The 101,862-nt window shown below is 41.7% G+C and overlaps 1 protein-coding gene and 1 long non-coding RNA gene across 5 annotated transcripts; one reads left to right on the top strand and one right to left on the bottom strand.

Annotated features, from left to right (window-relative positions):
- The first annotated feature begins 1,192 nt into the window (after window positions 1–1,192).
- On the top strand, window positions 1,193–28,656 carry ANAPC4 (anaphase promoting complex subunit 4). 3 transcript variants are annotated; one of them, XM_084627271.1, is made up of 28 exons: window positions 1,193–1,376; window positions 3,368–3,473; window positions 4,385–4,517; window positions 6,105–6,179; window positions 6,339–6,365; window positions 6,453–6,497; window positions 8,088–8,172; window positions 9,055–9,165; window positions 9,660–9,743; window positions 9,968–10,054; window positions 11,524–11,588; window positions 11,683–11,725; window positions 11,823–11,899; window positions 12,392–12,492; window positions 12,566–12,617; window positions 16,889–16,944; window positions 17,599–17,645; window positions 20,051–20,107; window positions 20,312–20,368; window positions 21,013–21,106; window positions 22,302–22,399; window positions 22,927–22,988; window positions 23,084–23,122; window positions 23,208–23,309; window positions 23,931–24,008; window positions 25,918–26,088; window positions 26,860–26,983; window positions 27,448–28,656. In XM_084627271.1, the coding sequence occupies exons 1-28, from the start codon at window positions 1,269–1,271 to the stop codon at window positions 27,661–27,663; spliced, it is 2,400 nt and encodes a 799-aa protein (XP_084483397.1). In that variant the 5' UTR covers window positions 1,193–1,268; the 3' UTR covers window positions 27,664–28,656. The 3 variants fall into 3 exon arrangements, with proteins under 3 accessions (XP_084483397.1, XP_084483396.1, XP_084483398.1); XM_084627270.1 differs by having other exon boundaries at window positions 17,599–17,648; XM_084627272.1 differs by lacking the exons at window positions 25,918–26,088; window positions 26,860–26,983; window positions 27,448–28,656 and adding an exon at window positions 24,417–24,997 and having other exon boundaries at window positions 17,599–17,648.
- A 5,623-nt stretch (window positions 28,657–34,279) lies between these two features.
- On the bottom strand, window positions 34,280–88,611 carry LOC311520259. Of its 2 annotated transcripts, none has more exons than XR_014711534.1 (5): window positions 88,568–88,611; window positions 87,134–87,305; window positions 73,114–73,325; window positions 67,098–67,257; window positions 34,280–34,837 (listed from the first exon to the last, which is right to left on the bottom strand). It is a non-coding gene; the product is annotated as an uncharacterized lncRNA (long non-coding RNA). The 2 variants fall into 2 exon arrangements; XR_014711535.1 differs by having other exon boundaries at window positions 73,118–73,325.
- Window positions 88,612–101,862: the final 13,251 nt, after the last annotated feature.

The raw sequence follows: 101,862 nt of genomic DNA, 5'->3' as shown, positions 1-101,862 counted from the left end.
CTAACATACAAATGAATTAGCTGGCTTCTAGCTATCCATCTGTAAGTATCCATCTTCTAGCTATCCATCAGTGAGGCCTGGGGGTTTGGCATGAGCTGGCACCTGCTCTGCTAGCATCAAACAGCACACAATCTCTCTACCATAAAAAATGGAAGATCAGAAATGAAAATACTCATTCCTATTTAGCATTACAGCTACAACTCCAATCTGTGAAACCACGGGAGCAAACTACCCCACACAAAAGCAAATGATAATTACACCCCCCACTTACACTAATATTTAAGCAAGTGCTTTATTTTAAGCGAGTAGTCTCATTTAAGCCAAAGGGCCTACTCTCATGATTAATGTTAAGCATGTGTACTTGCAGAATAGGGAACTGAGACACTGATTCAAAATCCAAAAATATTGCTGAGAACAAAGTGATCAAAAGCAACTTGGCCTGAAGCAGCTCTCTCCAGTCTCACTGCACTGAAATCTGCAAAATGAGGGCAAACCCTGGGTTATTTTTTGCTGTCTATAGGGGAAAGCTGCATTGGTTTTTAAACGGATACAGTGAAACTGGCACAAACTTCTGTGTGGATGCTCCTGGTGCAGTTTGAGCGGCTTACTTCTGTTCCACTTCTGCTTGTTCCCAGCTGACTCAAACCCACTTACACCGACGGAGGAGCGTCCACACAGGCGGCTGCAGCAATTGCCTAACCCGGTTTACATTCCCCCCTTAGGCTGCTATCCCAAGGCCCTCCCCGAGATAAGGGGCTTTCTATGGCCCGAGCGGCAGCGGAGGGGTCCCCGCTTGGCAGCACGAGTGGGGCCCGCCCCAGGGCCAGGGCCAGCCACCCGCTCGGGCCTAGGCTGGGGCCAGCGAGGGCGTTGGGCCCCAGTCCGAGAGCGGCCCCCGGCGCAGGCCTAGGCGGGAGGCGCCGGCGGGAGCCTGGCTCCCCGGCACGGGCGGCCGCCGAGCGCCGCAGGGCCGGCTGGGGAGGCGGAGCCGGAGCCGGAGCCGGCGGCCGCGCAGTGACGAGCGCAGGGCGGCCGGGAACTTGGGAAGGCGGGAGCGCCGGGCGGAGCTGCCTCTCGTGGGGGCTCTCGCTGTGTCCTGTGGGCAGCCGCCCGGTGAAGCCGGGGTCCCTGCTGGCTCCGGGCGCGGAGGGGGGCTGCCGGGGGAGTGGGGAGGGTTTAAGGGGGACGGAGATCGGCGGTGAGAGGAGGGGGCTTCCCAGCAGGCTGGGCCGCGGGCCCCGAGCCTGAGGGTGCCGGAGCCCCCCGCCATGCCGGCGTTCCGGCAGGTCGGGGAGAAGCAGCTTCCCCAGGAAATCATCTTCATGGCCTGGTCTCCCAAGAGGGATCTCATCGCCCTTGCCAACAAAGTGGGGGAGGTAAGGCGGGGCCGGGGGTAACGGGGAGCAGCTGGTCGGCCCGGCTCAGCCAGCTGGAAATGGTGGGTAGAGAAACCGCCCCCGGAGACAGGGCTGTTGTGATCTCTCCTGCTAGGGGGAGCGGGGTTCGCTGGCTGACAGCCCGTCTCCGCTCGCAGCGAGGGGCCTGCTGCCTGCCCCTCCACGAGCAGTTCCCTTAGGGCTCACCACACAGGGCTCCGCTCCATGGATCCAGTCCCGTGCCCTGCCTCTGGCAGGGCCCCGTACCTGGTACTCCAGAGAGAAAGAACTCTAGTCTTCCCCTTGGCAGCTGGGCAGTGCTGTGCCAAGGGGGCTAGCATTGGTTACCCTCAATGGCCATTACTGACATACCCCAAACACGCCTCCTTATTCCTTGTGGCCTCTTCAGCCACATGAATAGTGGTGCTTGGCTGTCTCCAGTGTTAGCGTGGCATGTGTCTTTATGAGTGTTTTGTTTTATTTTAAACCCTTCACATGAGAATGACTTGGTAAGTGCCCTGGGTTTACTATCTTGGCAGTTCCAGGAACTGTGTTCTTTTCATGCTGGCTGTATGGCACAGTTGCCAGCATCAGTGCAGGAGAGACCCAGGTTTACAGTAGCTGCTTGATGTGTTGCAAGGCAGAATTTGGTGGAACAGTGGTGTGAAGAATCTGGCACAATGCCTGAACACGCTGTATCTGAATCTATCTCAAATATTCAGTCTCTGATGACTTTGGGAAGCATCCTGTTTTCCTAAAGTGTATTTAAAAATTGCTTGCTGATTTTCTTCCTGTCTTATGTTCTCTCACAATCCTGATGTTCTTCAGATGTGTTCTGGAAAAGGGGTATCATTTAAATGTTCATCCTGTCACCATAAGATTCTGTACTCGTCTTCAAAATGTTCAGGTTAAGATCCCTGGGAATAAAGAGCAATAGTTGCTGGTGGGGGTGGAGTGGGTATATTGTCTCTCTGTGTTTTTTGCTACATATGTCGTCCTTTGTCCACAATATAATAGTTTTAGAATATATTTTGTGATAGGAGAATTTTTGCCTTACTTTTATCCTTTGTTAAAAAAACAGAATCTAAGTAAATGGTAATTCCCAGCTGAATACCTGGTTTTTTGTGTGTCCCAGCAGAGTGCGTGTTTTTGTGTGTGATTTAACAAGTGTAGAAAAATTAATTTATATTTAAAATAATTTTAAAACCAATAGAAGCATCGAAAACTGGTTAGCGGTGCAGAGGCAGACTCTATGTCCTGGAACAACATGTTGTAGATCTCAGTTTATTTCTTGAGGTAACGTAATTCAGAGCTTCCCTTGCCAGTTTGCTACATATTGCTTCTGATCTTACGGCCGTGCTGTCTGCTGATGACAGGGTAGGGGGGTTGCTTCTGTCAGAGAGCATTGTTTTTTTAATGTCTTTTTCTGGTCTCTCTGTCAGTTCCTGTTTTCCTTGTTTCCCTCTATCCCTCCACAGCACATTCTTTTTGCTGTCTACACCAGTGGTTTTCAATCTGTGGTCCACAGACCCATGGGGGTCCGCATACTATGCCTAAGATTTCCAAAAGGGTCTGCACCTTCATTTGAAATTTTTTAGGGTGTCCGCAAATGAAAAAAGATTAAAAACCACTGCTCTGCACTTTGGTCTCCTCATGATGCATCTGGCTATGCATGGGAAGATCAACTGCAATGCTTCCACAATACAGTTGCTATCTACCATATTATTCCGATTAGCCAGGTTGATTGTAAACTTCAGGTCTTAACCTAAAACCTCTTTTCATTGCTTCATAGTAGACAGTATGCCCCAGAACTCTGTGTGTGTATGTAGAATGACTGCTTTCTTGATACAAATAGTTCTAGATCTGACTTTCAGGATGTGGGATTTTCTTAAATCTAATAAAAAGGAGTGATACTTTAGTGGCTGACTTACAAAATATTGTTAAAGGAGAAGATGTTCAAGTTTCCTACATTTAATCTATCTGCTTTTCAGGTTTTACTTCACCGACTTGCAAACTTTCAGCGAGTTTGGAGTTTGCCACCAAATGAAAATACAGGGAAAGAAGTTACAGCCCTTGCTTGGAGACCAGATGGCAAAAGTAATGTTAAATATATGATGTTTTGTGCTGCAATAAAAATGGTGTTGGAAATCAGCAGATACCTTTCGTGAACACAGCACCACCTGTCTCAAAAAGAAAATACTCACTACAAAATTTTAATTTTATGTAGCAATACTATTAAAATAATAGTGAAAGGTACCCCTTTGATGTGTGATGTGATGTATAAAGAATGGCCAAATTATAGTGGCACTGAAGTAACAGGTGAAATCTAAAATCTGATTGCAATTATGGGAATATTATTCTTCAAATTGCATGGCACAGCTTTCAACTCTTAATAGTGCAGAGATGTTCCATGTCAATCATCCATCTGCATATGAATGAGCAGAATCTCCAATTATATTGTAACCTGGCATTCTTTGGGAATGAATTAGTTCAAAAAGATGAATATACTCATGTAAGTTCTTATGCAAATGTTGCCCAATGAATATTCGTGTCAGTGTTCTAATCAAGTAGGGATGAGTTCTTGTGAGAATCTTAGCATTATGTTACATTGCAATAAAATATCCTTGCTAATTGAACAGTGTGTCTCAAATGTATTTTTGGCACCAAATATGCTAAGACTTTAATCCATGCTTAGCTTATGTTTTCTCCCATGAGTAACAGAAAGCTAAGCATGGACCTAGGTTAAACATATGTGTAAGTCTTTGCAGGATCAGGTCATTTTGTCAGGTGTGACCCAATATGCCATTTTAAAATAAAAAGGTTGACTTCAAGTGTGCTTTTTAGTAAGATGGTTTAAAATTAGAAGTGACATTAGAAAAAGTTCAAATTGTATGTAGTATTTGGATTTAATGACTGAAGAATCATTACATTTCCTAACTTGTCATATGTTTGAGTAGCTGCAATGTTTTGTGTGTTGATTATTTAACATTATTCTGTTACTTCTCTAGTTTTGGCTTTTGGCCTAGCTGATACCAAGCGTGTTATCCTGTGTGATGTAGAAAAACCTGAAAGTTTACACTCTTTCTCAGTGGATGCTCCTATTACTTACATGCATTGGATGGAAGTAACTGAAGAAAGCAGGTAGCTCTAAAAACTTTACAGTTAAATAGTGGAATATAGTAGTTAAGCAAAAAAAAAAAAAAAAGTAACTGTCACATAGGTCAGTCACTTTTCCCACCACTTCATTTAAAAAAATCCCCTTTTTTTTGTTTCTAGTGTAGGTTTTTCATACATTTATTGATAACAGTGCAGTTCTAGTGCTAAAAGTTTGATATTTTTGTTTTCTAGTTATAAGAACAAGAACACTTTTAATAGTATCTTGTGCGTCCATTTATTAATTTATAGTTTATTATAGCTTATTTATTTAGATATATGAGCTAGTATTGACTTGCATAGTTGCTGCTCAGTTTACGTAACGGTGTTCTACCAATATCAAATGTATTGCTGTAATCTGCTTCATTGTACCTGGACAATGGAAGGTGATAAATTTAAAATATTATTTTTATCCACATTTTCAAGAATTTTAGTGATTTTGTTTATTTTTAATGCATTGATGGAAAACCCAGAGCTATTGGAAGTGCTGTCTTAATTATGTTTGTATCTCAGGACATAAGAGTACCCCCATTGTCTTGCAAGTTGTGTGCCATTAGTCATAAATTGTGCTTCTGTTCACTCTGACATTCGCACAGATCTGATATGAGCCCTTCATAGTTCCACATGCCATAGGGGAAGTTGGGGGCATCCCCGCCCCCATTTCTGTGTCCTCACAAACCAGTCTACATTGGCTGTATTAAAAAAACAAGAAATTCCATAAACAAAAATTTTGTTTAAAAGGGATTAAGGCTAGGTAAGTGTGACATTCTTCCCCCTCCCCATAAACACAAACCCTGAACCAGCAAGGAAATATTAAGCTAGGGGATATCTTTTAACCGTAGACTAATGCCCTTGTGGCCTGTTTCCACACTCAGCATCTTCATAAGTAATTTCCTGCAGAATATGTTGTGGGCTTCCTTAATCTCTCTTACAGTAATCTCTACATAATTTTAATTGCAACCTCATGCTTCCAGCATAAACATGTAATATGCTGGACACTTAACTTGTGGATATATGTTAACCTGAAATGAGGTTGTAAATAAGGCTTTGCTTTAGACTGACGAGTCTTTCTGTTGACTTCAGTGGGCTTTGGATCAGGCCCATAGACTTATGCTAGGAATTATTTAAAGCTGTTTAGGGCAGGGGAAATCTTTCTTTTTTTGGTGTTTGTACATTGTCTAGCACAGTGGGGTCCCGTGCTCCACGATCAGGGCCTCCCCGCACTGTTATAATGCAAATAATTAATAATAATGGAAGATTTGGGAAGCAAACCACTGAATCAGCAAATATAAACTTGTTCTTCGCCTTTCTATGTGGGAAACACTAAGTCAAAAGAAGAGGATATAAAAACAAAAAGAGAGCTCTTTAGCCATCTTGTATTGATGTGATTGTGTTTTAAAAAGACTTTACTTAGAAAACAAATGATATGCTTGTGAGATTTGTAACTCTTTGAACATACATGATATGTTAAGTCTAAATTACTACCTGGCATTTCATTTAAAAAAAAAATCTTTTACAATTTTTAAAGTCTGGCAGCAAAGGCAAAGAAATTCTTAATGATTCCTTTTTTTTCAGTGTTCTCACTTCATTTTATAATGCTGAGGATGAGTCAAATCTTCTCCTGCCTAAATTACCTGCATTGCCCAAAAAGTAGGTGTTAAATTAAAAAACCTAAATATCTTAATTTGTCATTTGGTGTCATTTTATGGGTTCTTTATGTTTAAAAGTACACAACTGTTCTGAAGTAAATAAGAAGACATCTTTACTAAAGGCACTTATTTCTCAAACTTTATTTTGCCTTCAATTTAGCTACAGTACCTCTGCAAAAATTTTCAGGTAAGAATTGATGACTTCATGTCTTCTTATAATGATGCTTATGGTTGCCTATGGGTTACCATAATCATACCATTTTTATATTTTTAGTGAAGAAAAATCAGATGAGATTATGAAGCTCTTGGGTGATGTAAGGTAAGTATTGTTCTTTGAAATCCATAAAATAACGGCAAGTTTGGATTTAAAATAAATTGTAACTTTTTTTCTTAATGGTGACCTACAAAAGGGGTGGCAGGAAAGTCTCTTGGCTTTTATAAAGTGCAAAGAAAGATTTAATGGACCCAGGTCTCTCTCTTTGCTGGAGGACTTCTTGAAGGAATATAGAACTGAAGTGGGAACTGTATTACCCTTTAATTGAAAGAGAGGGAGAGTTGGTTGAATATTTCAGAGAGCTTTCTTTCAAATTGTCTTAATCTTGAGTTAAATACATGTTAAGCAAAACTAAATCGTTATGTAGTCGGATAAAGAATCCCTTCATCTCTCAGCTGATCACGTTTAAGTTTTTTGTGATGTCATAGTTCAGCTAATTCTCCATGCTTCCAAAGAATACACTAGCAAAAAAACCCTAAAGCCCCTGACATAGTTTATAAGCATTAAGCATACAAATTCTTGTAAAACCACCCTTTGTCTCATTGGCAGTATAATTAGTCACTTTAAAACTAGCCTATTTAAAACAAATGGAAGTGATGGGTATTCTTTAAAATCATTTTCCCTTCCTTTGTCTCCCCCATTTGCAGCTTGGATAGGTCCTCTTCTTAGATTAGAGAAATGTGCTATCAAACACACCATAAATGCTTAAAAAATAGCTAACTGCAGCTTCCTCCTCGTCCTCTAATATAATTGGAAAAAAAGATCTCTATTGACCTATTTTTGCAGGGAATGGTTTGTTTGTTACTTCAGCAGGGCCTGAAACCACTTGGAAATATGGTAAATACTTATTCAATTTAAAATTACAATTACAGGGTCAGATTCAGCCCTATCATAGATCACCTACCCCAAAGAGTTTACAATACAAATGGACAGACAAAGGATGGGAGAGGAAACATAGGCACAGAAAGATGAAGTGAGTTGTCCAAGGTTACACAGCAAGTTAGCATTACAGCCAGGAACAAAATGCCACTCTCTCAGGACCAGTCCAGTGCCCTGTCCACTGGATGGGATTCCCTCTTCTGTTGCTGTTGTCATTGGTGCTTGTTCTCAGGTGCTACATTTGTTTTCAGTTTTCATTGCATTTGAAATTGAGTGGGGCAATGCCATTGTGTGACTGCTGGTGATATATTCAGAGTTGTATTAGAGTAAAATTAGCTGAATATAAGAGAAGATTTAAAAGAGGAAATATGCTGTTGTCTACTCTTTAGAAAGAAGATTGCTAGTTAGGGTGTATGTATAAATCAAATTTTCTCTCATCATCTATCTATACTAATAACATTGGTGCTAGTAACTTTTTTGTAGAGCTATTAATTTCTCTCTTTAAACAATATTTTAATGTATTTTAAATTTTTGTCTTGTTTTAATGTTGACTATATATTGGTGATAATCTTCACACTACAGACTTTGATTACTTTTAAATATTAAATCCTAAGAATAGGTATTCATGTGGAATAGAAATAGCCAACTAGTGATTTACTGACTAGGTTTGTCATAATCCAGTAAAATTTGATTCCCCCCCGTCCCCTCCCATTTGGACAACTCACTGAGTAATTTCTGAGTCTTATTTGTTATCAGGCTAAATGCCCTTGTTCTTGGAGGCAGTTCTGGATTCATTGAGGTTTATGCTTATGGAATGTACAAGATTGCTACAGTAATAGGGGTAAGTGTTTTTGTTTTGTTTTTATTTTTAACTTCCCTTGTTATTTCTCCTCTTAAAATACACTTTGTTAATTAAACACAGTTTTTAGTTCATCTTTGGGAGTGTAAAGTATTGCAACTTCAACACTTCAGTATTACTATGCTTAAAACCCAGAGAGAGGAATAGTTGTGTGGTTTTTATTTTGTTTTTTAATTAGTATTCCATCTGGAAATCTTCAAATCCTGTATCATTTGAAACAAAGTGCACCTTAATTGTACTTGTGGTACTTGTGGTACCTTGGAGACTAACAAATTTATTAGCCCGCTTCATCAGCTGTAGCCCACGAAAGCTTATGCTCTAATAAATTTGTTAGTCTCTAAGATGCCACAAGTACTCCTCCTGTTCTTTTTGTGGAAACAGACTAACATGGCTGCTACTCTAAAACCTTAATTGATTAGTCTCCTTAGTGTTGGTATGGCAACCCCCATTTTTTCATGGTGTGTGTGTGTGTCTGTCTCTATATATCTTCCTTCTGTATTTTCCGCTGCATGCATCTGATGAAGAGGGTTTTAGCCCACGAAAGCTTATGCCCAAATAAATTCGTTAATCTCTAAGGTGCCACAAGTACTCGTTCTTTTTGCTGATACAGTCTAACATGGCTACCACTCTGTAATTTAATACTGATTATCCAAAACAAAACAGTATGCACGCATTTTTGTTTCCCCTCAATAGCTGAGATGTTTATTTCTCTTTTCAGGTGATACTTACACAGAAATAGAATGCAGTTTCTGTTTGAAATAAGGGCATGTGTTCAGTTCATCAGTTAATAGATCAGTGTACTTGTACCTATTGGGCTATTGAGAAAATGAGATACTTTAACCCCTTTACATTGGACTCTTTCAGGTGGCAGGTTCTTGCCTTGGATTATGCTTTTCTAGTGATTTGAAATCACTATCCGTCATTACAGAGGTGCAAGTTTCCCCAGACAGTGTACCGGAGATTACCTATTTCCAGGTGAGTAAAATGCAGACTGCAAACGCACAAATAGTGGTGTTTTCTAAATGTTCTGTTAAAATATTTAAACTATTTATTTTTACTACTCATATGAAACAATTCTAATATATTGTCCTCATTTCTATTTACATAACGATAAAAATATTTTTATTCCCACCTTCTCTAAAGTTCATGTAATATTATTTAGGTTTTTTGGCTTCTCCATTTTGACTCAAATTGTTGTAATACGTGATTGACAGTGATGAAGCTCTGAAGTGTTTGCATTTTTCTGAACAGTAGCTGTATTCTAAAGGCTTTTTATGTACTGTCTCCTTTCTGCCAAACTAACAACTAAATAATTTCATTATTCCCTATTATAGTAGGAAATATATTTTAATATTCCCTATTTTAGTGACTGTGGTTTTTGCCTTAATGAACGTGATCGAGGCTATTGTTACAGAAAATAAAAAGACCATCCATCTGATTATAACTGTTGCTTATCTTGCATATTACAGCTGGACACCAGTCTGCTATCGGTTTATTTACCTGAGGTAACTCGAATGGCCAGGAAATTTACTCATATTTCAACTCTCCTACAGGTACATTTTTGTTATGACTTTTTTTTAATTCCACAGTTATTACAGGCATTGGATTTTGTAACCCTATTAGTATAAAACACTTGCCTACTTAGGGATTTAGGTTGATTTTAAGTTAATATAGAGCACCGCTTTAGAAATGTAAAGATAAGAGTCCTCTGAGAACATATGTATGTTTAGTCTGAATTTTAAAAAAGTCACTGCACTAACTTCTCTTTGCATTGCAGTATATAAAGTTATCATTGACATGTATGTGTGAAGCATGGGAAGAAATATTGATGCAGATGGACTCACGTCTAACCAAATTCGTACAGGTATTGTGGTATAAGCAATTATTTGGGGAAGGCAGAGAATGAATAGCTTTCTTATTTATATTAAATTATTTCATATCTCAGTTTTGTTTCTTTCATAGAATCATAGGTCTGGAAGGGACCTTGAGAAGTCATCTAGTCCAGTCCCCTGGACTCCTGGCAGGACCTAGTATTAGACCATCCCTGGCAGGTGTTTGTCTAACCTGCTCTTAAAAATCTCCAATGATGGAGATTCCACAACCTCCCTAGGCAATTTATTTCAGTGCTTAACCATCCTGACAGTTAGGAATTTCTAAACCTCCCTTGCTGCAATTTAAGCCCATTGCTTCTTGTCCTATCCTCCAAGGTGTTAAGAAGAACAATTTTTCTCCCTCCTCCTTGTAACAACTTTTTATGTACTTGAAAACTGTTATCATGTCTCCTCTCAGTCTTCTCTTTTCCAGACTAAACAAACCCAGTTGTTTTCAGTCTTCCCTCAAAGGTCATGTTTTCTAGACCCTTAATCATTTTTGTTGCTCTTCTCTGGACTTTCTCCAATTTGTTTCAGAGTAGCAGCCGTGTTCGTCTGTATCCGTCAAAAGTGCCACAAATACTCCTGTTCTTTTTCCAATTTGTCTATATCGTGTGTAATGAACAGCTATCACAGGATAATGGTCTCTGTAAATTCAGAGGCAAGCTGGAGTCCATTAGTAATTAATGTTTGTCAAGTGCTTTGAAGTTGAAAAAGCATTGTTTGAGAGTTCAGTAGTTTTATCCTGTGACTTTCTAGTCCATTGACAACAGTCAATTGGTATACCATCATCAATCTCATTATTTTAATGGATTCATGTTCATGCAGTAGTGATGGTTGTCCACTAATATAATTATTGGCTGATTGCCTTCTTATTAGATTTGTGTTTTCTAACCCACTGAGTATACTTCTGTTAGTGATTGACCAGCCTGTCCATGAAAGTGTACAACTTGAGCAGTACGTTTACACTCTTAATTTGTGAGTGGCTAAAGTTGAATTTCTTTTTTATAAGCAAATAATTTCCTAGCACAGATTCCAATTATCATAACTATTGAATTGGAGCACCTGCAGCTTGGTTCATCTCACTGGCTCTATGTCAAGTAGGAAAAAGTATAGTAGAATATGTATAAGGGAGCTACCAATGAGGTGCTGTTGGAGTGGCATAAATTTTGTAATCCTTGCTAGTATTTAACAAACAAATTTAAAAAATTGTTTGGTAACATACATTCTGAATTAATAAAAATAATGTTCAAAACTCTTATCGCTAATGGAATAAATGTGAAAGTAGTGAATATTTTTTCCTATTTTAATCATTGAGTTTCCAGTGGTCAAGAATGCATTTTCAGTGTTCAATGATGTATTTTGTTTCTCTGTATTTTAAATGAGGTGTTTGCAATTCTAATGTTGTAAATTGGTAATTTTTAAAAATCATCAGTTTATTTCAGTAATTTTTGATTAACAGGAAAAGAACACAACCACTTCTGTACAGGATGAGTTTATGCAGCTGCTGTTGTGGGGCAAAGCAAGGTAGTTGCTGCTTGGGTTTTTATATTCCTGTTTCAACTTGTAAATGCATATTCAGATTAAAGAAAGAACACTTATTTTAATTTTTGTCACTTAGCCTTGAACTTCAAGCACTTTTAATGAACCAACTAACAGTAAAGGTATGGTAATGTTTACTGTCTTTAAATGGTCTATTTCAGTATCTTTCATAAGTGTCGTATTAATATACTATAATGAAGCATGTCTCTTTTCTATCAGGGCTTAAAAAAGCTTGGTCAGTCCATAGAGTCTTCGTACTCCAGTATACAAAAATTAGTCATAAGTCACTTGCAGAGGTAAGTCATATAACACCTAATGAATTACAGAGATAAATTTATTAGTAAACCTTAGTTTAAAAGAAACTGAGCCCAATGAAAAACATAACCACTTCTTGTCATGATCGTGCAGAGTTTAGTCTGTTATTATTTTGTGACATCAGAAATTAAAATTTAAAATGTAATTTTGAATATTAACTCTTTTCTCCCTAAAGTATTGTAAGGGAAGAAATACTTGATTTATTTAACTGATTAGAGCTAGAAAAGTCTAACACTGTACAGGAAATGTGCTGTAGCTAATGTTTAAGGACTTGGGACTGTGATTCAAAAAAAGTAGGTAATGCTTTTGGACAGAATGCTTGCTCTCTGTAAAATGAGGATAATGATATATTTGAAAGAACTTTACAAAGTAGGGATGAGAAAGTGCTGTATAAGAGTAAGATATTATGTGTAAAATATTTGTCAGTTAAACGAGTCTCCACTTGATTAAGAAATTATGCTTTTCTGTAATAGTGGCTCTGAGGCATTGTTGTACCATTTGAGTGAACTGAAAGGAATGGCATCATGGAAACAAAAATATGAGTCTCTTGGACTAGACGCAGCAGGAATTGAAGGTACAGTAATTGGCTTACTACTCATCACGCTGATGTTCGTTGTGAAAACTAAAAATGGTTGCTCTCTTTGCAGATGCTATTACTGCTGTGGGCTCCTTCATCTTGAAAGCAAACGAGCTTCTTCAGTAAGTATTTATTTGGAGAGTTGCAACACAATTTTATTTTCAATAGGGCTGTCGATTAATCGCAGTTAACTCATGTGATTAACTCAGAAAAATTAATCGTGATTTAAAAAATTAATCGCGATTAATCGCACTGTTAAACAATTGAAATTCATTACATATTTTGGATGTTTATCTACATTTTCAAATATATTGATTTCTATTACAACACAGAATACAAAGTGTACAGTGCTCTCTTTATATTATTATTTTTCCTTACAAATATTTGCACAGTAAAAATGATAAAAGAAATAGTATTTTTCAATTCACCTCATACAAGTACTGTAGTGCAATCTCTTTATCGTGAAAGTTGAACTTACAAATGTAGAATTAAGTACAAAATAAAACTGCATTCAAAAACAAACCAATGTAAAACTTTAGAGCCTACAAGTCCACTCAGTCCTACTTCTTGTTCAGCCAGTCTCTAAGACAACAAGTTTGTGTACATTTTATGGGAGATACTGCTGTCTGCTTCTTATTTGAAATGTCACTTTGTACTTAATTCTACATTTGTAAGTTCAACTTTAATGATAAAGAGATTGCGCTACAGCAGTGCTACTCAAAGTGGTGGTCCGCGGACCGGTGCCGGTCCGTGAGCCATCGGCTGCCAGTCCGCGTGCACATTGGGAAAAAAATTGCTGGTCCCCCCACATCAGATAGCTTGAGAAGCACTGCACTACAGTATTTGTAGGAGGTGAATTGAAAAATACTATTTCTTTTGTTTATCATTTTTACAGTATAAATATTGGTAATAAAAATCATAATATAAAGTGAGCACCATACACTTTGTATTCTGTGTTGTAATTGAAAAAATGTATTTGAAAATGTAGAAAACATCCAAAAATATTCAAATAAATGGTATTCTATTATTGTTTAACAGCGCGATTCATTGTTTTAATTGCGCGACAGTCCTAATTTTCAAATATAAAAATGTAACATATAGCTGAAATGAATGTTTGAAGATTTTTCTATGTCATTTTATGTATTAGAATAATCCCCTCGAGTAACTGTTCTATGACCTCCTTTATTTAAAACATAACTGAAATGATCAAGTGAGATATTGGAATGATGAGTAGGGCAACCAAAATGGATCTTAGGAAAAGAAGAAATATAACTGGTACAATAGAGGCGTTTTATTCTACATTGTGAGTGCCAGTTTTGTAGACACTGGGGTCCTTTGGGAAAAATAGCATGTGATCATGTAATTGGAGACTGTATCATAATGCACAGGCACATGCAAATAATGCAAATGCACTTGACTTTGCAACCTGAATAACGGTTAACGTTAATCTTTTAACCGAGCTAAATTTGTGGGTAATATAAAATTTTTGATATTGTTTAGTCCACAGTTCATATTTCAACAAAATTAGTTCTCTTAATGAGTAATTTCCAATAACCAGAGCAGTTTTAAACTTAAGTATATAGTAACTATCTTAATTTTCCTTTCACATAGTTTATGTATGTGCAATTTCCTAGGTTATTAGAAAAGTAAACTGAAAAAAAATAGAAATTCCATTAGGTGGCATCATCTTGATACTCACATGGGTCATCAGCAGAGTTGGAACCTTTAGATCCTCTGCCATTTGAGGTAATGGAGTAACAGCAGTAGTAAGCTGTTACCCTCTGTATGGACCAGCACTACAAGAAGATGAGAAACACATTTTGCCACTGGGCTTCACAGATATTTACTGATGAGAGGAATGGTGAAACTTAGGAATTCTGAGCTCCATTCCAAGCTCTGGAGGGGAGTGTTGTCTAATGGTTAGACCCTTCTGTCTGTTCTCCCAGCTGTGATCCCTTCTGCCCCATCCCCTCCAACCTGTCTCAGTCCTTTCTCTCCCCTACCCTGTCTCCTTGTCCCAGTACCTTTCTCTTTACTTCCCAATCACCACTCCTCAGACTTTTCATCCTAGTCCATCTCCTTGCCTAGCCAATTCTAGGCTCCCCCTCTGGGCTTGTTTTTGGAATCCCATTCTTCCACTGACTACCAGTTTCTCCACTTCCCCACACCTAGTGCCAGTCTCCTTTCCCAGCCAGTACCTCTCTACCTCACCGTAGCCCCTTGTTCAATCTCTCTCCCCCTTTCTGCCCTCCAGCTGGGTCCCAGTCTGCCTCCTCAGTCTCCTGCCCCCCATTCTGTCCCTGGTTCACTGTCCCAGGCTTTTTGCCCAGCCAGTCCCTGCAACACCTCATCTGATTTGTGTCTTGTTCCTTCCCTGCAATTTGGCTCCCAGCCTCCCCACCCAACCAGTCTCAGTTTTTCCCCACCTCCAAGTCCCAGTTTCTCTCCCCTCTAGACCTAGTCTCACCAAACTCCTTGTCCCAATCTACTCCTTTCCCTCTCTCCTGTCTGGCTTTTATCCCCTCTGCATCTTACTCCTGCGGGCATTCTGCACCAAAAAATTATAAATTCTGTACACAATATTTTTAAATTGACAAATAAAACTTGCAGAATTTTGCACAATAAATCAATGTGGAGGCTCCAGCATGGCAGTGGGAAGCACAGTCCACTGGCTGCACAGAGGTGGGAGATCACCCTGCAGCCTCCCCCTGCCCCCTCCTGGGACACTGATTTGGCAGTGAGGCTGCACCCAACCCTGACACAATGCAAGGGCTGGGCCTGCCCCCAGAAACACCCCAGGGCTCTGCTCCTTCATGCCAGGCACACTAAGGTAGGGGGCAGGCAGGCTCAACCAGGCAGAATCCAAGTTTGGAGAGGCTTAGTGTGGGGGGGATCCAGGTGTGGGGTGAGAGGGTTCTGTGTGGGACAATCTGGATGCAGACAGCTTATTGTCGGGGTCCAGGTGTAGGGGGATCTGGATGCACAGAGGCTTGTTGTGGGGTTGGTTCCAGGAGCAGGAGAAGTGGGACTCTGCAGGGGGTTCCAGGTGAAGGTGGTTGGGGCTCAGGGGGAGGGTTCTGGGTGTACTGGATGAGGCTTGATGGGAGGGGTCTGAGTATGGGGAGGTCCAGATGCAGGGGGTTGGGTGGATGGGGGAGCAGCTTCTCGTACAGTGACCCCTCCTCCCGTGGCTGAAGAGTGATGGGGGTAGGAATCAAGGGAGGATGCTGAGCTTCCTGCAGCTGGGGGAGCTTTCTGGGGATGGGTCTGACCCAGCCCCAGCCGTTCCTTGCAGGGGAAGAGGAAGTCCTGTCCTCCCCCTGCCTCCAGCTCAGCTAGCAGCTGATCCCAGCTCAGGGTAGGAGCCACCAGCTGGGGTGTCCCCAGCCCTGTGGTGATTTACCTCCCCACCGGCTGCTCTGAGTGCCTGAAACAATATACCTGCACTGCTGAGGAAGGGTGAGTGACCATTCTTGCAGCTTCCCTTCTCTTCCCTGTCAGAAAGTAATTTTTCTGTAGGGAAGCAAAGGACTTTGTGATGGATGTGAATTTTGCGCACACACACACCAGGGCGCAGAATTCCCCCAGGAGTAGTATTTGAATCAAATGGCTTCCTCCTCCAGTAGATGTTAGTAGTGGGATGTTTGAGAGCACAGGAGAGAGATTTCCCTGCTCTCAGTTCCAGTGCGTGGCTCAGAGAGCAGCTGGGAGCAGCAATTACAAGAAAACTCTAACTTCACCACTATAGCCCTGGACTGGAGGGAGCATGCTCCACTGCTCTGTGGGGATGGTACATGCACCATCCTGTCATCTATAGGAGTTTTTTGGGGATGGAGCATGCTCAGTGAGGATGGAATCTACAGAGATTTTAGCTGTTAGGGTCTAGCAAGTCTGTACTGAGCATTTGTGAGCCATGATTTCCCCCCTCCCCCTCCGGCTTATAATTTGGCAAAATACTGGGTGAATTCTCATGCAGACAACAAAAGACATACCCCCTGACACAAGTTTCTGCCCTCCTTCCAAATTTCAAGTCCCTATTCCAAAACATGAGGGTGCTATCAAAGAAAAGGTCACCAGAATCTTTTAACTGGGAAACATAGTTTTCACTAGCCTCGTTCTCCAAAATGACTGAACCAGTTTGACTGAAATTTTCCAAAACAATTCAGCCTGAGGCAGACATCTAGTATGGGAAAGTCCAGCTCAAAGAGTTAAAGTTTGGCAAAGTTATAAACAACCGAAAGTAGTATTGTAATGGGAAGCGAAAGGCCAACTTAACAAAACGGCATTGCTGCCATCCCCACCTATAATACAGTTAGAACTTCTGCATAAACTTGCAGCTTGTGACCTTTGTTTACATCAAGTCTTCTACCAATTTGCATTTTTTTTTATACAGAGTTATAGACAGTAGTATGAAAAACTTCAAAGCATTTTTCCGATGGTTGTATGTGGGTAAGCTTAATTATATCCTAAGTATTTCATATCTCCTTTATATTTTAATTATTTGCTTTGATATTCTATGACAATTCCAGAATTAGTGTAATAATATTTGCCTATGGGTTAATCTGTGGAATTGACTTCTAACAAATGTAGTTTGATAAGCTCCTTGATAGCTTTTTAAAAAAGAAATTAAATGATTAAAAGAGCCAGTATTGTATTTAAATACTGAAATGTTGGCAAAAAATAGATTGACTAAATCCAGTTGTGGAGCTGCTGTTATGACTTTCTATTTATTGCTATCCTGGAAATTCATACAAGTTAAAGTGACTTTTTTTCCTTTATATAGGTGATTGACGGAGCGGAGGGAATCTTTGGCTATGGTTTAGCTCTGGTATATTAACAGTGGTAGCTCTTGGCCAGTCTAAATGAAGAGCAGTCACTTAATTGAGGAATCATTCCCTCTCCTCATTTCAAAACCTATATTAATACTGAATCATACTAATAAATAAAACCTAAGAATCTTGATTCCTTGTCCCCTGCGCTAGTCAATATTGCATCTAAAGAGTAAACTTTCCTGCTCTGTCATCTGTATCTTAATATTTTACCTTAGGAAAATTTTAAGTGTATTGGAAAAATAGCATTTTCGCTGTTCTTATTTTCCCCCAGCCATGCTGAGGATGTCAGAAGATCATGTTCTTCCAGAGCTAAACAAGGTAGTAGTAACTTCTTCCGATTAGATGCTTTTTTATAATAATGCAATGTAAAATCTAATTCTGAAGGTAGCCAGTGGTTTAGTGCAGTTAGAAACAAAAACCAACCTTTTAAGGTTGTTTCTTTAAAGTAAATTGCATTTAAAGAATAATGCTGTCCTGCTAGCCCTTTGGGATAGTTAGGGCATGAAATGCCCTCAGTTGCACATTATTGGCTGTAATGTGGTCAGCCTTATGTCTATTACTCTTCTGAAAAAAATCTCACTTTTCTCTTTGAAATTGAGTAAACTATATGTTGACCATTTTAGTGAGTAGGCTGTATAGTGGATCTTTTCACCTCTTGAAGGAGGCTTACTCTCTGCTCCCCTCTCTAGTGGGCACCTTTGCCCTGACTGGGGTGTCTACTTCCACCCCCACCCCACCCCCGTCAGCATTGCTTCTGTTTCTTTGGGTCTAAGTTAATATCACTGCTGTTGCATGATCTTCTCTGCAGCAGTCCTTTAGACACTATATAAAAGCAGTTGCTGCCCATCTAAACTTTTACTAATGTGAAGCTTTGTGTTTGATTTGTTCCGAAGAAAATTGTTGCTTCCCAGTATTCTTCACTAGCAAAACTAGCTCTAACCAGCTCTAACTTTTTACCGTATTATCCTCTAGGTGCTTACAAATTGATTGTTTTAATAATTTTGTTCCAGTATATTTCCAGATATTGAAGTTAAGCTGCCTGGTCTGTAATTCCCCAGGTTCTCTTTGTTCCCCTTTAGACAATGATATGTTTGCCCTTCGTCAGTTTTCTGGGACATCACCCATGTTCCATGAGTTCTCAAATATAATTGAGAATGGTTCTGTGATTTTTTTTTTTTTTCAACTAGTTTCTTAAATACCCTAAGGTGCATTTCATCAGGTCCTGCTGACTTGAATTTATTTAACTTATCTAAATATTCTTGTTCTTTCCTTATTTTGGCTTGTGTTCTTTTCTCCTGGTTTAATATTATTTGTTTTAGGTATCTGGTCATAGTTTACCTTTTTAGTGAAGACTGAAGCAAAATTTGCATTAAACACCTCAGTCTTCTTGATGATGTCCATTATTAACTATCCTTCCCCACTAAGTAGAGGACATAAACTTTCCTTCCTCTTCTTCCTAATGTACATATAGAACCTCTCTGGATTGCCTTTTATGTCCCTCACAAGGTACAACTCATTTTGTCCTTACATATTTGTGCTGGGTTTCTTTACTTATGCTTAGCAATTTTTCCATGTTTCCACTTTTTGTACGATTCCTTTTTGATTTACAGGTCATTAAAGAGCTCTCAAGGGAGCCATATTGGCTTCTTACTATTCTTTGTATCTTCTTCCTTCACATCAGGATAGTTTGCTGTTGCACCTTTTAATATTGTCCCTTTGAGACAACTTCCAGCTCTCCTGAACTTCTTTTTCCCTCTGATTTTTCTTCTTACAGGACCTTATCTGTTAGATCTCCAAGTTTGTTAATATCTGTGTTTTTGAAGTCAATTTTTTTCTTATTCTGCTGCTCGCTCCTTCCTTTTCTTAGAATCATGAAATCTATCATTTCATGATCACTTTCACGCCAAGTATCTTCAGGTTCGCAACCAATTCCTCCTTGTTAGTCAGAATCAAGTCTAAAAGGGCTGGTTACTTCCTCCACTTACTGAAAGAAAAAGTTTTCCCCAATGCATTCCAAGAACTTATTGGACACTTTGATTTGTCTTATTACTTGTCCAGCAGATGTCTGGGTAGTTGAAATCCCCTATTACTATGATGTCTTATGTTTGGATATTTCTGTGTGTTTTTTTTTTGTTTTTTTAGAAATTCCTCACCCACCACCACTTCCTTATTTGTTGGTGTGTAATAGATCACTGTAATGACATTGCCTCTGTTCTTTTCCTCCCTTTTATCTTCCTCACTTTTATCTTTCAATTGGTCTGCCTCTCTCGTCCTCTGGACCTTCATAACAAGTGTGTGTTCTTGACGTACAGTGCAACATCTCCCTTGTTCCTCTGTGGGCCCTTCCTGAGCAAGCTATGCCCCTCTATGCCAGTGCGGTAGTTAAGAGATTTATCCCACCAAGTCTCTGTGATGCCAGTTAAGTAATTTAATTTATGGACTAATACTTTCAGTTCTTCCTGTTTATTCCCAATGCTCTTTGCATTTGTGTGTAGACATCTGAAATGGTAAGCAAAGTCCCCCACTTTGCCCTGTTGTTGCTCTTATGACCGTCTTGTAATTTTCCATTTCTCTCTCCCAACATTTAGCTCTCTGTTAAGGTCACCTTTTTTTTTTATATCTACCTGTAGGCTTTTGTCACATGCCTCCTTGGAACCTATTACATTCTATATTTGTTTGAATTATGGTTATTTTATAGTCTTTCCCCTTTTTATTTCCATTAGATGACTCAAAAAGATATCACATTTGTTGCTGATTTTCTTACTGAACACTTCAATGAGGTAAGGTATTTCAGTTTACTGAGTGCTTTTATGCATGCACCCTAATTCTGTCTTCAGACAACTGAACTGGAAAGGCTGGTTAAACTAAATTGTCTTTTGTTTTTTTTTAAAGTGTCTCACTATGAAAAATCATCTAATTTCCCTTGTCTTAAGTACTGTCAAGTCAGTATTTTGTGTTTAAAATTTGTTTTATATTTGGTTCAGGCACCAGAGCTCTACAATCGTAAAGGAAAATACTTCAATGTCGAGAGAGTTGGTCAGGTAAAGTATCAGGCTGTATATTGAGATAAGAGAGACAAAGTATACGGACAAGCACCAGCTGGGGAAAGAGGGACAGGGGAGCAAGGGCTAGAGTATTAAGATGATGTAGTTACTAAAGAGCACTCCTTCTAACTCCCTTCCTGCTGCTCAACACACACACAGGTGTTATGAGTGGAGGATACTATTTTATCTCCCTGATTATTAGGGAAAATTAATTGGATTCATATCTTATAAATTATTTCCTTCATTTGTGTGGTGTATTTAAAAAAAAAAAAAGTGGAACACGGTTGAAACTAATGTTGATGGAATGAAATTGAAATCTGTTTGCTTGATGTCCTTCAAATCCTGGGGCACTAGTATTAGAATCTAAAATTGCAGTTTCAAAGAGAAATGGTTTATAACTATCTCTGATAAGAAGTTCCACAGCATTTTGAGTAACCTGTTATAATCTGATTTAGAATGGACAATAAAACATTTTCTAAAGATGTGGGAAGAAGGCCCAAAAACTGGGTTATTTATTTTTTTAAAAGGCCAATTAAATGAAGATATTATGACACACATTCTTCTCACACAGTCCTTCAGTGAATGTGTCAGAAGTATCTTGTTCTTAAATGTTTACTGCATGGATCTGTCATTTCTTGCAGTACTTGAAAGATGAAGATGACGACCTTGTATCCCCACCTAACACAGAGGGAAATCAGTGGTTTAACTTCCTTCAAAACAGCACACATCTTAAAGGTATTGCATGCTGTGCAATCAAAGATACATGTGCAGATTTGATGATAATAATCATACCTGGGTAGGCATGAGTGCAAGTAAATTATACTGTGTCAGTTGCAAAGAATATCAGTGGTGTAGAAACAAACCTGCAGATCTCATTGCCCTATAAAGATGTTTCCATACAGGCCCCTGCTCAATCTAGAATAAGATCACAGTTTTGCAGACTGTTTTTCCTCAGGCATTATGGAATCCCTCTCCCTTTTATATTCTTCTCTCACTCATGTAAATTAGACATCAAGTAGTTGATGCTCATAGTAATTGTTTTTGATTGTCTTGGTGGTCTAAAACTCTTCCATAGCATGGACCAAATTATAACAGAGAGACTATCTTGTAGACCCTTTCTGCCTATTCACAGTCATGTAGCATCCTTATGGCAACTACAGCAATTGTTTATATGACAAAATATATCTAGAAAGTTATGTAATATAATTTAGGTATCTTTCCATTTGATTTAGTGGCTGGAAATAGCCAACACCGTGTAACTGGAAATAGCCAACACCGTGTAACCAGCCAGTTTTCTGCCACCAGCAGAGAACGCTGCACAGTTTGAGAATGATTGTATACACCAGCTTCTTGTTAGTATCACAAGTCAGCAAGTATTAAGGCATTCACTTGCCTTGTTATCTGCATAGAACTGTAAGCTTGAAGGAGCTAGGAACATAATAAGTGGTTTTGTGACTGATGCTATATTTCCAGTTTTTGGTAGTTTATATTACCTTCTAACTTAGCATATATTTATTATTTTTCCAGTAAAATCTTTGTATTGAAATGAATTAGATATACTTCAGAAGATAATTAGTAACAAATAATCTTAAATGTGTGTGCATCAAATGTATCATGTCTCAAAGCAAGGAAATTCTAGCTGAAAATATTTCCATTTTGCCCAGACAGTAGATTGGCTAAGAAGAAAAAAACATTTTTTGGTATAACAGGATGCTTCATGACACATGTATTGCTAGCTGTTGGCTGGATGCAAGTCTCATGTTTCTACTATTGGAATTAGTTGGTGGGGAAGAGAGCTACAAAGGGCAAACAAGACTCCAGTTCTGATTTCTATATCCAGACCCACACTTCTGCTAGAATGCAAACTCATTTAACTGTATCTTTACAGAAACTGTATTTTTCAGTAAAAACCCTAATTATTTGTTTGCAGAAAGTCCACTGCTGTTTCCCTATTACCCTCAGAAATCACTGCATTTTGTCAAAAGGCGAATGGAGGGTATTATTGATCAGTGTCTACAAAAACCAGCTGTAAGTCCTGTTTGTTACAAACTGTGTGCATTTTGGGCCATCAGTTGCTGCTGTTTTTTGATCTTGTCATTAATTACTCTAAATTGTTTAAAGTGAATTTAGTACTCATTGAAGGTGCCCCATTGCATGCCCTAAGGGCTGAAGTCCCCTAATATACATGGTGTACCACAAGGATGGCTGTAATGCAGCTTCCCCTTCCAGTGTGTCTTGAGCCTGTCATGGGGCTGAGAAGGTGGTTAAATCTCCCTGCCTCTTCAGTTCTTTGCTTCTCACACACACACAACTAGAATCCATTTTTAAATGTAATTCATTTTATTTTCCAAGAAACAGTACAGTGGTTTAAATAAATAATTTTTAAAAGTGTGTCAAGTGATACGAGATTTTGTGATAAGGACATTTATTCAGAAGGAACTGGGCTGAGTCAGTCTGTTTCAGGTAGGTTGTGATTACTTTAAAAAAGTCGGGAGGTGTGTGTGTAACTGAATAATTTTTTCTGCATTTTGGAATGTTTTCATGGTGTGTTTCAGGATGTGATTGGAAAATCAGTACATCAAGCAGTTTGCATGCCTCTATACAAAGGATCTAAAAGGTACATTTTTTTTTCTACATTATGTTTAGTGTTAATGAGCATAGAATTATTGTAATTGTTACCTTCTGACTTTCTTTTTTGGTTTTCTGTTTTAGTGAGGACTCTACCCCTCGATTATTTAAATTACCCTTTATGTAAGTATACTGCTTCTCGTACTGTATTTCATTTACCATGTTTTATGTTTTGGTCTAACTTTTTTGTTTTGTTTTTGTATTTTAGGTGGAATGACAAATCCTCCAACTTACATTATGTTCTCTTCATGATGTTAGAAAGTTCTCTTTCTAAAATTTACATTTTGAGGCGGCACACGGATGTTTCCAGGTAATAAATTGATTGGAAATGGAAAAGTATGCTCTTGGGGCCTGATTTTGCAGCCAGATGTATCTAGATCCAGTTCCAGGCTTAGGACCTTGCTCTTCATTGCTGGATTGAGTTATTTTACTCTTCTGTGATTGTATGCTTTATTGAAAAGGAAATGTGTCAAGTATTCTCTGCTCCTTCCTTTCAGTGAGCAGTAATGGTAATGTTAAGTGGGCTCTTCATCTTACTTCATCAATATTCACCTTGGTCAACACCTCAAACCTTGTGATAGACTTTGTATACTTATTACAAAGCTTATCACAGTCTGTAAAAATGGGAAGATGATCTCAGTGATACGGACAGTTATACTCTTAATTTCTTAATGCCAGTGGTTAGTAGCGCCTGATGCCAAGGTCTACAACACAATTCTGTAACTTCAGTCCTTTCATCCATATTGTCTTTTGCTTTTCTTCTTCCACAGCCCATCCTTCAGAGTGGAAGCAACATATAGCTTGCCTGTCTGTTCTCATCCAAATAGGCTCTGCAGTCTGTTCCAGTAGTTGGTGTAAATCTTTGGATTCTGGTATTTTGGCATGGAACTTCAAGGACGAGTAACACAGCTAGTTTTCTCCCTCCTTTTAGGTCTGCTGCTAATGGACTACTTGCTGTTGATTTTGGAAACTTTTTGAACAACAGTATAAATGAAAGCTCAGATACAAGGTTAGTATATCTGGGAAACAGGGTCTTTAATAATTTGTCAGATTATATTCCTTCAAGGGTTTGCTTATCCTACTTAATGTTTTTTTCAGCTGTTTACACTTAGAGCAACTTGCAGGATCAGGGTCTTTGTGGGCAGACCTGGGCACCTGCATGCATCCTCATAGATCTTCATGAAGTAACTTACAGGATTTTGGGCAGGTGGCTTACTTTGTACTTGAACTCAAGTTCAAGGAAACTGTCAGAATTTGCTAGATGGAAACAAAATTAGTTTAGTTCTGAAACTGCTCTTGCCTAAACATGGAATACTGACACTTTAAAAACAGTGACACAAATAATAATATGCATGAAGTGTGTAATGGTTGGCCATAATTTTCTCAATGCAGTGTTTTTGGGGAATTCTCTTCCCAGGTTTTCCCTTTTCTCTGCTCTCCACATCTCAGAAAAGCCATGTCAGGCCAACTTCTCCTTCTAGCAAAGGAGGGCTAGATACGACTGCCTTCAGAGCTAACCAGCCAACACCTGTGTCATAAATATAAAGGGAAGGGTAAACCCCTTTGAAATCCCTCCTGGCCAGGGGAAAGCTCCTCTCACCTGTAAAGGGTTAAGAAGCTAAAGGTAACCTCGCTGGCACCTGACCAAAATGACCAATGAGGAGACAAGATACTTTCAAAAGCTGGGAGGAGGGAGAGAAACAAAGGGTCTGTGTCTGTCTGTAGTCGTCTTGGCCAGGGACAGAACAGGAATGGAGTCTTAGAACTTTTAGTAAGTAATCTAGCTAGGTATGTGTTAGATTATGATTTCTTTAAATGGCTGAGAAAAGAATTGTGCTGAATAGAATAACTATTTGGTTAGTCTCTAAGGTGCCACAAGTCCTCCTTTTCTTTTTGCGAATACAGACTAACACGGCTGCTACTCTGAAATATTTCTGTCTGTGTATCTTTTTTGTAACTTAAGGTTTTGCCTAGAGGGGTTCTCTATGTTTTTGAATCTAATTACCCTGTAAGATATCTACCATCCTGATTTTACAGGGGGGATTTCTTTATTTCTATTTACTTCTATTTTTTATTAAAAGTCTTCTTGTAAAACACTGAATGCTTTTTCATTGTTCTCAGATCCAAGGGTTTGGGTCTGTGGTCACCTATGCAAATTGGTGAGGCTTTTTATCCAACATTTCCCAGGAAAGGGGGGGTGCAAGTGTTGGGAGGATTGTTCATTGTTCTTAAGATCCAAGGGTCTGGGTCTGTAGTCACCTAGGCAAATTGGTGAGGCTTTTTACCAAACCTTGTCCAGGAAGTGGGGTGCAAGGTTTTGGGAAGTATTTTGGGGGGAAGGACGCGTCCAAACAGCTCTTCCCCAGTAACCAGTATTAGTTTGGTGGTGGTAGCGGCCAGTCCAAGGTGTAATATTTTGTACCTTGGGGAAGTTTTGACCTAAGCTGGTAAAGATAAGCTTAGGAGGTTTTTCATGCAGGTCCCCACATCTGTACCCTAGAGTTCAGAGTGGGGGAGGAACCGTGACAACCTGTTTCAGCAATACCAAATATTTCCTGGGGGCTTGCTTGCTGTCTTTTAGTATTCCCATTCCCTGCCTTTTTGTGTGAAGGATCAGACAAACTTTGGCCCTGAACATCTATCGCCTGCACATGGCATTGCCATAAAAACCATGGACTGCCAAGCTTTCTATAAGCTTAGGTTCATGACTGCGTATTTTTATGACCTTTATGATCATTAGCCCATTAGCAGGTTAAGAACACGTCATTTGTGGGCTGAGGCAAAATTTGGATCTAAAATGTGAAACATAAATACTGATAACTTACTTAAAGATCTTTCAGTATTTATTCATTCAGCTTTTTCATTTACTGTTTGTAAAACTTGATAGAATACAAATAAACATACCTGTTTTGCTATAGCTTCTACAGTTGTATAGATGCACATTTTTATGATGATGAAACTATAACCGTGGTTCTTAAGGAGAATGCGGAACAAGAAGGCAAAGAGAGAATCTTGGCTCAGTTGCCTTTATCTTCAGTGTATGTTGACGAGGACCAAGAAAGGGAATTCAGCTTGAATTCTAGTAAAAGGTATGAAAACATGACCCCCTGAAAATTAAGAGCTGAAAAGCGGATTATACAAGTATCTGATTTGTATACAGTTATACACTTAACACACACGTATTTTAAAGAGGAAAAAAATAACTTTTTCTCTTCCTCTGAGGGGAGATGATTACAATTGATTACAACTTCCAAATCTAATGTTTGTGCATATTTGAGATTGCATGCTATTTCTTATAATAGAACTTCGCATCTCTTTTTTTAATAAATGAGAGAGGCAATTTTGAGAATGTATTGAGGAAGTAGAAACTTTGTCTGCTTCTGTGTAAGAGGTTTTGTGCCTCACCACTCAAAAGAGTACTAGAGACTCAGGAACAGGAGTGAATGCACAAGATCTGCAGTTGCACTGAGAGGGATAGGGTAATAAAAGGTTGAGGGAATATTTCTTCCTCATTCTCCCAGTGGTTGTACCTATGAGTATTATCACTATCTGTTGAAAAAACATAACTAACTTATCTTTGGAACGAAACAGCAGGATCAATGCCTTCCTATACTTATTTATATTGCCATAATGGTTTCAGGGTGAGAAGAGAGATTTTCAGTACACTGTAAAGAAAAATATGTCCAGTAACAGAAATCTAGAGTATATGCAGTAGGAGAATCACAGCATTTATAAACCTGTTGCCTGTGGTACAGTAAAATTTTAATTCTGTCATTTTTGTCTGAGGTTACTCAGGGTAGAGTTGTTGCTTACACAAACACACACACACACAATGAATTTCTGTTTTTTACCAAATGTAGGCTGGATGAGCAATCTGATGATATTCCTACACGTACTATCTTTTTGGAAAGTCAGTGGAGAGTACTGGAGAATATGAAAGCTCAGTATGTTGCAGTGAATGGCATTCGGAAAGTTTCTTGTGTGGTAAGTATCATGTTTACAGTCTAGCATATAAATCATTAAGGGAAATAGTTTGCTGGTGCAGTGACTGAAGAGATTGATACTCTGCATCAGTTACTCTTAGGGCACTTAATTTGTTTTGTAAAAAAATGTTTTCTATATCCTGTGTTCTACAAGATCCTTAGAAAGAAAGGAGGAGACAACTTGCATCTCCGCTCCAGAGTCGAAAAAATTATAATAATAGAACTTAAATGTTTGCTTGCTTTCTGTGTAGATAGATTGGAACAGGTTAGTTTAGTCATATTTACCTTATTCTTAATCAGCCGTAGCAATGAAATAGGTTTGTCGCTAACTTGTTACTTTACTTCACTCCATTTAAAAGAAAATCAGGGTTTTGGTAAGTGCTGTTTTTAAAGGCATTGGCCAACATTTTCAAATAATTTTTTTCTGTTTATTTTGTTAATGAAAACTTCTAAATATTTCCATAGCTAAGTTCGAATCTCCGTCATGTCAGAGTGTTTGAGATGGATGTAGAAGATGATGGAGAGGCAGAGGAAGAGGAGGAGGAGGAAGAAACCACTCAGATTGTGGGTGGTGAACATGAAGAGCTGAATCTGTCTGCAGTTAACCACAGTAGTGTGTGTGGTGGTTCTGCTGAGCTGGCAGATGAAACAGAAGAACATGAATCAAGCCTGGATTCTTGACCTGATCCTTGATATTTGTGCCTTCACTGTAACAAAAAAAAAAGGAGAAGAGACTAAAAGCTAGCTTCAAATCATTGATACTTTTCTTTGTACTGTACCAAATATTATATTAATGTTGTGGATGTTGTAGAATACTACACAATGCTTCAGACAAAACCATTTCTTTGCTCCAGAGTATGTTTACTGAATGTTCGTTCTGTTACAATTAGTTTGTAACAAACACAACAGTTTCTTCCTGGAGTATTGCAGTATTGAATATATATGGGGAAGGGGTGGTGGAGAGGGCTGCTGGAGTTTTAAAGAGACATAACCAATCTGTGTAGCCCATAAATTTACCTACCTGAGGAGAACGTGTTATAGGGGTCAGATTTTCAGATGTGTGCTTAATGTTTATGTCCAGTTGAGGGGTGCGAACACGCTGTGCCCTTGAAGCCAAGGTTTACATACGTATTTGACTAACACACAGGTTTGCAGACATGCATTGGGTATTTGGCTACCCAAGTTTAGCTAGTGCACATTTCAGAAGTTTGACTCGTGCTTTTGTAATTCTTGCTTGTATTACTGGGAACCCAAAAATTGTTAAAACAAACCCCCCTGACCAACCCATTAAAGTTGTTAGACCCCAGCTATGTCTGTGTTACTTTATATGCAACAGAAATATATTGCAACCCGTGGTGTGGTGCATGAGACAATTCTTGAACATTTTCCCCTGTGTATTTTATGATGGAAAATTTATATTATTACAGAGAATATATTTTTCTATTCTGATATGTTTGTATGTCTCATGTATGCTTTCAATTTTGCCATATTTATCTCCTTTTCTAATTTATGTTTATTGGAATGTTTTGGTGCTCAATGTGAAAGCTAGAAACCTGTTTAAAATCTGAAAATGTTTGCCTGTTGCTGACTAGTTGGTCTCCTTTGTGTTCTGTAACTGCAGCTCAACTCTTTGAATTAACAGTGCTGCTAAATACATAATTCTATAAAACTGTGTGAGTGAATTTGTGTAACTTGAATTGGGGGAAGTTAGTTCTTATGCATGTGTTCTGGTTCTACACTTTTTTTTAAATTAAAAAAAAAACCATAAAACTTGTACAACTATTCTCTATAAATTGCTTTTCTTTGGTTGTGTTGGTATGTCTAATGCCAATGAGTGATTCTAGAAATTATCATTCCTACCTTATCAATATGTAATTTGATTTTTTTTTAAATGGACCCTTATTGGATGTATAATTTTTTTAACTTCTAAAGAGAGTGTGTGGACTTTTTACTGGCAGAGAGAGCTTTGTAAATGTAAAGTGATTGGTATGCTTTGAGAGGTTTTAGGCTATGAAGCTCCTTAAAAATCAGCTCCCTCCCCTTGCCTGTTGGACTATCTAAAAGTTCAAAGGCTGCTCTCTGCAGAGTGGGCTTGCTTGTTGAAACATTCACTACTGCTGGAGAGCAGGCTCAGTCCAAGTCTTCCTTAGATTTGAATTGTGAAATGGCCTAGTTTGAGTGTTCTGGAAAACAAGTCACCTGGATCTGCCTTCTTTTTAAGTGGCTGTAGTGTGTGGGGTTTGAAGCATTGCTTTCTGCTTTGCCACAGTTCGTTTTTCTAAATCTCTGTAAGAGGTCCTAAGTCCTGCACTACAATATGCTCTTTAGAAATATTCAATTATTACTTCCGTTCATCTTCTCCAGTCTTCCTAACCCAATCTATTCAGCACATACATGTACCTACACCCACTGAAATCAATCGGAGCTTTGCTGCCGGCTTCATTTGGTACATGACTGGTCCCTAAATCTCTAGTATGCATAATACAAATGATGTGTCAGTTTAGAAGTATTTCTCAGTCTATTTAGGTTGGCAACTCCTTAACTAAAGTAAAACATTTTCCTGACTCCCTTACATTTACCATGGAAGTGGAAGTACAAAAGTACTGTATAATTTGTGTGTGTGTGTTTGTTTCGAGACATTGACAGAATACATGGCCTCGAAAGGTTAGAGTGCACAGCAATTGGGGAGCAAAATTTTCTTTGTTTAAAATTTGTAATACATTTTTCAACACCTCACAGCCGCCTTGATCATCTTTTCTGACCCTCCTGGGGGTCACAACCCACTGGTTGAGAAACACTGATTTAGAGCCTTTAGTCTTTCCTGCTGATATTTCTTTGCAGGCAGTCCTCGGACTTACGATACAATTGGTTCCTGAAAATCGCATCTTAAGTTGAAACATTGTAAGTTGGAACTGAGCACGTATGAATGTAGATTGAGCGTCGTAAAGTCAAAACCAACATTGTAAAGTTGAAACAGTGTGTCAATTTATAAACAGCATAAGTGCCCTTCATCATAACTCAAACATCAAGTCGAGGACTGCCTGTACCTCTTAATCTTTGTACTGAATCTGATTGTTGGAGCCCATCACCTTCAGCAGACAGGACTCCAATCAGCCCAGTTGTTGCTATCATATCTTTCATTTTGATGGGTGGTGTGTGGCCAGTCATTTGATCGTATCTTCTCTAGGACTCTAGGACTTGCTTGTACTCCTGGGGGAATTCTGTGCCACTGCAGGTGCAGCCTCACCCCTGAGTCCATGTCCCAGGGTGGGGGTGGGGAGGCTGCAGGGCAGTGGTGAGCTGGAGCCGGTTCCCACCGGTTTGCTAGAACTGGTTGTTAAATTTAGAAGCCTTTTTAGAACCAGTTGTTCCATGCGGGGGGGGGGGGGGGAGAAGCAGAGTGGAGCGGCGTGTTCAGGAGCGGAGGTGAGGTGGGCCGGGCGTGGGGCAGGGAGCTGCTGGTGGGTGCTCCAGCCCCAGAGCCCCCACGGAGTCGGTGCCGAAGGCGCCACTTTTGATGTGATCAGTGGAGGGAATGGCTACTCCCCCCCCCCCAGCTATGCTCCCCCGCCCCTAGGAGCCAGGAGGCACCTGCAGGATGCTTCCTGGGAGCTGCCCCAGGTAAGCACCGCCGGGACTCCCCACCTTGCCCCCCCAGCATGTCCTTCTGGCTCTTAGGGGTGGGGTGGGCACCCACTATGGTGGCCCACGAGACCCTCCTGCCCGGTTCTGGGGGCGGCCAGGGAAGTGGGGTGGATGGGGAGGGGGGGCCTCAGGGAATGCAGGGGGGTTGGATGGGGCAGGAGTCCCGGGGGGCAGGGGTGGGCAATGACCCCCTCATGGGGTGAGGAGGGAACCAGTTGTTAAGATTTTGGCAGCTCATCACTGCTGCAGGGTGATCTCCCCACCTTCGTACAGCCAGGTGGCCTGTGCTCCGCACTGCCATGCTGGAGCCTTTGCATTTATTTATTGACAAATAAAACTTGCAGATTTTTTTGGAATTTTAATATATGCACAGAATTTTAACTTTTTGGTGCAGAATGCCCTCAAGAGTAAAACTGCTTGTTCTCCAGTCACACTAGTGGCATTTCTACTCTGGGTACCATCTTATCTCTTCAACTATCATCCCTCTGCCATGTAGCCCTTCTGTGATTTCACAACTGCTGTTCTGTTCCCACTTTCTTCTTGCTCCACGGTTGACTCAGTTGCTAAATCCCTCTATTCTGCTTTCTCCTAAATTCCTTTGCCTCTCCCTCCCATTTTAAAGTCTGTCTCTTTTACCTCCAACATCTGATTTGTTCCATTCTGTGCCACTGAAGGAAATTCCCTCGTTCATGCAGTCTTCCTCTACTACAGATGCGTTCTTTCCTACTTCAGTTTTAATACCTTCTTATTGGTCAGACAAAACCATTTCAGCAACAATCACGTCCAGAATCCCAGTTGCTTAATGGTAACCTTTTATTATAAAAGCTGCCCCCTCCTTTCTTATGTTCTTCTCCCTGCACTTGATCTTTCCAGCTTCTTCCAAAAATTAGACAAGATCTACCATATTTTCCTTCCTCTTATTCTATCACTAAGGGTATGTCTACACTACGGAATAAGGTTGAATTTATAGAAGTTGTTTTTTTAGAAATCGGTTTTATATACTTGAGTGTGTATGTCCCCACAGAAAATGCTCTAAGTGCATTAACTCGGCGGAGTGCTTCCACAGTACCGAGGCTAGAGTCGACTTCCGGAGCGTTGCACTGTGGATAGCTATTCCACAGTTCCCGCAGACTCCGCTGCCCATTGGAATTCTGGGTTGAGATCCCAATGTCTGATGGGGCTAAAACATTGTCGCACGTGGTTCTGGGTACATATCGTCAGGCCCCCGTTCCCTCCCTCCCCCCGTGAAAGCAAGGGCAGACAATCGTTTCGCGCCTTTTTTCCTGAGTTACCTGTGCAGACGCCATACCACGGCAAGCATGGAGCCTGCTCAGGTAACCATCACCGTATGTCTCCTGGGTGCTGGCAGACGCGGTACGGCATTGCTACACAGTAGCAGCAACCCATTGCCTTCTGGCAGCAGACGGTACAGTACAACTGGTAGCCGTCCTCGTCATGTCCGAGGTGCTCCTGGCCACGTCGGCTGAGAGCGCCTGGGCAGACATGGGCGCAGGGACTAAATTTGGAGTGACTTGACCAGGTCATTCTCTTTAGTCCTGCAGTCAGTCCTATTGAACTGTCTTATGGTGAGCAGGCAGGTGATACGGATTGCTAGCAGTCCTATTGCATCATCTGCTGCCGGGCAGGCAAGAGATGAGGATGGCAAGCAGTCCTATTGTACCATCTTCTGCTGAGCAGCCATGAGATGTGGATGGCATGCAGTCCTTCTGCACCGTCTGCTGCCAGCCAAAGATGTAAAAGATAGATGGAGTGGATCAAAACAAGAAATAGACCAGATTTGTTTTGTACTCATTTGCCTCCTCCCCTGTCTAGGGGACTCATTCCTCTAGGTCACACTGCAGTCACTCACAGAGAAGGTGCAGCGAGGTAAATCTAGCCACGTATCAATCAGAGGCCAGGCTAACCTCCTTGTTCCAATAAGAACAATAACTTAGGTGCACCATTTCTTATTGGAACCCTCCGTGAAGTCCTTCCTGAAATACTCCTTGATGTAAAGCCACCCCCTTTGTTGATTTTAGCTCCCTGAAGCCAACCCTGTAAGCCGTGTCATCAGTCGCCCCTCCCTCCATCAGAGCAACGGCAGACAATCGTTCCACGCCTTTTTTCTGTGCAGACGCCATACCAAGGCAAGCATGGAGGCCGCTCAGCTCACTTTGGCAATTAGGAGCACATTAAACACCACACACATTATCCAGCAGTATATGCAGCACCAGAACCTGGCAAAGCGATACCGGGCGAGGAGGCGATGTCAGCACGGTTACGTGAGTGATCAGGAATGGACACAGATTTCTCTGAAAGCATGGGCCCTGCCAATGCATGCATCATGGTGCTAATGGGGCAGGTTCATGCTGTGGAACTCCAATTCTGGGCTCGGGAAACAAGCACAGACTGGTGGGAATGCATAGTATTGCAGGTCTGGGACAATTCCCAGTGGCTGCGAAACTTTTGCATGCGTAAGGGCACTTTCATGGAACTTTGTGACTTGCTTTCCCCTGCCCTGAGGCGCATGAATACCAAGATGAGAGCAGTTCTCACAGCTGAGAAGCGAGTGGCGATAGCCCTGTGGAAGCTTGCAACGCCAGACAGCTACCGGTCAGTTGGGAATCAATTTGGAGTGGGCAAATCTACGGTTGGGGCTGCTGTGATGCAAGTAGCCCACGCAATCAAAGATCTGCTGATATCAAGGGTAGTGACCCTGGGAAATGTGCAGGTCATAGTGGATGGCTTTGCTGCAATGGGATTCCCTAACTGTGGTGGGGCCATAGACGGAACCCATATCCCTATCTTGGCACCGGAGCACCAAGCCGCCGAGTACATAAACCGCAAGGGGTACTTTTCAATAGTGCTGCAAGCTCTGGTGGATCACAAGGGACGTTTCACCAACATCAACGTGGGATGGCCGGGAAAGGCACATGACGCTCGCATCTTCAGGAACTCTGGTCTGTTTCAAAAGCTGCAGGAAGGGACTTTATTCCCAGACCAGAAAATAACTGTTGGGGATGTTGAAATGCCTGTATGTATCCTTAGGGACCCAGCCTACCCCTTAATGCCATGGCTCATGAAGCCGTACACAGGCAGCCTGGACAGTAGTCAGGAGTTGTTCAACTACAGGCTGAGCAAGTGCAGAATGGTGGTAGAATGTGCATTTGGACGTTTAAAGGCGCGCTGGCGCAGTTTACTGACTCGCTTAGACCTCAGCGAAACCAATATTCCCACTGTTATTACTGCTTGCTGTGTGCTCCACAATATCTGTGAGAGTAAGGGGGAGACGTTTATGGCGGGGTGGGAGGTTGAGGCAAATCGCCTGGCTGCTGGTTACGCACAGCCAGACACCAGGGCGGTTAGAAGAGCACAGGAGGGCGTGGTACGCATCAGAGAAGCTTTGAAAACCAGTTTCATGACTGGCCAGGCTACGGTGTGAAAGTTCTCTTTGTTTCTCCTTGATGAAACCCCCCGCCCCTTGGTTCACTCTACTTCCCTGTAAGCTAACCACCCTCCCCTCCTCCCTTCAATCACCGCTTGCAGAGGCAATAAAGTCATTGTTGCTTCACATTCAAGCATTCTTTATTCATTCATCACACAAATAGGGGGATGACTACCAAGGTAGCCCAGGAGGGGTGGTGGAGGAGGGAAGGAAAATGCCACACAGCACTTTAAAAGTTTACAACTTTAAAATTTATTGAATGCCAGCCTTCTTTTTTTTGGGCAATCCTCTGTGGCGGAGTGGCTGGTTGGCTGGTGGCCCCCCACCACGTTCTTGGGCATCTGGGTGTGGAGGCTATGGAACTTGGGGAGGAGGGCGGTTGGTTACACAGGGGCTGTAGCGGCAGTTTGTGCTCCAGCTGCCTTTGCTTCAGCTCAACCATACACTGGAGCATACTGGTTTGGTCCTCCACCAGCCTCAGCATTGAATCCTGCCTCATCTCATCACACTGCCGCCACATTTGAGTTTCAGACCTGTCTTCAGCCCGCCACTTACTCTCTTCAGCCTGCCACATCTCCTCCTGGTCATTTTGTGCTTTCCTGCACTCTGACATTATTTGCCTCCACGCATTCGTCTGTGCTCTGTCAGTGTGGGAGGACAGCATGAGCTTGGAGAACATTTAATCTCAAGTGCGTTTTTTTTTCTTTCTAAGCTTCACTAGCCTCTGGGAAGGAGAAGATCCTGTGATCATTGAAACACATGCAGCTGGTGGAGAAAAAAAAAGGGACAGCGGTATTTAAAAAGACACATTTTATAAAACAGTGGCTACGCTCTTTCAGGATAAACCTTGCTGTTAACATTACATACATAGCACATGTGCTTTCATTACAAGGTCGCATTTTGCCCCCCCCCCACCATCGCGTGGCTACCCCCTCAACCTTCCCCCCTCCCTGTGGCTAACAGCGGGGAACATTTCTGTTTAGCCACAGGCAAACAGCCCAGCAGGAATGGGCTCCTCTGAGTGTCCCCTGAAGAAAAGCACTCTGTTTCAACCAGGTGACCATGAATTATATCTCACTCTCCTGAGGATAACACAGAGAGATAAAGAACGGATGTTGTTTGAACGCCAGCAAACATACACTGCAATGCTTTGTTCTACAATGATTCCCGAGTACGTGTTACTGGCCTGGAGTGGTAAAGTGTTCTGCCATGAAGGATGCAATAAGGCTGCCCTCCCCAGAAATCTTTTGCAAAGGCTTTGGGAGTACATCCAGGAGAGCCGCGAATGCCAGGGCAAAGTAATCCTTTCACATGCTTGCTTTTAAACCATGTATAGTATTTTAAAAGGTACCCTCACCAGAGGTCCCTTCTCCGCCTGCTGGGTCCAGGAGGCAGCCTTGGGTGGGTTCGGGGGGTACTGGCTCCAGGTCCAGGGTGAGAAACAGTTCCTGGCTGTCAGGAAAACCGGTTTCTCCGCTTGCTTGCTGTGAGCTATCTACAACCTCATCATCATCACCATCTTCTTCGTCCCCAAAACCTGCTTCTGTGTTGCCTCCATCTCCGTTGAAGGAGTCAAACAACACGGCTGACGTAGTGGTGGCTGAACCCCCTAAAATGGCATGCAGCTCATCATAGAAGCGGCATGTTTGGGGCTCTGACCCAGAGCGGCCGTTCGCCTCTCTGGTTTTCTGGTAGGCTTGCCTCACTCCTTCAGTTTCACGCGGCACTGCTTCGGGTCCCTGTTATGGCCTCTGTCCTTCGTGCCCTGGGAGATTTTGACGAAGGTTTTGGCATTTCGAAAACTGGAATGGAGTTCTGATAGCACGGATTCCTCTCCCCATACAGTGATCAGATCCCATACCTCCCATTCGGTCCATGCTGGAGATCTTTTGCGATTCTGGGACTCCATCATGGTCACCTCTGGTGATGAGCTCTGCATGGTCACCTGCAGCTTGTCACGCTGGCCAAACAGGAAATGAGATTCAAAAGTTCGCGGTTCTTTTCCTGTCTACCTGGCCAGTGCATCTGAGTTGAGAGTGCTGTCCAGAGCGGTCACAATGGAGCACTCTGGGATAGCTCCCGGAGGCCAATACTGTCAAATTGTGTCCACAGTACCCCAAATTCGAGCCGGCAAGGCCGATTTAAGCGCTAATCCACTTGTCAGGGGTGGAGTAAGGAAATCGATTTTAAGAGCCCTTTAAGTCGAAATAAAGGGCTTCATCGTGTGGACGGGTGCAGGTTTACATCGATTTAATGCTGCTAAATTCGACCTAAAGTCCTAGTGTAGACCAGGGCTAATACTGAGGTTCTTCAGCTGCTCATCTCTAACCCCTCATTCTGCCTAACTGTACCTAACCCCCTCCTAATTTTGCTAGCTCCCATGCAGATTATATGACTTCCTTTCCTTTTCAAACCCTTACGGTCCTCTGCTTCCCTTCAGAATACAAGTATGCTATGTATAATTCAGGATCTTATAGGTCTCTTTATTATGGCATCTGATCACCTATGCACTCCCTTCAAAAATCCAACCCTTGACTGTCATACATCATTTGCTTTTGGAGGTGGCGGATCAGGGGAAAGATGGAATCTAACAACTCCCTGAAAAGCTAAGTACTTTTAAACCAGCCCCACAGTCTGGTTTTTTCCATCCTGCTAATAATAACTTTGGAGCGTTTTCCAGGTACATAGACTGTAGAGTTGGGCAGGAAACAGTTTTTCAGCTTGCAAAAATTTGAGATTTTGAAAAACTTTCCTGTTCCACAATGGGACAAAAGTGAGACCTTTTGCAGTCTTTCGCAAAAACCAGAGCAAGAGAGAGTCTGACTCTAGATTAGCCTATAGCATTGGTGCTGATCTTGGATTTGCGAAATCCAGCTTCAATTCCCATCTCTTCCTGACTTGAACTGGGGTCTTCTCCTATCCCAGCTGAGAGCTCTAACCAGTAGACTATAGAGTCAATTTCCAGCTTACTCAAATTCTCTGGTTGGAGCTGTTCTAAACTCACACTTGGGATACAAAACCAGACCTCACTCTATAGCCAAGTGGTTAGGGAACTCAAGTGGGAGATGGGAGACCCAGATTCAAATCCCTGCTACCAAATTGGGCAGAGTAGGGACTTGAACCTTGATTTCCCCACATTGCAATGGAGTGCCCTGACCAGAGGGCCTTTTGGCTATTGTGAGGTAGGGCTCCCTGTGGTTTTTGATCAGCAGGTCCATCCTGGATCTGAGAAACCATTTTGTTGAAATTGACTCCCAAAGACAAAAAAACCCCAACAACAAAAAAACAACTGACCACACACATTTTGTTGAAAAATACTTGACCAGCTTTACTTATCAGGGATGCAGTTTTAAGGCTCTGAATAATTAAATTTATTTATTTTGACACAGTTTGAGTTTGGAAGTGTGGGAAATGAACCTTTTGCCTGTTTATTTTTTCAGAAATTTTGGAGAGAAGAAAAATGGCTTTTGTAAACTCTACTACTCAAGGATATAGACACATCACTAAGCATTGTGTAATTATATGAACAGTATGTGTTCCTTTGAGTCAGACTCTTATGTATGTTGTTACTGAAGGAAGCCTGTTCCGCTCTCAAAAGTGTCCGTGCTAATCTAATTAAAAAAATTCTAGCCCTTGTCTTGTTTCAGAACAAAATCTGCAAAATATAAACCTAGTGCTTGCTAGGGTTGGATGTTACACTGTGGGTTTTTTTCACTAAAAACCATGCTGCCCAGTCCAAGCCTTTGGCACCCACACATTCTGTGGTAGTAGATCACCTACATTTTGTTGGGACTTCTGGCTGATCTGTGGGTGTAGGAGCTGCTTACGCTTCCCCTGCTGCCTCTTGAGAAGAGCTCGCTTGCAGACTCAAATGGGCCATCTGCATTGCGCTAGCTCCTCTGTTGAGCTGATCTCCAGCCACAAGGACTCACTCACTATCAATGCTGGCTCAGGCATCCTAGTCCTAGGATGCATGGGGGAAGAGGAATGGGGTCTTCACAACCTGCTGTTGGCACCCTCCTTGGAGTCTGAGTAATTAGAAGAGGGATGAACCTCAGTGAGAGGAGACGAAGAAAGGTGTTGCTATATGGAACGTCTCAAAGGGGGAAGTGGAAGAGAATGGAGAAAGGGAAGCTTTAAAGAGGAGAGAGAACAATAAGGAAAAAAAGAGAATGGTGTGGAGGTGGGAGAGGAGAACTGTGACACTCCCTTTAGGACAGCCCAGACCTGAAGAAGAGCTCTGTGTGACTCGAAAGCTAGGCTGTCTCACCAACAGAAGTTGGTCCAATAAAACATATCTCACCCACCTTCACCCTTTAGGTTAGTGACTTGTATTTAATTATATGCTGCTTTAGTATCGCTCTAGCTACCCAGGCAATAGAATACAATTATGTCAGACTGATCACCAGTGAAATCACCCAAGAGACCTTTGGCCCCAGCAAAAGTGCAGGTTTAAAGTAGTTTATGCTATGGTGTCATGAGGACTGTCTTTTTAAGACAGACAGAGCCAGGACTCTTGGCATTCTCCCTGCCTCCAGGGGGCACCATGCACCTACCTCTGTATCTTGGAAGGTTAGTTTAGCAGCTTCTGCCTGCCTTGGGTGTTGTGATCCCCAAAGGCCCTGCGATGGTGGGCAGCGCTGTGATCGCCTCAAGAGAGGATCCAATGCTATGGGCCAAAGGCACTTAGGCAGAGGGCAGTAACCACAGCAGCCACCTTCTAGCCTATGCCCTGGCACCGTGTGGCAGACTGGGCTGATAGGCGGCGGCTAGCAGCAGCGGCAACAAGGAACCCGGTCCTGCAGTCCAAGGACGCCGAGGTAGGTGAGAAAGCAGCCTGGGAAGTACCTGCAGGGAGGGGGCATTTCACTTGAATTTGGGGGTTGATTTGATTTGTGGAGGGTCTTTTGGTGGGAGGAGGAAGTGACAAATCAGACTGAGTGGGGAGGATTTATAAGAGAGGCTGTGTTGGAGGTGAGTGGGTCAGTATATGCATAAGGGGAGAAGCAGGATGAGCTATTCCACAAATTTTCTATGTGCTGTACTGAAATGTTTGTAGTGAAAGCACCTAACTAATTTGTAGAAGTCACTGGAGATGGGTAGTGGAGGGACTGGAGGATTTGGCAGCTGAAGAGGCAATAACCAGGGATCTGGCATTTGCGAAAGTACCTATTGACACTCTAGAGGTAGCTGTAGCCTTATGGCGAGTGGGAGGGGCTGGATCTCCTCTCTCCTTATAGGCATGGTCTATGGCAGTGACTCTCACCTTTCCAGACTATGGTATCCCTTTCAAGAGTCTGATTGGCTTGCGTACCCCCAAGTTTCACCTCACTTAAAAACTGCTTGCTTACAAAATCAGGCATAAAAATACACAAGTGTCACAGCACGCTATTACTGAAAAATCACCAGAACAGCTGGGCCTTAGTAGCCACCAGCCCTCCTACATAATTGCCTACATATTAGCAACTGGTGTCTGCATACATAATCCTTAACAGAAGTAGCTGGGCTTCCCTTCTGCTGCAGAGGAGGCTCTGGGGGCCCAAAGATGCCTCCTTCTTGAAAATGAATTGGTTAAATTCAAGAGTTTCCTCAGAGACTTATTTTGCTGGACCTCCCAGACTTCCATAGGTGAGCTCCTTTATAAGAGAGTCTATTAATCAAGCTGTAGACCTTTCCTAGGATGCATTCCACATCCTTCTTTTATCTGGTCAGTATATACAGATAAGCATTCAGGGGCAAAGGTAATGAAATACCTGATGAGATATTTATTTTAAACTAAATTTTTGATGACAGGTTTCAGAGTAGCAGCCATGTTAGTCTGTATCCGCAAAAAGAAAAGGAGTACTTGTGGCACCTTAGAGACTAACAAATGTATTTGAGCATAAGCTTTCATGAGCTACAGCTCACTTCATTGGATGCCTTTTTTTTATGAAGTAACCAACCATTTCCTAAGGGAAGCTCAAAGAGCAGCTGCTTAAAATGTTACTGTGAACTGAAGAACAATAAACTTTATCTCTTGGATGCAGAATTGATTAATTCCTATTTATCAGTTGGTGGGGGGACAGGGATGACTTATTAAAACAAAATGGATAAAATTGTTCAGATTTCTCTTTTAGATACATATTTTTTAATTTTTTTATCCTACAGTAATACAACTATATTAGCATCTACGTCTCCATCCTTTAGTCAGTCCTCAGAATATTGGGAGTTAGGTTTGGGATTTTATGATGTGATACTGTTTTTAAATATGGATTTAAATTGTTTTCAAAGTGGGTTCATTTTACATGTTGATCATTTAAATGAAATCAATACTAACTTTTAATTATTTTTTAAAAAGTACTAAGGTAAGAAAACAAGCTGGTGAAGTAGAGCAGGTGAGAGTTGAAATGCTATCATTACAGTACATAAAAATAATCTCCTTTAAATTGGCCCGTTTTCTGGAGCTTATTTCAATATGTATTAATCCTTTGAGAACCTGAAATTATATAATGAGGTAAATGTAAAATCTTATAGGCATTCTGTTTGATTAAACACAATTTAACATTAAAAAGAAAAGGAGTACTTGTGGCACCTTAGAGACTAACAAATTTATTTGAGCATAAGTTTTCGTGAGCTACAGCTCACTTCATTGGATGTATGCAGTAGAAAATACAGTGGGGAGATTTTATATATACAGAGAACATGAAACAATGGGTGTTACTGTACACACTGTAACAAGAGTGATCAGGTAAGGTGAGCTATTAGCAGCAGCAGAGTGTGGGGGGGAAGGAAACCTTTTGCAGTGATAATCAAGGTGGGCCATTGCCACAGCCAGAAGAGTACCAGAAGTTACCTACTACAGGACAGGCCCAACAAAGAAAATAACAGAATGCCACTAGCCATCACCTTCAGCCCCCAACTAAAACCTCTCCAATGCATCTTCAAGGATCTACAACCTATCCTGAAGGATGACCCAACACTCTCACAGATCATGGGAGACAGGCCAATCCTTGCGTACAGACAGCCCCCCAACCTGAAGCAAATACTCATCAGCAACCACAGAACAAAACCACTAATTCAGGAACCTATCCTTGCAACAAAGCCCGTTGCCAGCTGGTGTCCCCTGAATAGATATGTGGACACACCATAGGGCCTAATCACATCAGCCACACGATCAGAGGCTCGTTCACCTGCACATCTACCAGTGTGATATATGCCATCATGTGCCAGCAATGCCCCACTGCCATGTACATTGGCCAAACTGGACAGTCTCTACGTAAAAGAATAAATGGACACAAATCAGACGTCAAGAATTATAACATTCAAAAACCAGTTGGAGAACACTTCAATCTCTTTGGTCACTCAGTTACAGACCTAAAAGTGGCAATTCTTCAACAAAAAATCTTCAAAACCAGACTCCAACGAGAGACTGCTGAACTGGAATTAATTTGCAAACTGGATACAATTAACTTAGGCTTAAATAGAGACTGGGAGTGGATGCATCATTACACAAAGTAAAACTATTTCCCCATGTTTATTTCCCGCCCCCCACTGTTCCTCAGACGTTGTTGTCAACTGCTGGAAATGGCCCACCTTGATTATCACTAGAAAAGGTCCCTCCCGCACTCCCCCGCTCTCCTGCTGCTAATAGCTCACCTTACCTGATCACTCTTGTTACAGTGTGTACGGTAACACCCATTGTTTCATGTTCTCTGTGTATATAAAATCTCCCCACTGTATTTTCTACTGCATACATCCGATGAAGTGAGCTTTAGCTTACGAAAGCTTATGCTCAAATAAATGTGTTAGTCTCTCAGGTGCCACAAGTACTCCTTTTCTTTTTGCGGAAACAGACTAACACAGCTGCTACTCTAAACCTACAATTTAACATTATCGATGACTAAATTCTAGTTAGTTGCTTTTTTCATTTCTTGCCCTAAATAGTTGTGTAGTTTTGCTGTGTACTGTTAAAAGTTGCTGAGTTTCTCTCCAGATGTGATGGGATTTGCTCATAGAGTCATAGTTTCTAAGACCAGGAGGGACCATTATGATCATCTAGTCTAACTTCCTGTATAACACAGGCCATAGAACTTCCCCAAAATAATTCCTAGAGTAGATCTTTTAGAAAAACAAGCTAAGATATGGTCAGAAAAAGGTCATTTGAAACCTTAGATCACTTTTGGAGAGAATATAAAATGAAACTGGGGAACAGACAACTGAGGCAATGCTTCTTAATGATGTGGTAAGCTTTTAGGGTTTTCTATAGTGTCTATGATCTTGGTATCTAAGTGTTGTTGCACTGGTTAAACAGAAACAAAACAGAAATCCTTACAGGCCAAATGCAACCCTCAGGTATACATGTAACATCTCACTGAAAATGGCTGGTTATAACTGAAAACAGACTTTGGCTTTAAATCCCTACTGTCTTTGCAACACCAATCTTTGGTCTCATCTCAGGATTCACAATAAGTGACTGGTTTCAGAGTAGCAGCCGTGTTAGTCTTTATTTGCAAAAAGAAAAGGAGTACTTGTGGCACCTTAGAGACTAACAAATTTATTTGAGCATAAGCTTTTGTGAGCTACAGCTCACTTTGTGTCCATTTATTCTTTTCCGTAGAGACTGTCCAGTTTGACCAATGTACATGGCAGAGGGGCATTGCTGGCACATGATGGCATATATCACATTGGTAGATGTGCAGGTGAACGAGTCTCTGATGGCGTGGCTGATGTGATTAGGCCATATGATGGTGTCCCCTGAATAGATATGTGGACACAGCTGGCAACGGGCTTTGTTGCAAAGATAGGTTAGTGGTTCTGGTGTGTGGTTGCTGGTGAGTGTTTGCTTCAGGTTGGGGAGCTGTCTGTAAGGAATGACTGGCCTATCTCTCAAGATCTGTGAGAGTGATGGGTCATCCTTCAGGATAGGTTGTAGATCCTTGATGATGCATTGGAGAGGTTTTTGTTGGGGGCTGAAGGTGATGGCTAGTGGCGTTCTGTTATTTTCTTTGTTGGGCCTGTCCTGTAGTAGGTGACTTCTGGGTACTCTTCTGGCTCTGTCAATCTGTTTCTTCACTTCAGCAGGTGGGTATTGTAGTTGTAAGAATGCTTGATAGAGATCTTGTAGGTGTTTGTCTCTGTCTGAGGGGCTGGAGCAAAGGCGTTGTATCGTAGAGCTTGGCTGTAGACAATGGATCGTGTGGTGTGGTCTGGATGAAAGCTTGGAGGCATGTAGGTAGGAATGGTGGTCAGTAGGTTTCCGGTATAAGGTGGTGTTTGTGTGACCATCGCTTATTAGCACTGTAGTGTCCAGGAAGTGGATCTCTTGTGTGGACTGGTCCAGGCTGAGGTTGATGGTGGGATGGAAATTGTTGAAATCATGGTGGAATTCCTCAAGGGCTTCTTTTCCATGGGTGCAGATGATGAAGATGTCATCAATGTAGTGCAAGTAGAGTAGGGGCATTAGGGGACGAGAGCTGAGGAAGCGTTGATCTAAGTCAGCCATAAAAATGTTGGCATACTGTGGGGCCATGCGGGTACCCATAGCAGTGCCGCTGATTTGAAGGTATACATTGTCCCCAAATGTGAAATAGTTATGGGTGAGGACAAAGTCACAAAGTTCAGCCACCAGGATTGCCATGACATTATCGAGGATACTGTTCCTGACGGCTTGTAGTCCATCTTTGTGTGGAATGTTGGTGTAGAGGGCTTCTACATCCATAGTGGCCAGGATGGTGTTTTCAGGAAGATCACCGATGGATTGTAGTTTCCACAGGAAGTCAGTGGTGTCTCTAAGATAGCTGGGAGTGCTGGTAGTGTAGGGCCTGAGGAGGGAGTCTACATAGCCAGACAATCCTGCTGTAAGGGTGCCAAAGCCTGAGATGATGGGGTGTCCAGGATTTCCAGGTTTATGGATCTTGGGTAGCAGATAGAATACCCCAGGTCGGGGTTCCAGGGGTGTGTCTGTGCGGATTTGTTCTTGTGCTTTTTCAGGGAGTTTCTTGAGCAAATGGTGTAGTTTCTTTTGGTAACCCTCAGTGGGATCAGAGGGTAATGGCTTGTAGAAAGTGGTGTTGGAGAGCTGCCTAGCAGCCTCTTGTTCATATTCCGACCTATTCATGATGACGATAGCACCTCCTTTGTCAGCCTTTTTGATTATGATGACAGAGTTGTTTCTGAGGCTGTGGATGGCATTGTGTTCTGCATGGCTGAGGTTATGGGGCAAGTGATGCTGCTCTTCCACAATTTCAGCCCGTGCACGTCGGCAGAAGCACTCTATGTAGAAGTCCAGTCTGTTGTTTCGACCTTCTGGAGGAGTCCACCCAGAATCCTTCTTTTTGTAGTCTTGGTAGGAAGCTCTCTGTGGGTTAGTATGTTGTTCAGAGGTGAGTTGGAATATGCTGGGCCCAAGTTGTGGAGTGATTTGAACATAAGGACAGAGACCTTGAACTTGATTTGATATTCTGTGGGAAGCCAGTGTAGAGAGCAGAGGGCAGGTCTGATGTGTTCCTGGTAGCCTGTTTTGCTAAGAAGATGTTCTGCAGCAATCCGTACTAGCTGGAGTTCCCTAAATGTTGAAGGCTTCATGCACAGGCATATTGCATTGCTGTATTCCAGCTGAGAGGTGATGAAGGAATGAATAACCAAGGCTGGATCTTTGCCTGGTAGGATGGAATGGCATTTCCTAGCCAAGTGGAGACGGTAGAAGGTCAGAACAGCCTAGCCATCCTCTTCAGACCCGCCCCCCCTTCAGGTAGTTGAAGGCTGCTACCAAATCCCCCCTCACTCTTCTCTTCTGCAGACTAAATAAGTCCAGTTCCCTCAGCTTCTCTTCATAAGTCATGTGCTCCAGTCCACTAGCCATTTTCATTGCCCTCTGCTGGACTTTCTCCAATTTGTCCACATCCTTTCTGTAGTGGGGGGCCCAAAACTAGATGCAATATGTTGTTAGCCTTCTTGGCAACAAGGGAACACTGTTGACTCATATCCAGCTTCTCGTCCACTGTCTCCCCTAGGTCCTTCTCTGCAGAACTGCTGCCTAGCCATTCGGTCCCTAGTCTGTAGTGGTGCATGGGATTCTTCCATCCTAAGTGCAGGACTCTGCACTTGTCCTTGTTGAACCTCATCAGATTTCTTTTGGCCCAATCCTCCAATTTGTCTAGGTCCCTCTGTATCCTATCCCTACCCTCCAGTGTATCTACCTCTCCTCCCAGTTTAGTGCCATCTGCAAACTTGCTGAGGGTGCAATCCACACCATCCTCCAGATCATTAATGAAGATATTGAACAAAACCGGCCCCAGGACTGACGCTTGGGGCACTCCGCTAGATACCGGCTGCCAACTAGACATGGAGCCATTGATCACTACCCGTTGAGCCCGACAATCTAGCCAACTTTCTACCCACCTTGTAGTGCATCCATCCAGCCCATACTTCTTTAACTTGCTGACAAGAATACTGTGGGAGACCATGTCAAAAGCTTTGCTAAAGTCGAGGAATAACACGTCCACTGCTTTCCCTTCATCCACAGGACCAGTTATCTCATCATAGAAGGCAATTAGATTAGTCAGGCATGACTTTCCCTTGGTGAATCCATGCTGACTGTTCCTGATCACTTTCCTCTTGTCTAAGTGCTTCAGAAGAGAAGAGGTAGATATGCTGGAGGGTAGAGATAGGGTTCAGAGTGACCTAGACAAATTGCAGGATTGGGCCAAAAGAAATCTGATGAGGTTCAACAAGGACAAGTGCAGAGTCCTGCACTTAGGATGGAAGAATCCCATGCACTGCTACTGGCTGGGGACGGACTGGCTAAGTGGCAGTTCTGCAGAAAAAGATCTGGGGATTACAGTGGATGAGAAGTTGGATATGAGTCAACAGTGTTCCCTTATTGCCAAGAAGGCTAACAACATATTGGACTGCATTAGTAGAAGCATTGCCAGCAGATCGAGGGAAGTGATTATTTCCCTCTATTCAGCACTGGTAAGGCCACATCTGGAGTATTGCATCTAGTTTTGGGCCCCCCACTACAGAAAGGATGTGGACAAATTGGAGAAAGTCCAGCAGAGGGCAATGAAAATGGCTAGTGGACTGGGGCACATGACTTATGAGGAGAGGCTGAGGGAACTGGACTTATTTAGTCTGCAGAAGAGAAGAGTGAGGGGGGATTTGGTTGCAACCTTCAACTACCTGAAGGGGGGGTTCTCAAGAGGATGGCTAGGCTGTTCTCAGTGGTGGCAGATGACCAAACAAGGAGCAATGGTCTCAAGTTGCAGTGGGGGAGGTCTAGGTTGGATATTAGGAAACACTATTTCACTAGGAGGGTGGTGAAGTACTGGAATGGGTTACCTAGAGAGGTGGTGGAATCTCCATCCTTAGAGATTTTTAAGGCCTGGCTTGACAAAGCCCTGTCTGGGATGATTTAGTTGGGGTTGGTCCTGCTGTGAGCAAGAGGTTGGACTAGATGACCTCCGGAGGTTCCTTCCAACCCTAATCTTCTATGATTCTATGATATGTGGTGAAGGATGGGCAGAGCTGTGTATCACTTGCATATTGCTGGCATTTTAGTCCTTGTCATCTGGCCCGTTCACCTAGTGGTTGCATATAGATGCTGAAAAGGACCAGAGAGAGTTGATCCTTGTGGAACTCCACAAGTGAGGGGTATAGTGGTGAAGGTGCAGTTTCCCATCACAACTCATTGAGATCATCCTTCCAGGAAGGACTCAAACCGGGTTAGCACATTAACCTGCCACCCCTCTCAAGTGAGACAGCAGAATCTCATAGTCAAAAGTGTCAAATGCTACAGAGAAATCCAGCATGATGAAAATGGATGTTTGTCTTTTATCCATTCACAGGAGATCATCTGTGGTGGGATGTCTGCCCCACTCTGGCAGAGAAGGGGTTAATAGAGCCCTAGGGAGGCTGCACTGGAAGCAGCCAATCAGAGGGGGGCTGTGGAGAACAGCCAATCGGGGCCCAGCAGGGCCATATAAAGAGAGCCACTGGGCAGAGCAGGGTCAGTTGCTATTGGGAGTCTGGAGAGCAAGCACTGTGTCCCTGGAGAGCTTAGAACTGTAACCACCTTGGATAGAGCAGTGGCTGGCTCCTGGGAATCAGCAGCTAAGTGCCTTGAGTTGAGGGCAAAGAAGGTTCTGGGGCCATGGGCAAGTGGCCCAGGGAAATAGAACAGCATTGACAGAGGAGTAGTAGAAGGCTGCTATTTAGAGGGTCCCTGGATGGAGCCCAGAGTAGGGGGTGGGCCTGGGTCCCCCCTGCCCCAGTTGCCATTGGGGAAGTGACTGGACTGTTGGACAGAGATGCTCACCCCTGGAAGGGGGAAACACAGATGATGACCTAGCCAGATCGCTGAGTTGAGAAGAGGATGCTGTGGTCCTGGGAGCTGACGGGGGAGCTGTAGGCAGGAGCAGAGACAGAGTGCCAGTGTGCAGACTGTGGATGTGGGTGTCTGCCTTGAGTTAATCCCCAGCATTACCAGGAGGAGGCTCCAGTCTGGTGATGAGGGCTGCATCCTGTGACATCATCCATCAAGGCAACTAAAGCAGTTTGGTTCCATGTCCTGTTATGGATCCAGATTTTGCCTGGGCTAGAATGTTGTCTTCAGTTAAGTGAGCATGTAGTCCATCTTTTGATAACAAGGAGTCTGGTGGCACCTTAAAGACTAACAGATTTATCTGGGCATAAGCTTTTGTGAGTAAAACACCACTTCTTCAGATGCATGGAGTGCCACCAAACTCCTTGTTGTTTTTGTGGATACAGACTAACACAGTTACCCCCTAATACTTGACAGTCTATCAAAAGATGTCTATGACCTTGCTCAGGAATGGGAGGCTTGACACTGGGCAATAGTTAGGTAGGATTTCTAATAGTTAGGGTGGATTTTTACAGTGTTTGAAGGAGGAAGGTAAAATTCTCTTCATGTGTCATTGGCTCTTTAGATAAGGATGGCACCAGTTGTTCATGATGCTCTTTCACAAACCAGGAAGGGAATGGGTGGAGACTCCTTTAGGGTGCCCAGAATTTCTTGATGAGTGTATTTACTGAACTCTATAAATGCATGTGGGCTGTTGGTTGGTGAGTGGAGGTGGAACAGATCATAAGAACGGCCACACTGGGTCAGACCATAGGTCCATCTAGCCCATTATCCTGTCTTCTGACAGTGGCCAATGCCAGGCGCCTCAGAGAGAATGAACAGAACAGGTAATCGTTAAGTCATCCATCCTCTGTCGCCCATTCCCAGCTTTTGGAAAACAGAGGCTAGGGACACCATCCCTGCCCATCCTGGCTAATGGTCATTGATGGACATCTCCTCCATGAATTTATCTAGTTCTTTTTTTAACCCTGTCTTGTCCTTCACAACATCCTCTGGCAAAGAGTTCCACAGGTTGACTGTGCATTGTGTGAAGAAATACTTGCTTTTGTTTGTTTTAAACCTGCTGCCCATTTTCATTTAGTGACACCTAGTTCTTGTGTTATGAGAAGAAATAAATAACACTTCCTTATTTGCTTTCTCCACACCAGTCATGATTTTATATACCTCTAGCATATCCCCCCCTTATTCGTCTCTTTTCCAAGATGAAAAGTCCATTTTATTAATCTCTCCTCATATGAAAGCTGTTCTATGCTCTTAATAACTTTTGTTGCCCTTTTCTGAACCTTTTCAAAGTCCAATATATCTTTTTTGAGATCGGGCGACCACATCTGCATGCAGTATTCAAGATGTTGGTATACCATGGATTCATATAGAGGCACTATGATATTTTCTGTCTTATTATCTATCCCTTTCTTAATGATTCCGAACATTCTGTTAGCTTTTTTGACTGCCACTGCACGTTGAGTGCATGTCTTCAGAGAACTAACCACAGTGACTCCAAGTTCTCTCTCTTGAGTGGTAACAGCTAATTTAGACCTCATCATTTTATATGTTTAGTTGGGATTATGTTTTCCAATGTGCATTATTTTGCATTTATCAACATTGAATTTTATCTGCCATTTTGTTGCCCAGTCACCCAGTTTTGAGATCCTTTTGCAGCTCTTCGCAGTCTGCTTGTGACTTAACTATCTTGAGTAGTTTTCAGAGTAGCAACCGTGTTAGTCTTTATCCATAAAAAGAACGAGTACTTGTGGCACCTTAGACGAACAAATTTATTTGAGCATAAGCTTTCATGAGCTACAACTCACTTCATTGGATGCAGGCAGTGGAAAATACAGTGGGGAGATTTTATATGCACAGAGAGGGTGTTACCATACAGACTGTAACAAGAGTGATCAGATAAGGTGAGCTATTACCAGCAGGAGAGAAAAAATAACCTTTTGTGAGCTGTAGCTCACAAAAGCTTATGCTCAAATAAATTTTTTAGTCTCTAAAGTGCCACAAGTACTCCTTTTCTTTTGTAGTGATAATCAAGGTGGGCCATTTCCCGCTGTTCACAAGAACATGTGAGGAACAGTGTGGGGGGGGGAAATAAACATGGGGAAATAGTTTTACTTTGTGTAATGACACATCCACTCCCAGTCTTTATTCAACAAAAAAAAAACTTCAAAAACAGACTCCAACGAGAGACTGCTGAATTGGAATTAATTTGCAAACTGGACACAATTAACTTAGGCTTGAATAAAGACTGGGAGTGGATGTGTCATTACACAAAGTAAAACTATTTCCCCCCGCCTAATGTTCCTCACACATTCTTGTCAACTGCTGGAAATGGCCCACCTTGATTATCACTACAAAAGGTTCTCTCTCTCTCTCTCTCCTGCTGGTAATAGCTCACCTTACTTGATCACTCTCGTTACAGTGTGTATGGTAACTGTTTCATGTTCTCTGTGTATATAAAATCTCCCCACTGTATTTTCCACTGCACGCATCCGATGAAGTGAGCTGTAGCTCATGAAAGCTTATGCTCAAATAAATTTTAGTCTCTAAGGAGCCACAAGTACTCCTTTTCTTTTTGAGTAGTCTTGTATCATCTGCAAATTTTGCCACCTCCACTGTTTACCCCCTTTTCCAGATCACTTATGAATATGTTGAATAGGACTGGTCCCAGTACAGACCCCTGGGGGACACCACTATTTACCTCTCTCCATTCTGAAAACTGACCATTTATTCCTACCCTTTGTTTCCTATCTTTTAACCAGTTACCAATCCATGAGAAGCCCTTCCCTCTTATCCCATGACCACTTACTTAGCTTAAGAGTCTTTGGTGAGGGACCTTGTCAAAGGCTTTCTGAAAATCTAAGTACACTATCTCCTCTGGATCCCCTTGTCCACATGCTTGTTGACCCCCCCTCAAAGAATTCTAGTAGATTGGTGAGGCATGATTTCCCTTTACAAAAACCATGTTGACTCTTTACCAACATATTATGTTAATCTATGTGTCTGATAACTTTGTTCTTTACTATAGTTTCCTCACACAGCATCGACCAACCAACAAATTGGTTGAGTCTTCTCAAATGTGTGTGGTCTTTTCAGTGAAGTAGTTCTTCACCTTGCCTGGTGCTCAGCTCTAATGTAGGCTGAAGGCATTCAGGACTGATGAAGCAGTTAACCACCTTGGTTAGCTCCTTTGGGCTGGATTTGGCACTTTCAATGGAAGCTGACAGGAAGGCTCTCTCAGCCTGTAATACAGCCTCAGTATAGGCTTTGTCACATTCATTATGTTTTGTCCTCTCTGAATCAGCCTTTGTTTTCCAATATTTGCACTAAGTTTCTGGTCCTCTCTTCATCTGGCACACGGCATCAAAAACCAAAGAGATCTGTGTGGGTGATGTGGGGAGGGAGAAGAGGCTGTTTCAGGACCTGCGTGTCAACGGCCAAGACCAGGGTAGACTGGTAATGAGTAAGCAGGTCCTAGACTTCTTGTTCTGTGAGTGTCCCTTAGCAGGGTTTGGAATTTGTTGCACTCCATCAGTCTTTGTGATTGAATCAGGATGGTTTGTCTTGCCTTTTGCCTGCTCATCAGAAGGTCTCTGACCACTGCCCTAATGATGTGATGGGCTGTCCAAGACAGAGGACATCACAACCCAGGCACCATTTTGACATCTAGGCTGAAAATCAGAGACAGGGTGTGACCGACTGTGTGGGTTGGGCCAGAAATGATCTGTGAAGTACTAGGGAGGCAAGTGAGGAGATTAACTGTTTTGGGCTTTTGCATCTCTGGCCTTGTCAATATGCATGTGCCCAGGACAACAAGTCTGGGGTATTTCACCACCATCACCAACAAGGTATTGGTGAGCTCCTTTATGACTTCTTTTGGCTATGGTGGTCTGTAAGTGAGCACAGAATCAATATTAGCTTTGGTTCTGGTTTCTACTGTCAGATGAATCAATTTAAATAAAATTGTGGTACCTGAGACACCTTCTTTGTATTAGGTCTTTGCAGAGAAGATGAATGCAAGGTGGCCTGCCTAACTGTCCTGTCTAGGTGTGTGAAGTACTGAGTATCCTGGGGGGCAGAGGTGTACTAGCTCTGGGCTTGCATCATCATCCAGCAGGGTCTCAGTGATGCAGGCTATATTAGATGTTTCATCACTCATAAGGTCCTCTATCATGTTTTTTTTTTTACTAGCAACAGAGCTTGTGCGGATCAGCATCAGTTTTACTTTGTGTTGCTTTCTGCTGTCTGCTTTGGGTTTTAATATTCTTTTTAATGGGTCTTAATCTTCAAGGTCCTGTTGTCAGGATCTGATAACGTCATGATCCATCAAGACAGTTGCATTCTTTAGGGACAATTCAAACAGCAAGGCCAAAACAAAGCTTGTGAAAGTCAGATGCAAAGTGTTCTTGGTTGAGAGTGGTCTAGTTTGGAACAAGCTACCAGAAAGGGTAGACTAAATTAAACTCTACCCTTTTTCAGAGGACTCTGCAAAACTCATCTATTTTTCCATAGTCTTTCATGCTATTATCAAAGATAAGGAATTGCTGACACTCATGCATAATCACTAGATTCATTCTCATACATGCCATCTTCTCCCACTCTCCGACCAATAATCCTAAATAAAACCACAAAAAACAAACCAAAAAAAAGAACAAAAGCAAAGATTCTGAAAGTTTAGGAGAGGAAAAAAGCAGGATTCATTATGAAGTCTGTTTTGAACCATGATATGTTAATCTTAGTGTATTTAGTGCATGGATAGTGTGGTGATGGATTTTCTAGAAGTATGTAGAGGTCAAACATCCATCCTAGTAGTTCTATAACTATTTGCTAATTTTGAAACCATCTATTATGCAACACTGCAGATCTGCCAAAGGGACCTAGTTGGTTATATGTAATAATGGAAGAGTGTCAAGCTGGCTTTGCTCTCTTCTCTCATATCCTTCCAACTTGATAGGCGGCTGCTTCTGCTCAGCAAGGGCCCTCATTAGAGAGTTCTGCAGGTCTCAATCTTGTCACTTTTCCTGTTTGACAGACAGTATATGTGAAGCCACTGTGGGAGAGTATAAGGTGCTATGGGTTGCAGTAGCACCAGTATTCTGAAAACACCTACTTCTGTATCCTCTTATAAGCACAAGCAATACTGACTTCTTGCTATCCCAGTATTAGGGATCTGGATCAAGTTCAATCCAGATAAAATGGGGACATGATATCTGTTGGCAATAGGAAACACTTTGGCAAGTTAACAAGTGCTCTGAACATGCCCTCAGTTCATAACAGTTGCTAGAACAGTCTTTCTTTTGTCTGTCTGGCCAGGAGATTGCGCTGTTATCTCATGAATCAGGATTCTACCACATGTTGATGCTGATAATTTTGAGTCAGGTTGAAATGAACTATTGCAATCTAGTCTACTTTTTGTTTGACCTAAAAACCGCTTGGAAACAAGTTATTCAACATGAACAGATAGGAACACATCACACTATAGAATTCTAATTGCCTACATTAATATCCTTTCCTTATTTCTAAAGCTCTAAATGTACTAGAACCTGGCTACCTCGACAGCCTTTTTTTCTCCTCCTCTATTTTGAAAGTACACTCTACAGGAGTGCTACATATGTGCCCAGCAACTCTCAGGACCCAGACACTTGGTATTCTCAAGTCAAGGACACGCTGCCACAGGAGATCATGTTGAACCGGTGTTGCAGTCTCTACGGCAAGTCTCATCTCTATCTGAGGGCATCTGAATAATCAAATGAGCTGTGGCACGGACCCAAAATTCTGCTCCCCAAGTATCTACCTAAATCCTAACTTCTCAGATACAATAATTTCCATAGAAAGAGAGAGTTTCCTTACAAATTGTATATTGATGACTTGATACTAATCATGAGTAGAAATGCGCATATATATATGTGTGTGTGTGTATAGTGTATTCTCAAAATTTTATGTCTCTGGTGGATATATCAAAAGTGTGCCTTAAATTTTAATTTAGTCAAAAAGGATTTGTGCGATCCATTAAGTTAAACTGAAGTCCAATGTGAAAGTTACTTTTTTTTTCCAGTTCAAAGATCAGCTATAAAAAGGTGGACTTGCTCCAAGTTCTTAAGTTGGCATTTTATCGTATCTGTTAGTGAGTATACTAACATTCACTGTATAGCTCCTCAATAAACTGACAAATCTGCTAGGGGAGAGAAAGCATCATGTAATCAGACATACTGTTTATGAGCCACTGCACAACAGAAGTCCATTCTGTTTGCCAGGAAATATTGGCAAGAAGGACCCAGAAAGTATTGTAGACACAACTCAAGGCTAATTAAATTGTTTTTCTCTCAGCCAAAAGGTGTCAAGGCAGCAATTTTGTGCATCCTTTCGTTATGCTGGCTCTGAGGGAAGGAAATAATATTCTGTTAAATATTCTGAGATGTTAAAGCTGGCTGGAGGGAGTCCATCAATTTGTAAATCACACTTCTGTCTAAAATTTTTTTACCTACTGTTGGTACATGTCTAACCTAAGATTAGAAGAAAATCTATTTTTGCAGTTAGTTTATTTTGTGCATTTGACAGCACTTTGTAGAGTATTCTACTGTTTCCCCTTTATAGTTTGTAAATTTCCTGTTTGTGTGTGTGGATATTTCACATGTTAGCCGGGGAGATAGAAGGGAGAATATTGTAAAACCATTACAATTGGAATCTGAACTTGGGGTCAAAAGTAAAGCCTGGAACTGCTGGGTGACTAATAGATGTTTTGGTTTACTGACAATTCTGAAAAATCCAAAGCAGTTTTGCTTTGGGTTGAACTGCAAATTAACTTTTTCCCCAAAAAATGTTCAGGTATTTGAAAAATAGAAAAATTTCACACTGGGTTGAAACACAACATTTTGATCTAATGTGAATTTTTTCATTTAGATTTCAGGCATCTTAACAAAAGCAAAGAAGGACTAAATGCACAAAATTCCAGGTTACTCACCTGAGATGTGGTAGACCCAAGTCTGTGCCCCTGCTCCAATGACTATTTATTTATAAAAAGTAGAGGCTGAACTCCAGACCAGAATATTCCATAGCCCAGTGGTTAAGGAATGTGCCTGTAATAAAGGAGAGCCCTGTTCAAACCCTTCCCCAAGAAGGTGGGGCAGGAATCGAACCTGAGGCTCCTATGTCCTAGGAGAGTACCCTGATCACTGGGCTAAAGGTTATAAAGGAGCTTATCTTTCTGGCCCCCCAGCGTTTTGTGAATCTAGTCCCCCCCCTTTGCTTTTGTCAAAATGCCCAAAATTTTAAATGAGAAAATTTGAGTCAGGTTGAAATGAAATGTTTTGTATATTAGTTTCTATTGAGTAAACTTGATACAAACTCTTGAATAGTTTTGTGTTGATCAAAACTGCATTTTTCAGCAAATTTATTATAATTCATTTTTAATAATGGTCTTGTATCTTTAATGAATGCCAGATCAGTGCTGTTCATCCAAAACACATACTGTTTCCATAGCTAAGCTCTGTGTGTGTGTGTGTGAACTGTAAATCTTTATTATGACTTTATACAGCTGCTACTAAGTACAGTCCTACTAATTTTCCAAGTACAGTAACTGCATTGCTGTATTCTTGATACTGTAAGTTAGTTATTTACTAGCATGCAGTAAATTGATTTACCTTAACCAACGTTATGGCTGAGCCTCATGGAATATTTTTATCATTGGGTGCAGCTGTACACTTTCAATAAAATGCTTATTTTTCCCTCTCCTTTGCCTAGATGACTTTCCTTTGCCTCAGAATTATCATTGCTGAGTGCAACTGTCTTGCTCCACCCCTCTGTCTGATTAATCTATTTAACTTGTTTAGTTTATCTATCCTCTACTCATAACATTATAGGAGCATTCTGATGATACTGCTCAGTTTCACAGATTCCAAATGAAGTGCTATTACAAACGAAGTTGGCATGTTCAGTATGAGTCCCTTAGATCTAACTTACTTTTAGGAGTTTATAATGTAGTGTTGTTCTCCAAGCACCCTGATAAGCTATGGTCCATCCTGGGCTCCACAGCCCATTCAACATTGAGGAAATCCCATTACTCCACCATGGAATTGGCCAGAACTTTCTTCACTCCTTCAGAACCCTCTGAAGACAGGATGGAAAAAGCATTGCTGACATGGTGACTGGAGATGTAGATCTCCCTCTCTGACCAGGAGCAGATACAGCCTAGCAAGCAGTCGAAAGCCTAGATCAAGTGCTGATGGTGCCTGAACACTGACAGGTCACTGACCGACCTTTGCACAGTCTCCAGAACAGTGGTGGGCAACCTGCGGCTCATCAAAGTAATCTGCTGGCAGGCTGTGAGGTGGTTTGTTTACATTGACCGTCCACAGGCATGACCACCCGCAGCTCCCAGTGGCTGCCTCTATAGTGCCTACATCTAGAAAAAGCAGGGAGGTGCTATGAAGACCCCTGCAAGGGTTTTGAGGATTTCTTCTACCACCTGACACTGGGCTCTAGTCATGGCCATGTCCAAGAGAAGTCCGCAGATCCCCATAAGCATTTCCAAAGGATAAGGAACAAAACAATGTTGGACCCCTTCTATTCCTCAGTCAGAAGTTGTATTCCTCAGTCAGTCTACAAATGTGCTTTATGAACTACCAAGTACTCCTGGCCAAATATGACTTCCTGAATTGAGACCCTGTTTCTCAATGTGCTGACAGACTCCTGAAAGAAAAACAGACAGGAAATCAAATCTCTGATGCAGGAGGGACAGCTGGATGCACGCACCTCATTGCAGGCCACATTTAACATCTCCAATATGGTGGCCAAGGGTATGGCTCCTGTGATAATGACGGCAGGGTCTCCCGATTACAGTTCTTGGGAACACTGAGGGAGATTCGCATAACAATCAAGGACCTCTTGTTTGAGGGTTGCAACCTTTTCAGTACAAACACTGATTAACATTGAAGGACTTGGGTTACCTTGTGTCATGGCTTCCAGAAAGAGACAGTACAAGCCTCAGCATTATTTGCGGTAGAGGTAACCATCCTCATGCTGCTACAGTAAGCAGATATCACCTGAGAATGGATGAGTCATTACACTAACTAAAAACTATTTCCCAATGCTAATTTTCCCCCTACTGTTACTTACACCTTCTTGTCAACTGTTTGAAATGGGCCATCTTGATTATCACTACAAAAGTGTTTTTTTTCTCCTGCTGATAATAGCCCATCTTAATTGATTGGTGGTGTTAAGAGTTGGTATGGTAACCCCCATTATTTTCATGTTCTCTCTCTCTCTCTCTCGTATTTTCCACTGCATGCATCTGATGAAGTGGGCTTTAGCTCACGAAAGCTTATGCTCAAATAAATTTGTTAGGGTCCTCAGATTCAATGAAGCATACTTGTGGCACCTTAGAGACTATCTACCTCTTTCTCCTCCTCTGCTGTACACCTTCCCAGCTACCTCAGAACAGCAGGTTTGATTGTGCTGCTGAGAGCCTTGCAGAGTTAGTGGATCCAATTCCACCTCCTCTCCTGTCCTTTCCTAATCTATGGGAAATGTTTAAGTTTTGTTTTTGGGAGTCATGAAACCAGATTATGTTGTAGAGATTGTGGATAAGGGATACTGTTTCTAGTTTTGAATCCTTCCTGACCCCTTTCCCCTTCAGGCACCCCACTCATGAAATATTGCTCACAGAAGAAGTAGACTCCCTCCTATAACTTGAAGTCATTGAAGAAATGCTTTTGGAATTCCACGGAAGGGAATTCTAGTCTCATTATTTCCTGGTAGCAAAGAAGAAAAGGGGATGGCACCCTATCCTGGACCTCAACCATTTCACCCAATGATTCAAATTCAGGATGGTGACATTGGTATCCATAATCCCTACACTAGATCCTGTAGACCAGTTCACAGGTCTCAATTTATAAGACCAGTACTTTCATATTGCTTTTCAGCTGGCCCACAGGAAATGTCTCAGGTTTCTCATTGAAAAGTGTCACTACCAATCTAGGGTGCTCCATTCAGTCTATCCACGCTCCTGAAGGTATTCACCAAGTGCCTAGCAGTGGTGGCAGTAGCCCTGAGAAGGCCAGGGATCTAAGTCTACCCTCTCGACAACTGGCTAATCTGAGGCCAGTCACTGCAACAGTGAACATCCTAATCTGAGTAATCCTCATCCTTTTAACTGAATTTGGCCTCAGAGTCAACAGAGCAAAGTGTTCATAGGGACCATGATGGACTCCTTAGTGGGAAAAGCTTATCTGCCACATAACATTTCTCACCATTCTAAATCTTGTCAAACAGCTTCAATCTCACCCAAGAACATCAGTCAGAACTTCCCTGAAACCCCAGGGTCACTGGGCCCCTTGCACCAGTATGATGCCATTTGCCAGGCTTCACCTGTGCTCCATACTTAGGTGGTTGAAATAAGTGTGTATGCCAGGCAGCTATCACATAGACATGTTGATCATGATTCCCCAAGAGGTTCTTTCTTGCCTTTCTCCAACTGGTGTCAGGTGTGTCCACAGTATGATGGAGAGCTCATCTGGCCCATCTTGGGACCCAAGTCCCCTGTTCCTCCCAGGAGATGAATTTTCACATAAATATTGTGGACCTGAGAGTCATTGGCATGGTGTGCGTGGCTTTCCTCCTGACACTTTGAGGTGCACAGTACAGGTGCTCATGGATGACACCACAGCAATGTAATACACTAACAAAGAAGGAGGAGTTTGCTCATTGCTGCTTTGCCAGGAGGAAATCTACCTCTGGGAATGGTGCTTTACTCATTGCATCTCTCCATTATGTTATACCAGAGGCCTGCACCTTCCTGACAGTGATTAGATTTCCCAAGGTTTTCTGTTCATATTTTCTCATCAGTCAGAGAACCTCCCTCCTGGGACTTCAACATAGTTTGAACAAGTTTAATGGGATCTCCCTTCAAATGCTTGGCTACCTGCTCCTTTGTTCCACCTCTCCATTAAGACTGTCTTCCTAGTGGCCATAACCTCAACCAGACAGGAGAGATTCGGGCCTTTGTAGTGGGGCCACTGCATACAGTTTTCCATAAGAATAAATGACATTAAAACCTCACCTTTTGCCAATCTGGCACCTGTTTTTAGCAAAGGAGCTGGGCTTTATGACCTAAGCTACAGGAAGCCAGAGACTATGCAGAGTGCATACATCACCCCAATGAACACTGGTGCTCTAAAACATTCTGATCTTATGTCCATGGGTGCATGCGCCCCAGAAATATAATACATGTGGACAACCCATAATAAAGAACAGTTGCTGCAGCATAAATACCCATTCATTTTCATATTAGGTCTATGGACCACCTATCTGTGGATCAGCAACCAGGCAGCTCATCACAATGCTTGTTCTCTTCCCTTTTCTAGCTGTTAGTAAGCATAAAAGATAGCTAAAAATACCTTTCCATATTAACAATTGTTATAACTGCCAAAGAGATTTTAAAGAGTGTGAGATGACCAATGTGATACTGGGTGGAGTAGGATAAACAACCTCTGTATTTAAATGTAATTCATACTCTGAAAAGAGTAGGAGGAATGTGGGATTAAGAGGCCTGTCATAGTTTGTGGAAACGGGAGGGGAGAATTTTGGGGCTGATTGCAGCCTTGGCAATCAATTTTTTTCACAGCATATAACATACTGCAAAGTTTTCTAAGTTACTGAGAACTTCTTGGTCTAAAGCCAAAGAAACAACCTTATCTCTTCATTGAGCGCATTTACAGATTTGCAGATACACAGCACTAACCAAAGTCCTGTGCCAGCATGTCCTGGGGCCCGGTAACACTGAGACATAGTCTCTTTTTAGTTGGTCTAAAGTCCTTGTTGCAACCCTAGTGATGGTATTCTAAGGACCTAACAATCCCTGCCCCAACCTAAATGAAATCTGACTGTTAATCTTTATGGCTGGTAGCTGCACAAGCAAAGTTTATAATAGAAGTGATAATGGACATCCCAGTCTGGTGGAGCTAAAACGATTAAGGAGAACAGGAAGCAGTAATCCTTTAGAGTTAATAATATCCAAAGGAAAAGACGAGAGAGCTCCAATCCATGCAGGAAAGCAACCCGAAAAGCCAATTTTATTTTATTTTTTATTAAAACCCTAAACAAATGTTTTAACAAAAACATGAATTACACTTAGTCTCTAAGGTGCCACTAGTACTCCTTTTCTTTTTGCAAATACAGACTAACACAGCAGCTACTCTGAAACTTTCAAAGAAGTCTATCAGGAAGTCTAATTGCAAAAGCTACCAGCCAATCTCCTTTATCTGTTTTAGTTGTAAGAGCTATGCCAAAGTCCTTGCAGCGAGGTTGGAATCGAGCCAGGATATAAACCATGATCAATTCAGATTTTTTTTCCCCCTTTAAATTTAGAAAATACAAAATTTAGTTTGTGAATTAATTTGATGCAAAAAAATCTAAATATTGCCATCACTGCTGTTTTCCTGGGTGGTGAAGGGGCATTTGATTGTTTGAACAGGATGCTGTATACACGGGAGCAGTGACAAGGTATTGGTTGGGACAGAAAGGATTTAACTTACTGACAAGGATGCCCTTCTTCCCCTCCTCTTTTATATTGGCATTAGCACCTGCCCATAAATCTTCTGTTTGTACACAGGGGGAGGGATAGCTCAGTGGTTTGAGCATTGGCCTGCTAATTGTGAGTTCAATCCTTGAGGGGGCCTGTCAAAGTTCCTTCCTCACTCTGAACTCTAGGGTACAGATGTGGGGACCTGCATGAAAGACCCCCTAAGCTTATTCTTACCACCTTAGGTTAAAAACTTCCTCAAGGTACAAATTTTGCCTTGTCCTTGAACCATATGCTGCTACTACCAAGCGTTTAAACAAAGAACAGGGAAAGAGCCCACTTGGAGACATCTTCCCCCAAAATATCCCCCCAAGCCCTACACACCCTTTCCTGGGGAGGGCTTGATTAGAATCCTCACCAATTTGTACAGGTGAACACAGACCCAAACCCTTGGATCTTAAGAACAATGAAAAATCAATCAGGTTCTTAAAAGAAGAATTTTAATTAAAGAAAAGGTAAGTCACCTCTGTAAAATCAGGATGGTAAATACCTTACAGGGTAATCAGATTCAAAACATAGAGAATCCCTCTAGGCAAAACCTTCAGTTACAAAAAGACACAAAAACAGGAATATACATTCCATTCAGCACAGCTTATTTTACCAGCCATTAAACAAAAGGAAATCTAACGCATTTCTAGGTAGATTACTTACTAAGTTAACAGGAGTTGTGAGGTTGCATTCCTGATCTGTTCCCGGCAAAAGCATCACACAAACAGACCAAACCCTTTATTCCCCCCCCCCCGGCTCCAGATTTGAAAGAATCTTGTCCCCTCATTGGCCATTTTGGGTCAGATGCCAGCAAGGTTAACTTAGCTTCTTAAGCCTTTACTGGTGAAAGGATTTTGCCTCTGGCCTGGAGGGATTTGATAGCACTGTATACAGAAAGGTGGTTACCCTTCCCTTTATATTTATGACAGGGCCATTTAGGGATTTGGGGCAAAAATTGGGGATTGGTCCTGCTTTGAGCCGGCGATTGGACTAGATGATCTCCTGAGGTCCCTTCCAACCCGGATATTCTATGATTCTATGCTTTTGATCCCCCATTAACTTTAGTTTGCTGGACAATTTTTAAAAATGGGTACAAAATAAATTGGAAAAAATCCAAAGTCTGGCCTTTAAACCAACTGTTCAGTAAATCACTGTTCTTTTTTCTGCTTAACTAGCTCCACAGTCACTCTCAGCAAAAATACTTGGTTGCTATCTTGTGCTAATATTGAAGATACCATACTGCATCTCCAAATCAGCTACATTTGGAGTATATTATCTTTGCCATTTAAAACTCTAGAGAAACAGTGAATTAAGATAAAGCAACCTAAAGCCACTTTACTTCTGAATGAAAACATCTACATAGAAGTTTAATGTACTTTAACTAAGGCACTTTAAATTCACACCTCTATTTAATTTGGCTTAACCTCCCTTGTAGTCAAGCCATTTGATTTCCCCCACCTTTAAGCTGCCACTGCTGACTCTATCTATTACTATAAATTAGCCATATTAGAAAGATTAAAAAGACTGACATTTCAGCTTGGAAAAGAGATGGCTAAGAGGGGATATATTACAGAGAACATGAAAAGATGGGGTTGCCATACCAACTCTAATGAGACAAATCAATTAAGATGGGCTATTATCAGCAGAAGAAAAAATACTTTTGTAGTGATAATCAGAATGACCAATTTCAAACAGTTGACAAGAAGGTGCAAGTAACAGTAGGGGGAAAAATTAGCATGGGGAAATAGTTTTTAGTTTGTGTAATGACACATCCACTCCCAGTCTTTATTCAGGCCTAATCTGATGGTGTCCAGTTTGCAAATTTAATTCCAGTTCTGCAGTTTCATGCACCAGGTATGGAAACAACATGCAGCTCAACCAACACAGCTAGGCAAATGGCTCTGTGGCAAGTGGTAAATTTTGTTCTTCCTGATTTGGTCTAGGGAGTACTCACCAATTTGTACAGGTGAACACAGACCCAAACCCTTCGATCTTAAGAACAATGAAAAATCAGTCATGTGAAGACCCATTAGAACAAACTATGACTGTCAATGTCGTCCTTGAAATAGAGGTGACTAGCATCATAGTATTTATGGTGATGTAGACCTGGTGCTGTACTTCCAGCTGCTCAAACATGATTCTCCTCAAAGTTGTGGACACCTACCCCTACAGCAGGGCATCATGTGATACAATCAATTGCCAGTTTCATGTTGGAGTCTGTTTTTGAAGTTTTTGTTGTTGAAGAATTGCCACTTTTAGGTCTGTTACTGAGTGACCAGAGAAACTAAAGTGTTCTCCTCTTGGTTTTTTAATGTTATGATTCCTGATGTCACATTTGTGTCCATTTATTCTTTTGCGTAGAGACTAGAGACGGACGGATATATCTTCCTACTGTATTTTCTACCCCATGCATCTGATGAAGTGGGTTGTAGCCCACAAAAACTTATGCCCAAATAAATTTGTTAGTCTCTAAGGTGCCACAAGGACTCCTCGTTGTTTTTGCTAACACACTTTAGACGATGTATAAGAGTAATAGCACATATCAGGTTCAGATAAGATCTTATTAAACTCAATAGTTACTTAAGTTTCCTTTGGATTCTTAGGGTAGGAATTTCAAAAGCACTTAAGAGAATTATGTGCCCACCCTCTACTGAAAGTCATCTTCTGAATTACCAGTATTTAACTCTCAGCTTGCTGTGATTGTGCTGCCTCCACAGTATACAAAATGTATAAAATAGGATATCTTTAAATATTCAGATGTCAAAAGATTGTGCGTGAATATTTTCAGTGTCGTCATACTCAGCTAGAACAGGCATCTGCTCGTGCAAATGATGTGAGGATTACATATTGTGCAATGTGGACCCTACTAAAACTGAGCAGCTTGGGTTCCTCCAGTGTATGGTGTTCCTGTCACAATCATGTTCATTCACTATTCACCCCTTCAAAAGGTGTAGTGTGTCTAAACCCTTATTCGTCGATGGGACTTTATCTGAGGCGTGGCTACACCTCTGTCCTTTGCTTGAGTGACTCTGAAATCTACTGATTAAAACTGTCTAGAATGGCAAAGGGACCATTGGATCTCTTATTAACTGTTGCTCAAAATGAAATTTTGATCAACTGAAAAGACGCAACATACCTGTCAGTCAATTGTTGAACTGAGATGACCTATTGTGAAAACACAAGAGTGGCTACTAGCAAGAAGCTATCCTCACCATTTCCCTTCTTTGTTCTCCTCCACCCCGTGACCCTCATCTGACTGGAATCCTGAACTTCATTCCTTTGCAGTTCATCAACACCGCTTCCTGAGCTAGCTAGATGGTTCATTGCAGCACCAAGCAAATTCCTCCCTCACTGTAACCTAAGGAACCGAGGTATGCTCTCTCAGAAGTACTCCTACCACCTCAGAGAGGACAGCCTAAGTCTAAACTTTTGATTCAAATAAACAAGACATTAAAAAAGAATTAAGATTAGAGAGGGGTTTAAATCAGATTCTTGTAGCCACCTCCCCCCACTGAACTTTGCAGTTAAAATAAGGTGCAGGTCCAAACCCCATTCTGATCTTGGTTTTGAAGAATCAACACCTGATTGATGATTTGCAAAGCCAAAACAATCACCATTGATTTTTTTGCCCATCTCTAGCTAGGTCCTGGTCTTAACTTTGAATCTCCTGTTTTCATTTAGATGTTGTCAATATTTTGGGATGCATCCAACAGGAAATGGTGGCAACACGATGGTACTGTAATGTGAATGCCAATTCCTTCCTTGTTTTTACTCCTGTCATTTTGATAAGATGTGACTATTACAACTGGTTTCATAATCTAGCTCTATGGATTTTTAGCCAGGATGCACGGCGATTATATTAAATTATTTCATGATAAACCTATTTTGAAATATAATCTTACTGAAGTGAATAACTAACTTCAAATTTGCCAGTCCTTAAACGGTAATTTTTATGGCATTCAGCCAAACTACTGTGGGCTATATCAGATTTAACAAACTAAATATGATTGGGTTGAGTCAGGAGTTGCATGGGAAACCTCCAACGAAAAAAAACATGGGTGCTGAAGGGAGTGGTGCTGGTGATTCAGTAGGTGGCATTCTGCCTTGTGAGCCTTCACTAAAATAAGGCTGTAGCATGTTATTAGTGTTATTAGACCCTGTGTTACTGCAGGTGCCTGTTTTTGGGTAAGATGTGAAATTGAGATTGACCATATGTGGTTTTAAAGATCCTATAAAATTTTTTGCAGAGTACAGGTGTTAAACTTGGTGACCTTGTCAAATTCCAGTTCAGGTAATTAATCATAATTTGCACATGTCCATCAACATCTGAGACTCCAAATGCTGTACAGATGCTAATCAGTTTCTTTGCAATACCCTGTGAGGTTGGGAAGTATTATTATCTCAGTTTTACAGGTTGGGAAACAACTGTGCTGTGGCCTGGATAATGGAATATGCAAACTTCCTTGCCCCTACTGTTCCCTCTGCTATTTGGATTATGATGATGGCTTTATCTATACTCCTGATTTGCCACAGTTGCAGCCACCAGTGTGGGTAGCTACCAATATAGCTGCACTGGTGAAATCCCTAGTAACGCCTGCTTAAAACTGGAGTAAGTTCCACTGGTGCAAATGGCCGCTTTTCCTTTACGTCCTAAGGGTTTGCACTCATACAGCCACACCAACGTTTGCAACTAGGGCAAATCCCCAGTGTATGCAAATCTTAGAGGGCCTGCTGAGCAGGCAGGAAAGGTGGCTTCCTAACCTTGTTGATGACTGAAATATGGAGAGATGGGAAATGGTCCTGCAGAATGTTGGACTATCCAAGAACTGTGCTGTTGTTGACCAAGCATCCTGTGCAAACTTCCTCTGAGGGATGGGCTGATACAGAGACTGAGTTAATGTTACTTTAGATCTGAGCTGTCCACTGCCACATGCTTGAAAAATGCTGCAAGATTCCTTTTTCTCCCACCTGAATATTTACCGCTGCAATACCAAGGGACGTCTGCAGCACTGTAAAAAGGATGGTGGTGACGACACTGTAGATGGCAGAAAGCATGAAAGCAGAAGGGATGATGGAGCTCAAAGAATTTGAGGCTTCCAGTAACATGCCAGATTAACAGAATTTCTTAGCATTCAAAGGGATGTCTATGAATAAATCTAAACCACTCACACTGATGGATAAGTAAAAGAAACTAATTGTAATTGCGTGCATTTCTTTCTTACTTGCATTTTGGACTCCCATTGTCAAATTATGTCAAATATTTGAAGAGATACTCTCTCACTGTTATGCCCCATACATGACCTGGCTTAGAAACTCTCCCACATTCTTGCATTTCCAGCAGCATATTGTTTTAGAACTGTTTTCTGTAGCTTTAAATTGAAAACACAAACCACCAAACTTTTTACATGCTTATCTGAACCTATCCAACAGACTTCCTGTTTCTAGCTGGTTGAATAGACTTTCTCTTATTATTTTGATATTTTGTCTTTTGGTTCTGGCTGAAAACAGAAAGTTGAGTAATATATGTAGACTTGAGTGAATAATAATTTTTTTGGTTCGGCTGAACTAAAAAATCTGAAAAAATACCGCCTCCCCCATTTTTTAACCCAAACTATTCCCCGCCTTGAGTTTTTCTATTTGAAATGAAAAACCAAAACAATGTTGCTCAAGTTGAACAAAAAGTTTTAAATGGTGTTTTGAAATGATGTTTTTTGAAATGACATGTTTAGATATATCCAAAACAAAAATCAGAGTGAGTTTGGCCGAAACAATTTTCTGAATTTAACCTGAATTCGTGAATAGTTTTGGTGCCCCCCCAAAAATGCATTTTTGGTAAATTTACTATGTCAATTTGCCCTCCCCCCTCGAACTTTAGACATAGGAGAGGAAAAAATAACCATGCAATTTTTTTCTGATCTTAAAATTTTGATTTAGTTTTGGTTGAAGGTTCAGATCAGCTCTGATTTTGTCCACTTAAGTGTTTTGCCAAGTCAGGATGAAATTACTCATGTGTTTTAATGTGAGCACATGGGTAATTTCATCCTGACTTGGCAAAACACTTAAGCATGCACTTAACTTTAAGCACATGAGTTTTCCCATAGACTAATTATTTTGTTGGAATTGGTGGTTGGTGATTTGAGAGTGATATATAGCAGGCTGCATCTGTGATTGACTAAATCTGTAGTCTTTTAAAAATAAAAAAATTAAGTCACTTTTATTTGGGGAGGGATAGCTCAGTGGTTTGAGCATTGGCCTGCTAAACCCAGGGTTGTGAGTTCAATCCTTGAGGGGGCCATTTAGGGAACTGGGCCAAAAACTGGGGATTGGTCCTGCTTTGAGCAGGGGGTTGGACTAGATGACCTCCTGAGGTCCCTTCCAACCCTGATATTCTATGATTTCCAATATTTTGTTTCTTCTCTTTGTGAGAGTCTGTAGAATAAAATGGGGAAAATGTTTTTTTTCCATAGTACCAATCTGACCAGTGGGAAAATTAGTATGAGCACTGCACTGGGCTCCCCAAACACTGTTTTTGCAGAGTTGAGGGATTCTTGAATTTTTGAAGTTTTATTTTGGCAAAAGCAGAAAGCAACTTTGGAGACTATAGATACCATCCACAGGAAATGAAACTGACAGCCTATGTACAGAATATCTATTGTTAAATGGACATTATCTGTATTATGGTGAAAGAATTTCTGATTCGGATGTTTCAGCCTTTGCTGTGCTGATCATTTCCTGGTGAGACACACTATTGTTGTATTGCTTTCAGTCATTTAAGAAAATAACGTAAGGGAGGCATTATTTTCATTACTGGATACGCAAAGCTGCTCCAGTGTTTGGATGGAAACTAATGTCTTAGTCTGTAATGTAAACAATCCAGAAATATCCCCAGCTTCAAGTATCTTAGATTAATATAGATAATAAAGGGAAAATCCATTCTTTCTCAATGCTTTCTAAGCATACCAAGGAACTCAAGGAGCGGTTGTGGCTCCCTGAAACAATTTCTTCCTGAGTTACACTGCCCTCACTGCAGCCAACATACCTTATGTTCAGATGACTGTTTACAGGGTAAGATAAATAAGCTAAATAATTTAGATCCATACCTCAGTTCTTCAGGATATAAGCTGTTCACTTGCAGGGAGACCAGGAAAGAATTGTTCTCCTTACAGTACAAGGGGCACGTGGATAGGTGAGTTTTGGGAGGTGCAAAGTTTTGTGAAGCATAGGTCATAGGCCAATACTGAGACATGAAACCAAAGTAGTCTGGGGAAAAACAAAAATAAAAGTGAATTTTTCTTGAAATTTTTCAAGGTTTCATAAAAACCCCCCACAAAAAATAAAAATGAAAACCAACATATTTTCTGTGGCCAAAAATCTAATTTTTTTTTCAGTTTGGGGGTTTTAATTTTTTGATGAAAACCTGGAAAATGTTGTTGAAAATTGGTACTTCTAGTGAAAATTTCACTTGCAACAAAAAAATGTGATGGGATTTTTTTGACCAGCTCTAAATTCTGTTTTTCATTGGACCTACAAGTCAAAAGGTCATAGAAAAGTTAAAAGGCAGGTTTTTCTGTTTTTGGTGTGCAGGAAGATTAGTCAGTGACAGTGGGCAGCATCTTCATCTGGTTCCAAACCAACTGAATTGTTGAGACTTACACCACAGCCTTAAAGAAGGGAGATAACTGTGTTCAGAGGAGTTTTAAACCTTCTGAAGAAGAATCTGCAGTTTTGGATTTGATAATCCAAGTGAACCCACTGGACAAAACCCTCCTCAAGGCCAAAAGATGGTAGATCTAATCAATCATGTGATGAGTGACTCATTTAGCTGTATTGTTTATTCAATATGAATTCTTATTTAAGATTGTTTATGTAAGAATAAAAAGGGGAGAGGAAAGAGGTAAGGATATATATTGGTTTTTTAATCAATATTCTAACAAAGTGTTAAGAAAACGACACTTTTTATAATGCTTTACCATTGTCCCATGACAATACTGAGGGTTAAATGGTTAAATATATAAGTGTTTCAAAACATGCATTTGGTAACAAATTCAAAGTGTAATTGTTGGATCATATTAAAGAAGTTCTGTATTAAAATCACAAATGAGTTTGATTCCCCAGAGTTTAAATTCCAGGGTATTACTAATTAAGAGGTCTCTTGGTTTTTGGTACTGTTTCTCTCCCTCTATGTGTGAAACTTGCAAGCTGCTAATTGTGTTAGTACATTCTAAGACAGAGTCTGTTCTCAAAGCAATTCACAGAGAGAGAGACTCAAAGCAATACTCTAACAACAGAAACAGCACCCAGAGACTTTCATGCCCTTTTGTTGCATTAACAATTGTGATTAAAATAGAGATAGAGGATGTATGTGGATGGACGCTTGGTGTGGATAATAACTGAATGATCAGGGAGGTGCCAGCCTAAGAATCCAGTGTCCATCGGCTGAAGAAGGCGTCAAGTGGAAATAACCAGAGGACTCCCCCCCCCGGAGGGCAGACTGGAATCCACCCAACAGCCTCAAGAATGGGAGAACCAAAGAACAAGATAACATCTTGGAGCTGTCAGGAATGTGCTATCTGCTGATTGATTCAGCAACAGCATGATGAAGCAATTCCCATAGACTGGCATAGGAAGAAATTCCTATAAAAATAGACTCTAAAAAGTGAGAACTTTGGGGTCTGATTCTGCAAACCAACTTCCAGGAGCATCAGATGAGCATCTGACAAGGCCCTGCTCCCTCCTCATGTCCAGGCCACCTGGCCAGTGGCTTGGCATGAGCAACTCTAAGGCTGGTAACTATGATAACAACCTTGCAGAACCTGTGTGTGTGTGTGTGTTTGTATGAATGAATGTGTGAATAAATATGAGATTGGATGGAATGTTATAACTATAACTAACTGCTTACTATGATTCTTTCTGTATTCACAATAAATGTGGTATTTTGCCTTTTTCCCTTTAATAAGATCCTGCTGGTTTTTATTTTATTGGTATAACATAATTATAATGGACAGACAATGGAGAGGTGTAGAAAATGGAGGAGAGGTGTATGAGAATGTCCGAGTATAATTATTATTTACTGTATATAGTGCCAAACATAGAACAGATTTTACAGTCCAAGGCACAAGCCAGTACAATACAATACAGCGCAAACGCAGAATGGGGTGGGATCTTTAGAGCTAGAATGTTTCATAGAACAGGTGTGTCCTTAGGAGTTTTTAAAGGAAGTGATGGTGCTTGGTGACCAATAATTAGGAGGCTGTTCCTAATGTAATGGGTGGAATAAAAAGAAGCCCAGACTTGGGCGTGGACAAACGTGTCTAAGGGAAAAATAGAGACTAGCTTGGGCAGTGCATATGGAGTGTGTGGTGGGTGTAGAAGGAAATGGAGAAGAGACGTAGGTGGGGGAAGAATTATGCAGAGCCTAGAACATGCAACCTTGTACCTTGAGAATGGGAGCTAGTGAAGAAACTCAAGAATGACCAAGACTTGACTGATTTGGCAGCAGAGTTTTCTGCACCACAGAGAAATAAATCTTTCTACAGTTTCAATAAAAAATTACACTGAGGCTAGCTGAGCTCTTGGAATTGTTCTCACATGATTCTGGTGATGGACCTTTAACAACACTGATAGACCAGGGATATGTGGATGCATTGCTGTTAGAATTCACAAACCTGTCTTTTTGACTTGATAGAAGTAACTAGAGAGGGAAGGACAAGGCTTACACAAAATAAGAGCATGTGGTGATGTCAACATAGTTAGGCCTCTTGTTTGTTCTGAAGGAATTTGAAGGAGGCATTTTAGGTTGTTAGGAACAATTGATAAGGAAATTCATACCAGGTTCATTTTATTCCAGGCTCAGTTAGAAGCTGCCTTTGGAGATTTAACCTCTTGACCGTTAAGATGAGAGAAGCACCTATGTGTTCTCTTCTGGATTTAGGGCACATTTCAAAAAAACCCAAACATTCTCAAGAGACAGACCAGTAAATGGAAAATTGTTCATGTTAGCTGGTTTCCCAATCCTTTCACGTTTGCCTTCCATGAATATTGAGACTTTGAGCATGGAGTGTGCTATAGGAATTTTTTTCCTGGATTTTTTTTTAAACATGAAATTAACAAAATGTCAATAAAAACGTTAGCCCTTTCCTTACAATAGCCCCATTGGACAGGAGAGTCAAACAAACTTCTGTTCTTAGCCAAGATTGGTATACATTGGTGAGCAACTGTGTGGAATTCAATTGAGGAAACTCTGTGTCTTAGTGTTTGCTGTTTAAAAGATGATGATTTACCTCAGTCTGTTGGTAAGATTATCAGTGCCAGAAAATGAAATTAACTCTAAAGTTACCACCAATGCCTGTATTCAGGTGCTAAGAGGAAATTGGCAGTAGGCTTAAGGTCTATTGTTTTTTATTTATGCACTATTTACTGTCTTAGGTAGTTTTAAAGGTGTGTAATGTTTTCCTAGATCCAATAGTAGGTGGCTGCAAATCAACGTAAGAGAATTCTTGTTCAAAGGATATGCAATGCAAATCAAATCTGGACATAATGAAAGATCTGTTCTTTAAAGTGGTATGGGCAAGCACCGGTTTTTAAGGCAGTACTGATCCACTGTCAAATGGATAATCCCTGTTTGTAACAAGCATCTAGAAAAATGTAAACTAGACTAAATCTGACCTCTTTTGGCTTCTCCTAGTGTGGCTGCTGCAGCTTAAAGCTAACAAGTCTCATTAGGAATTATTTTGAGGGAGTTCTATGGCCTGTGTTATACAGGAGGTCAGACTAGATAATCACAATGGTCCCGCCTGGATTTGGAATCTGTTAATCTAACTGTTAGCAACTGTGCACAGAGTGTCTCAGATACTTCTTTCATGAAGACAGGGAAGTACAGTACTCTGAATACTTCCCTGTACCGTCCCATTGAGAAACATAAATAATATTCCTGCTTCTCCCTTTCTGTGTAGCAATTACTACACCAACATCAAGTCTCTTAATTTACTATGGTGAGGAGTGCAGCAAAAAAAATCCTGGACTGATAGCAACAAATTCAGCACAGACCATCTCAGATTATTAAAATCCTAGATGAATAATCTAAGTAACTTTAATTAAAGCAGGTACTTGGTTTGCAGATGAGAGCAAGAAACTGCACCCTCTACTTTATTTGATTTGAGCATCGAGACATAACAACACATGGTGATTATGGGCTTCTAACAAGTTGTGAGTTAATTCATCTGTCCGCAGTTAAGGACAGTGAAGGTTTCAACCCGTCAGATGGGTAGTGCATGTGCATTTTTAGTGAGATTGTTGGACTACTATTGTAATTTAATGCTTTACACTTCTATAGAACAGGGCACTTTGCTAACATGACATTTGGAAGCCTCACAACATCCCATGTGAGGTGGGAAACATTATCACAAATGGGGAAACCAAGACACACAGATTAAGCAAGTTGCCCAAGATCATGCAGAGAGCCCATGGCAGAGACAAGGATGAATGGACAGGACTCTTACCCTCCTACTTCAGCTAACTACTTGGTGCATTTTCCCACTGGCAAAGATTGAAAATAGTCCATATCTCTCCCAACCATCCAGCTTTTTCTAAAATGTGAACTTCCTTCAAGAATCCCAGTGAACTAAGTATGCTGATGGGATAAACCCTCCCCCCGCCCCTCCATCTAGTGCAACCAAACATTCCTCTGTCTGTCAAAGCCAGCTTGCTCCTTCTTTATGAGAATAGTTTGCTCCTCTTCTGTCAGGACCAATTCACATTCCTCCTACCTCACTGATTTCACCTGTTCTACTCCCTCCTACAGCGTGCACAGGTAGTAATGGCTTCCACAGATTTAGAGCTGGACTTAGTTGAATGAGGAGCCCACACAGCTCTTGTTTCTCTACTAGAGATTAATGCCTTCAAAATGGAGTTCAGCCACTACTTTGATGTGGCAGGGATTGCATTTTTTTAAAGTGCTAAAATGTCTGTACTCCTCTGTGGCTGTACCTAGTGCATGAGACAGCACATGCTGGGTACAATGAGTAGCATTCACATACTTTAGTAGTATTATAATTGATTATTTGTTAAGCTCCAGCTCGTGTACTTAGCACTGAACAAACATAAAGATACAGTTTGTCATCCAAGGAGACTAACCTAATTCACAAGTGACTGTATCAGCAGGACATACTGTATTTGTTTGTTAAGGCAAAAGATTTCAAAAAGTGATGTCAGAACATGTTATCTCAAACTGTATAGCTTGGAATGTATTATTCCCTCTATTATCAACTTCTGTAGATACTAGTGTGAATGTTTACCTACATTGATGCATATCAAGGTTCCTTCCCCACTCTGAACTCTGGGGTACAGATGTGGGGACCTGCATGAAAGACCCCCTAAGCTTATTCTTACCAGCTTAGGTTAAAAACTTCCTCAAGGTACAAACTTTGCCTTGTCCTTGAACCCTATGCTGCCACCACCAAGCGTGTTAAACAAAGAACAGGGAAAGAGCCCACTTGGAGACGTCTTCCCCCAAAATATCCCCCCAAGCCCTAGACCCTCTTTCCTGGGGAAGGCTTGATAAAAATCCTCATGAATTTGCACAGGTGAACATAGACCCAAACCCTTGGATCTTCAGAACAATGAAAAAAACAATCAGGTTCTTAAAAGAAGAATTTTAATTAAAGAAAAAGTAAAAGAATCACCTCTGTAAAATCAGGATGGTAAATACCTTACAGGGTAATCAGATTCAAAACATAGAGAATCAAGTTGCAGTTGGGGAGGTTTAGATTGGATATTAGGAAAAACTTTTTCACTAAGAGGGTGGTGAAACACTGGAATGCGTTACCTAGGGAGGTGGTAGAATCTCCTTCCTTAGAGGTTTTTAAGGTCAGGCTTGACAAAGCCCTGGCTGGGATGATTTAACTGGGAATTGGTCCTGCTTCAAGCAGGGGGTTGGACTAGATGACCTTCTGGGGTCCCTTCCAACCCTGATATTCTATGATTCTATGAATCCCTCTAGGCAAAACCTTAAGTTACAAAAAGACACAAAAACAGGAATATACATTCCATTCAGCACAGCTATTTTACCAGCCATTTAAACAAAAGGAAATCTAAAGCATTTATAGCTAGATTACTTACTAACTTTTTACAGGAGTTCTGAGTTGCATTCCTGATGTGTTCCCGGCAAGAGCATCACAGACAGACAGACCCTTTGTTCCCCCCCATCCAGCTTTGAAAATATCTTGTCTCCTCATTGGTCATTTTGGTCAGGTACCAGCGAGGTTCTCTTAGCTTCTTAACCCTTTACAGGTGAAAGGGTTTTGCCTCTGCCCAGGAGGGATTTTATAGCACTGTGGACAGAAAGGTGGTTACCCTTCCCTTTATAATTATGACAATGCATCCTACTTACAAAAATTGGAAAATTCTCCCACAACATTTTTTTAATTCACTTGAGTTTAGGTTGTTAATCTGCTTTTCTTATCAACACAAAGGTCAAGAAATTACCAGTTAATACAACATTCACATCCATGCCAACCTCAGTTCACATTAACTATTTTGTCTTGACAAAACCACTAAGAGGCGAGGAGGTGGCATTATTTCCATTTTACAGCTGGAGGGCTGAGGCCCAGAAATTAAGGTCAGATGTTTTCACTAATTTTGGGTGCCTAATTTGAGATGATTAGGACCTGATTTTTCAGAGTTCTTAGCATTATATGGTACTTCATATATTCAAGCACAGCTCCTATTAACTTCAGTTGCAGCAGTAAGTGTCCAGCTCTTCTGCAAATCAGACTCCCAGGTCTCAAGTTGAGCACACAGAAAATGAGGAACACACAGTTAATGATCACTTGTGAAAAGTTTGGTTTAAGTGACTTGCCCAGCATCACACAGGAACTCTGGCAGAGTCAGGTCTGTTCAGGCAGTCTGGCTTACTGGGAATAATACAGTGTAGGCAGGGTCCAGGGAACTGTATTGTACCAGAAAAAAACCAGTTAGGAGAGAAAGATGTGGGTCTCTGCCCAGGAGAGGTGATAGCTGAGGAACCAGGTGCTTAGAGTGGGTGTTCCTGAGGGACCAAGAAGGGGGGAATATAGGTGCTGTTGCCTGAACTGTGACAATGTTTACCATCTTTGTAAATTATTTGAGATCTATGGATGGAAAGTATTTTATAAGTACTAAGTAATTAATTTGGGCCAGATTGCAATACCCTTATTCACACCGAATAATATCTTATACCGCAAGTAGTTCCAATGAAGTTAATGGGACTACTTGTTGAGAAAGGTTTCAGAGTAACAGCCGTGTTAGTCTGTATTCGCAAAAAGAAAAGGAGTACTTGTGGCACTTTAGAGACTAGCCAATTTATTTGAGCATAAGCTTTCGTGAGCTACAGCTCACTTCATCGGATGCATACTGTGGAAACTGCAGAAGACATTATATACATAGAGACCATGAAACAAATAGCCCACCTTGATTATCATGCACATTGTAGGGAGAGTGGTCACTTTGGATGAACTATTACCAGCAGGAGAGTGAGTTTGTATGTGTGGTTTTTGGGAAAAAAAAAAAGGGGGGGGGTGAGAAAACCTGGATTTGTGCTGGAAATGGCCCAACTTGATTATCATACACATTGTAAGGAGAGTGATCACTTTAGATAAGCTATTACCAGCAGGAGAGTGGGGTGGGAGGTGGTATTGTTTCATGGTCTCTGTGTATATAATATCTTCTGCAGTTTCCACAGTTTGCATCCGATGAAGTGAGTTGTAGCTCACGAAAGCTTATGCTCAAATAAATTGGTTAGTCTCTAAGGTGCCACAAGTACTCCTTTCCTTTTCCGATGAGTCGAAAGAATAGTAAATATGGCAGGCGACCAACTTGGCTTAATGGTGAAATCCTAGCGGATCTTAAACATAAAAAAGAAGCTTACAAGAAGTGGAAGGTTGGACATATGACCAGGGAAGAGTATAAAAATATTGCTCGGGCATGTAGGAATGTTATCAGGAGGGCCAAATCGCACCTGGAGCTGCAGCTAGCCAGAGATGTCAAGAGTAACAAGAAGGGTTTCTTCAGGTATGTTGGCAACAAGAAGAAAGCCAAGGAATGTGTGGGCCCCTTACTGAATGAGGGAGGCAACCTAGTGACAGAGGATGTGGAAAAAGCTAATGTACTCAATGCTTTTTTTGCCTCTGTTTTCACTAACAAGGTCAGCTCCCAGACTGCTGCGCTGGGCATCACAAAATGCGGAAGAGATGGCCAGCCCTCTGTGGAGATAGAGGCGGTTAGGGACTATTTAGAAAAGCTGGACGTGCACAAGTCCATGGGGCCGGACGAGTTGCATCCGAGAGTGCTGAAGGAATTGGCGGCTGTGATTGCAGAGCCACTGGCCATTATCTTTGAAAACTCGTGGCGAACCGGGGAAGTCCCGGATGACTGGAAAAAGGCTAATGTAGTGCCAATCTTTAAAAAAGGGAAGAAGGAAGATCCTGGGAACTACAGGCCAGTCAGCCTCACCTCAGTCCCTGGAAAAATCATGGAGCAGGTCCTCAAAGAATCAATCCTGAAGCACTTGCATGAGAGGAAAGTGATCAGGAACAGCCAGCATGGATTCACCAAGGGAAGGTCATGCCTGACTAATCTAATCGCCTTTTATGATGAGATTACTGGTTCTGTGGATGAAGGGAAAGCAGTGGATGTATTGTTTCTTGACTTTAGCAAAGCTTTTGACACGGTCTCCCATAGTATTCTTGTCAGCAAGTTAAGGAAGTATGGGCTGGATGAATGCACTATAAGGTGGGTAGAAAGCTGGCTAAATTGTCGGGCTCAACGGGTAGTGATCAATGGCTCCATGTCTAGTTGGCAGCCGGTATCAAGTGGAGTGCCCCAGGGGTCGGTCCTGGGGCCGGTTTTATTCAATATCTTCATAAATGATCTGGAGGATGGTGTGGATTGCACTCTCAGCAAATTTGCGGATGATACTAAACTGGGAGGAGTGGTAGATACGCTGGAGGGGAGGGATAGGATACAGAAGGACCTAGACAAATTGGAGGATTGGGCCAAAAGGAATCTGATGAGGTTCAATAAGGATAAGTGCAGGGTCCTGCACTTAGGACGGAAGAACCCAATGCACAGCTACAGACTAGGGACCGAATGGCTAGGCAGCATTTCTGCAGAAAAGGACCTAGGGGTGACAGTGGACGAGAAGCTGGATATGAGTCAGCAGTGTGCCCTTGTTGCCAAGAAGGCCAATGGCATTTTGGGATGTATAAGTAGGGGCATAGCGAGCAGATCGAGGGACGTGATCGTTCCCCTCTATTCGACATTGGTGAGGCCTCATCTGGAGTACTGTGTCCAGTTTTGGGCCCCACACTACAAGAAGGATGTGGATAAATTGGAGAGAGTCCAGCGAAGGGCAACAAAAATGATTAGGGGACTGGAACACATGAGTTATGAGGAGAGGCTGAGGGAGCTGGGATTGTTTAGCCTGCAGAAGAGAAGAATGAGGGGGGATTTGATAGCTGCTTTCAACTACCTGAAAGGGGGTTCCAAAGAGGATGGCTCTAGACTGTTCTCAATGGTAGCAGATGACAGAACGAGGAGTAATGGTCTCAAGTTGCAGTGGGGGAGGTTTAGATTGGATATTAGGAAAAACTTTTTCACTAAGAGGGTGGTGAAACACTGGAATGCGTTACCTAGGGAGGTGGTAGAATCTCCTTCCTTAGAGGTTTTTAAGGTCAGGCTTGACAAAGCCCTGGCTGGGATGATTTAACTGGGAATTGGTCCTGCTTTGAGCAGGGGGTTGGACTAGATGACCTTCTGGGGTCCCTTCCAACCCTGATATTCTATGATTCTATGATTCTATGATTCTGTTTAGTTGTAATTGTAAAGAGTTCAGTTCTCCTCTCAGTTATCCAGGCAAAGTTAACAGGAGATGCACCTCTGTTAGAGGGGAGAAACAGATTTATGATCTGTGACCTGGGGATTAGAATTCCTGCATGCTAATATTCCAGACCCTGCCACAGATTTAACTGTGTGACCTAGGTCAAATCATCATAATATTTACCTACCTCACAGGTGTGTTATGACTCTTCATTATGTTACATAGGCATAGATCCTCCTATTGGCACTGTACTTAACACTATTGAGTATTACCACACATCTAGGGATTGCATCATTTTTTCCTAGTGCTCTGTCTTCTATGTCTTTCTTTTATCATATAAATATTTGGGGAAAAGATTGGCTTTATTTTATTTATTGTTGTACAGAGATAAGAAAATAGTTGGTGTTAAAAATAATAAATAATAGTAATGATTATAAGATTAAGGAACACTAAGAGGTAACTTGGGACCTGAGAGATTTGGTTATGTAGTTATGTAGTATGTTGACGGTTGCACGTTACTTAACCATTTGTATTTGCCATTGTTTATTTTTATTTTGTAATAAAATGAACCCTGAATAGATTTCCACCTAGGTGACTTCTCTTGAATCCCCCAAAACTCTGAAAGACTGTTTTATGATTCAGTGTAAACTGAAAAAAAAAGGAAAAAAAAAAGGGAAACACTAGGTGTATTCATTGGGGGTCTATTTAGGAGAATGTTAGACAAGGGGTCTATTTAGGAGAATGTTGCAGCTCATGCTGGAACTAATCTAGCTTTCTGTCAACAGATGATATCATATAAAGCATCTAAGTCTCTTTAACCCCATCTGCGGTTCATTTACTCCCCAGCTTGAGATCAGTTGGTCCCTCATAGCTGTGAACTATAACAAAAATAATAAAATTCAAGTTCTATATGTAAAATAAAAATGTAGTCCTGACTGACCTTATTCAGACTCGTACCCCATTATGTTGCAGAGAGACCATCTGTTACTGCATTGCTTTTGTCTGATTTATATATTTATTGTTAATACTAACTTCTGTAGCACCTACTGCTATGGCAGCTAGGAGCCTTAATTACACAGGATAAAATCCAAATAAGAGCAAAACAAAAACTCTTAGTAAAACACAAATGGATAAAGAATGCATCTTAACTCATGTCCTGACATTCATTACGCTTGGGTTTGATGGAAGGTATTACCTGAGTGTTACAAAGTTATTCTGTGGGACAGAGGAGGTTGGTCAGAATCATGGAAAAGGAAAGGGGTGATCCACAGAACTCTTGTTCAGGAGTGAACACTTGCTGCATTACTTTGAACGGAGGGTTGTATTAATTACAGTCTAGTGTGGGCTGAAAAGTAAACAAGAACATTTGTTTTCTCCACAGCTTTGGTTGGTGCAAAGCCAAGCTATTCAGAGAGAACTGTCGATCCCTTGCTGCAGATTGTTGGTGTTATGAGGGAGAAAGCAAAGGAATATAGAACACAGATGGAGGGATTCTAGATCCCAGTTACAAACATCAACCTTGCCCCAGCGTTCAAGCCTATCTCCATGGAAAACCACACGACTAAAAGCCTACTGAAAACCATGGAGGAAAGCCTTCTGTTGCAGACAAGCTGCATGACTGCAAGGTACAATTCCTGAATCCTTAATCAGCCTCTGTGACTAGAGGAGGTCTTGGGCTATGGGGATGAGGAGTACTGCCTTTGGCTATCATGGGGAAGAAGCTGTTGGGACCTATTTGCAGTGTTGCGTCTCTCTTTTTTTAGAATGTAAGCTCTTTGGTGATGGGATTGTCTTTATCTTGTTTACTGTACAAAGAAAGAAAATTGTTGGTGCTAAAGAAATAAATATGTATAAGATTAACAAACACTAATGATAGGTCTATGCTTGAGGCGGTATATAGAGTACATACACTGCATACCAAGATAACCTGGGTATAAATAGCAGGGTAGGTGGTGAGGCACAGCTTAGGCAAGTGGAGTAAAGCCATGCCATAACCTTTGGGTGTGTACCCTGCACGGCTCTCTGCATGCCCAAGCAGTGCCTCCCATGTCTATGCTGCTCTTTTTGGTAACGTTGGTCCTGCTGTCTCAGCAAAAGACTCTGGCTGTAACACGGGTCTCAAACCCAGGCTCGTGGGTTCCTAGGAAGCCCTCACAACTGGCTGTCACTAGGCAGCTCACCCAGAACCACAAGAAGTGAGGAGCTAGAAGAACTCTGACCTCCCTCCCTGAGGCACTGCCCATGAGGATCCTGTCTGTGGGACAATGAGAAGTCCCTCTACTTGGCCTGACCATGCTATTTAAGCCAGAAGGAGGCACAGGAAGTTGTCTGAGCAACTGAGAGACTTCCTGATTGGCTGCCGAACTGGACCTGACTTGTGTTGATCACTGTCTCTGACCCCTGGCTTGGTTCCTGGATGCTGATTCTGGCTCTGACCACTATGCCTGACTGCCCCTGCTATGACCACTAGTTCAGACTGCGCACATCCTAGTCTGAACATTGGCAGAGGGGAAGCAGCAGGGAAAGGCTCCAGCAGCTCCCTTTGCCAGAGCTTTCCTCATCGTCTTCCCCTTGCTAGAGCCTTTCATTGCAGCCTGTAGCTACACACCACAGTGTGGACGCAGCCTGCCTTTCACTGTGGCATGTAGCTACACGCTGCCGTCAATATAGACAAGGACTAAGTAGTAGCCTGGGACTTAGGAACTTTGAACATGTAGCTCTTCAAGTGTATGTGTTCAAGTGTTACTTGACTGTTTATATTTGCCAGCACAAGAGTGCTCATGGTAGTAAAGTTAAACACATGCGTAAGTATATGCAGGATTGGAGCCTTAGGAGCCTAGGCCTCATTGAAAGTCACTGGGATTTAGGTGTAATTTAGGCATTAAGTGCTTAAGAATGTTAACCTGAATCTTGTGATTCTCCTTAATTCCAAATCCTGCTTGCTTTACTGACAGGACTAATTTCAGTGAAGTCAGTGGGACTATTTATGTGAGTCAGGTGAGCAGGACTTGGCATCTAGTATTATACAGTCTGATCTAAATTAAAGAATTCCTGGTCACTTATTAATATCACAAAGCTAGACACATTATTGACACTTGCATATCTTTCCACATTTGTAGATACAATATCTGTCCTTAATGTTTAGGTTGAATTCTTTGAATTTTGCAATAGCTATGTATAGCCTGTGCATGGTATTTCCTTGTTTAATCACTGTCAACACCTCTAGCTCATAATAACAACCATGACAAGATTTGATTGCATTGTTTGTTATTTCAATGGATCATATAAAGTATAAATTTAACATACATATGACCAAGTATAAATAATGATTATGATGTATGCAGAGTAGGTGTAGCTGTGTTGGTCCCAGGATATTAGAGAGACAAGGTGGGTGAGGTAATATTTTTATTGGACCAACTTCTGTTGGTGAGCGAGACAAACTTTCAAACCACACAGAGCTCTTCTTCAGGTCTGGGAAATATATTCAGTGTCAGAGATAAATGCGCAATGGAACAGATTGTTTAGCATAATATTCTAAGGGACGATTCAAGGTAGAGTGGCCTGTTAATACCTCTGCAGTCACAGGACAAAAAAGGGAGGTTAGTGGGTTACAGATTGTTGTAATAAGTCATAAGACACTGGATTCAAAATGCCTGGATTCTAGGACCCTGTTAGCTAGGAGGGTTTCAGAGCTCAGGCTGCAGCTCAAGCCCGAATCCAAATATCTACACTACAGTTAAATAACCCCTTAGCCTGAGCCCGAGTCAGCTGGCATGGGCCAGCCAGAGGTGTCTAATTGGAGTGTAGACATACCCATAGAGTACTAGTTACAAATGTGACAAATTGAAGGTAAAATAAGGATGACATACCTGCCATGGATGGAGTTTGCCCACTACCAGGCTGCTGCTAATTCATCCCAGCTAGAGATGACTGGTCCCTGATGCTCATAAAAATACTTCTGAAAAGCAGTTGTTTGCCTTTTAAATGGATCGGATTGCATCAGATGGTATGTATTGTTAAAAACAAATCTGAGGGAAAGTTACCCCTAAATCTCTCTACAAGGTCACTTCAAATTATACAAGATGAAACCAGTAACATGTTCAGTAAAGTCAAGAACAGATGTGTACCCCTGTGTCCAGCCATTTCACAGGGTTATGATAAATTGTGTCTAAAGTATGCCTTGTTGAGGTATTGTTTGAAAACTCATAATTTGCTGATCATTACTGTCCTGGCAATATATGTGTGGCAACATTCTATATGAAGTTAGAAGATTCTTCTGTATCATATTACTAAGATGTGTTCCAGTTCCCCAGAGACAAAAGGAATGCTGATACCTCAGCCAGGTGTCCACAAAATCAAATGGACCATCACCAGTATAAGTGGCCACTCTTTGGCAGGAAAAGGGGGGTGGGCAAAAAATCTATAGCTTGGGGTTCCCATCCACAGAGACTTTCTGTCTCCTGAACCTCAGCTGAAGATGCTTCTTGAAGAAGAGAGAGAACTACAAGAAGGGAAAGTGGACACCCCAAATCATCTCTCCTTTTCCCTCTACCTATGGCATTCATGACACCTGAAGAACAAAGGAAGCAGCATTGGAATGGGGGTTGTATCATGACTGAAAGAAGTTCAGCCAGTAAGACTGCTGAAACTTGTGGTGAGAGAGACCTTGGCTTTGAATTCAGTCTAGTTTAAGTTAGGCATTAGTTACATTTTACTTTTATTTTTCGTGTAACCTGTTCTGACTCTTATGTCATTACTTGCATTAATTTAAAATCTATTTCTTTGTAGCTAATAAATTTGTTTTATAGTTTTATCTAAACTAGTGTGTTTGAATTTAAGTGTTTGGGAAACTCAACTTGAGATAACAGGATTTGTGCATATCATTTACTGTGAATAAAATGACAGATTTTTATATGAGCTTCTATTGCCCAGGAGAGAGCTGGGTAGTACAAGGCGTACATTTCTAGGGAAAGTCTGGGACTGGGAGTTTGCTGGTGTCACTCTGCAGTGTAATTCAAAGGTGGCTGGCAGTAGCACTCATATAATATGACAGGGAGTAAATTACATGCTCGAGGCTGTCTGAGGAGACCAGGAGTAGTAGATCTCACAGCAAAGCAGTGTAATAGGTACCCCAGGTTGGAGAATTGAGGGGACACAGCTGCCAATCAGCCCAGATTGTACCTGAGTATGACACAAAAGAGTAAATATTTTAAATTACTACACATTTTACCCTTCTCTGTTACTACTTTAACTTTTAAAAATAGGTTTGTTCTTCATTTATCATGACTTTTGTGTTTGAGTATAAACGTTGTTGACTTTCTAAGCTCCCAGCATGTGTTTTCTTAAGTCATTAGGTTACAATGTTAGTTTACCAGACCTTACTCACATCCTCAGTCCTTTTTTGTATGCAATGCGGTGTCAAGTGCTTTCAATGTGTCAAGCAAATGAACAGACCATAGTTTCCTATAAATTGATACATTCTATATCAGACCTGAAGAAGAGCTCTGTATGGCTTAAAAGCTTGTCTTTCACCAACAGAAACTGGTGCAGTAAAAGTTATTACCTCATCCACCTTGTCTTTTGAATATCCTGGGACTAACATGGGTACACCAACACAACAAACAACAGTCATACAGTACAATTTCCTGAATGTCCAGTGAAGGTGAAGTGAGAATTCTTAATATGATTAGCAATTGCATTCATTGCAATTTCCTCCATAATCCTTCTTCTAATGCGAAAGAACAACTACATGATGCGTGCTACCACTTACGGCACCTTGTAGTATTATAATGCAACAAGACAATGAATCCTACCAGGCCATTTGCCTTCCCAGGCTTTTATGTAAAATTTTAGAAAATTTGGTCTTTAAAAGATGCATACAAACAAACAAACAAAAAAAAACAAATAAGCAAACAAACAAACAAAAACCATGGTGGTGGCTCTAAAGCTGAATTTGCTTTTCTCACATAAAAGCTTTTTGGGTTCTGTATTTCACAAATACAAATAAAGCAGTATTGATCCTCCATATAACCTTTGAAGGCTGTGGAGTTATATTAGGCATGTATTTGGCAGGCCCATAAATCCATTCCAATGTTCTCCACAAAAATGTGGGTTCACTGGAAAGTCAGCAGGGTTCTCTCATTGTTCTAGAAGTCCTTGTCCAAGTCTGTGATACTGGGATTGTCATGTTTTATGTTGCAATCTCTAAAAATGCTCCATTTTCCTTATGGATAAACTGTTTGGTAGTGGTAATAAAGAAGCTGAAGTCATTGGGAATTGTTGTGATTAGACCTCCGAAACCCATACTATTTATTTTGGTACTTAGATTTGGATGTAAGGCCTGGATTGTTTAAAGGTATTGCTGGGTTCAGCATTGCAACCATGTAAGTCTCACTTTCAAAAGGGATTTAGGCACTTAGGAGCCAAAATCCCATTGACTGTCCCTTTTGAAAATATTTAGGCTCCTAAATCAGTTAGACATTGCTATGCTGAAAGCAGCCAACACCTAGATACCTTTAAAAATCTGGACTTAAGTGCCTAGCTATGGCATTCACTTTTGAAAACATTGATCTAAACGTAGACACTTTAGGAACATAGGATAAATAACTTCATAGTTGTTTCTCATGTTTGTCAGGATTTCCACGTATTTCAGGGCTCTCAAATCAAAGCCGACAAATCCTGTCTGAGCCTCAGGCTCCTCTCACCACTAAAAGGAAGAATGCAATACAAATACATTTCCTCCAAAGTGAATTGCTAATAAGGTTGAAGCAGGGTTCTAGATTTCTTATGTGAGAGAGCTGTGCACTGCTTCTTATGCCAACCACTATTGTTTGATTGTTTCCTTGTGCTCCCAGTCTGTATCCATTTGTTGTCTCTTGTCTTTACTTAGATTGTAAGATCCTTTGTTCTGTGTTTGTACAGTGCTTAGCACAGTAGGGTCCTGATTCAGGATGAGGTCTCCTATGTGCTACTGTAATAAAAATAATGTTGCTCAAATGCATATCCCCTGTCTTTACCCACCAATCCTAACACTGACTACATGACAGTTCTTAAAGTGTGCTGCTACTCAAGCCATAATATCCAAGGATCTCCAATAACACGGTATTTTCTTACCTCTCACCTATCCTTTGTAGTATAAGAGCAGCAGTTAAAATAACTCACTATCTCAGTGCTAATAGACCAGTGAAAGCTCTGCTATGTTTTGCTATCTATTCACTGAGGGCTGGTCTGCACACAAATTTGCACTGAAATAACTTTATTGGCTTTAATTCACTCCTTGTGTTAGTTTGGGTTGGTACAAGTTTGTGTGAGGACACTTTATTTCAGAACAAGTCTATTTTATCTACTTAAAAAAAGATACTTATTTTGAAAGATGAGTGTCCATATAGACTTCTATTGAAATAACACAAGGTATTAATTTAATTTAAACTTTTTTTTAGTTATTTTGGTGCAAGTCTGTGTGTGGACAAAGCTTTAAATGTAAATGACATTAGAGGGGAAGCTTGGGGACGTTGTGCCTGATTCTCCCCATATATGCTACACTGGTGTAAATGAGAAGTACCTCCATTGAGTTACACCAGTGTAAAGTTGGCTTAGGTGGGAGAAGGATCGGGTGGTGTTTGTGATCATGACGTTTAGGCATGTGGCTTTTTAAAATGTATTCATATATGCTAAATCTGTGACCTGGGTGTCCTGTTAGCCAGAACGTTAATGGAGCATCTAAGATCCACTGAAGTGCCCTCTAAGGGTACGTCTGTACAGGGACAGAAGACCCACAGTACAGCTGTGGCTGTTCCAGGTCAGCTGACTCAGGCTCATGGAGCTCGCAGGGTCCCCGAGCTCAGGCTCCAGCCAGAGCATCTACACAGCAGTATTTCAGCCATGGAGCCCGAGCCCCGTGAGCCCAAGTCAGCTCACCTGGGGCAGCTGCAGATTTTTTTTATCCCTGTGTAGACATAGCCTAAGCTACTTTGTCGCTAAGATTTTTTTTGTTGGCTACCAAAGGTTATGAGATTACCCATATCTTCGTCTTGTGTAATCTATCATAGTTCTTCCAGACCCAGAAACCTCCATTTTAAGGACCACCATAGTCCTATTTATCTAGTAAGTGGTGGCCAGAATGTCCCTCGGCCTGCACCGCTTCCAGCAGCTCCCACTGGCCTGGAGCAGCGAACTGCGGCCACTGGGAGCTGCGATCAGCTGAACCTGCAGACGCAGCAGGTAAACAAACTGGCCTGACCCTCCAGGGGCTTTCCCTGCACAAGTGGCGGAACAAGTTGGGGAACCACTGGTCTAATGCTTGAGGACCTTTTTTTAAAAAAAAAAAAAAATTCTTGCAACCAAACAGGCCATCTCCTGTTGCATTTTGGAGCACAGAATTATTACAATATGTTTGTGGGAAGATTAAATGGATGAAGGTACTGACATTTGTATTTCATTTCATCACAGTGATCTTAGGCCAGCTTTCAAGAACTCTCACGCTCTTGTAAGTTTCATCCTTGACCGAGTTGACAGTTTCATAGTTCCTGAGGAATGTAACTGTTGTGGGGAGAGATGCTTGGTCAGTGCCATGGAGGGCCTTTTAGATTATAACTGAGACTCTGAATTTGAGCAAGTGTATCAGCAGTAGGCAGTGTACCAGAGTATCTGGAGTGATATGATCTCAGCAGCTATTTTTGATGAGGAGATGGACTGCTGCATTCAAATTAAATTTCTTTAAAGTCTGTGTGCTTATTCCTAAATTATAATGAATTGCAGTAGTCCATCTTGGGGATTATAGAAGTATGGATCATTTAGGGCCAGGTCATTTTTCTAACATTGTGATGTGCAGCTTCCCGCCTAGCCCCAGACAAAAGAAAGTATTTTTAGCAGCTGTGGCTTCACATGCAGTAATAAGGAGGACACAGCCCAGTGGATTCAATCCAGACAAGGCTGTGGCTACATGGGAAGGGTGTGTGGTGCAATTTACATAGTTTATGTCTGATTAAACAAATTCCAGGGTGGCACATTCCAGAAAGCTAGTGTGAAGTTTCAAAGCTATCGGCTGGCCACCTGGGAACTCCCCTGTTAATAATATACATCAAATTAACATTGAGGGCCGTTTTTTTTTTTAAGCCCCAAACCAAATAGCTTTGTTTAAACAAGAATTAAGGATGTTAATTTATCACCATAATAAAGCCTTTGTTGGAAAAAGTAGTTTTAAAAATCATAAGCATCTGAAATCCAGGAATGTAAAACAAAAATATTGTAAAATATGGAAATTTGGTCTTATAGTAACCCAGACAAACTTAACTTGCCCTCTGATCTGTGACTGCTCTTTACACACAATCATAAAATGACCATACATCTGCCAACCAGACATCTTCAGCATGTTACAAAACTGTATTCCTTCAGGATGGAAGTGCTATATATACATAAGATATGCATTTTCCTTGCAAACTACTTGAAAGATATAGCTTTATGGCTGGGAAGTTCCAGAATAAATTTTGCTTGGTTTAGTACTAACAATACTTATGTAGCACTTTAATCTTCAAAGTGCTGCAAATATTAACTAGTCTTCCCCTGAACCAGGTAAGTATTCTTCCTATTAAAGTTGTGGATTTGATACATTTGCAAAGATAATACAAGTCAGTGCCAGAGCTAGGATTACAAGTTCCTGTACTCAAACACCTAGACCACTCCCCTCTCTTTTAAACTTCACTTATACTTGATGCTTATCTTTACGAATACCAAATACTTCTGTTTCTTCCCTCTCAAGCTAAGCCTTGCTTTGAGGATCCTAGTTCTATCACCTGTAACCTCCATAATATCTGTATCCTTATACTCAGTGTTTTATCTTATCAATGGCATTTTTAATGTACATCTGACTTATTTGGTGTCTAATCACACCTGGTAACAAAGTTCATAAGAACTATCGGGGGTGGGGAGGGGAAAGGGATCTAGAGCAGTGGTTCCCAAAGTTTTATTGGTTCACATACTGTCTTCCTAAAAAGTTGATGTTTGATGAACAACATGCATATTTCTCTCTTTTTGTGCACATTTATTTTAGACCTCAATTGGCTTAATTTAAGTGTTTCTGGACTCTGTAGTAAAATAAATGTCTATGGAAGCCTAAAATGTTTGTTTATAACTAGGGCTGGCTGGAAAGCAAGAGTACTGTTTCACGAAAAATGTTGAGGTTTTGACCTTTGTTTCCATTTTGATGTGGCACAAAACCAACCATTTCAAAATTTTGAGAGGGAGAGAAAGAGGCACAACACCAACAAGCGTGCCCCAGGCACTCACCTGGGATGTGGGAGAACCAGGTGCAAGTCTCTGATATGAATCCACACTCCTCTATTGGTTTGGATTAAACTTTTATAAGGAAGATTTCTCCAGTCCAGGATGGAACTTCATGGAGGGAGGGGTTGGAAGAGGAAGAGGATAGAGAAATCTATTCTGGGGCTGGGGGAGAGATCTACCCCAGAATGGGAAGGGGGGGGGGGAGAAGAGAGAGAAACTTTTAAAACAAGCACAGTAAAAACAAGAAAAAAATATTTGCCCATCCCTACTAGTACAGAATGATTTCCAATAGCCCACAGTTGAATGAATTGATCCAAATAGCTTATAAGAGTATAATATCTAAACTTCAAATCAAAGTGTAAAACCACTAAAAATCTTAAAACACACACACAAAGAACATCGGAAGCCCCAGTACCAAATAATTTACATAGTTTACTTTTTGAAATGGCCATCTTTGCTTTACCCAACATAAACTTTGCAAGGCATCCCACAGATCTATTTATGAACCTATACTTAATTTTTCTCCTGTATTTATTTTTACTGTTGAGACAATAAACAAAAAATACCCTGAAGTAAAACAAATAATGGCTGTAACTTGGAACAAATAAGAAACATATGAAAACAGTCTCCTCCATGTCATAAAAAGGACATGACATGGACACCTTTGGAATCAAATGATGCATAGACACATTCATGGCAATAGCCTCGTGAAGAATTCTCCATTGGAGGCCACCTATCCTCTTTTCAATTGGAAGATTGTATACAGTGTGCCAGACTGGCATCCATCACCAGAAGCTGTTTTCTAATATCGTATTGGGATCATCAACAAGCATTTGAAAATGACAAATTTTTACCACAAGCATATACAATGACTTATGGCCTAAGCTATTAAAAGTAAATTCAGAAGACACACTGAAGGCAAGCAAGGTGCCAGGATTGTCAACATTCCAATCCACAACAGGAAAGAAAATAGAAATGCTAGTGTAATCAGGAATGGCTCGCTCAAGGAGGCAACTGTCTAGCCTGGCAATAGTGCCCCTTGGACGGGCTGATTCCACCTGTGATAAAAACCGAGAACCCCAGCAAACAGAATGAAAACGAAGCTTGACAGCCAAGATATCCTGTGAGACCCATATAAAATCAATTAAATGAACAAGTTTTGTTAAACCTGCTGCAATAAGGGACAAAACTAGAATTCTCTTGGCAGGGTTATAAACAAGGGGATCAGCAAGCAGTCCTGGGAACTCCAGCCACCTATCCTGTAGTAAAAGCTTTAAAAAAAATCTCCAAGCATTAAAAAGGTTTTGATAAGAACTGAGTAACACCTCAAAATTGAGATACCCAGGGTCCAACAAAAACATTCTCAATCAAAACCCAATCCCCCTCCCGACCAAAGAAAAAGGAAAGGCTAGTTGCTTCCAAGGAACAGGCACATACCCAAACAACAGCTGCTGCAGAGACTAACTGAAAAGTAGTGACTCCGCTCAAAAAAAAAAAATCAGTGAAACTTTGAACCTCTTCCACAATGAGCAGATACAAAATACTCTGTCTTAGACAATGATGGCCATCCCAGAAAAAGCCTAAAAGAACCCTCTGAACTTTTTCTAAAAAGAGTGGAGGGGAATCCAAAACAATACACTTATGCCACAACACAGAGGCAATTTAATTAATGACTAACATCTGCCCTTGGAAAGAAAGTCAAGGCAAATACTACTTCCACATATGCAACCTCTCCTCCAATTTTTCCATAACTCCCTCTCAATTCTTACCCAAAATATCTTCTGGTCTCAGCATAATTTCCACTGCCTTAAAGCCAGTTTGGCTCCACAATAGCCCCCCAACCCCAGAAAAGTCAGAATGCAGGAGATCACCCAAGCCCCCAGCTGGAGTGTGTCACTCTTCTCCCAATTTATGGGAGTTGAGGAAACCTGCTTAAGAGAGCTGACATTCAGTCAAAACCTGGACATCACAATCATGAGTAATAAACACAGTCCCATTGACAGCATATGCAGACCCTTTCACTGGAGTATAAACTGGAACAGGGAGAAAAAGGCCAGAAAGTGCTCACAACACTATTCACCTTAAATAGACTATATATATCATTATAGAGTAACTGAATGTAGGACACAAACCTGGGCTAAAACCAAAAGCAAAAAGGGTACAAAACAAATATCCATGATCTACAGGATCAATAGCCTTTTTGTGGGCAAGGAAAATCAACCCAATGTGCAAATCAAACATTTTTGAGGCTGAAATTACATCCTGCCATAGGAAAAGATTATTAAAAATGGACCTGTTGGGGGCGCAGTAGGTCTGATCAGGCTGTATGACTACACCAGCCATCCTTTCTGCATGTTTCTTTTCCAGGCATCCATTTGAGAAAGGAGCCAATTTCAGGGCCTAACCAGTGCACTCTGAACTTTACTATTCAACAGGTCTCTCAAGAGCTGTTTTCTACATTTCAAGCTCTCATGTGAACCAGCATCATTATTGCCATGAAAGATTTTTTCTTTCTACAGTCCCCAACGCTAACTCCTCCATAGTTTGACACAGGCTCAGGGATGTAAATATTTAATATTAAACTCTACCCACATCCCATCATAGCCTCAAGGAGGGGAAAACATCCATTGAGGCAACCCAGGCTCCCTAAAAATAATTGAGAGAGTCCCAAAAGTGAGTGTCTTGTAAAAGGTGAGTGTTAAAATGCCAATATGGATGACTTTTGTGTACAGAAGGAAGAAACACAAATAAGTCCAAACCATGATCTGAAATCCCAATAGGGTAAAAACATAAAAATGGTCCAAACAAGCCATAGAGAAAGAGCTGGTTTCTCTCACTCAGCCAGGCATACTGCTGCATGTAAGGGTGACAATGTTGTTTTACATCAGTCAGGTCAGAAGCCTGTAAAAGAGTTGCAAGTCACTGAGCAGACAGTGGATGTGGCTCCAAATGATTCCTATCCAATCTCTTATTACGTTTACAATTAAAAATTAAAATATCACTTGTCAAACAATTTGTCAAAAGAGCACCCCAAGCTCTGAACCCCCCAAAAACAACTGGCCCCCAAACCCCCCACACCCTGTCTTTTTCCTACTGTAGGAGCATAGACATTAAATCAAAAAGAGATGATATTGCTCAAAAGTAGCTTGAGCCATCCATAAATGGCCTGGAACAACTTCCTGTACAACCACCGAACTGAATCATGCTTCACCCTATCCCCCCCTCCAAAATTGGAACACCTGGGCTTGCAATGGAACCATGACTCAAAAAAAACCTTTCTTTGTCAATCAGCAAGCCCGTCGGTTTGGTTGCCTGCTTCTGTTTGCGGCTCTTGCAAAATGTAATGTCTACCTTTTTCTGGAACAGGTATTCAAAAAGAGCCGTATTTTTTTTAATGTCCCTGCACCCATTCACATTCAGAGAACCATATATAAAATTATCCATCAGACCAGCACTCATCAGGAAAAATAAGAAAAAGACAGACACAGAACCCCCCCCCCCAAAAAAAAACCCCTCAAACAAAAACACCACATTCTCCTACATCCATTAAACCCCAACATTGCCATTGGCCACAGACACAAACTTTGGTCATCAGTTTTTTTTTTCCCAGTCTGTACCACTTCTGTTTGTCGAACTCAGACACAGAAACACATCACACAGTATACTAAGCAGATAACGAAAACAGGTTTCCTGATCTTAATCTATCTGCCACCTCTACTCCACATTTTCCATTAGTCTCATCTGGAAGTCTACTAATAGTATCTGGGGGTATCCCCCCTCCGTGAGTTCAGGATCCAAAAGAATCTGAGTTCGTCAGACCCCACACGCTCAGACTCAGAGTCACTACTGACCTTGAGAGGGGAGAGAGAGAGAGAGACAAAAGAGAAACCAGAGGTAGGGGGCTGTTGGGACCAAGGGGGCAGAACTAACACTTGAAAATTCTCTGTGTCCCCAACCAAAGAACCACCCTCAGCAGGACCCTCAACAGTATGCTTCCCTACTGCTCTGACCAAACTAGTCTGCTTTACAGCACCCTCAGAAACTGGAGCTCCCTCTTGTCAGAGTTTATGCTCTTTTCTATTTTCTTCCAACTTCAACGGCCATATTTTACTTTGAAGCTGTCACAGGGTATTCACTCACTGTGGGTGTTGCCTCCTCCTGGCTGTTCTGGAGATTAGCTTTCTTCCAGGTCCAACGCCTCCCCTTGCGGTCTCTCCCCATTGTTGTCTTTTTCGCTCAGCAGCCCCTCTCTCACTCTAGGAGCTGCAGCTTCCTGTTTGTGACTTGACCCTTTGGCCAGATCCCTATGTGATTTCTGCTCCTGGAATATAGAGTCTCACTGGACCCACTGTTCGGGCAATGCCAGTCAATCAGTGGCTGGTAGGGGATCCCAGGCCCAGCCCAGGAACCCTACAACACGCAGCTAAGGTCTGCTCAGTTGCCAATCTTGCTGTTCTCTACCCACCACCCACAGGCTTTCTTCTCCACCATTCTCTCTTCTGGGTATGCCCTTACTCAGAGCCAGGCTCCTACTCTCTCCCTGTGTTCCCTCCTTCTGTCTCTAAAGCAGAGGGCGGCAGAAGACTTTCTCACTGCAGCCATTTCTGTTGCCAGCTTCCTGGCTTTATGCTAGCCCAGCCTATACCTGCTCAGTTGAGCTTCATCTTCTGATCAGGGGTGCTTCTCCAGCCTAATTCCCATATGTGTGATCTGTCTCACTAATTGGCCCTTTCTCAGCTTCCTTAACCCTTCCTGGGCTAGTGTGGGGGTAAATACCCCTTCATAGGGGCTTTGCCAACAAGCCAGAATCCTCAGCCAGAGCCAGTTTCCATAGCAACAGGCTCAACTTCCATTTTGCAATCAAGCTCAGGCCATGAGGCCACTGAGTCAGGAGCCACAGAACCAGTAATACCATCTCTCCCAGAGTGTAAAGGGGGCACTGACCTCCCAGAACCAACATCCCCAGAGACAGCTGGAGCCTGTTGGGACACAGTCTCTGTCACACCCACCCCACCTTGTGCTTTATTCTCAAATCCCCACATTCCCAGGCGCAGGGTCACCAAGCAGCCTTCTTAAGGCACTGATTAACCAAATGTCTCAGACTACCAGTACAAAAACAGGCCCTGGCCTCAGTGGCAACATAGAATCATAGAATATCAGGGTTGGAAGGGACCTCAGGAGGTCATCTAGTCCAACCCCCTGCTCAAAGCAGGACCAATCCTCAACTAAATCATCCCAGCCAGGGCTTTTTCAGGCCTGACCTTAAAAACCTCAAAGGAAGGAGATTCCACCACCTCCCCAGGTAACGCATTCCAGTGCTTCACTACCCTCCTAGTGAAAAAGTTTTTCCTAATATCCAACCTAAACCTCCCCCACTGCAACTTGTTTGACCATTACTCCTTGTTCTGTCATCTGTTACCACTGAGAACAGTCTAGATCCATCCTCTTTGGAACCCCCCTTCAGGTAGTTGAAAGCAGCTATCAAATCCCCCCTCATAGAATCATAGAATCATAGAATATCAGGGTTGGAAGGGAACCCAGAAGGTCATCTAGTCCAACCCCCTGCTTGAAGCAGGACCAATTCCCAGTTAAATCATCCCAGCCAGGGCTTTGTCAAGCCTGACCTTAAAAACCTCTAAGGAAGGAGATTCTACCACCTCCCTAGGTAACGCATTCCAGTGTTTCACCACCCTCTTAGTGAAAAAGTTTTTCCTAATATCCAATCTAAACCTCCCCCACTGCAACTTGAGACCATTACTCCTCATTCTGTCATCTGCTACCATTGAGAACAGTCTAGAGCCATCCTCTTTGGAACCCCCTTTCAGGTAGTTGAAAGCAGCTATCAAATCCCCCCTCATTCTTCTCTTCTGCAGGCTAAACAATCCCAGCTCCCTCAGCCTCTCCTCATAAGTCATGTGTTCTAGACCCCTAATCATTTTTGTTGCCCTTCGCTGGACTCTCTCCAATTTATCCACATCCTTCTTGTAGTGTGGGGCCCAAAACTGGACACAGTACTCCAGATGAGGCCTCACCAATGTCGAATAGAGGGGAACGATCACGTCCCTCGATCTGCTCGCTATGCCCCTACTTATACATCCCAAAATGCCATTGGCCTTCTTGGCAACAAGGGCACACTGCTGACTCATATCCAGCTTCTCATCCACTGTCACCCCTAGGTCCTTTTCCGCAGAACTGCTGCCTAGCCATTCGGTCCCTAGTCTGTAGCTGTGCATTGGGTTCTTCCGTCCTAAGTGCAGGACCCTGCACTTATCCTTATTGAACCTCATCAGATTTCTTTTGGCCCAATCCTCCAATTTGTCTAGGTCCTTCTGTATCCTATCCCTCCCCTCCAGCGTATCTACCACTCCTCCCAGTTTAGTATCATCTGCAAATTTGCTGAGAGTGCAATCCACACCATCCTCCAGATCATTCTTCTCTTCTGCAGACTAAACAATCCCAGTTCCCTCAGCCTCGCCTCATAAGTAATGTGGTCTAGCCCCCTAATCATTTTTGTAGCCCTCCGCTGGACTCTTTCCAATTTTTCCACATCCTTCTTGTAGTATGGGGCCCAAAACTGGACACAGTACTCCAGATGAGGCCTCACCAATGTCGAATAGAGGGGAACGATCACGTCCCTTGATCTGCTGGCAATGCCCCTACTTATACAGCCCAAAATGCCGTTAGCCTTCTTGGCAACAAGGGCACACTGTTGACTCATATCCAGCTTCTCGTCCACTGTAACCCCTAGGTCCTTTTCTGCAGAACTGCTGCCTAGCCATTCGGTCCCTAGTCTGTAGCGGTGCATGGGATTCTTCCGTCCTAAGTGCAGGACTCTGCACTTGTCCTTGTTGAACCTCATCAGATTTCTTTTGGCCCAATCCTCTAATTTGTCTAGGTCCCTCTGTATCCTATCCCTGCCCTCCAGCATATCTACCACTCCTCCCAGTTTAGTGTCATCTGCAAACTTGCTGTGGGTGCAATCCACGCCATCCTCCAGATCATTAATTAACAAACCCAACATAGTCACACCCCCAAATCCTATACTTCAGGTAAACTTAAACTTTGGAAGCATTGTTTAATAGCATATAAACTTCCCTACGAAAGGGCAAGACATGCCAAATCCTCCTAATAGGGCTGGTGATCTAACCATAACTCACCAGGTCTCTAGCCAGTTGCCCATTTTCTAAAATAGGAGGAACGTTAGTGATAGTGACTTTAACAGCAGGTGTTGCGAGGAGCACTACAGGGACAAAAATACCCTGCACAAAATCGCCTCCACAACCACCAGCTCAACAAGGCTAACAAGGCAACAAACACAACAGTCTTGCTCATGCAGGAGGCATACCACACATTGTTAAACCCAGTTACCTTCCCCACAACTGGAACACACTCCTCCGCAGAGGCCGAGTCTGGAAGCAAAACAAGCAGCCCATGGCCACAGGTTAAACCCTCACAATCCACAATAAATGGAGATCGCTCTCATCTTGGCCAGTCCAAAGGGCAGGCAGATAGCCTGCTAAAAAAGTGAAAGCCTGAAATGGAACCCACAACGAGCACAAAAGTAAACAAACATACAATAAACTTCAAACCCCATTTCCCTAACAGAAAGAAACACAGAGAACAGCAAAGCACACCACTCTCCATCTCACTCCCACAATCCTCAGAGAGAGAGAGAGAGAGAGAGCAAGCAAGCAAGAGAGAGATCTTCCTCAGAATGGGGAGAGGAAGAGTTGGTGGGGAGAGAGACTAGATGCTTGATAGATTGATATGTACTCACCCCAGAGTGCAGTGGGGTTATAAGAGGCAAAAGCTCAGGCGTTAAGGTACTCACCTCGGATGTAGGAGACTCCAGTTCAAATCCCTGGTTTGAATCATGCAGAGTGCCCTAATCACCGGGCTGTTTGGATTTTTTTTTTCTGTCTCTCATTTTGACTAGAAATTCTACTCTGGACCCAAGAAACCCTCCCAATATCTTTCTGCAAAAAGTTCTGGTTTTGATGATTCAGTATTTTCTGAAAAAAGAAAAGGAGTACTTGTGGCACCTTAGAGACTAACCAATTTATTTGAGCATGAGCTTTCGTGAGCTACAGCTCACTTCATCGGATGAATACTGTGGAAACTGCAGAAGACATTATATACACAGAGAGACCATGAAACAATACTTCCTCCCACCCCACTGTCCTGCTGGTAATAGCTTATCTAAAGTGATCATCAAGTTGGGCCATTTCCAGCACAAATCCAGGTTTTCTCACCCTCCGCCCCCCCCCCCACACACAAACTCACTCTCCTGCTGGTAATAGCCCACCCAAAGTGACAACTCTCTTCACAATGTGTATGATAATCAAGGTGGGCCATTTCCTGCACAAATCCAGGTTCTCTCACTCCCTCACCCCCCTCCAAAAAACACACACACAAACTCACTCTCCTGCTGGTAATAGCTTATCCAAAGTGACCACTCTCCCTACAATGTGCATGATAATCAAGGTGGGCCATTTCCAGCACAAATCCAGGTTTTCTCACCCCCCCCCCGACCCCCATACACACACAAACTCACTCTCCTGCTGGTAATAGCTTATCAAAAGTGATCATCAAGTTGGGCCATTTCCAGCATAAATCCAGGTTTTCTCACCCTCTACCCCCCGCACAAAACAAACTCACTCTCCTGCTGGTAGTAGCCCATCCAAAGTGACCACTCTCTTCACAATGTGTATGATAATCAAGGTGGGCCATTTCCTGCACAAATCCAGGTTCTCTCACCCCCTCACCCCCCTCCAAAAACCACACACACAAACTCACTCTCCTGCTGGCAATAGCTCATCCAAACTGACCACTCTCCAAGTTTAACCAGAACGTTGGGGGGGGGGGGGTAGGAAAAAACAAGGGGAAATAGGCTACCTTGCATAATGACTTAGCCACTCCCAGTCTCTATTTAAGCCTAAATTAATAGTATCCAATTTGCAAATGAATTCCAATTCAGCAGTTTCTCGTTGGAGTCTGGATTTGAAGTTTTTTTGTTTTAAGATAGCGACCTTCATGTCTGTGATTGCGTGACCACAGAGATTGAAGTGTTCTCTGACTGGTTTATGAATGTTATAATTCTTGACATCTGATTTGTGTCCATTTATTCTTTTACGTAGAGACTGCCCTGATAAGTGTTTCCTAGTCAACTTCCCAAGCAGCTCCTATAACATCTTCTTTAAACATTTAAAGTTGTTAGGTTTCAGAATAGCAGCCGTGTTAGTCTGTATTTGCAAAAAGAAAAGGAGTACTTGTGGCATCTTAGAGACTAACAAATTTATTTGAGCATGAGCTTTCATGAGCTACAGCTCACTTCATCGGATGCATTCAGTGGAAAATACAGTGGGGAGATTTATATACATAGAGAACATGAAACAATGGGTGTTACCATACACACTGTAACCAGAGTGATCAGGGAAGGTGAGCTATTACCAGCAGGAGAGCTGGGGGTGGGGGGTGGAACCTTTTGTAGTGATAATCAAGGAGGAACAGTGGGGGGTGGGAAGGGGGAAATAAACATGGGGAAATAGTTTTACTTTGTGTAATGACATATCCACTCCCAGTCTCTATTCAAGCCTAAGTTAATTGTATCCAGTTTGCAAATTAATTTAAATTCAGCAGTCTCTCGTTGGAGTCTGGTTTTGAAGTTTTTTTGTTGAAGAATTGCCACTTTTAGGTCTGTAATCGAGTGACCAAAGGGATTGAAGTGTTCTCCGACTGGTTTTTGAATGTTATAATTCTTGATGTCTGATTTGTGTCCATTTATTCTTTTACGTAGAGACTGTCCAGTTTGACCAATGTACATGACAGAGGGGCATTGCTGGCACATGATGGCATATATCACATTGGTAGACGTGCAGGTGAACGAGCCTCTGATAGTGTGGCTGATGTGATTAGGCCCTATGATGGTGTCCCCTGAATAGATATGTGGACACAGTTGGCAACAGGCTTTGTTGCAAGGATAGGTTCCTGGGTTAGTGTTTTTGTTGTGTAGTGTGTAGTTGCTGGTGAGTATTTGCTTCAGCTTGGGGGGCTGTCTTTAAGCAAGGAATGGCCTGCCTCCCGAGATCTGTGAGAGTGATGGGTCGTCCTTCAGGGTAGGTTGTAGATCCTTGATGATGCGTTGGAGAGGTTTTAGTTGGGGGCTGAAGGTGATGCTAGTGGCATTCTGTTATTTTCTTTGTTGGGCCTGTCCTGTAGTAGGAGACTTCTGGGTACTCTTCTGGCTCTGTCAATCTGTTTCTTCACTTCAGCAGGTGGGTATTGTAGTTGTAAGAATGCTTGTTAGAGATCTTGTAGGTGTTTGTCTCTGTCTGAGGGGTTGGAGCAAATGCGGTTGTATCGTAGAGCTTGGCTGTAGACAATGGATCGTGTGGTGTGGTCTGGGTGAAAGCTGGAGGCATGTAGGTAGGAATAGCGGTCAGTAGGTTTCCAGTATAGGGTGGTGTTTATGTGACCATCGCTTATTAGCACCGTAGTGTCCAGGAAGTGGATCTCTTGTGTGGACTGGTCCAGGCTGAGGTTGATTGTGGGATGGAAATTGTTGAAATCATGGTGGAATTCCTCAAGGGCTTCTTTTCCATGGGTCCAGACAATGAAGATGTCATCAGTATAGCTCAAGTATAGTAGGGGCATTAGGGGACAAGAGCTGAGGAAGTATTGTTCTAAGTCAGCCATAAAAATCTTGGCATACTGTGGGGCCATGTGGTAACCCATAGCAGTGCCGCTGATTTGAAGATATACATTGTCCCCAAATGTGAAATAGTTATGGGTGAGGACAAAGTCACAAAGTTCAGCCACCAGGTTTGCCGTGACATTATCGGGGATATGGTCTTGATGGCTTATAGTCCATCTTTGTGTGGAATGTTGGGGTAGAGGGCTTCTACATCCATATTGGCCAGGATGATGTTTTCAGGAAGATCACTGATGGATTGTAGTTTCCTCAGGAAGTCAGTGGTGTCTCCTGGACAGTCGGAGAACACTTCAATCTCTTTGGTCACTCGATTACAGACCTAAAAGTTGCAATTCTTCAACAAAAAAACTTCAAAAACAGACTCCAAGGAGAGACTGCTGAATTGGAATTAATTTGCAAACTGGATACAATTAACTTAGGCTTGAATAGAGACTGGGAGTGGATGGGTCATTACACAAAGTAAAACTATTTCCCCATGTTTATCCCCTCCCCCGCCCCATTGCTCCTCAGACGTTCTTGTCAACCGCTGGAAATGGCCCACCTTGATTATCACTGCAAAAGGTTTCTTCCCCCTCCCTCTCTCCTGCTGGTAATAGCTCACCTTACCTGATCACTTTTTTTACAGTGTGTATGGTAACACCCATTTTTCATGTTCTCTGTGTATATAAAATCTCCCCACTGTATTTTCCACTGAATGCATCCGATGAAGTGAGCTGTAGCTCATGAAAGCTTATGCTCAAATAAATTTGTTAGTCTCTAAGGTGCCACAGGTACTCCTTCTCTTTTTTCCGGATACAGATTAACACGGCAGCTACTCTGTAAACTGATAGAGGATTTATAAATAGCAGATCAATCAGATAAAGGTTCAGGGATCAAGGACAGTACAGAACATCTTTGTAAATGTGTTTTATATAATTTGACATTAACCTAAAATGGTACAGTTTTGCAGACTCTGTAGGTCCTTAGTTACACATCAGCTGTAACAGACACATCTGTTTAAATCATAATATATGCTAAAACACACTTGTTGCCTTCAGGTAAAAATTGTCTCGCCAGTGTAAGTTAACAAGTAATTCTTGCCTGCTGAGCTGCATCACTTGATGGGTGATCCATTGCTGTGAAAGTAGTTAAATGACTTTTTTAAGGAACTGTCTTTTTATCTGTGGTCTTTCTAATGTTATGACCACTCTGACAAAACTTTCCAACAACAGATTCTTCTTAAGGTAATAATCCTGCAAACACTTATATAGGCATATAACTTTACTTGCATTGGGGTCATTAGGATTTCTCCTGCAAGTAAATTTATACTGATAGATAAGTGTTTGCAGAATCAGGCCCTAAGTTTGGCTTTTTAAAAGGTTTGGTGATTAGAAATCAGGGCAGACCTTTGTTTAGGAGGTTTGTTGGTTGCTATGTTTTAAGAATGTAAAGATATATTTTCCTGAGCCTGGAAATTATTTTATAATTGTAAGTATCTTACGCCTTACACATTTCACAACGGCAGAGTTGTGTGATGTTTCCCCACAAAGAGTTGTTCTCGCGCTGTGTTTACATTAAGATTTAAATAGATGTCTCCATTACTGCCTGCCAGTGGAAACACAAGCACGTATCTTTTAAAATCAGCTGCTGCCCAATAACAGGAGCTGATTTTCACAACCCAGGATATTATAAGCCTGTATATCTATGGACAAGATTGTGGGTAGGATTTTGCCACAGCAAAATTTTAGTGCTGGATTCTGCCAACCTGTATGCTGAGTGGTATGCAAGGTCCTGATCCAGCAAACATTTATGCACATGAGTAACTTCATTTGCATGGGTAGCATCAGTGTAACTACTAATATGAGCGAATGTACTCATGCATACATGTTTGCAGGACTGGACCCTTACTTTGGAAGGAAGTCCTATTGAAGTTGGTGCCATATTAGATTTTAATAATGGAAAACACTGAAACACTAAGGGCCACATTCTGCTCTTAGGTACACACATGCAACTACTACAAAAGTTAATGGGAGCTCTACTCATGTGTCTGTCAGGGGCAGCATTTCACTTTAAATAGTTTTCAGGAAATTATGAGGGGGGGGGCAGGCTTTAGAATAAGAACAACACTATTATCCCTACGTTCCTTATTTGATATTAGAAGAGAAAACTCTTTCTGGGACTCTTGTCAAGTGACACTTCCTTCCTTCCTTCTTTATGGTAATGAAAAAGTGTTTTTGTTTAAATTGCTAAATAAGTGTATAGATTTACCAGTTCACCCTCTCAGTGAACATATGTATGCTGATTTCACAGGATTTTTCACAGGCTACGTCGGGAAAATATTGTTATTGCCTTGTGTCAAAATATTGACAGTACATTGGGGGATTACCTAAAGGGGAAGTCTTTTAATGTTACCCTACCCTGTCCTGAATGCCATCTATCTAAATTAATCTTTAAAATGGAATATCCTCCCCAGTCTGTAATATGGGTGTGTAATTTAGGAATGGAAGTGGCTGGGTTGATGACATCGAGCAGTATATTGTCAGCACCCAAGGATAATTTGTCTTTTCTGTCTATTTGAGTACTGTGTAATGTTTGGTTGTTCACTATTGGCAAATGTCAATGGATGAGAAACACTCAGGATATTGGTCAACTCTGCCCACATGAAACAACCCCCTGAAGGCTGTTTAGAAGACACATGCTAGGATCTTGCAACTTGTAATAGTTTTCTTAAAGTTCAATGAATCTCTTACCAAAATGGAAATGCATCTGTGATGGTAGTTCATAGTGCACTCCAGACTGATAAGGGGTTGTGTCACCATGTGCCCTGCAATCTGGGTGCCTTGCAATGCTCTGCTGCTGGAGCTCCTAGCCTGGGATCTCACAGCCAGATTTCCAGCATGCAGGTCACGTCCTGAAGGTCTATGTGGTAGACAGCCCTGGTTCAGCAGCTTTGCCCCAGCAACCTGTCTATTGCCCCATAGCCCCAGTGTCACTGACTGTGGACTTCCCAGGCAGAGAGGTACAGTAGCAAGCCATTGGGAAGCACTCAGAGTTACAGTGTAAGAGGTGACACAACCCTTCACCAGTCTGGATTCCACCCCAGAATGTAACAACATCTAAGTGCCAAACATAAAATTTCAATTCACCCTGGCAAATGCTTTCTCTGCTTCTGTGGAGATGAAGAGAGTGGATGTGCTCTAAATTACCCTATTGATAAGAAAAGGAGTACTTGTGGCACCTTAGAGACGAACAAATTTATTTGAGCATAAGCTTTCGTAAGCGACAGCTCACTTCATCGGATGCATCCCCGATGAAGTGAGCTGTAGCTCACGAAAACTTATGCTCAAATAAATGTGTTCGTCGCTAAGGTGCCACAAGTATTCCTTTTCTTTTTGCGAATACAGACTAACACGGCTGCTACTCTAAAACCTATTGATAAGGTTGACTAGTTGTCAGACATCATTGCCAGAAAACTGCTATTAATGTAACCTACCTGGGTAGGAGCAGTTAAAGTGTGAATGACCTGTAGCTGAACAGCTAGGACCTTGTCCCAGATGTTTATATCTTTGTAGATAAGTGATATAGGCTTACAGGAAGCACAAAGCTCAGGATCTTTGCTTTTTTGTGTGAGTGTGTGTGAGAGAGAGTGAACAGAGTCTAACCTTCAGTGTTCCCGCAGGGAAGATTCTTCTCCAAATACTGTGGGAGGGGAAAAAGAGCAAAGATGGGGTGATAACACGTTAACAAAACTGGGGTGATAACGCATAAAATTTCACTTTAGATTATCCAGTTCTGGGCTATATCCACTGCCGTGATCTTGGTTACTTGTTGAAGTTCTTCGCCATCTAAGATGTATTCCACCGCTTATAATTTAGGGAGTTCTGCAGCTACAATGAGATGGATCTAATCTGTGTGATGAAAGTTGTGTCCTATGTGTATGGTTTAAAAGCTTCAGAATCTTTATTGATATCATAATGGGTGAAAATATTGTGCCATTAGACTTAAGGATGGCTCAGATAGTAGTGGGTTCTTCCCTATATTT

This window comes from Lepidochelys olivacea, assembly GCF_965140295.1.
Source record: "Lepidochelys olivacea isolate rLepOli2 genome assembly, chromosome: 4".
In the NCBI taxonomy this organism is placed as follows: Eukaryota; Metazoa; Chordata; order Testudines; family Cheloniidae; genus Lepidochelys; species Lepidochelys olivacea.
This window is presented reverse-complemented; position numbering and strand designations above follow the sequence as displayed.

Coding starts and splice junctions, on each gene's coding strand:
- ANAPC4 (XM_084627270.1), top strand. CDS start 1,269: ATGCCGGCGTTCCGGCAGGTCGGGGAGAAGCAGCTTCCCCAGGAAATC. Junction 11,726..11,822: donor TGAACCAACTAACAGTAAAG/GTATGGTAATGT, acceptor CTTTTCTATCAG/GGCTTAAAAAAGCTTGGTCA. Junction 20,369..21,012: donor ATGTCGAGAGAGTTGGTCAG/GTAAAGTATCAG, acceptor CATTTCTTGCAG/TACTTGAAAGATGAAGATGA.